The following is a 144,179-nucleotide window of genomic DNA, read 5'->3' as shown; positions in this document are numbered from 1 at the left end:
CCTCCCTTGAAAAATGGCAGTGAGATGGATCAGGAGTGCCCTGGGTCCCAACAACAGCCTAAGGGTATCTCTCTTGTACAGGTTCGCCAACTTTGTACGAGGATATGACCTCTGTCTTCGCCCTCCTATATCTGGGTGTCCTGTTTGCTTAAAAAACAGAAAAGGGGGAGATGTGAGGAGCTGTCCTCACATACTCCATTACAAGATGGCACCGGCATCCGGCAGAACGCACCTAGTAAAAAGGGCAATACGCAGGCGCCTGGTAACTTCCCTACTCAAAGGGACACGCACGCTTTGGTACGTCATCTGGCATAATTGGCAGTGACCAGTCAGAGAGTTACACGTCCTAGGCGAGGATAGTTTCCTATATAAGGGACGGTTATTCATCACTCGGCGTCTCCGCATTGTAAGCTTATGCTCTCCCTCTCAAGATGCATTAAAGCTTTTCTGCAGAAGGATCCTATGTGTGCCGCGTCGTTCCTGCTGGCGAGATGTAGCGCGGGACACTCCCTCCCAGTTCTCTCTCTCCCTCCTCTCTCTCTCTCTCTCTCTCTCTCTCTCTCTCTCTCTCTCTCTCTCTCTCCCTCCTTCCCTCCCTCCCTCCCTCCTTCCCTCCCCTCCCTCTCCCTTCTGTGATTATTTTGTTTCCCCTTCTATATAGGATTGAAGCATCCACACTTTGGTCTTCCTTATTCTTTAGCTCCATATAGTCTGTGGGTTGAATCGTAGGTATTCTGAGCTTTTGGGCTAATATGCACTTATCAGTGAGTACATACCATGTGTACTATCATTTCTGTGGTAGGAGACATAACAGAAGCCAATGACGAAGGGTGTTTATATGTCTCACAGTTTAGGAAGGGACACAGTCAACCATGACAAATAAGACATGAAGCAGGTCATAGTGTCCATACTTAGGAAATAGGAAAAAGATGAATGTTGGTGCTCAGGTCCTTTTCCTTATATAAAACCTGTTCTGGTCCAAAGACCAGAGGATTCTGCTATGTAGAGTAGGTATTCTCTCTTCAGTTAAATCTCTCTGCAATTGTCTTCACAGATGGCGCCAGAAGTATATGTCTCAGGTCAAACCAAATCTTCTAAAATCAGTAGTTTTTCCTCAGAAGGATTTTCTCTGTTCTCTAAACTAAAAATATCACCATAATTTATTTTTATTTTCTATTTTATTCAACAATTTATTTTTATTATCTATCTATGCCTGTCTGTCTATCTATCTATCTATCTATCTATCTATCTATCTATCTATCATCACCTATCTATCCATCTATCTATCATCTATCTTTATTCTCTCTCTGTAATTTAGCAATTTGGATTTCAGATTCATAACGATGGATTTAAATCACCATTCACTATTATTTTAGCATCTACAGTACTGTGTATTACACTTAAAGAATCCATAAATATATCTTAAATATTTTAACTAGAGTGGTTAATGGGCAGGTGAAACATAATAAAAATGCTAAAATAGACTAGAGTACTTTAAACTGCAGAATAGGGGCCCAAAAGTGGTGGTCATGATCTTTCAAATTATCTGTTTGTTCACCTCTCTGTACTCTACATATAGTCTAGGTACCTTCCTCTGCACCTACCATAATCGTTCTCTATATGTGCTCTTGATATCATTTCTTTTTGGATACCAGACAGTTGTCAAGTATTACATTATAATATAGAATTTGTAGATTTTGTCATATATGTAATGAATTTTAGAAAGGTAACAATACTTTATTTTACAAATGTTGTCCTTATAATGAATGTCTTATGTTTCTGATATTTTAAAAAAGGAAAGAACTTTCTACACAAATAAAATAGCGAATTACTTATCAAATTTTCCTAGTGTTTTTTTTAAGTTTCTAATTCATAAAAAAAATTTCTAATCTTTCTTGAATCTCTTAATGACATGATGAAGTAAATAAGGTAAAGGCTATGTCTGATATTAAAATGACTAGTGGATATTAGCTAAGCTCACTAATCATAACTCTCTACAGAGTTAGACAAAGAAGAACACTTACATAAGTAATCAGCTCACATTCAGTTGCTTTACCAGAAAAACATGAACAGGTATCTTATGAAAAACAGACCAATAGTCCTCAAGGTCTGAAGTTGAACGTTTGAGATCAGTACAATAAGATGGCAGATCTGATCTAAAAAAAAACTTTTGGGTTTATCCTGGGGGCAGGGGATAAATTAAATCATGACTCTTCATGTGTCCACATTTGGAAGGAAGCACAAAGAGGAGGCATGGTGTCTTATTACCTTAAAATTGCAGTGTTCCATTCACAAGGGCCATTTACCTAAACTCCCCTCATGATGATTACCCTCAAATGCTATCACAGTGCAGGCTAGACTTGTAATATGAATTCATGACAGTACAAAATTATCAGTCTGTAATATATTAGCAAAATTGTAGCAGTAGAATTTCAAAGATCATACAATAGTTTCTCTTAAAGACTGTAGTAACTAAATGCAAGTGTCATTGTGACAGTAAATAGAATATGCTTTGCCTCGCTCCATGTCTGTTATTTTCCTTAGTTAACAAGCTTGGGGGTTTCCTTTTCATCTACTGTATCAGCACTATGCTTTAATGCTGTAATGTTTCCATATAAGCAGTCCCTGATGTTGGTACTTATTTATCATGATGTAGTTAAGTGACTGGCACTAATGATTTCTCAACTCTCACTCACTTTCATATGATTTATCTAAGTGAACACAAGTATGCATGATAGGCAGGGAGTTTCAGTCTCTGTGAAGGGGATGTGTAGTGTGCATACCAGAGTCAAGAATGATCTCTGTTGGCAATGCATGTTAAGACAAAGTTGAACATCATACACATGTCTGAACTATCAAAGTGTGTATGTTGGCTGTTAATAAATACATTCTGTTAATATGGACATGGTTTTATCACATCACAAGAAAAATAACTGATAGAAACTTGTATATTTTTTTATCTCCTCAGTCGCTATTTAAGGTACGCTTTATGTTTGATATTTATAATAATTCCTTAAATTGTATATTGTTGTAGTATTTAATTTGTGAATATAGATAATGAGACTCAGCTTTGAAAAAATTTGTAGTGACCTTACCAATCTATCACTATGTTATCAAAGTTTAAAAATCAAAACAATTTTATGAGTCCTGAAACTTTATTAAATAAGCTTATAATTAGATTTTAGAAATGCCATGTAAACTCTTGGCTTAAGGCAACATGGGCCAAGAGATTCACAGTTTCCTTTTGATATAATTATATTCATTTAAGTAAAAACACCCACAAAAGGAGAAATATGCCAAGGTGCTAGCTGGTATCTTAACCCCAAAGTGAATATTATTAGAATAATTCTGCTTTCTGCAGTAGCAGAGCTATAAGTGTCATGTGTTTCATGATGAAAAACAAATATGAAGTAAAAGCAGAACCACTGACAATAGCCCAGAGGTCTGAAAATACCCATAGCGCATTTACAATTGGTCAATAAAATATTTTATAAAGTATCACCTCTAGCCTTTGGCCAATGTTACTTTACAGCGCAGAACAGTAATAATGAAGTTATAGAACAGAAAGATTTATCATCTTCATTTAATGATCAGATTAAAGATGTGAATCAATTTTTGAAATTTCATAATTACTGATTAAATTCCTAGGAAAGCTTCGACAGGGAAAATTATTCAGAAATACACTTTTAAACAAATATAAGCCTCTGAAGTCAATGACAATAAGTACATGTGTAGCAAATCTGCTCATTTTGATGGAGAGGCAGCCTTGAATCCCTTGAGTACTTTCACTATTTCTGTGTACATTCTTGTTTTAACATGTATTTGCCCTTAACCCCATACAATGTCCACACATTCCAATCTTTATTCTGCACAATAGCCCTCAGATATAAGACCATTCTGGCCTACAGGATAAAAGATGTGGTTGCATATATTTTCACTTTTCTACATTTTGATTGCCAGCTACACCAGTATAAATTATTGAAGACGCTTTCTTTTTTCCATTATATATATTTCCTCTTTATCAAATATCATGTGTCCATAGTTTATGGACTTATTTCTGGATCTTCAATTCTATTTCATTGATTTGCCTGTCTGTAGTATATTAACACTAACATGCAGTTTTTATCACTATTGCTTTGTACTCTAGCATGAGGGCAGGGATGGTGATTCCCCTAGAAGTTCTTTTATTGTTAAAAATTGTTTTCTCTATCCTGGATTTTTTGTTTTCCATATGAAATTCAGATTTGCTCTTTCTATGTCTGTGAGGAATTGTGTTGGAATTTTGATGGGGGATTGCCTGGAATGTATAGATTGCTTTTGGTAGGATGGCTATTTTTACTCTGTTAATCCTACCAATCCATAAGCATGGGAGATATCTCCTTTTTCTGAAGTCTTCTTTGATTTCTTCCTTGAGAGACTTGAAGTTCTTGTCTTACTTGTTCACTTGTTTGGATAGTGTTATTCTAAGATATTCATTTTATTTGTGACTATTGTAAAGGGTATCGTTTCCCTATTTTCTTTCTCAGTCCATTTATCACTTGTATTAAGGAAGGCTAATGATTTGTTTGAGTTAATTTTATATCCAGTCACTTTGCTGAAGTTGTTTATCAGCTGTAGAAGTGCTTTATTACAATTTTTGGGGTTGCTAGTATATACTATCATATCATCTGCAAATAATGACAACTTGCCTTCTTTACCAATTTGCATCTCCTTGATCCTCTTTTGTCCTGCAATTGCTCTAATTAGAACTATTTTGGATACATACAGGGAGAGTGGACAGCCTCGTCTTGTCCCTGATTTTAGTAGGATTGCTTTAAGTATTCTTCATTTAATTTGATATTGGCTCTTGGTTTTCCATATGTTACCTTTTATTATGTTTAGGTATGGACCTAGAATTCCTGATATTCCCAATAGGTTTAACATGAAGAGGTGTTGCATTTTGTCAAAAGTTTTTTCAGCATCTAATGATATGGTCATTTGATTTTTTTTCTTTTGAGTTTGTTTATATAGTGGATTACATTAATGAATTTTCATACATTTAACCAACCTTGCATCCCTGGAATGAAGCCTACTTGATAATGGTAAATGATGGTTTTGATGTGTTCTTCAATCCAGTTTGCTAGAATTTTTTTGAGTATTTTTGCATTGATATTCATGAGGGAAATTGGTCTGAAGTTTTCATTCTTTGTTGGGTCTTTGTGTGGTTTTGGTATCAGAGTAATTGAGGTTTCATAGAATGAATTATATCATCTTTCACAAAGCTCAAGTCCAAGTAGATAAAGGACCTCAACATAAAATCAGATGTAGTGAATCTAATAGAAGATAATGTGGGAAAGACCCTCAAACTCATTGGCATGCAGGGAAATTTTCTAAACAGAACTCCAATAACTCAGGCTCTAAGATCAAGAATTGATGAGTGGGACCTCATGAAACTAAAGCGCTTCTGTAAGGCAAAGGATATAGTCAATAGGATAACTGTCTTGGGTCCTACTATTCCCCTATTTCATTACTATGCCAAGGTAGACAGCAAGAGATCCCTTCAAGATAGAAACATTGTCAAGTTCTACCAAGGACTCTAGTCACCAATCATTCTATACAGAAAGAGATCACCACTTATAATTCAATAATAAATCTATTTATATGTAAGGATGCTTACCTAAAACATATATATATATATTACCAATATAGTTGATCCAACAGACTAATCTGCTTACTTCCTATAAATATCAGCATTTATTATTCTAAAACACCTTCATGTAGCATTTACATATTAATAACTCCTGAGTCCAATTGGTTCTGCACATATGCATATGAGTATGTGGCCCTCCAATGGGACACAAGCAACCTACCTTAACTGTAACTTTAATCTTTTTTCAAATGATATTTTTAATGACATCACTTAAACATTTAACCTTTCTTGATACCCACCATATGTAGTAGAAAGGAAAGGATACAGGGGTGGGAAAAGGAGAATGGACCTGTTTAGAAAGTTTCTTGGGAGCAACTCCATCTGTGTTGTCTGGAAATTGGCAGTTCAGTTTATAAGTTAGCAGGCTGCAGAAGCTCGATCCACCCACAAACACTTCACAGATACACCAGCAATCCAGTTTGGTAGAGTCTGGTTAGCAACAGCAGTGACATGACCTAGCAGAGACAGCCAGGTCTTTGCTCAAGCCAGCAGGAGTAGCAACAGGAACACCAGAGGAAGTTCTCAGCTCTGACTCTCTCAGGGAAGTAAAAATCAGTGAAGAATCAAGATCTACAAGCATTGCACAGTCAAGTGTATGAGCAAGCCAAGCTCTATCTCTGTCACTCTGTGGGGTCCTATTTATACCCTCTGAACATCACATGTCCTCCATATGCATTGCCTAAGCAAGGTCCTTGCCTTAGCATGTGTCTTGCCTCAGCATGTGAATCCAATCATCCCAAATCCTTGCAAGGGCCAACAAATTGCAGCAAACCACCAGAATTTTGTTTGTTTGTTTGCTGGTCTGTTTGTTTGTTTGCTTGTTTGTTTATTTGTTTTGGTGTGTTTCTCTGTATGGTTTCCTAAAAACTGCAACACAGCTACATAATGTAAGGCACAACAATACATGTGTGTGTTAACAAAGAATCCTTCATCACATGTCCTTTCATTTCATGTGCTTACTTTTACAGAACATTCTCTGTTCTGTTTCTGCTTCAGAGAAATGTTCCTTCATGAGTCGGCTTTGATCTTTCACACCTGTGTCCACTTTAATAAAATACTCCTTCACATGTTTGCCCCAGCAAAACAGCATTCAACCTCGTTTCCAAAGAACCCTTATGCTTCCACTTCAGACCACATCTTCAAAAGTGAGTGACCCTACATCCTTCAATAGTCACCAACTGCTAGTAGCTCCTCTACTACAGGTGGGAACTTGGGACCTCTCCTTCACTCCTGAAATCTAAAGTGACTTTATCTTGTGCAGGTCAGTAGTACATGAACAATAAGTAAAGTGTATACACTACACTACACACACACACACAAACACACACACACATACACACACAGAGAGAGAGAGAGAGAGAGAGAGAGAGACAGAGACAGAGAGAGACAGAGAAAGAGACAGAAACAGAGACAGAGAGAACTTATTTATTTCTCCATTGTTTAAGAATTTTAATATTAGATACTAACCATGTACATTTTTTTTCTATACAGATGTTCCTTTAAAGAGTGCATATACTGTGGATATTTGAAATAATGTGTATTTTGAACTCCCAGGCTGATTAATTCTGACCTGGGTCCTGAATTTTACAGGAAACTGTCAAACAGATGTGCTTAATTGCTACAATTACCTGAGGTTACAAAATGAAATCAGTATCTTGCTTTAGAATTCATATAGATGCTACACTTTTCCATTTCAATTTGGCATTCTCCTACCATAAAGTTTTAAATTGCCCTGTCCTTTTTTTTTTCTTTATTAACTTGAGTATTTCTTATTTACATTTCGATTGTTATTCCCTTTCCCAGTTTCCGGGCCCTTTCCTTGTTTTATCTCCCATTTTCAACTGTTCTCTAAAACTAGAAGCTGGACATCCTAGTGTTACTACAAATGTCCTTCTCTCTACCAAGACACAAATTAACACAGTTCTATTTCATATTCCTCTACAACCTTTCTTCATGACATGCTTTGTTGGAAGCAAAGACACTTCTGATATTACAACATTAAACATCTTAAAATATAACTTTCATTATATCTTCTGCTTAGTAGTATCCATTAGCTTCTTACACTGAGATTATGAAATGCATTCTTCTTGGGTTTAAAGCTAGCCTTGAACTGGCCCTGACCTTCTTTCCTAACATTTATTTCTTCTACTCAATACAAGTTGTTAGTTCATCCACTGTCTTCTAGAATTCCTGCTTTCTCCACTTCAATCACTAAGTTCCTGTCTCCTTGTAAATGTAAGTGTCACTTTTGTTTCCTCAGATGAAGGGATCAAATGAAAGCTCTACCTAGGCTGAGCAAAGAGCATTTTTATCTAATTATCCATAGGCCTAGGTCTAGAAGCTTCTAGCCACCATACAATCTAATTTTTTTCAAGGCTGGATTTTGAAGGCTTCAGATTCTAGCTTCTGTCTGCTAATCTACATCTGTAATGTTTCACCCTCCAAGGCTTATTACTGAATAAGCTCATACTCATTAGCTCTTTCAGAACTCTGGCTGGCTGGTTCAACTCAGCCATTCTGGCTCAAACTTCTCTCCATACTGACTGATTCCCTCTGACTTTATTAAGCTTCTGACTGAATTTCTCTGCTTGGCCTAAAACTAACTATACTGATCTTCTGGTTCTTTCTTTTTTTCTGGCTTTAACTGCCTCTGCTGGCATGCACTGAACTACATGAACTCATGAACAAACTTAAATCCACTGTACTGCACTCACTGCACTGACTTTCTCTTCCTGCACTGCTCTTAAACAGCTTCTGTTTCCTGTACTGTTCTCCTGAGAGTTGGGCAGGAGTATCCTATCTCTGACTCATGTGCCAAATTTGTCTGAGTTGTCACTTTTTCTGCCACTCAGTTGGCATCACTTTCAAATATGGATGCTTCCTTCTACAAACTCACTTTACCTTAAAAGTGTGTACTAAGGGCATGTGTGTATTCCAGCCAGAGATACTAAAGGTGTATGGTATGTCTGCCTTCCGGCTGGATCACACAGACCTATGTCTTTTTGATCCCCTGCCAAAGCAGGCATGTTGCTGGATTAAAATTTCTCCATATCTCCTCATCATGCTTTCTTAGACTGCTCTCTCTTGCTTCTTCTCTATAGCATATGGGCCATAAATGGTACATGTGCAACAACAAAAAATAACTACACAAGTTCTATCTCCTTTGACAGCAGTCTGCATAGCTCAGATGATTGCAGCAAATACCTGATAATATCAAATTCGTCATTAGCTAAGTCAGCATCTCTGATCAATATTTCAAGGCCTATTTATATGACAATAGACAAAATGATCAGAAAGTATAATAAGTTACTCTCCTGCATTTTATGTTGACAATAATAATATATAAGTATATTGTGTTTATACAGAGGACTGCCTGGCCTGCCTCAATGAGAGAAGATGCACCTAATCCTTGAGAGACTTGAGTACCCCAGGAAATAGGGAGGTCTGGTGGGGTAGGAGTTGGAGACATCCTCTTTGAGATGAGAGGGGGAGGAGGGATAGGATGAGAGATAGTCAGATTGTGGATTGGGAAGGGAATAAGGACTGGACTATAATAAAAGCTTAAAGAATAAGAAAAAAGTATATTGTGTTGAATGGAATTATCTAACTGCTATGTATATAAACAGCTTTAGGGTTGGTGTAATGACTCAGTCAATAGAGTACTTGCTGAGCTATCAAGGACCTGAATTCTGCTTCATAGCACTCCCACAAATGCCTACATGTCAGTGTGGACTGACCTATAATCCCAAGTTTCTAGAAGGAAGTGACAAAAAGATCCTTGGGTCTTTCTTCTCAGCCAACTTACCTGATTTACGAGAGATCCAAGCTAAAAATTATGAGGGAAGGAGTAATAGAAGATGCCAGATATTTACAATGGGCCTTCATATGTACACACACACACACACACACACACACACACACACACCCTGTCACTACTGTAGTTTGAGAATAAGAATGGAGATACCATATACCATCAGCCAGGCCAAGAAGACTTCCAAAACTGAGTGGAGAAAGCCCCTGTTTATGACAAGGCAGGAAGGAAGTAAATGTTAGCATTTTCAACATCATGTCAAACAGTTTAATGGAGTTTAACTATCAGCATAAAATAAAGGAAGATATGATTCAAAGGCACCTTACACAATAACTGTGCGTGTAGTAGTTAAATAAATTAAAAACAAATGTTAAAAACATATGAATCTGTACTGTACAGACAATATGTCATATTTTGGAATAAAAGCAACATCTAGGTCTACAGTAACAGAGACACACTACTATGTACAATATATCAGCAGATGGAATAGCAGAAAATTAAAATAGTGTCCAAACTTCCACACCAACTTACAGTTGTACATTTGTACCTCTAATCTAGACTGGTATATCAAATTTCTTTTTTTGTAGTATTTTTTACATCTAACTATGATTAGCCCCTATCTTGGTGTCATCGATGACAAACTTCTCACAAGAACATGGAGCGATTTGCTGGAATTGTTAGATTTTAAGACTCTGATCCTTTGTGCCTAGTAGCACTCTAAGCTCAAAATGTCTCTGCAAATGACAGGGACCCCAAAGTTTTTAATTCTCAAGATGTACTAGCCTCTTCTATTTGCGTGCTTCTAAACTACGAATTGCTTCTAACCCCTTTATTCTAATTGATTAGGGATGTAGCAATTCTGATGAAAAATTTACCGCCTACTCAGCATCCTGTTTATTTATTTAATTTCAATCATTGTCATTCCATGCATGCATGTTTCTGTCAAATATACAGTTATTTATAATCCTAAGCTTCATGCTACCATTATTTCTTTTTTACTTGTATGCTTTTATTATTTCAAACAGCCTTCATTGGTGGAGTTCCCTTTGCCGTCTCCTGCCTGATTGACAGGCCCCATCATCATGCAAAGGCAACCTAATTTACTTTCCACCCCATGCAGCAGTCATTACATAGCAGTCAGCGACTTGTGTCTTCATTAGATTTTTCAGCTCAATGAAGAAGAAAATGCGCCTGAACTGTATCACTAGCTCCCTGTTCAGTGTTCAGAGCAGACAGGCCATCGGTGAATGCTGAACCACACATATGCTCATTTGTTACAACGTGCAGATTATATGGCTTCAACGTATCCTTTAGAGGAAACCACTAGGCTGTAGCTCTAGTGCATTTGCTTTAACTTTTTATTCCACCTTCTTCCATGTATAGCTGGGCAAGACCTTCGATGATTCATGCTGGACAGACAATGTTGAATGTAAATTTCTCAAGCAAAGATTCTATGTCAGTATGTGAAAAGTTTTCATGATTCTTACGGGTTTTGGAGTTTTGTTGTTGTTGTTGTCCTTGTTTTGGATCAAAAATGAGAAGATTTCTCTAGACTACACTAAGAGAAGAAGTGCTTTGCCAGTTTTTCATATTTATAAGGTTGGGAATGACAGAGTGGGAAGGAGGCTAAGAGAAACATGAGGACACCATTATTAGTTGGATTGAATTGTTTCTTCCCATAGGTCACATGCTTCTCAACCTATAGCATCTCTAAATGTGTCACTCTTTGTTAATAAATCATGTACTAGATAGTTTAATGTTAAATGGGTTCATCAGGATGGGCTGTGAATCTAGACTCGTCTCCAAGCCAGGAGAGAGGTCTCAAAGTAGGTTAGATCTGATTGAACACTTCCACTCGCCATAATAATGAAGAATTATTTTCTCTTATTTTATATACCCAGACTCTTCAGGTACCTTTGTTAAGGTACCTTGAGCAATGTAAGACACTGGTCCAGGGGATGACTTAATTATTCAAAGGAATGTTGAAAATGTTAAAGACCTTACAGTCTTTTTTCTTTTTTCCTTACAGTCGTATATGGAGACTATTTGAAGCTATTTGTATTTTGTCAGGTTCCCAACACAGGAAAAAGATGCATTGAAGTGTCAGATTAACAAAGAGTTTGTTTCTTTCCTTAGTAAAGTTTACTGAAGCGATCTTAATAAAAGTGAAATATATATAATATTTTATTGCCCACTATTGTTCCACAATATGTTTAGTTTAACTTTAGTAATAATTTTTGAATTTTGCTTATGCTTAAAGAAATTTTCGTGTTTTGAAGTAAAATGCAATTTAGCTTACTTTTCATCACTGATTTTAAAAATTAGTTAATTTGGTTAATTATCCCAAGGACTGAGTTATGAAATCTCTAGAAATTTGCACATTATATCCTACTTTTCTTTTTCTTTTTTTAAAAGTTTTATTTATTATTGTATTTATATGAGTACACTGTAGCTGTCTTCAGACACACCAGATGAGGGCATCAGATCTCATTACAAATGGTTGTGAGCTACCATGTGGTTGCTGGGATTTGAACTCAGGACCTCTGGAAGAGCAGTCAGTGCCCTTAACCACTGAACCATCCCTTTGGCTCCTATATCCTCCTTTTTAGTCCTGCTTCTTCTACAGACTTTCCAGTCCTAAGTTCTTTTTCTCCATAGATTCAGCATGTTGCTGTTTTCTGCAACTGTGACACCTTTTACTTTAATTTCTATTCAGAAAAAGGTGTAAAATGTGCACGAAAGTAGATATAAGTGTGTGGCAAACTCTTTTTATCAACTAGATTAAAAAATTATTAACTTCACCTGTACTGTTATGCAGTAATATATATATATATATATATTACTGTGTGTGTAAATAAATTAAAGTATGTATACTTACATTCATGCATGCGTGAATGCTTATGTGTGTGTGTTTCCTGAATCCTTTCCTGAATCCTTGGGAATTAATAATGGTTCTCTAAAATTCTATAAAGCCAATTACAATTTCACATTTAAATCTCCCACTACACTTTGCAAGTGCCTTTTTCTACTTGATCATTGTTTGAATGGTTTGTCTTTTTCCTCCTTCTTGGTTAATTGTTTGAACTGATAGATGTATGGGCTTGGTATTTAGGCAAAACTTCTTCATGACTGTGATTAGTACTCTTGCAATTGATTTGGGATGTCTGATCACCTATAAGACACACCTGTCAACATCTCTGTATGGGTAATTTCAGCGAGGTTAAATTGAGGAGGGAAGCACTGCAATGAATATGAGTGATCCTCTTCCATGAGCTTTAGTCCTGGACTGAAATATAATGAAAGAGCAAGCTGAGTACCAGTAGCATACTTCTTTCTGCATCTTTAATATAGAAACGATGTGACCTGCTTTTACAAACTCCTCCCGGTACATCTTCCTCAACATAAGGGGATTTACCCTGAAAATGTGAACAAAATATGTCCTCCCTTCCTTAAGTTACATTTATTCAGGAGAGAGAGACCCAACTGCCTGGTCAGGTGGGCACTCCTGAGGCTGCAGAGCGGAAGAGACCACCAACTCTGCTCACCCCTGCCCACATCCCTGGCCCAAGAGGAAACTGTATAAGGCCTCTGGGCTCCCGTGGGGGAGGGCCCAGGAGCGGCAGGACCCCTGCCAGAGACACCGCCGGACCCTGAAGGAAACAGACCGGATAAACAGGTCTCTGCACCCAAATCCCGTGGGAGGGAGAGCTAAACCTTCAGAGAGGCAGACAGGCCTGGGAAACCGGAAGAGACTGCTCCCTGCACACACATCTCTGACGCCAGAGGAAAAAGCCAAAGACCATCTGGAACCCTGGTGCACTGAAGCTCCCGGAAGGGGCGGCACAGGTCTTCCTGGTTGCTGCCGCTGCAGAGAGCCCCTGGACAGCACCCCACGAGCAAACCTGAGCCTCGGGACCACAGGTAAGACCAAATTTTCTGCTGCAAGAAAGCTGCCTGGTGAACTCAAGACACAGGCCCACAGGAACAGCTGAAGACCTGTAGAGAGGAAAAACTACACGCCCGAAAGCAGAACACTCTGTCCCCATAACTGACTGAAAGAGAGGAAAACAGGTCTACAGCACTCCTGACACACAGGCTTATAGGACAGTCTAGCCACTGTCAGAAATAGCAGAACAAAGTAACACTAGAGATAATCTGATGGCGAGAGGCAAGCACAGGAACCCAAGCAACAGAAATCAAGACTACATGCCATCATCGGAGCCCAATTCTCCCACCAAAACAAACATGGAATATCCAAACACACCAGAAAAGCAAGATCTAGTTTCAAAATCATATTTGATCATGATGCTGGAGAACTTCAAGAAAGACATGAACACACTTAGGGAAGCACAGGAAAACATTAATAAACAAGTAAAAGCCTACAGAGAGGAATCGCAAAAATCCCTGAAAGAATTCCAGGAAAACACAATCAAACAGTTGAAGGAATTAAAAATGGAAATAGAAGCAATCAAGAAAGAACACATGGAAACAACCCTGGATATAGAAAACCAAAAGAAGAGACAAGGAGCTGTAGATACAAGCTTCACCAACAGAATACAAGAGATGGAAGAGAGAATCTCAGGAGCAGAAGATTCCATAGAAATCATTGACTCAACTGTCAAAGATAATGTAAAGCAGAAAAAGCTACTGGTCCAAAACATACAGGAAATCCAGGACTCAATGAGAAGATCAAACCTAAGGATAATAGGTATAGAAGAGAGTGAAGACTCCCAGCTCAAAGGACCAGTAAATATCTTCAACAAAATCATAGAAGAAAACTTCCCTAACCTAAAAAAAGAGATACCCATAGACATACAAGAAGCCTACAGAACTCCAAATAGATTGGACCAGAAAAGAAACACCTCCCGTCACATAATTGTCAAAACACCAAACGCACAAAATAAAGAAAGAATATTAAAAGCAGTAAGGGAAAAAGGTCAAGTAACATATAAAGGGAGACCTATCAGAATCACACCAGACTTCTCGCCAGAAACTATGAAGGCCAGAAGATCCTGGACTGATGTTATACAGACCCTAAGAGAACACAAATGCCAGCCCAGATTACTGTATCCAGCAAAACTCTCAATTAACATTGATGGAGAAACCAAGATATTCCATGACAAAACCAAATTTACACAATATCTTTCTACAAATCCAGCACTACAAAGGATAATAAATGGTAAAGCCCAACATAAGGAGGCAAGCTATACCCTAGAAGAAGCAAGAAACTAATCGTCTTGGCAACAAAACAAAGAGAATGAAAGCACACAAACATAACCTCACATCCAAATATGAATATAACGGGAAGCAATAATCACTATTCCTTAATATCTCTCAATATCAATGGCCTCAACTCCCCAATAAAAAGACATAGATTAACAAACTGGATACGCAACGAGGACCCTGCATTCTGCTGCCTACAGGAAACACACCTCAGAGACAAAGACAGACACTACCTCAGAGTGAAAGGCTGGAAAACAACTTTCCAAGCAAATGGTCAGAAGAAGCAAGCTGGAGTAGCCATTCTAATATCAAATAAAATCAATTTCCAACTAAAAGTCATCAAAAAAGATGAGGAAGGACACTTCATATTCATCAAAGGAAAAATCAACCAAGATGAACTCTCAATCCTAAATATCTATGCCCCAAATACAAGGGCACCTACATACGTAAAAGAAACCTTACTAAAGATCAAAACACACATTGCACCTCACACAATAATAGTGGGAGATTTCAACACCCCACTCTCATCAATGGACAGATCATGGAAACAGAAATTAAACAGTGATGTAGACAGACTAAGAGAAGTCATGAGCCAAATGGACTTAACGGATATTTATAGAACATTCTATCCTAAAGCAAAAGGATATACCTTCTTCTCAGCTCCTCATGGTACTTTCTCCAAAATTGACCATATAATTGGTCAAAAAACGGGCCTCAACAGGTACAGAAAGATAGAAATAATCCCATGCGTGCTATCGGACCACCACGGCCTAAAACTGGTCTTCAATAACAATAAGGGAAGAATGCCCACATATACGTGGAAATTGAACAATGCTCTACTCAATGATAACCTGGTCAAGGAAGAAATAAAGAAATAAATTAAAAACTTTTTAGAATTTAATGAAAATGAAGATACAACATACTCAAACTTATGGGACACAATGAAAGCTGTGCTAAGAGGAAAACTCATAGCGCTGAGTGCCTGCAGAAAGAAACAGGAAAGAGCATATGTCAGCAGCTTGACAGCACACCTAAAAGCTCTAGAACAAAAAGAAGCAAATACACCCAGGAGGAGTAGAAGGCAGGAAATAATCAAACTCAGAGCTGAAATCAACCAAGTAGAAACAAAAAGGACCATAGAAAGAATCAACAGAACCAAAAGTTGGTTCTTTGAGAAAATCAACAAGATAGATAAACCCTTAGCCAGACTAACGAGAGGACACAGAGAGTGTGTCCAAATTAACAAAATCAGAAATGAAAAGGGAGACATAACTACAGATTCGGAGGAAATTCAAAAAATCATCAGATCTTACTATAAAAACCTATATTCAACAAAATTTGAAAATCTTCAGGAAATGGACAATTTCCTAGACAGATACCAGGTATCGAAGTTAAATCAGGAACAGATAAACCAGTTAAACAACTCCATAACTCCTAAGGAAATAGAAGCAGACATTAAAGGTCTCCCAACCAAAAAGAGCCCAGGTCCAGACGGGTTTAGTGCAGAATTCTATCAAACCTTCATAGAAGACCTCATACCAATATTATCCAAACTATTCCACAAAATTGAAACAGATGGAGCCCTACCGAATTCCTTCTACGAAGCCACAATTACTCTTATACCTAAACCACACAAAGACACAACAAAGAAAGAGAACTTCAGACCAATTTCCCTTATGAATATCGACGCAAAAATACTCAATAAAATTCTGGCAAACCGAATTCAAGAGCACATCAAAACAATCATCCACCATGATCAAGTAGGCTTCATCCCAGGCATGCAGGGATGGTTTAATATACGGAAAACCATCAACGTGATCCATTATATAAACAAACTGAAAGAACAGAACCACATGATCATTTCATTAGATGCTGAGAAAGCATTTGACAAAATTCAACACCCCTTCATGATAAAAGTCCTGGAAAGAATAGGAATTCAAGGCCCATACCTAAACATAGTAAAAGCCATATACAGCAAACCAGTTGCTAACATTAAACTAAATGGAGAGAAACTTGAAGCAATCCCACTAAAATCAGGGACTAGACAAGGCTGCCCACTCTCTCCCTACTTATTCAATATAGTTCTTGAAGTTCTAGCCAGAGCAATCAGACAACAAAAGGAGATCAAGGGGATACAGATCGGAAAAGAAGAGGTCAAAATATCACTATTTGCAGATGACATGATAGTATATTTAAGTGATCCCAAAAGTTCCACCAGAGAACTACTAAAGCTGATAAACAACTTCAGCAAAGTGGCTGGGTATAAAATTAACTCAAATAAATCAGTTGCCTTCCTCTATACAAAAGAGAAACAAGCCGAGAAAGAAATTAGGGAAACGACAACCTTCATAATAGACCCAAATAATATAAAGTACCTCGGTGTGACTTTAACCAAGCAAGTAAAAGATCTGTACAATAAGAACTTCAAGACACTGAGGAAAGAAATTGAAGAAGACCTCAGAAGATGGAAAGATCTCCCATGCTCATGGATTGGCAGGATTAATATGGTAAAAATGGCCATTTTACCAAAAGCAATCTACAGATTCAATGCAATCCCCATCAAAATACCAATCCAATTCTTCAAAGAGTTAGACAGAACAATTTGCAAATTCATCTGGAATAACAAAAAACCCAGGATAGCTAAAGCTATCCTCAACAATAAAAGGACTTCAGGGGGAATCACTATCCCTGAACTCAAGCAGTATTACAGAGCAATAGTGATAAAAACTGCATGGTATTGGTACAGAGACAGACAGATAGACCAATGGAATAGAATTGAAGACCCAGAAATGAACCCACACAGCTATGGGCACTTGATTTTTGACAAAGGAGCCAAAACCATCCAATGGAAAAAAGATAGCATTTTCAGCAAATGGTGCTGGTTCAACTGGAGGGCAACATGTAGAAGAATGCAGATCGATCCATCCTTATCACCCTGTACAAAGCTTAAGTCCAAGTGGATCAAGGACCTCCACATCAAACCAGACACACTCAAACTAATAGAAGAAAAACTAGGGAAGCATCTGGAACACATGGGCACTGGAAAAAATTTCCTGAACAAAACACCAATGGCTTATGCTCTAAGATCAAGAATCGACAAATGGGATCTCATAAAACTGCAAAGCTTCTGTAAGGCAAAGGACACTGTGGTTAGGACAAAACGGCAACCAACAGATTGGGAAAAGATCTTTACCAATCCTACAACAGATAGAGGCCTTATTTCCAAAATATACAAAGAACTCAAGAAGTTAGACCGCAGGGAAACAAATAACCCTATTAAAAAATGGGGTTCAGAGCTAAACAAAGAATTCACAGCTGAGGAATGCCGAATGGCGGAGAAACACCTAAAGAAATGTTCAACATCTTTAGTCATAAGGGAAATGCAAATCAAAACAACCCTGAGATTTCACCTCACACCTGTGCGATTGGCTAAGATGAAAAACTCAGGTGACAGCAGATGTTGGCGAGGATGTGGAGAAAGAGGAACACTCCTCCATTGTTGGTGGGATTGCAGACTGGTAAAACCATTCTGGAAATCAGTCTGGAGGTTCCTCAGAATATTGGACATTGAACTGCCTGAGGATCCAGCTATACCTCTCTTGGGCATATACCCAAAAGATGCCTCAACATATAAAAGAGACACATGCTCCACTATGTTCATCGCAGCCTTATTTATAATAGCCAGAAAATGGAAAGTACCAGATGCCCTTCAACAGAGGAATGGATACAGAAAATTTGGTACATCTACACAATGGAATATTACTCAGCTATCAAAAACAACGAGTTTATGAAATTCGTAGGCAAATGGTTGGAACTGGAAAATATCATCCTGAGTGAGCTAACCCAATTACAGAAAGACATACATGGTATGCACTCATTGATAAGTGGCTATTAGCCCAAATGCTTGAATTACCCTAGATCCCTAGAACAAACGAAACTCAAGACGGATGATCAAAATGTGAATGCTTCACTCCTTCTTTAAATGAGGAAAAAGAATACCCTTAGCAGGGAAGGGAGAGGCAAAGATTAAAACAGAGACTGAAGGAACACCCATTCAGAGCCTGCCCCACATGTGGCCCATACATATACAGCCACCCAATTAGACAAGATGGATGAAGCAAAGAAGTGCAGACGGACAGGAGCCGGATGTAGATCGCTCCTGAGAGACACAGCCAGAATACAGCAAATATAGAGGCGAATGCCAGCAGCAAACCACTGAACTGAGAATAGGTCCCCTATTGAAGGAATCAGAGAAAGAACTGGAAGAGCTTGAAGGGGCTCGAGACCCCAAAAGTACAACAATGCCAAGCAACCAGAGCTTCCAGGGACTAAGCCACTACCTAAAGACTATACATGGACTGACCCTGGACTCTGACCCCATAGGTAGCAATGAATATCCTAGTAAGAGCACCAGTGGAAGGGGAAGCCCTGGGTCCTGCTAAGACTGAACCCCCAGTGAACTAGTCTATGGGGGGAGGGCGGCAATGGGGGGAGGGTTGGGAGGGGAACACCCATAAGGAAGGGGAGGGGGGAGGGGGATGTTTGCCCGGAAACCGGGAAAGGGAATAACACTCGAAATGTATAAGAAATACTCAAGTTAATAAAAAAAAAAAAATCAAAAAAAAAAGTTACATTTATTCAAGTAAAGAGAAAAGGAACCAATACAAATGCCTCCATTTAATATTGCCATATTAAAATAACAAGTAATAATTTTAGCAGCTGGACTGGAGTGATGGCTCAGTAGTTAAGGGCACTGACTGCTCTTCCTAGAGGTCCTGAATTCATATCCCAGCAATCACATGGTGGCTCGCAACCATCTATAAGGGGATCTGATGCCTTCTTCTGGCGTGTCTGAAGACAGCTATAGTGTGCTTACATATAATAAATAAATAAATAAATAAATAAATAAATAAATAAATAAATAAATCTTTAAAAATAGTTTTAGCAGCTATTCACTTATTAATTTCCAATGGGTCATTTTTCTTTTATTCCCTGTCTTCATATGTAGTAATTTTGTAAAGCTACATGACACATTTAGAAGTAAGACTATTGCCAATGGTAGCCCATTGTGTCTACTTTTAATTATGATCTTATAAAATTTTATAAACTTATGTCATCTTGACACAAGTTAGAGTCAGTCATGTGGGAAGCAGGACCCTCAATGGAGAAATGCCTCCACAAAACGGCCTAAAGGTCAATCTGCAGTGCATTTTGGGGGGTGTGTGAGGAAGGACACAGCTGTTGTGGATGGTGCCACCCCTAGGTTGGTGGTTCCGGATGCTATAAGAAAGTATGCTGAGCAAGAAGTAAAGGGCAAACCAACACTAAACCTAGAAATTAAGATTTCTATAGTAGTTATGGTGTTCTTGTTCACCAAAAGTTTTGAAATATTAAGAAGTTCTTAGCTTTTAGTTTGCCAAACTTTTATTGTTGTTCCTACTAAAATTCTATTGCATGAATTTGCTTACTGCATGCACACAAAAATGAAAGCTTTGTGGACTGGGTGGGAAAGTTTCCAGAGAAATTCTTTCTTTTTTCTAATATGGGCATGTCTAGTGTAGATTCTATAATTGTATTGCATTCATTTGGTAGGATAATCTAAGCTTTCCTGGAACCAATTTTTCCTCATTTAACTCTGATTTAGGGCAGATATCTTAAATACTTGGAACCTTCATTCTATCTGTTAATTCTAATATTGTAAAATCACATCACACCAATGTTGTAACACATTTGATCAGGAATAGATCCTGGCCTTAAATTTTAAGGCCATTCCTCCTCAGGGCATAAAGGAATCAAGAAAGATAGATTTCTAGTTTATTTAAACACTGGTATAATACAATATAGCAGTAACAATATAAAAAGCAATTAACTGCCACACAAAAGTGAGTTACGAATATTGGGTAGACTATTTTAAAATTAGTATGTGACTACTAAGTTAAAAAAAATCATAATATAGGGCCTAACAATTCTAGGGGACAATAATAAGGGCATGAAGTATTTATAAAGACAAATCTTACTAGAAGGATTGATTTCACTTTGGCGAAACCTTTCTTCCTCAAGATAGGAAGTAGGAGTTTAACTTGTCATGAATAACAGCATAGATCACATAACACTAATGAAAAAATTTAACTTAAGTATAAAATAATGAGATGAAAACTCAACATTGAATGTCTTAAAGTAGGAACTTCCTGTTTCTGAGCCATTAAACCAGAACATTATAGCTCAACTAAGTGTAGAAGGAAGGAAGTCCTTAGAGCAGGTGACACAGAGTAACAGGCAATGAACCTGTGTCATAATTTTCATTTTCTGGACATAATATTTATTATTATAAATTCCAGACACAAACATATGTACGTATGGACAGGGGAGTATAGAAGTGCTCAGGGACAAACGTTTTACATGAAAACCTCCCAAATGTTGTTTCGTTAAGGTGGCAAGGGGTCACCCATGTGGGGGTCAGCTATGTGGTGGTCAAGCAGCTACATAGCAGAGATTGGGGATGTAGAGCAAGAGCAAAGAAGCCTTGAATATAAAAAGAAGGCAGCCTCAGCTTTAGCCAGCATCTGAAGAAAGAAACAGACAATGACAGAAGAGGAGAAAAACGAAGAATTATGCCTTTCTGAGTCCGGGATCTGGAAGGTGGACAGACCCAACACAATCTCATAGCAGATCTGGTGGGACTGCACTGTACACAGGGGTTCTGGGCAGGAAAAGTGCAAAATCTCATTAGGGGAATCCATCTCCAAGGGGATTAACTCTTTAGGTTACTCAACAAGTATATTTCCATTCTCTACTGTTGTGTTTTTGAGCATAAGGTATTTCCTGAGAGTGTTCTGCAAAATGCAGTCTTTATCTTAGTTTATTGTTGCCAGTATTTATTTAGCCTCACTTGTCTGTCCCTTTCTTCATTGTCCTTTAGTCTCCTCCTTTTTGAACGATTTGTCATTTCTTTTTTCCAAAGGAAAACACATTTTCATCTCACAGACATGAAGACTACCAGTCTGCCGTGGTTATTGAAAGAGAAAGAGACAGATATTTTTTAATAGCTGTTTCTAGACTAGAGACAGGACTTGGTTACTCTGCTTTTCCCTGTAGATGTTTCTTCCACTTAACTGGCTTGGTATTGTATATATATTTCATCTGAAGAAAAATTAGAAGGACCAGGAAACAGAGAGGCAATGATGCTGCTGCCAATTCATCTTCCCTTACACTTTTTTCATTGAGCTTGTCAACTGCGATGGGAAAAAAAGAGGCAAAGCTCCAGTGTGACAAATAGGACCCATGATTATTTTCAACAAGTCACAAAAAAAATAGGACAAAACATCTTAATGTTTTCCTCTTTCCCTTCATCTTTCATTCAACTGAGATTTGCTGTCATTTATAAAGGTCATCCAGCCTGCAAGGCAGCAGGCAGTGGGAAAGTTTGGTCCTCTCTTAGACTTCTAAACAGTGACTGTTGAAATACTGTAGCTTGGGACTAGAACGCATTTGAGTATTTTCAGGGAATGATTTTTTCTTAAGCCACCCACTATCTCCTATCTATGAGGGTTATTGTACCAGATAATATAGAGTTTTTAACATGGAAATTATGGGGGCATCTTAAAAACCCGTTTTTCCTTGTTTTATCCTTTGCTAATAGATTGGTTTCTGACCCAAAATTCTAAAGAGAAAAATGTTTGTATGTAACACTTTTTGATACTATGTATATATTACACACACACACACACACACACACACACACACACACACACACACTGATTTATTTAGTAGGCTTTTCTTCCTCTTGGGAGGCATTTTGAAGTAATAGACTCTTCAATCGGTAAATGTGACTAAAGTGAGCATGAATAAAAGATAGGCTGGGATGAATATCTATCGCCACTTAGCCACAGCCACTTTGTACTTGGAAATGGGCACTGTACCTGAAGGATTTATACTAATTGGAGGACTTTCAGAGCATGCATTGAATGCAGTGCCTCAAAATTACTCTCAAGATCAGCTAGGGTGGTGCTTTCCCTAGGAGTCGTGTCACTGGAAATTTTTACCTGACACTCTGACGTTGCAGTGACAAGAGCTAACACAGCTGATAGTTAGTGACTGTTTACCAAAGGTCTGTTGTTTGGAAGGCTTTGGGCGATACAGGTAGAGTGAGGGTTGAAAACTATCAAAGCACCTCCAGCCATTAGTGTGATGCCAGTCCTCATCTACTGCAGGAGGCTGAAATGAAAGGGACAGTGCCTGTGTTTCTTTTGGAAAGATGCAGTTGGGTTCCCATGCAGTTCTTGGTTTTCTTAAACTTTCAATGAAACTTGCATCATGTCTTCTACTAGGTCTTCCCTCCTTGTTTTTTTTTTCCTTCTTTTTGTGTGGAGTTCTTGGATGTGTCATCTGATAGTCATCCAAAGTCTCAATGCTCTGTGTTCTTTTTATGCCCTGTGAACTCCTAATATATCTTATATGAACAGTTAGCTATATAATAGGAGTACTGTGATAAATATTATGAAATATGGACTTTCTCATCAAAAGTATCAACCCCTTTCCTTTTAGATGGGCTTATAATTCACTGCTTTCTCAAATATGCAACTTTATTAAACATAGACATGTTTGTTTTTTAGTGTAGGAGGGTGCAAGTGCACCTGTGTCAGAGTGAGCATGTGGAGGTATATGTGGAAAAGTTGAAAAACTTGACTTTCTTCTACTACCTGAGCACTGGAGATCACTGGATGGCAATGAGGCCATGTTAATTGTATGGAGACAAAGATTGGGTTTGTTTCATTGGCTGCCTCTGCACTTTTCTTTTTTAGAACCGTTTGTAACTGCATGTTCTAAGATATTTGATCTCATACAACACAGTGGATTTAAAAAAGTATAGATAAGAGTAATTTTCACATTATCATAAGGCCAATATTTTCCAAAAATAGTCCAGGTTTACTTTTCAGAAGAACATGACAACAGTAGACTGAAATAACAGTTGCAAATTTGAGATTTCATGGATCCCTGAACAGTGCACACTACAAATCCCTGTCCGCATGTTATTAATTTACTTCAGGCTCAATCCTGTGAGTTCTCAGAAAATAATAAAGGATATGCATGCTCCATGTCCCCCTTTGTGTGGCTCCTTTGCTTTCTCTATATGCTGCCTTCCACTTTGCTTAAATTAACTCTCTGAATTTATGCTTTGTTTAGTTTTGAGTTCAGTATGGGTACTATTTATAATGCCAAGACTGTTACCATTTACAGAAAGTCATTTTGGGTCTTAGAAAGGTTTCAATGATTTAAAACTATTTGTTTTAAATTGTCTAATATACTATTACTAGAACATATGTGACAAATATATAAATAGTAAAAACAAAAGAACCGAGGGCAACTCTTTCAAAACATTAAACTATTGGGACCAGAAGTCATAAATGTTAAATGTAAAGAGGTGTAAGATTTTGAAGAATGTAAAGAAAACAAAATTATCATAGAGGAATAAGGGGAGCTGGACTAAGCATGGGCGACTACTCAGAGCAAATGTAGCAGAAACAATAAATAATGCAAAGCCAGAAAAAATAATTAATGGCATGTATGTGTAAAAGCGTTAGTAATCTTGATAATAGCACTTCCAAGAATGGAGGAGACCGAAGCCACATCAGCACTATGTGAGCAGGGAGTGGTGATGAACAGCCAGCAGAAGATGCTCTCGAGAGTTTTATGGGGATAAAAGGAACGAGAGGACCAAGTAGCCCAGAATGTGCATTTTATATCCTGTTGTATACTAAGAGGTACTCAGGAATAAGCACCATTTTTGCAAAGGAACCACTATGGACAATGTGTCTAACAGCACATGAGACATGCATTAGCAAACTTTTCTTAAGTAACAGTAAATTGAAGCCATTTAAAAATACATGAAGATATTGTACTATATTGTGTAATGCAATCAATGCTCTACCTAGAGTCCAATAGTATCAGCATACCACCTTGCATCTCTCTGCAAGTTTGTCTCTATGAGATGAGGAAAGTAATAGGGAGACGTATTTCTTACTTACCACGTTTTAAATTTTAGTTTCGCAGTTTTCATTCTGTTGCTGTCATAAAACACCCTGACTAAAAGCAAGTTTGGGGAAGAAAGAATGCATTTCTACTGACAAGTCACAGTCCATCATTGCAGGAACTCAAGGCAGTAGCTCATCTAGGAGCTGAAATAGAAACCGTGAAAAAATATTTTTTTTAGATGGCTTCTAGATAATCTCGTATTGAGCTACCTCCTATAGAAACAGGACCATCTGCTCAGGGAATGATGACTCTCACAGTTGCCCACCTAGATCAAGTAGCAACTAAGGAGTTTCTACAGAGACATGCTCACACGCTGATCTAATCTGAGAAATTCCTCATAAAAATAACTTCTCGTGTGACTTAGACTAGGACAAGGTAGCAGGTATAGGTAATTAAGAGAACCACCTTCAGTGTTATTCTCAGTACCTGCATTAAAAGGATCTCGGGGAAGACAATAGTTTCAGGAACAAAGTGAATTATGTCTACTATCCTTAGTCACTTTTATCTGAGTAGAGAGAAAATATTTTAATTGGTTGTGTTTCAATTACACTTTTGTGTCTGTAGCATGATCCTTGACCCGATCTCAGCAGAAAATGTTTAGGAAAGAATTCCACACTGTCAAAAGCCATGGATACTGAGTTGGCCTGAGTTGACCATGGTATAAGATGTTTTAGTGGTAGATTCTGAAAACAAACAAACAAACAAACAAACAAACAAACAAAGGATTATCCTTCTCTTCTTATTTGTAGCTCAATTATAGCTTCCAGAAATAACAAATGGCAGACAAACCATGTTTTGTAAATAACTTCAAGAGTTAAAAATTAAATATTCTGTAATGGCAATGCTAGATATAAGATAACCTAAAATCCACTGTATTAATGTTTAACAACAACAAGAAGAAAAAAAAATACCTGGAATTAGCAATGTCTGAAAACACAAAGAAAAATTGGTGTAGTCCAGATAAAAGTCTAAAAAGCAGATCAAGTTGAAAAACAAGAAGAGAAATTAAATAAGAAAGAAACTTGGGGTACGGCAACAAAAGCCTGGAGTCCCAACACTTGGGTGGCTGCAGCATGATTTCAAGGCCAGTCTGGGTGGCACACGGAGACTTAGTTACAGAAAAGAGGGTCAGAGGTAGGAAAGAGAAAAAGAAGCAGAAAGTCTATGAAGGATTTGACTTTTCACTTCAATCAGTGATGATGAGATGTCATGTAAAGTTTGGGGACATGTTCATATTCTACATACAGAAAAATATAACGGTCTTGGAAGTTAAGTCATATTTTAGCTAATGTGTACATTCTGGGCTGAAGAAATTGAAAAATAGTGGCATGTAAAGACAACCTGTCACCATAGCCAAGGGCCTAATGCCATAAACGAAGGATCTTTATTTTACTTCACAGTAAGGGAGGCCTAGAAAGTGCAAATGGCAGCCCAGGCTGGAAAACACAGGAAACATCCAGGAAACTGCAAGGGAGAGAATCATGCTGGATTATTTGTGATCACTCTTAAGGAGAACTCCACCTTCCTGTGAGAAATATCCTGTTCCCTCACAAGGGCAGGCCCTCATGGATCTAACTGTCTTCCATTAGGCTCCATAGCCTCTCCAGCACTGCATCCTAGGGCCTACCTCATGCAAACTGACACTACATTAAATGATGCCCCAACAATAGCAGATGGATAAAGGCAATCTAGAATCTGCAAGCATGTGTTTGGGAATGTATCTAAAATCATTTGGATAAATAGTCCTTTGAACTTTGCCAACAAATCATTGTGTCAAATCATTGTATTCAGGGGTAGAATATATTCTTTTTATTTTTTATTTTTCTTTTATTGGATTTTTTAAACACTTTTCAAATGTTATTCCTTTTCCCAGTTTCCCGGACATAAGTCCCCGATCCCATCCCTCTCCCCTTCTATAAGGATGCCCCCCCCCCGAAATTCCCCTACACTGGGGTCCATCCTTGTCAGGACCAAGGGCTTTCTTTTCCTTACATTGGTGCTCAACAAGGCCATCCTCTGCTACATATGCAGTTGGAACCATGGGTCAGTTTTTGGGTAGTGGTTTAGTCCCTGGGAGCTTGGTATTGTTCTTATGGGGTTACAAGCCCCTTCTGCTCTTTCAATCCTTTCTCTAATTCCTCCAATTGGGATCCTATTCTCAATTCAATGGTTTGCTGCTACCATCCGCCTCTGTATTGGACATGGTCTGGCTATGTCTCTCAGGAGGCATCTATATCTGGCTCCTGTCAGCATGCACTTTCTTAGCTTCATCAATCTTATCTAATTTTGGTGTCTGTATATATATGGGCCATATTCTTAACCTTGTGCTTCATAATCTTTAGATATTTTGAATTTTATAGACTAGGTTTATATAATTGGTACACATAGTACTTCTTAGTAATGATTAAAAGAATGAAAAGAGTCTCTTAGTTTACTATGATCACCTACAATACAAATCTAACCCACAAAAGTCATTATTTTCATTAGAAAGATTGAAATGAATTTTAAACTGTGTATATGGTAATAAAAAAGTGAGTAGAAAATATGAAGTTCTAGGCATGCTTAGAATGTAAAATTGCATGTTATTTTTTAAGAGGGATGTTTTCTCATTTTTATAAACTGAAATGGGTACCATATTTCAAATGTTTATGTCTTTGACCTTCAGGTATACTTTTGAAAAACCATAGTGAGAAATGGAAATCAAATGTACAATGATTGACATGCAAAGAGGTATATGCTTATAATTTGACAGTTATGAGATATCAATAAATATCATTTAATGGTAGGCTAAGTATAGGTTATTTAAATTTAATTAGTTGATGAAATATTTTAAGTAGAATATGAGCAATTTACACAAATTCACATATAGCCCAGACATAAGGGGGGTAAAGTGCATGTTATAGGAGATTTACATTTATGAATGAATATATTTAATTAATATTAGCTATAAATAAAGTAGTTAACCTTTGTACTGAGCACTCACTGGAGAATCATGTATTACAGGGATGAACTGGGCTTTGTGTACCACTGACTCCTGAAACTTTTTATAGCAAGTATATGTCAATTTAAGCAATAAAATAAGAATAATTTTCACTTTACTTGAAAATAAAATGTTTAATGTAAAACACAAATTTAAACCATTGATCGTGTGTGTGTGTGTGTGTGTGTGTGTGTGTGTGTGTGTGTGTGTGTGTGTATGCTCTGTGTGCACTACAGTAAGAAAGAGAAATACATAAAAGATGAAGGCTCTGCTAGAATTAAAGGGGCTATAAACAAAGGAGAGAATTGTTGGAAACAAAACGCTTTCATTCCTTATTTCAGTTATAACATTTATCTCTTTTCACTGATGCTCTAAGGTGACCGTTAGAACTATAAGCTTTGTCTGCTCTTTCATTTACAGCAATCTTCACCTCATAGCCACTTAAACAAAAGTTTCAAAATTAATAGATAATAGATGATAGATAATTTTTAGTTTTGAGTTTAACAAAGGTCACATTTTGAGCAATGTCTTAAAAGTAGATTGAGAATATATAAGCTTAAGTTTAGATAAAAATTTTAGACTTGACATTAAATTTTGGGTGATTTGATTGATGCTGAAGTCATGAGAATCTTAGCTGTATAGCAAAGTCTTGAGGATATTGGGAGAATAGAAGAATAAATATGGGCATATTTAAAAAAAGAGGAGGAGGAGTGGGGTAATCAATTCTGTTTATATTAAAAGAAAGATAGGATCGGTTAACAAGCTAAATAAACAAAACCTTTTAAGAAAGAAGATTGATTTAATTAATTAATATATCATACAGTAAAAAAACTAAAACATGAATACCATGTTTTTCAAGGAGATCACTATTGTAATTTTTAACTTTCTCTAAGAATTTATAATTTTACAAGATAGGATACTTACACGGGTACAACCATTTCCTTCATGGAAAACTTTTAAGTTTATGAGTAAATTTTTCATTGTATTTCCTGCTGCTTCTTGTAATACTTTTCATAAGATATTTTTAATTGGTTATTTTATTTCCATTTTGAATGTTGTCCCCCTTCCTGTTTTCCCCTCAAAAGTTTTCTATTTTGTAGAATAAGATCCATGGTCACATTTATTTTATTAATCACTTCACTGAGCAGACTAATAAGGAAAGATGCTGGCGTTCATGAGCAAAAGAAAGTAAAAGAAGTACACAACCTCCTACCATGACTTATACAACAGAGACAACTTGTGTGAGAATAAGAAAAATAAATTCTGGCATGCCAAAACCTTATTAAAATTAAAATCCCCCCAAGAAGCATTTAAGTAGTTGATCAGCATTTATTTAGTCTTTTAACAAGTTCTTTTGAATCTTGACTCTATGTATTCTTCTAACAGCCATATATATACTTTTTTAACAGTGCCATTTGACTGCCCCTTCAATTATAGAGTTTCACAGTATGTAGTCAAAGAACACATCATCTGACTCTCCACAAAAATGATAACTCAAATTCTGCTCTGAACTATCAGTGTTGACTCAGAAATATCTAAATGACTTCTCTCTGTGCGGGGCTTTTATATGTCTGTCTCCATAATGTACCGTTCACAGACCAATGCAGAAGTAATATCATAAACATACCATATATACAGTAGTGAAATAAAAGGAAAATTAGTTCTATAACCTAGCTATACAAACCTGACAGAAAAACACTAATAGACTTGTTGTTGTTGTTGTTGTTGTTGTTGTTGTTGTTGTTGTTGTTGTTGTTTCAGCTAGTGTTGATGCTATGGCTGGAATTGATAAGGCTTTTCATTTCAATCCTATTTCTAGTGTGTTTAAGCCATGCCACAGAAATTGGGACTTATTTTACAAATGTTTAGTAGCATTTTTCCTAAGAAATCTGGCCTCTTTCAAGTCCTACCCAGTCAGGGTATAAGTGGCTTATGTTTGATGTCTGGCCAGCAGGAATCCTCTAAATTCTACTTTGACTCCATCCTCTGTGCACTCTGTACCTTGCTGTAACATAGTCAGAATCATTAGGCCAGTAGAAACTCTGAAGTGATTCCTGGCCCTTGCCACATGGACCTTATAATATTTGTGTAGGTGTTAGCCAAATGGGATAAAATGTGTTGAATCTCTAAACTAATTATTTAATTATGATTCATATATTTTCTAAGTGCATGTGCCTCTGTGTGTGTAACTATGGTACAAGCACAAATATATGTGTATGTCACACATGTGAACACAGAGACACAAGAAGGGACAATGTGTGTCCTATTTCATAACTTCGTTTCTAGAAGTATCTCTTCTTGAACATGGGACACTCATGTAGACTGGAATCTAACCAAACAAGTAATTCTCATGTATCTGACTCCTCAGCTCTAGAGTTAGCTGTGTGTAGAACACTAAGTTTCTTATATCAGAGTTTGAGTACAAAGTCTAATCCTTATGATTGTAATCTAAGCTCATAACAGCTGAACCACCTCCATCACATAGTTTTAGAAAGCAATTATAAGCAGTGCATAAAATAAACAAAAATCACCAGAACTGATGCAGAAGATGATATCTACTTTTATTTCTTGACTTACTTCCTCATTACTAGTCTACACAGAAATAGTACTAAGCATTTAAAGGAGCTTAATAAATATACCTTACTCTAAAGAGCAGCAAGTGCTTGTTAAACTTGCTCAAGGTTCTTAAAATGGTGCCTCTTAACATTCCTCTTGAATTGCACCTCACTGTGTTATAAAGTTCACTGTGCCTTGCAGATCTGTAGTTTAATAATAAACTTAGTCTCTTATTTTTAACAAAATTGCAATAATTCCATTTTTCCAGTGAAAACTCCAGAACCAGATGCTGGGGTAGGACTGCTAGGTCAGAAAGGCAGAGAAACATCAAGCTGACCTTACTCTAGAGCTAACATCCCAAAAAGGAAGTTCTTCTCTAAGCTCTCACAAGAACCCCTCATACCAAATGTCCCTCCCTTCTACTTCCTGAGGATTTCTGTCCTCTTGACTGCCTCTTACCCTTTATGTTTTGTTTTTGCTTGCTTGCTTGTTTGTTTTTCCTAGTTTCAGACCTTATCAACTGGTTACTTGCTCCATCTCTTGACCTATGCTTGACAATATTTAATCCCGTTTCCATTAAACAGAAGGTTCTTGGATTAAAGATCTGAACTGTGACTGAGCCACACCACTAGAAACCAGTTTTTCCAGTAAACAATGCAGTGTCCTGTTGACAGTGTGATTAAATATCCTGCAACAACCCCTTGCACGTTTTCTTGTACCATCTACTTCCCTGACAATGTAGAAACAAATTATTCACAAAAAATGTCATGCTGCCCACCTTGTAGCGAAGCTTCTGATGCAGAAATAATCATAGTTGACAAGATTATTCTAGATGCTCATTTACATAAATATTCTCAAAACCCTCCCATTTTTTTTTACCAGTTCTCCAAATATATCAGTTATCTGTCCAACTAAACAAAGCATGAGTTAATGTATATTCTTCCCTCATACTATGTCATCTAGACAGTGGGTAAGACATTCCTATTTCTAAGATTTGCTGATCAAGAAGATGCATTTGCCTGCAATCTAAGGTGCCACATTTATTAAGATTCTGATGCCTTGAACTGCAAGTTCAAAGCTTTTACTGTAATGTAAAAAAAAAAGAACTGATTCTACTTTAGTCAATAAGAAGATAAACATTTTAATATAAATATTATAACATTCAAAATTAAATCTATCATCCTTTCAATTCTGTTGCACATCTCTACTTTGTACTTTTTTTCTATAAAATGAAAAATGAAGTTGATTTCAAGTAATTTGTTTAATAGAGTAATAATAGGGCTTAAACGATTCATATGTTTTCTTGTTTTCCTAATCTGCATTCTTCCACAGAAAATCAGGAGAATATTTGTATGCACACAGCTGTGATGTCAATGCAATGTTCTTTTTTAAAATTATTCAGTATTTATTTCATTATTCACACCCCAATTGTTGTCTGCTCTAGGTCACCCCTCCCAGAGTTATTCCCCTATTCCCCCTCCTATTTACCTCTGAGAGGGTACACCCCCTGAGTATTCAGTCCTAGGGCATCAAGTCTCTACAGTTAGAACCTCTCTCATAGGTGCCAGACAAGGCAGCCCTCTGCTACATATGTGCCAGGGATCTCAGACTGACTTCTGTATGCTCTTTCTTAGTGTCTGGGAGCTCCCAGGGGTCTGGATTAGTTGAAATTGTTGGTCTTCCTATGGGGTTGCTATCCTCTTTTGATCCTTCTATCCTTCTCCGATATCTTTCATATGGGTCCCCATATATTTGCCTATGAGTATTTCCATCTGTCTCAGTCAGTTTCTGGTAAAGTTTCTCAGAGGAGAGCCATAATAGGTTCCCGTCCACAAGCACAATCAATAATAGTGTCAAGGTTTAGTGTCCATCCATGTGATAGATTGAAAGCTGGGCTGTCACTGGTTGGTCTTCCTTCAGTCTCTGCTCCATTTTTGTTCATGTATTTCATTTAATAGGAACAATTTCGGATCATAAATATTGTAAGTGAGTTGGTGTCCCCACCCCTCCTCAGGAGCCCTGTATAACTACTCAAGATGTTCTCTTCGGGTACCATAACCCCAATGATCGGCATTTTGGCTGAGGTCATTCATGTTAAGTCCTCACCTATCCCAATTCACATGGACTTTCTAATAATTTCCACCACCCACCCTGGCAGTTACATACTTCCATCCCTTGTCTTAGCCATCTGGGCTTCTCTCCTATCTTCCCCACACATGATCCTGGCCCTTCTTATTTTTTTAATATTCTTTCTTAACTTGAGTATTTCTTATTTACGTTTCAATTGTTATTCCCCTTCCCGTTTTCTGGGCCAACATCCCCCTAACCCTTCCCCTCCCTTTCTATATAGGCTTCCCCTCCGAATCCTCTCTCCATTACCACCCTCCCCCAATAATCACGTTCACTGGGGTTCAGTATTAGCAAGATCAAGGGCTTCCCCTTCCACTGGTGCTCTTACTAGGCTATTCATTGCTTCCTATGAGGTTGGAGCCCATGGTCAATCCAAGTATAGTCTTTGGGTAGTGGCTTAGTCCCTGGAAGCTCTGGTTGGTTGGCATTGCTGTTCACATGGGATCTCAAGCCCCTTCAAGCTCTTCCACTCCTTTCTCTGATTCCTTAAACGGGGGTCCTGTTCTCAGTTCGGTGGATTGCTGCCAGCATTCGCCTATATAATTGTTGTATTCTGGCTGTGTCTCTCAGGAGAGATCTACATCCGGTTCCTGTCAGCCTACACTTCTTTGCTTCATCCATTCTATCAAGTTTGGTGGCAGTATATGTATGGGCCACTTGTCGGGCAGGCTCTGAATGGGTGTTCCTTCTGCCTCTGTTCTAAACTTTGCCTCCCTATCCCCTCCCAAAGGTACTCTTGTTCCCCTTTTAGAGAAGGAGTGAAGCATTCACATTTTGGTCATCCTTCTTGAGTTTCATGTGTTCTGTGCATCTAGGTTAATTCAAGCATTTGGACTAATAGCCACTTATCAATGAGTGCATACCGTGTGTGTTTTTCTGTGATTGGGTTACCTCACTCAGGATGATATTTTTCCAGTTCCATCCAATTGCCTATGAATTTCATAAAGTCATTGTTTTTGATAGGTGAGCAATATTCCATTGTGTAGATGTACCACATTTTCTGTATTCATTCCTCTGTTGAAGGGCATCTGGGTTCTTTCCAGCTTCTGGCTATTATAAATAAGGCTGCTATGAACATAGTGGAGCATGTGTCTTTGTTATATGTTGGGTCATCTTTTGGGTATATGCCCAAGAGAGGTATCGCTGGGTCTTCAGGTAGTTCAATGTCCAATTATCTGAGGAACCTCCAGACTGATTTCCAGAATGGTTGTACCAGTCAGCAATCTCACCAACAATGGAGGAGTGTTCCTCTTTCTCCACATCCTTGCCAGCATTGGCTGTCACCTGAGTTTTTGATCTTAGCCATTCTCACTGGTGTGAGGTGAAATCTCAGGGTTGTTTTGATTTGCATTTCCCTTGTGACTAAAGATTTTGAACATTTCTTTAGGTGTTTCTCAGCCATTCTGCATTCCGAACCTGTGAATTCTTTGTTTAGCTCTGAACACCATTTTTAAATAGGGTTATTTGTCTCCCTATGGTCTATCTTCTTGATTTCTTTGTATATTTTGGATATAAAACTTCTATCTGTTGTAGGATTGGTAAGGATCTTTTCCCAATTTGTTGGTTGCCGTTTTGTCCTAACCAATGTCCTTTGCCTTACAGAAGCTTTGCAGTTTTATGAGATCCCATTTGTTGACTCTTGATCTTAGAACATAAGCCATTGGTGCTTTGTTCAGGAAATTTTCTCCAGTGCCCATGTGTTTGAGATGCTTCCCCACTTTTTCTTCTATTAGGTTGAGTGTATCTGGATTGATGTGGAGGTCCTTGATCCACTTGGACTTAAGCTTTGTACAGGGTGATAAGCATGGATTGATGTGCATTCTTCTACATGCTGACATCCAGTTGAACCAGCAACATTTGCTGAAAATGCTATCTTTTTTCCATTGGATGGTTTTGGCTTCTTTGTAAAAAACAAAGTGACCATAGATGTGTGAGTTCATTTCTGGGTCTTCAATTCTATTCCACTGGTCTATCTGTCTGTCTCTATACCAATACCATGCAGTTTTTATCACTATTGCTCTGTAATACTGCTTGAGTTCAGGGTTAATGATTCCCCCAGAAGTCCTTTTATTGTTATGGATAGTTTTAGCTATACTGGGTTTTTTGTTATTCCAGATGAATTTGCAAATTGTTCTATCTAACTCTCTGAAGAATTGGATTGGTATTTATAGGGGATTGCATTGAATCTGTAGATCCCTTTTGGTAAAATGGCCATTTTTACTATATTAATCCTACCAATCCATGAGCATGGGAGATCTATCCATCTTCTGAGGTCTTCTTCAATTTCTGTCTTCAGAGGCTCGAAGTTCTTATCATACAGATCTTTTACTTGCTTGGTTAAAGTCACACCAAGGTATTTTATATTATTTGGGACTATTATGAAGGCTGTTGTTTCCCTAATTTCTTTCTCAGTTGCTTGCTCTTTTGTGTAGAGGAAAGCTACTGATTTATTTGAGTTAATTTTATACCCAGGCACTTTGCTGAGAGTGTTTATCAGCTTTAGTACTTTTCTGCTGGAACTTTTGGGATCGCTTAAATAAACTATCATATCATCTACAAATAGTGATATTTTGACTTCTTGTTTTCCAATCTGCATCCCCTTGATCTCCTTTTGTTGTCTGATTGCACTGGCTAGAACTTCAAGAACTATATTGAATAAGTAGAGAGAGAGTGGGCATCCTTGTCTAGTCCCTGATTTTAGTGGGATTGCTTCAAGTTTCTCTCCATTTAGTTTAATGTTAGCTACTAGTTTGCTGTATATGGCTTTAACTATGTTTAGGTATGTGCCTTGAATCCCTGTTCTTTCCAGGACTTTTATCATGAAGGTGTGTTGAATTTTGTCAAATGCTCTCTCAGCAGCTAATGAAATGATCATGTGGTTTTGTTCTTTCAGTTTGTTTATATAATTCATTATGTTGATGGTTTTCCATATATTACACCATCCCTGCATGCCTGGGATGAAGCCTATTTGATCATGGTGGATGATTGTTTTGATGTGCTCTTGTATTTTCTTTGCCAGTATTTTATTGAGTAATTTTGCGTCGATATTCATAAGGGAAATTGTCTAAAGTTCTCATTTTTTTGGGTCTTTGTGTGGTTTAGGTTATAAGAGTAATTGTGGCTTCACAGAAGGAATTCGGTAGTGCTCCATCTGTTTCAATTTTGTGGAATATTTTCGATAGTATTGGTATGAGGTCTTCTATGAAGGTCTGATAGAATTCGGCACTGGACCCATCTGGACCTGGGCTCTTTTTGGTTGGGAGACTTTAATGACTGATTCTATTTCATTAGGAGTTATGGGGTTGTTTAAATGGTTTATCTGTTCCTGATTTAACCTTGGAACCTGGTATCAGTCTAGGAAATTTTCCATTTCCTGCAGATTTTCAAGTTTTGTTGAATATAGGCTTTTGTAGTAGGATCTGATGATTTTTTTTTAATTTCCTCTGATTCTGTAGTTATGTCTCCCTTTTCATTTCTGATTTTGTTAATTTGGACGCACTCTCTGTGTCCTCTTGTTAGTCTGGCTAAGGGTTTGTCTATCTTGTTGATTTTCTCAAAGAACCAACTTTTGGTTCTGTTGATTCTTTCTATGGTCCTTTTTGTTACTACTTGGTTGATTTCAGCTCTGAGTTTGATTATTTCCTGCCTTCTACTCTTCCTGGGTGTATTTGCTTCTTTTTGTTCTAGAGCTTTTAGGTGTGCTGTCAAGCTGCTGACATATGCTCTTTCCTGTTTCTTTCTGCAGGCACTCAGCACTATGAGTTTTCCTCTTAGCACAGCTTTCATTGTGTCCCATAAGTTTGGGTATGTTGTACCTTCATTTGCATTAAATTCTAAGAAGACTTTGATTTCTTCCTTATCAGGTTATCATTGAGAAGAGCATTGTTCAACTTCCATGTATATGTGGGTGTTCTTCCCTTATTGTTATTGAAGACCAGCTTTAGCCCCTGGTGGTCTCATAGGACACATGGGATTATTTCTATCTTTCTGTATCTGCTGAGGCCTGTTTTATGTCCAATTATGTGTTCAATTTTGGAGAAAGTACCATGAGGTGGTGAGAAGAATGTATATCCTTTTGTTTTGGGATAGAATGTTCTATAAATATCTGTTAAGTCCATTTGGTTCATGATTTCTCTTAGTATGTCTATGTCTGTTTAATTTCTGTTTCCATGATCTGTCCATTGATGAGAGTGGGGTGTTGAAATCTCCTATTATTATTGTGTGCTTTGAGCTTTAGTAAGGTTTCCTACTTTTTCTTTTCTTTCTTTTTTTTTTTTTTTTAGAGCTGTAGACCGAACCCAAGGCCTTGTGCTTGCTCTACCACTGAGCTAAATCCCCAACCCCATTAGATTTCTTTAATGTATGTAGGTGCCCTTGATTTTGGAGCATAGATATTTAGGATTGAGAGTTCATTTTGGTGGATTTTTCCTTTGATGAATATAGAGTGTCCTTCCTTATCTTTTTTGATGACTTTTATTTGAAAATCAATATTATTAGATATTATAATGGCTACTCCAGCTTGCTTCTTCTGACCATTTGCTTGGAAAGTTGTTTTCCAGCCCTTCATTCTGAGGTAGTGTCTGTCTTTGTCTCTGAGGTGTGTTTCCTGTAGGCAGCAGAATTCAGAGTCCTCATTGCATATCCAGTTTGTTAATCTCTGTCTTTGTATTGGAGAGTTGAGACCATTGATGTTGAGAGATATTAAGGAATCTGATTATTGCTTTCTGGTATATTCATATTTGGATGTGAGGTTATGTTTGTGTGCTTTTGTTCTATTTGTTTTGTTGCCAAGATGATTAGTTTCTTGCTTTTTCTAGGGTATATCTTGCCTCCTTGTCTTAAAATGGCTTTTTTTAAAAATTTATTTAATACTTAATAATAATTCTTTGGTTTCCGGGCAAACATCACCCTCCCCCCTCCCCTTCCTTATGGGTGTTCCCCTCCCAACCCTCCCCCCATTGCCGCCCTCCCCCCAACAGTCTAGTTCACTGGGGGTTCAGTCTTAGCAGGACCCAGGGCTTCCCCTTCCACTGGTGCTCTTACTAAGATATTCATTGCTACCTATGATGTCAGAGTCCAGGGACAGTCCATGTATAGTCTTTAGGTAGTGGCTTACTCCCTGGAAGCTCTGGTTGGTTGGCGTTGTTGTACCTATGGGGTCTTGAGCCCCTTCAAGCTCTTCCAGTTCTTTCTCTGATTCCTTCAACGGGGGTCCTATTCTCAGTTCAGTGGTTTGCTGCTGGCATTCGCCTCTTTATTTGCTGTATTCTGGCTGTGTCTCTCAGGAGCGATCTACATCCGGCTCCTATCGGTCTGCACTTCTTTGCTTCATCCATCTTGTCTAATTGGGTACCTGTATATGTATGGGCCACATGTGGGGCAGGCTCTGAATGGGTGTTCCTTCAGTCTCTGTTTTAATCTTTGCCTCTCCCTTCCCTGCCAAGGGTATTCTTGTTCCCCTTTTAGAGAAAGAGTGAAGCATTCACATTTTGATAATCCGTCTTGAGTTTCATTTGTTCTAGGCATCTAGGGTAATTCAAGCATTTGGGCTAATAGCCACTTATCAGTGAGTGCATACCATGTATGTCTTTCTGTGATTGGGTTACCTCACTCAGGATGATATTTTCCAGTTCCAACAATTTGCCTACGAATTTCATAAAGTCATTGTTTTTGATAGTTGAGTAACATTCCATTGTGTAGATGTACCACATTTTCTGTATCCATTCCTCTGTTGAAGGGCATCTGGGTTCTTTCCAGCTTCTGGCTATTATAAATAAGGCTGCGATGAACATAGTGGAGCACGTGTCTTTTTTATATATTGGGGCATCTTTTGGGTATATGCCCAAGAGAGGTATAGCTGGATCCTCAGGCAGTTCAATGTCCAACTTTCTGAGGAACCTCCATACTGATTTCCAGAATGGTTGTACCAGTCTGCAATCCCACCAACAATGGAGGAGTGTTCCTATTTCTCTGCATCCTCGCCAGCATCTGCTGTCACCTGAGTTTTTGATCTTAGCCATTCTCACTGGTGTGAGGTGTAATCTCAGGGTTGTTTATTTTGGCATTTCCCTTATGACTAAAGATGTTGAACATTTCTTTAGGTGTTTCTCAGCCATTCGGCATTCCTCAGCTGTGAATTCTTTGTTTAGCTTTGAACCCCATTTTTTAATAGGGTTATTTGTCTCCCTGGGGTCTAACTTCTTGAGTTCTTTGTATATTTTGGATATAAGGCCTCTATCGGTTGTAGGATTGGTAAAGAACTTTTCCCAATCTGTTGGTTGCCGTTTTGTCCTAACCACAGTGTCCTTTGCCTTACAGAAGCTTTGCAGTTTTATGAGATCCCATTTGTCGATTCTTGATCTTAGAGCATAAGCCATTGGTGTTTTGTTCAGGAAATTTTTTCCAGTGCCCATATGTTCGAGATTCTTCCCTAGTTTTTCTTTTATTAGTTTGAGTGTATCAGGTTTGATGTGGAGGTCCTTGATCCACTTGGACTTAAGCTTTGTATAGGGTGATAAGCATAGATCGATCTGCATTCTTCTACATGTTGACCTCCAGTTGAACCAGCACCATTTGCTGAAAATGCTATCTTTTTTCCATTGGATGGTTTTGGCTCCTTTGTCAAAAATCAAGTGCCCATAGCTGTGTGGGTTCATTTCTGGGTCTTCAATTCTATTCCATTGGTCTATCTGTCTGTCTCTGTAACAATACCATGCAGTTTTTATAACTATTGCTCTGTAATACTGCTTGAGTTCAGGGATAGTGATTCCCCCTGAAGTCCTTGTATTGTTGAGGATAGTTTTAGCTATCCTGGGTTTTTTGTTATTCCAGATGAATTTGCAAATTGTTCTCTCTAACTCTTTGAAGAACTGGATTGGTATTTTGATGGGGATTGCATTGAATGTGTAGATGGCTTTTGGTAAAATGGCCATTTTTACTATATTAATCCTGCCAATCCATGAGCATGGGAGATCTTTCCATCTTCTGAGTTCTTCCTCAACTTCTTTCTTCAGAGTCTTGAACTTCTTATTGTACAGATCTTTTACTTGCTTGGTTAAAGTCACAACGAGGTACTTTATATTATTTGGGTCTATTATGAAGGATGTTGTTTCCCTAATTTCTTTCTCGGCTTGTTTCTCTTTTGTGTAGAGGAAGGCTACTGATTTATTTGAGTTAATTTTATACCCAGCCACTTTGCTGAAGTTTTCTTTCAGCTTTATTAGTTCTCTGGTGGAACTTTTGGGATCACTTAAATAAACTATCATATAATCTGCAAATAGTGATATTTTGACCTCTTCTTTTCCGATCTGTATCCCCTTGATCTCCTTTTGTTGTCTGATTGCTCTGGTAATAACTTCAAGAACTATATTGAATAAGTAGGGAGAGAGTGGGCAGCCTTGTCTAGTCCCTGATTTTAGTGGGATTGCTTCAAGTTTCTCTCCATTTAGTTTAATGTTAGCAACTGGTTTGCTGTATATGGCTTTTACTATGTTTAGGTATGGGCCTTGAATTCCTATTCTTTCCAGGACTTTTATCATGAAGGGGTGTTGAATTTTGTCAAATGTTTTCTCAGCATCTAATGAAATGATCATGTGGTTTTGTTCTTTCAGTTTGTTTATATAATGGATCATGTTGATGGTTTTCTGTATATTAAACCATCCCTGCATGCCTGGGATGAAGCCTACTTGATCATGGTGGATGATTGTTTTGATGTGCTCTTGGATTCGGATTGCCAGAATTTTATTGAGTATTTTTGCATCGATATTCATAAGGGAAATTGGTCTTAAGTTCTCTTTCTTTGTTGGGTCTTTGTGTGGTTTAGGTATAAGAGTAATTGTGGCTTCATAGAAGGAATTCGGGAGTGATCCATCAGTTTCAATTTTGTGGAATAGTTTGGAAAATATTGGTATGAGGTCTTCTATGAAAATTTGATAGAATTCTGCACTAAACCCGTCTGGACCTGGTCTCTTTTTGGTTGGGAGACCTTTAATGACTGCTTCTATTTCCTTAGGAGTTATGGGGTTGTTTAATTGGTTTATCTGTTCCTGATTTAACTTCGGTACCTGGTATTTGTCTAGGAAATTGTCCATTTCCTGTAGATTTTCAAGTTTTGTTGAATATAGGCTTTTATAGTAAGATCTGATGATTTTTTGAATTTCCTCTGAATCTGTAGTTATGTCTCCCTTTTCATTTCTGATTTGTTAATTTGGACACACTCTCTGGGTCCTCTCGTTATTCTGGCTAAGGGTTTATCTATCTTGTTGATTTTCTCAAAGCACCAACTTTTGGTTCTGTTGATTCTTTCTATGGTCCTTTTTGTTTCTACTTGGTTGATTTCAGCTCTGAGTTTGATTATTTCCTGCCTTCTACTCCTCCTGTGTGTATTTGCTTCTTTTTGCTCTAGAGCTTTTAGGTGTGCTGTCAAGCTGCTGACATATGCTCTTTCCTGTTTCTTTCTCCAGGCACTCAGCGCTATGAGTTTTCCTCTTAGCACAGTTTTCATTGTGTCCCATAAGTTTGGGTATGTTGTACCTTCATTTTCATTAAATTCTAAAAAGTTTTTAATTTCTTTCTTTATTTCTTCCTTGACTAGGTTATCATTGAGTAGAGCATTGTTCAATTTCCACGTATATGTGGGCATTCTTCCCTTATTGTTATTGAAGACCAGTTTTAGGCCGTGGTGGTCTGATAGCACGCATGGGATTATTTCTATCTTTCTGTACCTGTTGAGGCCCGTTTTTTGACCAACTATATGGTCAATTTTGGAGAAAGTACCATGAGGCACAGAGAAGAAGGTATATCCTTTTGCTTTAGGATAGAATGTTCTATAAATATCCGTTAAGTCCATTTGGCTCATGACTTCTCTTAGTCTGTCGACATCACTGTTTAATTTCTGTTTCCATGATCTGTCCATTGATGAGAGTGGGGTGTTGAAATCTCCCACTATTATTGTGTGAGGTGCAATGTGTGTTTTGAGCTTTAGTAAGGTTAATTTTACATATGTAGGTGCCCTTGTATTTGGCGCATAGATATTTAGGATTGAGAGTTCATCTTGGTGGATTTTTCCTTTGATGAATATGAAGTGTCCTTCCTTATCTTTTTTGATGACTTTTAATTGAAAATTGATTTTATTTGATATTAGAATGGCTACTCCAGCTTGCTTCTTCTGACCATTTGCTTGGAAAGTTGTTTTCCAGCCTTTCACTCTGAGGTAGTGTCTGTCTTTGTCTCTGAGGTGTGTTTCCTGTAGGCAGCAGAATGCAGGGTCCTCGTTGCGTATCCAGTTTGTTAATCTATGTCTTTTTATTGGGGAGTTGAGGCCATTGATGTGGAGAGATATTAAGGAATAGTGATTATTGCTTCCTGTTATATTCGTATTTGGATGTGAGATTATGTTTGTGTGCTTTTCTTCTCTTTGTTTTGTTGCCAAGACGATTAGTTTCTTGCTTCTTCTAGGGTATAGCTTGCCTCCTTATGTTGGGCTTTACCCTTTATTATCCTTTGTAGCGCTGGCTTTGTAGAAAGATATTGTGTAAATTTGGTTTTGTCATGGAATATCTTGGTTTCTCCATCTATGTTAATTGAGAGTTTTGCAGGATAAAGTAACCTGGGCTGGCATTTGTGTTCTCTTAGGGTCTGTATGACATCTGTCCAGGATCTTCTGGCCTTCATAGTTTCTGGCGAAAAGTCTGGTGTGATTCTGATAGGTCTGCCTTTTCCCTTACTGCTTTTAATATTCTTTCTTTATTTTGTGCGTTTGGTGTTTTGACTATTATGTGAGGGGAGGTGTTTCTTTTCTGTCCAATCTATTTGGAGTTCTGTAGGCTTCTTGTATGCCTATGGGTATCTCTTTTTTTAGGTTAGGGAAGTTTTCTTCTATGATTTTGTTGAAGATATTTACTGGTCCTTTGAGCTGGGAGTCTTCACTCTCTTCTATACCTATTATCCTTAGGTTTGATCTTCTCATTGAGTCCTGGATTTCCTCTATGTTTTGGACCAGTAGCTTTTTCTGCTTTACATTATCTTTGACAGTTGAGTCAATGATTTCTATGGAATCTTCTGCTCCCGAGATTCTCTTTTCCATCTCTTGTATTCTGTTGGTGAAGCTTGTATCTACATCTCCTTGTCTCTTCTTTTGATTTTCTATATCCAGGGTTGTTTCCATGTGTTCTTTCTTGATTGCTTCTATTTCCATTTTTAATTCCTTCAACTGTTTGATTGTGTTTTCCTGGAATTCTTTCAGGGATTTTTGTGTCTCCTCTTTATGGGTTTCTACTTGTTTATTTATGTTTTCCTGGAATTCTTTCAGGCATTTTTGCGATTCCTCTCTGTAGGCTTCTACTTGTTCTCTAATGGAGTTCTTCACGTCTTTCTTGAAGTCCTCCAGCATCATGATCAAACATAATTTTGAAACTAGATCTTGCTTTTCTTGTGTGTTTGGATATTCCATGTTTATTTTGGTGGGAGAATTGGGCTCCGATGATGCCATGTAGTCTTGGTTTCTGTTGCTTGGGTTCCTGTGCTTGCCTCTCGCCATTAGATTATCTCTAGTGTTACTTTGTTCTGCTATTTCTGACAGTGGCTAAACTGTCCTATAAGCCTGTGTGTCAGGAGTGCTGTAGACCTGTTTTCCTGTTTTCTTTCAGGCAGTTATGGGGACAGAGTGTTCTGCTTTCGGGCGTGTAGTTTTTCCTCTCTACAGGTCTTCAGTTGTTCCTGTGGACCTGTGTCTTGAGTTCATCAGGCAGGTCACTTGCAGCAGAAAATTTGGTCTTACCTGTGGTCCCGAGGCTCAAGTTTGCTCACGGGGTGCTGCCCACGAGCTCTCTGCGGCGGCAGCAACCAGGAAGATATGCGCCGCCCTTTCTGGGAGCTTTCGTGCAATAGGGTTCCAGATGGCGTTTGGTGTTTTCCTCTGGCATCTGAGATGTGTGTGCAGAGTGCAGTCTCTTCTGGTTTCCCAGGCGTGTCTGCCTCTCTGAAGATTTATCTCTCCCTCCCACGGGATTTGGGTGCAGAGAACTGTTTATCCGGTCTGTTTCCTTCAGGTTCCGGCGGTGTCTCAGGCGCAGGGGTCCTGCTGCTCCTGGGCCCTCCCCTATGGGAACCCAGAGGCCTTATACAGTTTCCTCTTGGGCCAGGGATGTGGGCAGGGGTGGGCAGTGTTGGTGGTCTCCTCCGCTCTGCAGCCTCGGGAGTGCGCACCTGACCAGGTGGTGAGGTCTCTCTCCCATGGGGCTTGGGAGCAGAGAGCTGCTGCGGGCCGGGATCTGCGGGTGTGGGTCTTCTGGTAAACACAGGAAGTGCCCGGTCCTAGAGGAATTTTGCCTCTGTGTGTCCTGAGTTCACCAGGCAGGTTTCTTGCGGTGGAAAAGTTGGTCTTAGCTGTGGTTCCGAGGCTCAAGTTTGCTCGTAGGGTACTGCCTAAGTCCTCTCTGCGTCGGCAGCAACCAGGAAGATCTGCGCCGCTCTTTCCGGGAGCCTCCGTGCACCAGGGTTCCAGATTGCGTTTGGTGTTTTCCTCTGGTGTCTGGATGTGTGCAGAGTGCAGTCTCTTCTGGTTTCCCAGGCATGTTTGCCTCTCTGAAGGTTTAGCTCTCCCTCCCACGGGATTTGGGTGCAGAGAACTGTTTATCCAGTCTGTTTCCTTCAGGTTCCGGCGGTGTCTCAGGCGCAGGGGTCCTGCCGCTCCTGGGCCCTCCCCTATGGGAACCCAGAGGCCTTATACAGTTTCCTCTTGGGCCAGGGATGTGGGCAGGGGTAGGCAGTGTTGGTGGTCTCCTTCGCTCTGCAGCCTCAGGAATGCCCACCTGACCAGGCGGTGAGGTCTCTCTCCCACGGGGTTTGGGAGTAGAGAGCTGCTGTGGGCCAGGATCCGTGGGTGTGGGACTTCCTTAAAATGGCTTTAACATATTTTTATCCTTTGTAGCACTGGATTTGTAGAAAGATACTGTGTAAATTTGGTTTTGTCATGAAATATCTTGGTTTCTCCATCTATGTTAATTGAGAGTTTTGCAGGATACAGTAACCTGGGCTGGCATTTGTGTTCTCTTAGGCGAAAAGTCTGGTGTGATTCTGATAGGTCTGCCTTTATATGTTACTTGACATTTTTCCCTTACTGCTTTTAATATTCTTTCTTTATTTTGTGCATTTGGTGTTTTGACTATTATGTGACAGGAGGAGTTTCTTTTCTGGTCCAATCTATTTGGAATTCTGTAGGCTTCTTATGTTTATGGGCATCTCTTTCTTTAGGTTAAGGAAGTGTTCTTCTATGGTTTTGTTGAAGATAGTTACTTGTCCTTTGCGTTGGGAATGTTCACTCTCTTCTATTCCTATTACTCTTAGGTTTGATCTTCTCATTGAGTCCTGGATTTCCTGTATGTTTTCAATCAGTAGTTTTTTCCATTTTCCATTTTCTTTGACCATTGTGTCAACTATTTCTATGGAATCTTCTGCTCCTGAGATTCTCTCTTCTATCTCTTGTATTCTGTTGGTGATGCTTGTATCTGCGGCTCCTTGTCTCTTCCTTTGGTTTTCTATATCCTGGGTTGTTTCCCTTCGTGCTTTCTTTATTGCTTCTATTTCCATTTTTAATTCCTTCACCTGTTTGATTGTGTTTTCCTGGAATTCTTTCAGGGATTTTTGTGATTCCTCTCTATAGGCTTCTACTTGTTTGTTTATGTTTTCCTGTGTTTCTCTAAGGGAGTTCTTCATGTCTTTCTTGAAGTCCTCCAGCATCACGATCAAATGTGATTTTAAATATAGATCTTACTTTTCTGGTGTGTTTGGATATTCAGTGTTTGCTTTGGTGGGAGAATTGGGCTCCAATGATGCCATGTAGTCTTGATTTTTGTTGCTTGGATTCCTGCGCTTGCCTCGCCATCAGGTTGTCTCTGATGTTACCTTGTTCTGCTATTTCTGACAGTGGCTAGACCATCTTAGAGGCCTGTGTGTCAGGAGTGCTGTAGACCTGTTTTCCTGTTTTCTTTCAGTCAGTTATGAGAACAGAGTGTTCTGCTTTCTGGCGTGTAGTCTTTCCTGTCTACTGATCTTCAGCTGTTCCTGTGAGCCTGTGTCCTGAGTCAACCAGGCAGGTGGCTTGGAGCAGAAAAGTTGGTCTTACCTGTGGTTCCATGGCTGAAGTTGCTCGTGGGGGGGGTACTTTTGAGCTCTCCGTGCGGGTGGTAATCAGGAGGGCCTGTGCCGCCTTTTCCTGGGGGCCCTGTGCACCAGAGGCCCAGATCGCATTAGGTGTTTTCCTCTGGGGTGAGAAATGTGGGCAGAGTGCAGTCTCTTTTGGCTTCCCAGGCGTCTCTGCCCCTCTGAAGGTTTAGCTCTCCCTCCCATGGGATTTGGGTGCAGAGAACTGTTGACTGGTTAGCTTCCGGTCCGGGAGGTGTCTGGACTGTCGGGGATCTGCTGTTGGAGTGCCCCTATCTTCCTGTTCCCAGAGGCTGTATACAGTTTCCTCTTGGGCCAGGGATGTCGGCAGGAGTTGGCAGTATTGGTGGTCTCTCCCGCTCTGCAGTCTCAGGAGTGCCCACCTGTCTGGGCGGTGAACTCTCTCAATCCTGGCCCTTCTTACCTCTTCCCCTCACCACTCCCACCTAGATCCCTTTCTGCCTCTGCCTCCTGTAATTTTAATCTTTTCCAATGCCTTACTTGTAATAATGGTTCTTAAACACTTCAACCTCCTTTTTATCCTACCACCTACCCGAGGTAGTGGGGAAAAAAGGACATGGTGAAAGTGGACCTGTTTAGAAAGTTTCCCATCGTTGTTGTCTGGGAATCAGCAGTGCAGTTCACAGGTTAGCAATGGCAGTTCAATCCACTAGCAAACATGTCATAATACACCAGCAATCTAATTTGGTAGAGTTAGGTTAGCGATAGCAGTGACACAACCAAGCAGATATAGCCAGGCCTCAGCCTTAGCACAAATCAACAGAATGGACTAGGAGGGAAGCCAGGAAAATTCTTGGCTGTGCCTCTCAATTAATCAAAGATCAGTGAAGATGTGAGATCCACGAGCCATACACAGCTAGCCTCTTTCACTGTTCATTGAGTCCTATTTATATCCTCCAAATTCCATGGGTCTTGCCTCAGCACCTGCACCTATCTTAGCTGATGTCACTCTACTAATTAGCCCAAGTCTGAAGAAGAGGCGACAAACTGCAGCACACCACCAGAAGATTTTTTGGTGCATTTCTCTCTCTGTGGAGTCCCTACAAGTGAAGCTCAACTACACAATGCAAGGTAGACCAATACTTGTGTGTTGTTAGCAAGGAGTCCTTCATCATGTGCTCTTTCACATGCTTGATTTAGCAAAGCATCCTTTCCTCTCTGTATGCTTCAGTCAAATGTTCCTACACTAGTAGGCCTTAGTCTTTCATCTATATCTATTCCATTGTGTTTGCTCCAGCAAAACACAATCCAACAGACTGTCCAAACAACCCTTAAGTTTCCACTTCAGCCTCCCTGATTATTTTCTTCCCTCTTCAAAATGTGATTTAAGTATCCTCACTTGGGCCTATCAGATGTAGGGGTAGTGAAGATCTTTTCCCAATCTGTAAATTGCCATTTTGGTCTATTGATAACATCCTTTGCTTACAGAAAGTTTTCAGTTTCTAGAGGTCCCATTAGCAATTGCTGATCTTAGAGCCTGAGTCATTGGTATTCTGTTCAGGAAATTTCCCCCTGTGTCAATGCATTTGAAACTATTTCCCACTTTCTCTTCTATTAGCTTCAGTGTATCTGATTTTATGTTGAGGCTCTCATCCTCTTGAACCTGAGCTTTGTGCAGGGTGATATATATACAGCAGACATACCTAGATCTCTGGTTTGAAGGCTTAATTGCCTTTGTGTTAAAATGTCATTTAACATCTCCTTTAGGATTTTATCAACCTATAATATGTCTCACCTGTTGAATCTCTCATTTGTAAAATGAATAGTAGATTTTTAAATTATATTTAATGTGTAGTAACTTTAAATATGTGTACTTTGTTTTTTATTATTGTGCTTAAAATTAAATACATAGAGTACACATGCATAGAGTCAACCAACCCCAATGTCAAACATCTGAGGTCATGAGTCAAAATTAAATTCCTATCCTTTATAATTAATTTATTTTATTTTAGAATGAAAGCATAGGCACATTGGCATGTACCTGTAACAATGATAATAGCATGAGAAGGGAGAAGAATAAATTTGTCAATAGTAGACACACCACTTCAATGATGGCTTCACTATATTCACAATATGCATATTGAAGTCCATCTGAACTTGGAAAAATTCTTATCTTGGTAACTATTTGTGAACAAAAGCCATAGAACTCTCTTCGCAGAGATTCAAATGAATTCACATACTCATTTCTGTTTGTGACAAGGACCATCTGGCCAATCTTGAATTGGCCTTATGTCTTCTCTATTGTGATTAAAAGCAGCAGATTGGCCAACAGCTCTCCGTACCCAAATTCCATGGGGGAGAATGCTGGACTCTCAGAAATGCAGACAATCCTGAGAGTTCAGGGAAGACCACCACTTCTGCTCACATTCCAGGCCTAGTAAGAACCTGCCTAGTGCCCTCTTGATAAAGGAACCTAGGAACAGTCAAGGGCAGGTACCTTCCAGTTTCTGCCTGTGCCCAGAGCAGAATGCCAGTCACCAGGAGCACCAACACACCTGAGAACAGAGATAAAACCAACTCTTCTGTTCCTAGCAAACTGCATGGTAGGCTTAGGACACTCTAACACAGCAGCAGTCTAGGAGAGGGTATTTCCGGTTTCTACCTATGCGCAGAGCTGAACAGGTCCCACAGCTCTCTATAACCAAATCCCTAGGGGTAGAAAACTAGACTCTTAGAAATGTGGACAATGCTGAGAGCTCAGTGAAGACCGCCACTTCTGCTCAAATTCCTGGCACAAGAGGAACCTCCCTAGTGCTTTTTGATAACAGTAACATAGAAGCAGTCAGGGGCACAATTCTTCCTGTTTCTGCCTGTACCCGGAGCTGAACCGGCCCCAGAGCAGTCTGTACCCAGATCCAGCTGAAAGAAAACAGGTCAACAGGAGTGCTGACACACAGGTTTACAGGAATGTCAAGCCACTGTCAGAGACAGCAAGACAAGTTAACACCAGAGACAACCTAATGGCCAGAGGCAAGCACAGGAACGTAAGAAACAGAAACCAAGGTACTTCGCATCATCAAAGGCCAGTTACCCACCAAAGCAAATACTGGATATCCAAGCACACCAGAAAAGCAAGATTTGGATTTAAATTCATATCTCATGATGATGATAGAAGACTTTAAGAAGGACATAAATAACTCCCTTAAAGAAATACAGGACAATACAAGTAAAGAAGTAGAAGACCTTAAAGAAGAAACACAAAAGTTCCTTAAAGAATTACAGGAAAACACAACCAAACATATGAAGGAATTGATCAAAACTATCAAAGATCTAAAAATGGAAATAGAAACAATAAAGAAGTCACAAAGTGAGACAATGTGGAGATAAAAAAAAAAAAAACCTAGGAAAGAGATCAAGATAGACACAAGCATCACAAACAGAATACAAGAGATAGAAGAGAGAATCTCAGGGGCAGAACATACCATAGAAAACATTGACACAAGCATCAAGGAAAAGGAAATGCAAAAAGCTCCTAACCTAAAATATCCAGGAAATCCAGGCCACAAGGAGAATATCAAACCTAAGAATAATATGTATAGAAGAGAGCAAAGACTAACAACTTAAAGGTCAGGAAACATCTTCAAAAAATTATAGAAGAAATCTTCCCTAACCTAAAGAAAGAGATATCTGTAAGTACATTAAAAAAACCCTACAGGCCGGGTGCTGAAGTTGGGCGGATGGCAAGGAGCCCACTCCGCTAGAGGACGGAACAGCCCAGCCTTGAGCACACTCGGACTCGGACCCAGGGACAGTCGCCCACATCCCAGGCCACCTGAAGTAAAATTATTTGTAGCGCTTTCATTAAGAATAAGACCTGGAAGTCCCACACCCGCGGATCCCGGCCCGCAGTAGCTCTCTGCTCCCAGACCCCGTGGGAAAGAGACCTCACCGCCTGGTCAGGTGGGCACTCCTGAGGCTGCAGAGTGGAAGAGACCACCAACACTGCCCACCCCGGCCCACATCCCTGGCCCAAGAGGAAACTGTATAAGGCCTCTGGGCTCCCGTGGGGGAGGGCCCAGGAGCGGCAGGACCCCTGCCTGAGACACCACCGGAACCTGAAGGACACAGACCGGATAAACAGTTCTCTGCACCCAAATCCCATGGGAGGGAGAGCTAAACCTTCAGAGAGGCAGACAAGCCTGGGAAACCAGAAGAGACTGCTCTCTGTACATACATCTCGGACGCCAGAGGAAAACACCAAAGGCCATCTGGAACCCTGGTGCACTGAAGCTCCCAGAAAGGGGCGGCGCATATCTTCCTGGTTGCTGCCACTGCAGAGAGCCCGTGGGCAGCACGCCACGAGCGAACTTGAGCCTCGGGACCACAGGTAAGACCAACTTTTCTGCTGCAAGAAAGCTGCCTGGTGAACTCAAGACACAGGCCCACAGGAACAGCTGAAGACCTGTAGAGAGGAAAAACTACACTCTGTCCCCATAACTGACTGAAAGAGAGGAAAACAGGTCTACAGCACTCCTGACACACAGGCTTATAGGGCAGTCTAGCCACTGTCAGAAATAGCAGAACAAAGAAACACTAGAGATAATCTGATGGCGAGAGGCAAGCGCAGGAACCCAAGTAACAGAAACCAAGACTACATGGCATCATCGGAGCCCAATTCTCCCACCAAAACAAACATGGAATATCCAAACACACCAGAAAAGCAAGATCTAGTTTCAAAATCATATTTGATCATGATGCTGGAGGACTTCAAGAAAGACGTGAAGAACTCCCTTAGGGAAACACAGGAAAACATTAATAAACAAGTAGAAGCCTACAGAGAGGAATCGCAAAAATCCCTGAATCTCAAAAATCCCTGAAAGAATTCCAGGAAAACACAATCAAACAGTTGAAGGAATTAAAAATGGAAATAGAAGCAATCAAGAAAGAACACATGGAAACAACCCTGGATATAGAAAACCAAAAGAAGAGACAAGGAGCTGTAGATACAAGCTTCACCAACAGAATACAAGAGATGGAAGAGAGAATCTCAGGAGCAGAAGATTCCATAGAAATCATTGACTCAACTGTCAAAGATATGTAAAGCGGAAAAAGCTACTGGTCCAAAACATACAGGAAATCCAGGACTCAATGAGAAGATCAAACCTAAGGATAATAGGTATAGAAGAGAGTGAAGACTCCCAGCTCAAAGGACCAGTAAATATCTTCAACAAAATCATAGAAGAAAACTTCCCTAACCTAAAAAAAAGAGATACCCATAGACATACAAGAAGCCTACAGAACTCCAAATAGATTGGACCAGAAAAGAAACACCTCCCGTCACATAATTGTCAAAACACCAAACGCACAAAATAAAGAAAGAATATTAAAAGCAGTAAGGGAAAAAGGTCAAGTAACATATAAAGGCAGACCTATCAGAATCACACCAGACTTTTCGCCAGAAACTATGAAGGCCAAAGATCCTGGACAGATGTCATACAGACCCTAAGAGAACACAAATGCCAGCCCAGGTTACTGTATCCTGCAAAACTCTCAATTAACATAGATGGAGAAACCAAGATATTCAATGACAAAACCAAATTTACACAATATCGTTCTACAAAGCCAGCACTACAAAGGATAATAAAGGGTAAAGTCCAACATAAGGAGGCAAGCTATATCCTAGAAGAAGCAAGAAACTAATCGTCTTGGCAACAAAACAAAGAGAGTGAAAGCACACAAAAATAACCTCACATCCAAATATGAATATAACAGGAAGCAATAATCACTATTCCTTAATATCTCTCAACATCAATGGCCTCAACTCCCCAATAAAAAGACATAGATTAACAAACTGGATACGCAACGAGGACCCTGCATTCTGCTGCCTACAGGAAACACACCTCAGAGACAAAGACAGACACTACCTCTGAGTGAAAGGCTGGAAAACAATTTTCCAAGCAAATGGTCAGAAGAAGCAAGCTGGAGTAGCCATTCTAATATCAAATAAAATCAATTTCCAACTAAAAGTCATCAAAAAAGATGAGGAAGGACACTTCATATTCATCAAAGGAAAAATCAACCAAGATGAACTCTCAATCCTAAATATCTATGCCCCAAATACAAGGGCACCTACATACGTAAAAGAAACCTTACTAAAGCTCAAAACACACATTGCACCTCACACAATAATAGTGGGAGATTTCAACACCCCACTCTCATCAATGGACAGATCATGGATACAGAAATTAAACAGAGATGTAGACAGACTAAGAGAAGTCATGAGCCAAATGGACTTAACGGATATTTATAGAACATTCTATCCTAAAGCAAAAGGATATACCTTCTTCTCTGTGCCTCATGGTACTTTCTCCAAAATTGACCATATAATTGGTCAAAAAACGGGCCTCAACAGGTACAGAAAGATAGAAATAATCCCATGCGTGCTATCGGACAACCACGGCCTAAAACTGGTCTTCAATAACAATCAAGGAAGAATGTCTGTCCCACGCGCGACTTTCCGCCGGCAAGAAGCACGGGAGACATAGAAATTCTTGTTATGAGTGATACTTTATTCCTATCTCATGGAGAAGCCCCGCGCGCCGGCCAGGCGCGCCTATTTAACCCTCGCGCAAGCATCCACACCTGATTGGTTGCTTACTCATGATCTCATCAGGCACGCCTCAGAATGGGCAAAGACCTGGCAGGAAGGCACTCTTGCACATGCGCACAGTTAACTTCCTGTGGGGGCCAGCTGGCGCAACAAAGGCTGGCGCCATCTTGACTGACTTGGCCTTCCACGTGGGGTGCAGTGGAAGCCAGCGCCATCTAGTGGTGGCGCATGTTATTGTGGCCCTCTACATCTCACCCTTATAATTATAATTTTATAGCAGTCATGATCACCCTATCGCGTGCAATGAGGAAACCTCAGCGATGTGTAGGGGCTGATCAAAGGAAATCACTGAGTCTCTCTCAATCCCAGTGTAAATGGACCCACAGGTCCATGGGGTGTAAGAGCAGAGAACTCAGATACAGAGAGTATCCCTCTCCTCCCAGTGTAATGGACCCACAGATCCATGGGGTGTAGGAGCAGGGAACTCAGATACAGAGTAAATCCTGAACAAGATAACCAAATTCCAGGTGAGGCCCTTTGTATAATGGCCACAAGTGCTTGAGTGATAACGGCCTTATCATGTTACTGTTGAGATCTGAGTTTGTAAACCAACCATGGTATGAATACTGATCCACAGCATAGGGCTGCATCAAACAGAGCCACTCCCGATAAGTAATGGGCACCTCATATGGTCCTCCTCAGCGGTTACCACCAAGGACCGTGGTCAAGCCGCTCTTATAAAAAAATTTTGAATTCCCAATTGTTAGTAACTACTCCAGAAAGTTCACCCACTCCAGAAAATACTTGTCTAACAATAGATTGGGGGAGGATAACTCCAGATACTGCAGACACAATGTCTGCAGCAGTAATGGCTGCTACAATAGCAGCGAAAGTGTCAAGGTCTTTTACAGGACAGTTTAGGATCAGTCATTCTTCTCTGGAACAACCAGCAGACAATGGAACCATTTCTGAGATCTGTATAACCAGGACAGAGGTCTCCAGTCACTGTAGCTTTACACAGGTAGCTTTCTGTGAAGCTACAGTCTGTAAAATGACAACACCAGTTACCAGTTAATGCAGCAAGAGTCACCAGGGAAATGAAAGGACAGGGGTAACAGCTGGAGTCCAGTCTTCTCCAGGAAGCAGCAGTGTATAGAGTCTGAGCCTAGGCCACAGTGGGACGGGAACACGCAGCGGTAACACTGACTGTAGCAATGGCAAAATCTCTGTGATGACAAAAGGTGAAGGGGGGATCTTCCACCTTCCTTTCAGGGCAGAGGAATGACTCTAGGGACCCGAACCACGAGAGCCTAATCTTCATGTAACCAGGATCAGCAAGTCTCAGCAACCACCCAGGCAGCTGGCACACTCTTGTAGCATCCTGTAGAAAAAACACAAACATTCCCTCTTCCCCGTATAAAATATCTGGACTCCTGTCAATAAGTGGATCTCTCTATTTCACCTAGGCAGAAGTATGCCTAGTTGTAGGGTGCCATAAGCTTTGGCATCCAAATTTTAAAATTGAAATAAAAGGAGCATATTTTAGCATACAGGGATAACTCCCCCTTTTTATTTATAAAGATATAGTAAAGATATTATTTATTAAGGTAAGTCCTCGAGGATTAAATTGAGGACACTGAGCACTTGTATTTATAAATTGACTTGTATACCAAATTATTGTCTCTAGCATAATTGTATTGAATATATAAAGAATGAGATTTTTTTTTTTCACTAATTGTTCTTATGTAAGGCCTATAATCTGTCTGGAATCTTGTCCTCCCTTGTTAAGGAGCCCAGGCAATCCAGTTTGAGTTTTTAAATGTCTTATAAAGGAACAGTATTTAGTGTTCTTAACCACTAAGCCATTTTTCTAGCACCTCACAAACTTTATTTACCTAAACATAAGCATTAACTAGAAATATCAAATCTTGTAAATATTGTCCAGATTCAGTCTTCCTAGAAATCTCTGAGCTGGCAGGGTGAAGCTGGGAGTTGAAAGTAAACAAATGGAATCTTCCTCTTTTTGTGAGGGTGTGTCATCAACTCTATTACCATTTTTAAAGAGCTGGGTCTATGGTTTTGTTTAGTTGTCTGAGCCAGAGCACTGAAGAGACAGTGAGTTGTCAGACATTTATACTGAAATCACTCACTGATTTTAAGTAGAAAACCTGCCTCTAATAAAGCATTAAGTAATTTAAATCAATTGTAAACCACAAGCCATACATTGGCTATCAGTATATGAATAGAAAGCTTGATTTAAAAACAGTGGCTACAGGACGTAATCTAATAATCTGTGCTGAAGCAACAGAAACTCAAGAGAATAAACAAGTGATCCAATCATACATGTAGCCTTTTCATTAGATGAACCACCTATAAATACACTAAGTGCATTTTCTATGGGTTGCATGTACAAATTTACAGGAAATACAAAAGCATGTAAAGAGTAAAATTATCAATTTTGCCTGAAATTTGTATATGTAATAGGCCAAATATCAGTATTTAGTAGTAACCAATTAACTGTTGTTTGGAATAAGATATGTTTTACCAGGTTTCTATTTAAAAAACTTCCATGACTCTAGTCCACAACTCTGTACTAACACAGCTGAAGCTTTATCTCCAATGTGCATAACAAAGACCTAAGTCCTCTGGTAAGGTGAGGTACTTAGCCAATTAACATATCTTTAGAAGCTTAAAATTAGCTTTAAATATTCTTATCTGGAGTAGTGTAACAGCTACTCCCCAAATATTAAAGCTCATTTTGAGAGCAAAGGTTTGTACTAAAAATTTCCATGTACATTGAAAGATTTAAGTTCTAACTTCTTACACTGAAGAAGCAACAAAATTATATAATATAAGGCTTTTAGCCATTCTTAATGATATCACTTTATGGGCTCTCTAAAACTATAAGCAAGCTCACGAAATGAAAACTCACAATTCCTATGACGAAAACAAATTGTATAAAATCAATCCTCTAAATCTGTCTTGAAATGGCAGTTGGAGTAAGGAAACTGGCTGTAATGCTCTCACAAGTTCTAAAACCTCATCAGTCCTTTATAAATCCTGTAACAATCTCTACCTGTTTGATTTTTTCTTAATTAAAAATAAGTTTGAGTTAGTCAATGTAACACTGGCAATCCTAAATCACAATCTTTAAGTTCTCTTTGTAACACCAGAACACAGCCAAGAGGTCACCTGAGTTCTGAGTATGTGACTAGGCAGCTGTTCTCCGGGCAGTGGAAATTAGCATTAAAATACAGATAACTTCTGGGCAAGCCACAGCTTTGGAAAGCAAAACTCAACCCCCAACAAACAATGTAGTCTCCAAGGCACCCCAAGTCTATCTATTATGTTGTAAAGTTTGACTGTCAATTCTCTCCAATACCTCAACAAAAGGACAATTTCCTAAATTCTTTTAGAAGCCTGGTTTCTAGTATAAGAATTCCATAAAAACATTACCTCAATTTAGACCTGTTTCCCTGGGTTGGCTCATGTCACATGTTATCTAGAATGACTCCATCCAGATTACCAGCTTTATGTCAACTTTCTGTTACCAATATTATACCCTTATAACTATATTTAATAACTTGAAAGCCAATAGTCCATAACCAAGGCAAGTAGAGCATATTTATACATATAAAACCAATAAGAAACAAAATTGAAATGGCTACACCTATCTTTAATATTTAGACCAAACACCATTTTTACCCTTTTGTTATGATTTTAAGAGAAGCACCTTGTCACCTGTTGAGTCAATTAATCAGTCGGGATTTTTCTAAGAGAAACAGCTATCAACTCTTGTATGAAGAAGCCGTTGGCGCTTTTAAGATCAGCTCGTGTAGACGCTTAGCTTCTGGTCAGCTTCTCCAGCTAATCTAGACACCTGGCTCTAGCCACAGGGCTTCAAAGACCTGATTGAAACTTTTTTATTCATTTGTTCCTTTTTGAAACGAGTTAAAACCAAGTGAAGGTGTGCACGACCGGCAGATAAGGTTTTTACCATTTTTTCTTTTGAACATGAAACATAAAACATTTAGACAACGAGAAACAAAAACCACAGACATACACTGACAGACATGGGGACATCCTGGTGTACCAGAGACAAACAATAGACAAAGAGGGGAAAAAGCCAGATGGTGTTCACGGCGACTATCCACTCGAGTGGAGCTGATATGGGCGATGGATTGTCTCAATTCCTGGACTAGTCCACCAACGTGTTGAAACCCAATTCTGTAAGACACTGAGAGATATCTGAGCAGTACGACCGACATTCGCCAATGGTATGGAAGTGAAACACAGCCCTGAGTATTTTTACTCACAACCCAATTACATTAACTCTATCAGGCTGTGCACGGGCACTGAGATGTCCTTTGGTTTGATTCTCCTGAATAAATTTTTAGGCGGTCTGTCTCTATCAAATCTGATCAGTATGGCTCTGTAAAGCTGTCGCGTCAGCGCACGGACGCCGTGGAGTCCCGAGAGCCTGGGCCGGAGCTTAAGTACACCTTTTACAGGCAGAAAGACAAAATTTTTCTCCCAAAATACTGTGTTCCTTTTACCTCCTCCCTTCTCACCCGGGGCATTCTTTCCCCAATTTTTCACCTCTGGCGGTGGTAAGACCGCAGGGGGGCCTGGTGCTTGAGATCGATCAGTTCGTTGTAACTTTTCACTATCCTCTGTTTCTGACGCTTTTTGCCCTTCCCCCAACACTCTCTGCTTTGCTGTTACAGCTGGGCAGTTTTCACGCGACCTCTGAAGCCATTTGGCGGTAGCTAGAAACTCAAAGGTCAATAGAAAAAGCCTGAGGGTTGCCAGAGCAACCACAGCGGCACCTGCCGCGTCCGGCAGGGGACTGAGTTGGAGCAGATCAAGGCTAGCCACGGTCTCTCAGAGTTTTTTACCTGTATTCCATAGCTTCTGAATTTCTTCCGTGAAACGTAGGCCTCTCGTAGCGCCGGCGATGTTTTTTTCCCCGGGTTTAAGCACCAAATGTCCCACGCGCGACTTTCCGCCAACAAGAAGCACGCAAGACATAGAAATTCTTGTTATGAGTGATACTTTATTCCTATCTCATGGAGAAGCCCCGCGCACCGGCCAGGCGCGCCTATTTAACCCTCGCGCAAGCATCCACACCTGATTGGTTGCTTACTCATGATCTCATCAGGCACGCCTCAGAATGGGCAAAGACCTGGCAGGAAGGCACTCTTGCACATGCGCACAGTTAACTTCCTGAGAGGGGGGCCAGCTGGCGCAACGAAGGCTGGCGCCATCTAGACTGACTTGGCCTTCCACGTGGGGTGCAGTGGAAGCCAGCGCCATCTAGTGGTGGCGCATGTTATTGCGGCCATCTACAAATGCCCACATATACTTGGAAATTGAACAATGTTCTACTCAATGATAACATGGTCAAGGAAGAAATAAAGAAAGAAATTAAAAACTTTTTAGAATTTAATGAAAATGAAGGTACAACATACCCAAACTTATGGGACACAATGAAAGCTGTGCTAAGAGGAAAACTCATAGCGCTGAGTGCCTGCAGAAAGACACAGGAAAGAGCATATGTCAGCAGCTTGACAGCACACCTAAAAGCTCTAGAACAAAAAGAAGCAAATACACCCAGGAGGAGTAGAAGGCAGGAAATAATCAAACTCAGAGCTGAAATCAACCAAGTAGAAACAAAAAGGACCATAGAAAGAATCAACAGAACCAAAAGTTGGTTCTTTGAAAAAATCAACAAGATAGATAAACCCTTAGCCAGACTAACAAGAGGACACAGAGAGTGCGTCCAAATTAACAAAATCAGAAATGAAAAGGGAGACAGAACAACAGATTCAGAGGAAATTCAAAAAATCATCAGATCTTACTATAAAAACCTATATTCAACAAAACATGAAAGTCTTCAGGAAATGGACAATTTCCTAGACAGATACCAGGTATCGAAGTTAAATCAGGAACAGATAAACCAGTTAAACAACCCCATAACTCCTAAGGAAATAGAAGCAGTCATTAAAGGTCTCCCAACCAAAAAGAGCCCAGGTCCAGACGGGTTTAGTGCAGAAATCTATCAAAACTTCATAGAAGACCTCATACCAATATTATCCAAACTATTCCACAAAATTGAAACAGATGGATCACTACCGAATACTTTCTACGAAGCCACAATTACTCTTATACCTAAACCACACAAAGACACAACAAAGAAAGAGAACTTCAGACCAATTTCCCTTATGAATATCGACGCAAAAATACTCAACAAAATTCTGGCAAACCGAATCCAAGAGCACATCAAAACAATCATCCACCATGACCAAGTAGGCTTCATCCCAGGCATGCAGGGATGGTTTAATATACGGAAAACCATCAACGTGATCCATTATATAAACAAACTGAAAGAACAAAACCACATGATCATTTCATTAGACGCTGAGAAAGCATTTGACAAAATTCAACACTCCTTCATGATAAAAGTCCTGGAAAGAATAGGAATTCAAGGCCCATACCTGAAGATAATAAAAGCCATATACAGCAAACCAGTTGCTAACATTAAACTAAATGGAGAGAAACTTGAAGCAATCCCACTAAAATCAGGGACTAGACAAGGAAGCCCACTCTCTCCCTACTTATTCAATATACTTCTTGAAGTTCTAGCCAGAGCAATTAGACAACAAAAGGAGGTCAAGGGGATACAGATTGGAAAAGAAGAAGTCAAAATATCACTATTTGCAGATGATATGATAGTATATTTAAGTGATCCCAAAAGTTCCACCAGAGAACTACTAAAGCTGATAAACAACTTCAGCAAAGTGGCTGGGTATAAAATTAACTCAAATAAACCAGTTGCCTTCCTCTATACAAAAGAGAAACAAGCCGAGAAAGAAATTAGTGAAACAACACCCTTCATAATAGACCCAAATAATATAAAGTACCTCGGTGTGACTTTAACCAAGCAAGTAAAAGATCTGTACAATAAGAACTTCAAGACACTGAAGAAGGAAATTGAAGAAGACCTCAGAAGATGGAAAGATCTCCCATGCTCATGGATTGGCAGGATTAATATAGTAAAAATGGCCATTTTACCAAAAGCAATCTACAGATTCAATGCAATCCCCATCAAAATACCAATCCAATTCTTCAAAGAGTTAGACAGAACAATTTGCAAATTCATCTGGAATAACAAAAAACCCAGGATAGCTAAAGCTATCCTCAACAATAAAAGGACTTCAGGGGGAATCACTATCCCTGAACTCAAGCAGTATTACAGAGCAATAGTGATAAAAACTGCATGGTATTGGTACAGAGACAGACAGATAGACCAATGGAAAAGAATTGAAGACCCAGAAATGAACCCACACACCTATGGTCACTTGATTTTTGACAAAGGAGCCAAAACCATCCAATGGAAAAAAGATAGCATTTTCAGCAAATGGTGCTGGTTCAACTGGAGGTCAACATGTAGAAGAATGCAGATCGATCCATGCTTATCACCCTGTACAAAGCTTAAGTCCAAGTGGATCAAGGACCTCCACATCAAACCAGACACACTCAAACTAATAGAAGAAAAACTAGGGAAGCATCTGGAACACATGGGAACTGGAAAAAATTTCCTAAACAAAACACCAATGGCTTATGCTCTAAGATCACGAATCGACAAATGGGATCTCATAAAACTGCAAAGCTTTTGTAAGGCAAAGGACACTGTGGTTAGGACAAAACGGCAACCAACAGATTGGGAAAAGATCTTTACCAATCCTACAACAGATAGAGGCCTTATATCCAAAATATACAAAGAACACAAGAAGTTAGACCTCAGGGAAACAAATAACCCTATTAAAAAATGGGGTTCAGAGCTAAACAAAGAATTCGAAGCTGAGGAATGCCGAATGGCTGAGAAACACCTAAAGAAATGTTCAACATCTTTAGTCATAAGGGAAATGCAAATCAAAACAATCCTGAGATTTCACCTCACACCAGTCAGAATGGCTAAGATCAAAAACTCAGTGGACAACAGATGCTGGCAAGGATGTGGAGAAAGAGGAACACTCCTCCAGTGTTGGTGGGATTGCAAACTGGTGCAACCATTCTGGAAATCAGTCTGGAGGTTCCTCAGAAAATTGGACACTGAACTGCCTGAGGATCCAGCTATACCCCTCTTGGGCATATACCCAAAAGATGCCCCAACATATAAAAAAGACACGTGCTCCACTATGTTCATTGCAGCCTTATTTATAATAGTCAGAAGCTGGAAAGAACCCAGATGCCCTTCAAAAGAGGAATGGATACAGAAAATGTGGTACATCTACACAATGGAATATTACTCAGCTATCAAAAAGAACGACTTTATGAAATTCGTAGGCAAATGGTTGGAACTGGAAAACACCATCCTGAGTGAGCTAACCCAATCACAGAAAGACATACATGGTATGCACTCATTGATAAGTGGCTATTAGCCCAAATGCTTGAATTACCCTAGATCCCTAGAACAAACGAAACTCAAGACGGATGATCAAAATGTGAATGCTTCACTCCTTCTTTAAAAAGGGAACAAGAATACCCTTGGCAGGGAAGAGAGAGGTTAAGATTAAAACAGAGACTGAAGGAACACCCATTCAGAGCCTGCCCCACATGTGGCCCATACATATACAGCCACCCAATTAGACAAGATGGATGAAGCAAAGAAGTGCAGACCGACAGGAGCCGGATGTAGATCGCTCCTGAGAGACACAGCCAGAATACAGCAAATACAGAGGCAAATGCCAGCAGCAAACCACTGAACTGAGAATACGTCCCCCATTGAAGGAATCAGAGAAAGAACTGGAAGAGCTTGAAGGGGCTCGAGACCCCATATGTACAACAATGTCAAGCAACCAGAGCTTCCAGGGACTAAGCCACTACCTAAAGACTATACATGGACTGACCCTGGACTCTGACCTCATAGGTAGCAATGAATATCCTAGTAAGAGCACCAGTGGAAGGGGAAGCCCTGGGTCCTGCTAAGACTGAACCCCCAGTGAACTAGACTGGTGGGGGGAGGGCGGCAATGGGGGGAGGGTTGGGAGGGGAACACCCATTAGGAAGGGGAGGGGAGAGGGGGATGTTTGCCCGGATACCGGGAAAGGGAATAACACTCGAAATGTATATAAGAAATACTCAAGTTAATTAAAAAAAAAAAAAAGAAATGCAAAAAAAAAAAACCTACAAAACTGCAAATAGATAGGACCAGAAGAAAAATTCCTCCCGACCCATAATAATCAAAACACCAAATGCACAAAACAAAGAAAGAATATTAAAAGCAGTAAGGGAAAATGTCAAGTAACATAATGGCAGACCTATCAGAATTACAACAGACTTCTCACCAGAGATTATGAAAGCCAGAAGATCCTGGGCAGATGTAATACAGACCCTAAAAAAACATAAATGCCAGCCCAGACTACTAAATCCAGCAAAAGACTCAATTAACGTGGCTGGCGAAACCAAGATATTCCATGAGAAAACCAAATTTACACAATATCTTTCCACACATTCAGCCCTACAAAAGATAATAGATGGAAAATTCCAACAGAAGGGGGGACAATAAACCCTCGAAAAAGCAAGAAAGTAATCTTCTTGCAATGAACCCAAAGAAGAGGACACACAAACATAACGAAACAACACCTCTAACAACAAAAATAACAGGAAACAACAATCACTATTCCTTAATATTTCTTAATATCAGTGGACTCAATTCTCCAATAAAAAGACATAGACTAAAAGACTACATATGTAAAGAGGACCCAGCATTTTGCTCCATATAAGAAACACATGTAAGTGACAAAAACAGACACTGCCTCTGAATAAAAGGCTGGGAAACAATTTTTCAAGCAAATAATCCCAAGAAACAATCTGGAGTACCCATTCTAATATCAGATGAAATCAACATTCAACCAAAAGCTATCAGAAGAAATAAGGAAGGACACTTCATATACATAAAGAAAAAATCCACCAAGATGTATTCTCAATCCTGAATATCTATGCTCCAAATGCAAGGGGACCTACACTCATAAAAGAAACTTTACTGAAGTTCAAAGCACACACTGAAACTCACACTATAATAGTCGGAGATTTCCACACCCCACTCTCATCAATGAACAGATCATAGAAGCAGAAACTAAACAGAGACATAGAGAAACTAACAGAAGTTATGAACCAAATGTAATTAACAGGTATTTATAGAACATTTCATCCTAAAACAAAAAAAAAAAATACCTTCTACTCAGCACCACATGGTACCTTCTCCAAAATTGACAATAAAATGGGTCACAAAAAAGGCCTCAATATATATAAGAAGATGGAAATAATTCCATGCATCCTATCACATCACCATGGACTAAGACTGTTCTTCAATAGCAACAGAGCTGACAGAAGGCCCACATACACAAGGAAGTTGAACAACGCTCCACTCAGTGATAACTTAATCAAGAAGGAAATAAAGAAAGAAATCAAACACATTTTAGAATTCAATGAAAATGAAGGCACAACATGCCCAAACTTATGGGACAAAATGAAAGCAGTGCTAAGAGGAAAAGTCATAGATCCTCAAATGAGGATCAGCAAACCATATATACAGTCCCCAAACTCCTAAAGAAATAGAAGCAGTTATTAAAAGTCTGTCAACCAACAAAAGTCCAGGACCAAATGGATTTAGTGGAAAATTCAATTAGAATTTTATAGAAGAGCTAATGCCAAGACTGTCCAAACTATTCCACAAAATAGGAACAGAAGGCACACTGACCAATTCCCTCTACGAAGCCACAATTAATCTTATATCTAAACCACCCAAAGACCCAACAAAAAAGATAACTGCAGACCAATTTCCTTTAAGAATATCGATACATGAGACCCCGTATGAACAACAATGCCAACCAACCAGACCTTCCAGGGACTAACCCACTACCCAAAGACTATACATGGACTGACCCTGGGCTCCAACTGCATAGGTAGCAATGAATAGCCTAGTAAGGGCACCAGTGGAAGGGGAAGACCTTGGTCCAGGCAAGGCTGGACCCCCAGTGAACGGGAATCTTGAGGGGAGGGTGGTAATAGGGGGAGAATGGTGAGGGGAACACCCATATAGAGAGGGGCTAGGGGAATGTTGGCCAGGAAACTGGGAAAGGGAATAACATTTGAAATGTAAATAAGAAATACCCAATTTAATAAAGAAGAAAAAAAAAGAATATTGATGCAAAAATACCCAACAAAATTTTGCAAACCGAATCCAAGTACACATCAAAATGATCATCCATCACAGTCAATAGGCTTCATCCCAGGGATACAGGGATGGTTCAATACATAAAAATCCATCAAAGTAATCCACTATATAAACAAACCCAAGGGAAAAAAATCACATGATCATTTCATTAGATGCTGAGAAAGCATTTGACAAAATTCAACACCCCATCTTTTTAAAAGTCTTAGAAAGATCATGAATTCAAGGCCCATAACTAAATGTAGTTAAAGCAATGTACAGCAAACCAGTAGCCAACATCAAACTAAGTGGAGGGAAACTTGAAGCAATCCGACTGAAACCAGGGACTATAAAAGGCTGTCCATTCTCTCCCTACTTATTAAGTATAGTAGTCAAAGTCCTAGCTAGAGCAATCCGACAACAGAAGGAGGTCAAAGGGATACAAATTGGAAAGGAAGAAGTCCTTCCAAAATATCACTATTTGCAGATGTTATGATAATGTAGTTAAGTGACACCCCCCAAAAGTTCCAACAGATTTAATAAGCCTGATTAAAAAAAAAACTTTAGCTAAGTGGCTGGGTATAAAATTAAATCAATCTAATCAGGAGCCTTCCTCTACTCAAAGGATTAACCCAGGCTTAGAAAGAAATTAGGGAAAGACACACTTTACAATACTCACAAATAACAATAAAAATCCTCAGCGTGACTCTAACCAAACAAGTGAAAGAACTGTATTACAAGAACTTCAAGTCCCTGAAGAAAGAAATTAAAGAGGATCTTACAAGATGGAAAGACCTCACATGCTCATGGATTGGCAGGATTAATATAGGAAAAATGTCCATTTTGCCAAAAGCAATCTACAGATTCAATGCAATTGCCATCAAATTTTTAACTCAATTCTTCATAGAGTTAGAAAGAGCAATTTGCAAATTCATTTGTAATAACAAAAAACCAGGATAGCGCAAAACTATACTCAACAATAAAAGAACTTCTGGGGGAATCACCATCCCTGACCTCAGAGCAATAGTCGTAAAAACTGTATGGTATTGATACAGCAGTAAGCACATAGATCAATGGTATAGCATTAAAGACATAGAAATGAACCCATACACCTATGGTCACTTGATCTTTGACAAAGGACCTAAAAACATCCAGCAGATAAAGATAGCATTTTAAACAAATGGTGCTGGTTCAACTGGAGGTAAGCACGTAGAAGAAGGCAAATCGATTGATACTTATTGTCCTGTAAAAGTTTAAGTCCAAGTGGATCAAAGACCTCCACATCAAATCAGATACGCTCAAACTAATAGAAGAAAAAGTGGGGAAGAGCTTCGAATACATGGGCACTGGGGAAATTTTCCTGAACAAAGCACCAATGGCTTATGCTCTAAGATCCTGAATCCACAACTGTGACCTCATAAAACTGCAAAGCTTCTGTAAGGCAAAGAACATTGTCTTTAGGACAAAACAGCAACCAACAGATTGGGTCGTTACCAATCCTAAATCCCATAGAGGGCTAATATCCAATATATACAAAGAACTCAAGAAGTTACATTACAGAGAGCCAAATAACCCTATTAAAAATGGGGTAGAGAGCTAAGCAAAGAATTCTCACATGAGGAATATCGAATGGCTAAGAAGTACCTAAAGAAATCTTCAACATCCTTAGTCATCAGGGAAATGCAAATCAAAACAACCCTGAGATTCCACCTCACATAAGCCAGCATGGCTAAGATCAAAAACTCAGGCAATAACAGATGCTGTTGAGGATATGGAGAAAGAGGAACATTCCTCCATTGTTGGTGGGACTGCAAACTGGTTCAACCACTCTGGAAATCAGTCTGGAGGTTCCTCAGAAAATTTGACATAGTACCACTTGAGGACCCTGCTATACCACTCCTGGACATATACCAAAATGATGTTCCAACATATAACAAGGATCCATACTCTATTATGATCATTGCAGCCTTATTTATAATATAATACCCAGTTACACTTCAACAGAGGAGTGGATTCAGAAAATGTGGTACATCTACGTAATGGAGTACTACTCAGTTATCAAAAACAATGACTTCATGAAATTCATAGGGAAATGTATGAAACTAGAAAACATCATCCTGAGTGAGGTAACCCAATCACAAAAAAAAAAAAAACCCACATGATATGCACTCAGTGATAAGTGGATATTAGCCTGAATTACCCAAGATACAATTCATATACCACATGAAGCTCAAGAAAAAGTACAAAGTGCAGATGTTGAAGTCCCTCTTAAAAGGGGGAATAAAAATATTCATAGGTGGAAATTTGTAGACAAAGTTTGGAGCAGAGACTGGACAAATGGCCATTCAGACCCTTCCCTACCTGGGGATTCAGCCTATATGTGTACACCCACCAAACCCAGGCAATATTGATGAAGCCAAGAAGTGCATGCTGGCAGGAGCCTGATATAGCTGTCTCCTGAGAGTTCAGATAGAGCATGACAAACACAGAGGCAAATGCTAGCAACAAACTATTGAACTGAGAATTGGGTCTCCATCAGAGGAGTTAGAGAAAGCTTTGAAGGAGCTAAAGGGGCTTGCAACCCCCATAAGAACAACAATGCCAACCAGCCAGAGCTCCCAGGGTCTAAATCACTACCCTAAGTGTATACCTGGGCAGACCCATGGCTCCAGCTGCATATATAACAGAGGATGGGTTTGTTGGGCACCAATGGGAGGAAACAGTCTTGGTCCTGCCAAAACTGGACCCTCCCATTGTAGGGGAATGTCAGGGTGGGGAGGAAGGGACAGGGAATGCCCTTATAAAAAAAGGAGAGGGGGATGGGATAGGGGACTAAAGGATGGGAAACCATGAAAGGGACTAACATTTGAAGTGTAAATAAAAAATCCAATAAAAATATATTTTAAAAGATGGAAAAATAGTTAAAAAGAACAAGTAGCAGATTTGATTTTAACAAAACTAACCTTTTAGCATCTAGAGCCTTCCATCTAACTTTATGAAACTGGACCGCCCATTCAACTTTAATTCTGTCCCTTTTCTGGCCAATGCACATGCTGTTCACTTTTTTCCTCTGCTGTTTATTTCCAATTCTTACTATAAACCCACTTGGAAGAAGTCAACAAGAAACCACTAGAGCATGATTGCTATGAAGTTTTGTTTGTTTTTGTTGTTTCTTTGATAAATTTATTTAGCCTCCTGCAGATTCATTCAAACTCCCTGGGTAAGAGTAAACTGTAGATAAATTACTTACCAAACTGTAATATCATTGTGCTGCCCAATAATACCACTATGGGTTTTGTTTCTGTGTGTAGCCTTATGCGATGTGCCCTCATTGTCCACATTCCTATTTGAACTCCGCTTTTCCCAGGTTCCACCAGAGTTGTTGGTCAAGCTTAGCATTCAATATTTTAGATTATTTCTAGACAGTGCTTCTAAACATTTCCAAATTATTTCTACAAACCAAAGACTTATGAACACGTGCTCTGTTTTAACAACAATGGCAGTCCTCTAACAAGATTTTTCATCTTGTTGTGAGTAAATTCTTACAAAGGTAATATTTGAAATTAAAACTTTATTTTAGGTGATAGTTGGACAGGTTTCATTACATGGGTTCTTGTCCTCTGTGTGCTTAGTCAGAATACCAGAACAGCAGAGCATTCATGGGATAAATTTCAAATGCAGGTACTACTTGATTCACATAGGAGTTACACTTAATCAAATCCATCTCTTAGGTGGCAAATATCATAAATTGAAATGTCAATTAAAACACCTATTCTAATGAACATCATAGCTAAGCCTCACTACCTTGCATAGCACATTTATACTAGCCATTTATTTAACTCAAAGTTTATTGTTCAATTGTGAGTTGAATCTCTCATGTAATTCTTTAAGACTATATTGAAAGTGAAATGTAGAAGAGTTTTGTGGGTCTCATTATAAACATGAAATTAATGTTCATCAAAGAATAGCTTCTATGCATATAACCCTCACAGCATCATCAAATGTACAACCCAAAGTTGAAATATCACACATTAAAGATCATGCATGAGATAATCATAAATAAATTGCCAGAATTTAAATTTCTGGTAAGTGTATTAGTGTTAGAAAATTAATATACCTAAAATTAGCTTTCTCCAACGTGGTAAAAATTCCCTCAGGTTCAATTTCTACATGTGTCTCTCATTATGCTGCCTACTTCACATAACATTAGCAATATTCTGACATCTCTTGCCATGTGAGCTTCTCTACCAAGATTGACTAAGTGACTGGTTACCTACACAGATTGGAATAGGATTCTAATTATAGGTCTGGAGATAATGAGGACTGATGGAAAAGGGACAAGAGGAAAATTAACTTCCTCTTGAAAGATAAACTTCCCTGACAAGGCGCCAACAGTGTGTTCTCAAACATGATAAGAACAGTATTATCAGATACAGTAAGAGCTGTGAGAGAGAGTTGATTCTGATAATTGCAAGATTCTTCTACATTATCGCACTGAGGATCTAAATTATTCCACATATTTTAATTCACCACTCTATCAAGGCCACAAAGCCGGAAAGCACTGAAATTTCTTTAATCTACATTTTACTTCCTGATATCACCAAGTTTAATCCAGTACTTTATACAGAAAGAGTCTATGAAGTCCCCAAGAACCCAACAGTCTTTTATACTTTTCAGCGCAGGCAAAAATATCTGGTATGAGGACATTCAAAGTTTTATTATTTATTCTATAACATTAATATAAATCTGATTTCAAAATAATGCAATTAGCTTTTAAAAGAAATTTGAACAAGCCACTGCACTGATCTGAATTATAAAGCAAAAGGTAAAACTGAAATGAAAGCACATCAAAGTGGCCACTTTAGCAGTAATGGTCGAGATTGGTCCATCTTGGCATTTTCTAAGAAATATAGTAATATAGCTCACAATAGTAATGGGTAAATGGAAAAATAATGACATAATTTTCGCAATAACACTTAGCAACTTTTCTCAGTTAAAAAAAAGTTAGAATATTTGAACAGAAACAACATTCAAAAGTTAATATAGGCTATGTACCTGAGAAAATCAGCAAACATGATTAATCACATTCTTTTAAATTCATGACCAAGAGTAGTTACTTTTGTCCCAAAGTTCCTTTCTACTAGAATACCACAGGAAAAATAAAGTAGATACAAACATGAATATGTATTAGAGTCAAAGCATAACTAATTACAATAGACAGGCTTTTGCACAGAGAAGAAGCAATGCTATCCAGTGTTGGATCATCATTTCCTCACTAGTTAGGAGCGTTGCCTAGGGAGATTCACTAGTCCCCATTTGTAGATTCATATGGATGAGCTCGAAATTTATTGTGACCTACTTCTTCATGAAGCAAATTTAATTTATTAGACTTCCCTTCCCACTTGTGGGTCTCTTCTATTGGCTCTGTCCTTCATTGTGGATGTGCCTCCTCTCAAGCAAAACATGTTTTTCTTGCAATTTCAGATCCACTGCCCAGTGTGACACAATTCCTGCTGATACCCCCTCTGTTCAGGACAGGCAGATGCTAGAAAAACAGCACTCATTCAAGAAGAGCAGACAGCTTAATGATGGCCTTAGGTTTAAAATGTTTTTTACAAGTTAAACCTCAGTAAAGGTGAGTTGTGAAAACCAAATCTCTTTGTCTCTGTGGTTATTGGGATCACAAGCCTGATAAATTAGAATTGTTTTATTTTTAAGCCCTAATATCAAGTATTTAAAAATACTGCTATCAGAAATATTCTTAGAATGCATTCAATGAGATGAAATAATAAATGAAAAATGTATAGGAAGTTAATACTTAACATACCTACCATGAAAACTGATACTCAATATATAATGTATAATATGTAATACATAAAACTTAATAGAAAATATATTTAACCCTATAATTTGTAAACTGTCAGGGATAAAATTAAGATTTTGAAGTTGTATATGAGAAATGCCACAATGTCTGTTTGAAAATGTAACTCAGTGGAAAAGAGCAGGTGTGAAAGTCCTTAGACTTAATCCCCAATACCAGACCACACACATGATTTTCAGTACCAACTCCTCCTATCCCCTAACACATATATAAAAAACAACAGACAAAAAACCAGAGGTTCAAGTACATGGGTATGATAGTTCTGCATGAGAAGAACAAAGACAAATTTTTGATATATAAAACAGCAAACATGTGATAAAATTACTATAAACACAGCAGTAAATCCTTGAGAATAAGAGAGACTAGAACACCACCAAAGTGAGCACATGGAGTAGCTCACTCACAGTGGAACCAGTAGATGACAGACATACTGTTTGGACAGGTGGAACCACAGAACTGCACAGAAAATGCAGAAGTAGAGAGAGGAGCCCTTCTCTACTAGACACTAACTAACAGTTATCAAGCAGGGGCATAAAAACCTTACTGACAACAAAGGCAGCATAGGAAAACTTTTTTACATTAAAATTTAGTGGGGAAAGAGTTCGTGAATACAGGTGAAAGCACGTAGTCACTGAGTCCTCAAGGTGACTCCTGCCACCTGAGATCAACCATATAGCATGGAAGCTATATGGTGGTAGAAAATAAGCAGTTCCTGAAAAATGTCCTTGAATATGTAGATGTATAGCATGCAAATGGAGTATACAAAGACACACACACACACACACACACACACACACACACACACACACACACATAAAAGCACCTAATGGAGTAAAAGAAAATGGTTCAAATGTTTATAACCAAATGTTAATATAAATAATATAGCTTGCAACTAACTTCTTCAATTATAAAGACAAGAACTATTAGTTCAAATGGTTGGATATAAAGGACAATACATGGTAGTAACGAAGTATATGAATATTAAGTAAATTATATTATTCAAATAATTGAATTAATTTACACTAATTGAACTATTGATTAAAATAAAAACATGAATGTAAAAATAAAATAACCTTAAATTAGTCATCATTTATGAAAGTGTCAGACTAAAAGCCTTTAATACTGTTTGGCTGATATCAAGAGACCCAACATTACCACTATTGCTGGTTGGTTTTTTTGGTGGAGAGCACTTCAATGTGGTATTGGAAGGAAATCCCATTCCTCATAATTTTAAACTTGCTAATCATTACACAATAATTACACTTGAAAAAATGTGACAAAGTAAACTACTGCCATTTGCACGTAAAAAGATCAATTCAAAGCTATTCACTGTATTATCATCTATGTGATGGTTTGTCTATGGTCGGCCCAAAGAGTGGCACTATTAGAAGGTGTGGCCCTCATCCCATAGGGAGCCATCAAACTCAGTCACTATTGCTGATGCCAAGAAATACTTGCTGACATGAGCCTGATATGGATGTATCCTAAGAGGCTTTGCCAGAGCCTTACTGATACAGATGAGGACACTGTAGCTAACCATCAGACTGAGCACACAGACCCCAATGGAGGAGTTAAAGAAAAGACTGAAAAAGCTGAAGGGGTTTGCAACCCCATAGGAAGAACAACAATATCAACCAACCAGACCCCCAGAGCTCCTGGGGCTAAATCATTAACCAAAGAGTACACATGGAGGGACCCATGGCTCCAGCCACACATGTAGCAGAGGATGGTATTGTCTGGCATTAATAGGAGGAGAAGCCCTTGGTCATATGAAGGCTTTCGCAGTGTAGGGCAATGCCAGGGTGTTGAAGTGGGAGTCGGTAGGTGGAAGGAGGAGCATCCTCATAGAAGTAGTGGGGGGGTAGTGGAAGAGGGGAGAACTGATAAAGGGATTAACATTTGAAATGGAAATACATAAAATATCTAATAAAAATAAAACAAAAAATAAACAAACAAAAAGAGAAAAAGAAGGTGTGGCCCTTTTGGAGTAGGTGTGTCACTACAGGTGTGGACTCATTCTAACTGCCTGGAAGTTAGTATTCTGCTAGCAACCTTTAGATGAAGATGTAGAACTCTCAGGTCCTCCTGCAGCATTTCTGCCTGGAAGCAGCCATGTTCCTGCCTTGATGATAATGGACTGAACCTCTGTACCTGTAAGCTATCCCCAATTAAATGTTGTTCTTATGAGAATTGCCTTGGTCATGATGTCTGTTCATAACAGTAAACCCCTAACTAAGACAATTTACAATGTATTAGAACTGTTTGATGTATAATTTCAAAAATTGAATGTAACATTAATTATGTAAAGCCTTGTTTCTATAGAATATTAAGCAACAGTTATGGGAGAACAGATAACTATTAATGATTTCCTGAAAGATCATTGGGGAAAAGTGAATTGATGTGGAGAACAGAGGTGAATGTTACATCATTACTCTGTAGACTAGACAAGTGCTTCATTGTTTGTTTTGCTTTGTTAAAGAGTCACACAAAGTACATCAGGCTGGCATTAAACTTTTACCACAACCTTTTGAGTCTTGGGTCTATATTACGAACTTCTAGCCTTCGCTCAATGTTTTAAAGTCATTAAGAAAGTAAATATTTCTTTCATAACAGTTTAACAAATTAAAAGGACATAGCTATTCAGAATGCTGATAGATGCTATTATTGATCCAATTTACACAATTATGTGTGTTCCTGTTACCAACATTCATCAAGGAGCCTCATTTCCATACAGTTTTTAATTGGTCCAGTGCTAACATATGAACCATAGGATATTGATGTTAACATACATTCTAAACTTCAGAAGCTCATAATAAAAACATAAAGTAGTGATCTATCAGCTATGTACTTCAAATTTCTGGAAAGCCCATTTGTTTTCTTTCTAATTCTTTCTTAAGAGTAAACAATAGAGGCCATGGAAGTGACAAGCAGTCAGTAATTTTAAGGTGCAGATAAATAGAATGAGGTGAGAGTAACCTTGTAATAAAATAGATCATTTTGCATCTTATGCTCCATCAGTTCTCTTGAGATGTTAAGTTTCTTTTACCCTATAATATTGAATTTGTATACTGTTGTTAAGGTATGAGTTAGCTTGTCATTGCTGTCATAACGTACCTGAGATAATCAACCATCAGGAGGGGATTTACCCTAGTTCCAGTTAGGACATTTCAGTTCATGATAGGTTTGCTCCCTTGGTTTAAGCCTGTGGTGAAACAACACATTATGGCTGTGATCAGTCTGGAGAAATGTGATTTGTGGAAGCTAGGAAACAGAAGGGGGTTTCAATGTCTGCTTTGAAAGGTACACTCCAATGACCTAACTTTCTTTATTTATCACCTATCACTTAAAAGTTCTTTCCATCTGTGCAGAGTTTTAAATCTATTAATAAAGCCTTGATCTTGGAATTTTGGAGGATGATTAGATATAAACTATAATGTGTATTTAATAATAGCTGTGCTTTCATGTCTGAATTTAAAGCAAAATTTTACGTCATGTCTAGCATGTGGAATTTCTAGCTATGTTTCCATGTAAGGTTGCTTAATGTTCCATTCTTCCTAGGAATAAAAATAGCATTAATTAAATTTTAAATACATTAATATTTTGGATACATGAGTACATGTGTACATGGGTTTATACATACATGTTTTATAAGTGTACGTGGATGACTATCAGCTATAAATGCTTCCAATGAATGAGACTTAGCCAGAGCCAGAATTTTAAGAAGTTTCTCTTTTAATTTGTGATAATGTATTAATATTTCTCTTATGTTTCAAACATTCCATCAGAGATAGTAGAAAAACTAATATTTGTCTATGGCAATACTTGCTATGATTTAAATAAATGCTCCACAGATGCCTTTGTGTTAAAGACTCCAGCCCTATGCTTGTTGTATTGTGAAGTGATGAAGCCATTTTAATTTGGGCCCTCCTGGAAGATCAGTAGATCTCTTTCTATCTTTTGTTTACTTGTAAAGAGGCGAATAGAATCATGTCATCCTTTTTTCCTACTATGACACTATTGTTGGTATCAGAAACTGCTTTTATCTCCAGCAGTGATGTCACCTGCAGGCAATAGGGACCTGCGCAGTTGTCCCTGCATGACAATGGACATATATTACCAGCACACATTTGGTTCAGGTCCCACCTTTACCTGGAAGTGGTTATGTCACAGTTTAAATAAGAGGCAGACACTTCCTGCTCCCTTTCTCTTTTTCTTCTCCTCCGCCCACCCCTGTTTCTGTCTCCATCATCCTCAATAAACCTCTTTAATGTGGAACTATATTGACCTGTTGTGGTCTGTCTGGATGTGATCTGAGCCCTGATTCTATCACAATTATGATAAACTGTTTCTTTTCAGGACCAAAGCATCAAGACAAAGAGAACATGGACCAAAACTTCTGTTCCCATGTCCAAGCCAGCCCTGGCCTCTTTATTAGTTTTGTATCATGTCAGAATAATTTCTTCAGATCTGCTGAAGACTAGGGTAGGGTTCCTTTGTTACCTAAGGCACAGAATTCCTAATGTGAATGCCCTTCACAATGAGTTCACCAACCTGTAAAAAAGCTTCTACAAGGTCAGAGAAAATACATACAAATTGGTAGTATTGTCTGTATTAATATTAGATTATGTTGTGCTACTTTTTAGTTTACAAATAATTTTTAATAGTAAAACCTAGAGATTATCTGAATTATGTCACATTTTCTTTCTCTGAGAGCAGCTGTAGCTACAGAGAATAAAGCGCTCCTGAAACACAAGTGCTCCCTGTGATTCCTTTGGCAAATATGTTTTTTGATAAATCTCCAGGTGCCTAAGATACAAATTCTAAGTCCTTGATCGAGAAGAGCAAGCAGAGGTGTCCTTCCCTAGTTACTTTTATGACCAGCCCCAAACCTTAACTCCAAGAGAAGAGTTCATGCCAATGATTAACCCTCGAACAAAACTCCTCCATGATATTAATTGATCTAATAAAATATTCTTCCTTAGGCTGCTTTTCACGCATTCATTTTATTATCAAGTAGGCAACCAGTCATGGGAGTTATAACTCTCTCTTATTTTCATATCCATATGCTGGGATGAAGTAATAGATAGTGTGATGATCAAGCCCTTTATAACACTGCTTCAGAGAAACTGAAAAAAAAAAGGTTGTAATTTAGATCATAGAAATTACCAAGGTGAAATTTTTATTTGTAGTGTCCTGCACAGGAATAGAATGATAGTCTGTGTGGAACTTGTCCTCCATCAGCTCCTTCATATGCTCACTTGACTTTTATTACAGCTGCTGTGAAGGACATCTTTATAATTTATTAAAATAGTAAGGCATTGTAACTTTTGCTCATAAGTGGGTAAACCTAATCTTGAGCATAACAAACTCTGCAAACACTATCATAGGTACTACATATCAGAATTCGTACTTATATGATTTTCTCTTATAAAAATAATGGTTTTGATAGATGTACCACAGGCATCGTCATGACCATGCAAGAAATCCTATGCTTCTATATCTATTGCATGATTTTCTGAAAAATTTCTCCACATCTTCAATATCCAGGTATCTTTCAGGAAGAACTGCTTTCTTTTGTCTTAAAGTTGTTAATACACAGGGAGTGGCCTCAGGGTGTAGTCAATCCAACAATATGGGTTTATTTATCAAACCCTGCAGTAAATGAAAGGGTTCTCCATAGTGATTTTGAGTCCAGCATTGTCTACATGGTTATACCCTCATCTCAAGATAATATAAAAATAACAACAGCAACAACAGCAACAACTGCCCAACCATAATTGGAGGTTCTTTATCTGATTGATTTTTGGCAAACTCAAAGCAATATTTTAAAATTCTTTTTCCATAAAATCCTGGGCTATTTTTAAGGCCAAATTCTCTTGTCCCAGATATTTTCTTCATATTTTATAAACAAAACTACTGACTTGTTAACAGTAGATTTTTCAACATCAGAGGGAAATCCAAAAAATCCAGGATAGCTAATAAAATCCTAAACGAACTTCTGGATGTATCACTGTCACTGACCTCAAGCTGTAATACAGAGCAAAAATTAAAAAAAAAATTGTATGGTATTGGTAAAGGAACAGACAGGCTGATCAATGGAATTGAATCAAAGACCCAAAAATAAATTCACATACCTATAGACACTTGATTTTTGATAATGATGCCAAAACCATACCATGAAAAGAGAAAGCATCTTCAACAAATGATGTTGGACTAACTGGATGTTGGCATGTAGAAGAATGTAAATAGATCCATATTTGTCACCCTGCACAAAACTCAAGTCCAAGTGGATCAAAGACCTCAACATAAAACCAGATACACTAAATCTAATACAAGAGAAAGTAGTGAATACCCTTGAACTCATTGGTACAGCAGACAACTTGCTGAACAGACCATAGTGGCTCAGGCTTTAAGATCAACAATTGATATAGGAAACCTCATGAACTGAAAAGCTTCTGCAGGACAAAGGACACAATCATTAGGACAAAATGGAAGCCTACAGATTGGGAAAGTATCTTCAACAACCCTGCATCTGATAGAAAGTTAATATTCAAAATATACAAAGAACTCAAGAAGTCAGACACCAACAACCCAAATAACATAATTACAAACTGGGTACAAGCTGAACAGAAAATTATCAACAGAGGAATCTTGAATGCTGAGAAATACTTAAATGTTCAAAATTCTTACCCATCAAGGAAATAAATGCAAATCAAAATGACTTTGAGATTACATCTTATACCTGTCAGATTGGCTAAAACCTCAAGTGATAGCACACGTGCAGACAAAGATGTGGGACAAGGAGAATCCTGCTCCATTGCTGGTGGGGGTACAGACTTGTACAACCGCTTTGGAACTCAATCTGGTGGATTCTCAGAAAACTGAGAATAGTGTCCCTGTGGTACAGTGGATCATCTTTAGGGTATACACCAAAGAATGGTACAGATGGGTCTTGAGGTAGAACCAGTCCCAGTTTTCTGAGAAACCACCAGACCTGGGACACTGGAAACTTCCAAAAATCTATGGGGGGGTGACCTCAGCTGAGACTCACAGAAGTGGGGAACTGGAAACCGAAGAGGCCACTTCCTGTAGCCAGGTATGAACCTCAGTGGAGAGATAGGAACATGAACCCATCCATAAAATTTTTGACCCAAAATGTATCCTGTCTACAAAACATGCAGGATCGTGGATATAGCTGGGACTGAGGCAACGACCAAGCAGTAACCAAACCAGCTAGAGACCCATCCCATGGGCAAGTACCAATCCCTGACACTACTAATGATAATGTTATGCTTACACACAAAAGTCTATCATGGTCGTCCTCTGAAAGGTTGCAACTAGCAGATGACTCAGAAAGATGCAGCAGAGACCTACAACCAAATATTGAGTACAGTTTAAGGACCTTTATGGAGGAGTTTCTGGAAGGATTATGGGTCCCGAAGGAGCTAGGAACACCATAGCAAGACAACAGAGTCAACTAACTTGGAACCTTGGGGGTTCTCTAAGACTGAACCACCCACCAAAGAGTTTACACGGACTGGACCTAGCCCACAGACATGTATCTCAGATGTGAAGATCAGTCTTTATGTGAGTCCCAAAAAAGCTGTTTCCAGTTTGTGGAATCCTTTCCCCTAACTCGGCTGCCTTGCCTGGCCTCAGTGGATTAGGATGTGCCATGCGGTACAGAGACTTGATTTGCCAGGGTCAGGAGAATACCCAGAGGGAACTTCACTCTCTCAGAGAAGAGGAAGAGAGATTGGGGTTAGGGACTGTGGGAGGAGTTACTGGGAGAGGGGGGGGCAGTGATTGAGATGTAAAATGAATAAATAAAAACAAGACAAAACAACAAAAAAACCTCAAAACAATAGATTCCCTAACTTCCTGAGTCTGTATGATCTACAATTTCACAGAATCAATAATTACCTTGGCTAGTGATCCCCTCCATTATCTCATTTAAATTCTTAACAATTTATGAAAATTATTCTATCAAAGTCACCAATATCATATATCTGAATATATATATACACATTGTAAATATGATGAAGTAAGTGACTTGCTCACTGATGTGTCTGTCATGTTTTCTTCCTAATGGTTTCATTCGGTTAGCCTCCATGCTTTAAATCTCAGTTAAAATGTTTTTCTAATAAATTCTGTCTGTTTCTTACTGGGTCATCTTGAAAGTCTTTTCTGCTGTAAAATCAAGGATCAGGCTTTCCCTGGGGAAAGGTCACTATAGAAAAAGGGAACTTCTCAGACTGCTGTGACAGTTCGGGCTTTGCCTGTTGTAAACAGGTGACATTCTGAATGTTAGGAACAGCAAGCCAGAGAAAGGAAATGATTTCCAAATTCACTGCTATAATTTCTGAAAACTCTTTTTTAAGCTTGCAGGAAGTACATCAAGAACTCAAGACAGTTTCCTTCCCGTGTGTAATTTGCTTTATCTGTCTTTCCATTTCACCCATGGTTATTCCTGGTTATATTAGTTTATCTTCTGTTATCATCAACTTGTGGAAGAAAAGGTTTATTTCAGCATACAGTCCATTATCCCAGAAAGTCAAAGCAAGGGGTTGGGGATTTAGCTCAGTAGTAGAGCGCTTGCTTGGCAAGCGCAAGGCCCTGGGTTTGGTCCCCAGCTCCGAGAAAAAAAAAAAAAAAAAAAAAAAAAAAAAAGAAAGTCAAAGCAAGGAGTCTGAGCAGGAGCTCAAAGCAGAAACAATGCTGCTTACTGCCTTGATTTCTCTTGCTTTGTCAGCTCCGCATATGGTTCAGGTCTGTTTGCCCAGGGATGGCACCAATTATAGTGTACTAGAACCTATCAAATCAATCACTAATCAAGAAATGTGCCACATACATGCCCAAACTTGATAGGGGCAATTCTTCAGTTGAAATCCTCTTTCCTAAGTATGTCCAGGTTTGTGTCGAGTGGACCATACCTAACGAACACACTGGGAAATACCAAGTTAGTGAATTCAGTGAAAGGTTAATAGATTTTTTTTACCTTCTTATCTATATAACTGTATTTCTAATACATGAAGAAATGCACCTTCAAAGATTTGATAAGGGAAAAAAAGAATAATATCTATTGCCAATGGGATATAGTTCATTGCCACTAGCATTTAATTTCTAGATGTTTTCAAAATAATTTTTTTCTCTCTTCATTTGGACAGCTGTGTTAATGATAGGACTACACTCCATAGAGAGAAGAGTGAAGTCCAAGAAAATGTAAGTGTCCATTCAGTATACTTTGCCCAGAGTTTGCTTTGTTTCTTTGAATTAGAAAAGAAAATCTCAAGATCCGTCCAAATTTGTCACCTTACACACTGAGAATTCAACATTAGCATATAGATTCGAGGGGCTTCAGTGGCTTCAAATGGGACAGGAGGATCTTCAAGATCAAGAGTTCCAAACTTGCAAGTCTAAGCATTTCTTTCCTGAGAAAGCTGGCCCCAGGCACAGCTTTAATCAATCTTATTTCAGTGATGCTCCCTGGTGAGGAAGATGGACGATGAGTGATGGCTTTGTCAAGTAGACCAGTTATGCTGTGATACAGTCACACCACCTATCGAAGCTCTTTACTCAACACTAAGATATTAGTGACATCACCTAATGTATGGCATTTTATTATTGCTAGCCAGACTAAAACACAGAGATCGCGTCTGCCCAGTGTGAAGTATAAACATGTCAACAACAATTACTATATTCTATAACATGGGTGATTATCAGAAAGGAAAAGAAAAACAGAAAAGGAAACTTCAGAACCATAGACTGAAGTTTATGTTATTCATCCGTAAAAACAAAATCTGTGGCCATTATATGAGCATTCAAGTTATTATGTTGCTTTATAGATTCACTTTAACATCCAAAGGAACCAAGTAATGTACTTCCCTCACTTTGCCACTGAAAAACTAAACTACAAACTATCTTTCTCAATGTCATACATGAGATGAGGATTTTAAACCAAACTTATCAAACCACCAAAGCCCATCTTTTCTTTCTTTTTGTTTTTTAATTTTTATTGGATATTTTTTATTTACATTTCAAATGTTATCCCCCTCCCCGGTTTCCCCTCCAGAAACCCACTCTCCCATCTCCCCCTACCTTGCTTCTACAAGGGTGCTCCCCCACCCCACACCATCTACTCCCTTCCACCTCCCTGCCCTGACATTCCTGTACACTGGTGCATTAAGCCTTGAGAGGACCAAGGTTTTCAGTGCCCATTGTGTCCTCAGAGACTTCATGCAATTCACCCAAGGTGTTATGTTGTGTGAGTGACTCCTTAATAATAGAAAGTCACAGCCTTAGACAAGTCAAAATTGTCTAGGATGCAATCTGCTTCTCTAACATTTTTTTCATTGAAATCAACAGATAACTGCTTTATAGTGTTTAAAATTGCTTTCTAAATGTAGTAGTCTTTGAATTACATTTCTCATCTTAATAGAGTTTAATACTACTTAACACTTGACAAAACCTAAGGATATAATTGATATTTTCACTAATGAAATGTATTAATTTAATTTCAAATGTTATGTCTTACTTGAACTGCATATTGAGAATTATACTATTTTTCACATTTTAGAATTTCATGACAGTTGCAAGTAGTGTGAAGAATTGGTTGATCTAATTTAGAAACTAAATGTTGGAGAGTCTTAGATTCCTTGATGCACTTCATGGCAGACACCACAGTTTTAAAAATAATAATAATTTATATTTATTATATTTTTACTTATTTTCTGTATATTGTCAGAAATATTGGATTTCAAATCATAATTTTATTAGTGAAATTACAAATATACTGATTAAAAACAGAAAAACCTGCTATTTGTGTGATTGGCTAAACCTACATTACTTAGCTATTTATTATTATTACATATTGGTCTCCCATTTTGGGAAGGAATTAAAAAAGAAGCAATACTCATAGTTGCATGTTAATGTAAGGATATCGTAGGTGACTTCTATTGTTGTGCTCAAAAGCATGATTAGATGTCATTTGGTGGAATGAAGAGGTTTTTTGAATTACAGTTTGCAGTCTGTCATCTAGGAAAGCCAAGGCAGCAACCAATGTCCAGAGCTTGAAGAGAAACCACAGAGGGATGCTGCCCAGTAGTTCGCTCTCCAAATTTACTCAGCCTGCTTCTTACACAACTCAGGACGACCTGCCCAAGGGTGGCACTGCCCAGAGTGAGCTGAGCCCGGCCACACCAGTCATTAAAAATGAAACTGTACCACAGACTTGCCAAGAAGTAAACAGATGGGAACAGTCCCTCAATAGAAGGTCATCCGTCCCAAATGTCCCTAGTTCCTACCAACTTAACAGAAACTAACAAGCATGTAAATTATCAATATGGATTTCAGCTTGTATGGTCCTTCTCACAGCATTTGTAAATTGTTCATGAATTCATTATGAGCAGATGCATGTCTTATATCTATAAACATTTCAGCTGATAAGTATAAACATATAATTATGGGATAAATATCTGTGTAAGTTACTAACAAATGTTTTCTGAATGAATTAACATATTAAGTATAAAATTGAAAATCAGATTTAAAGTCTTTCATATGTCTGGAGAAGGGTTATTGTTTACATAATTAAATATAAATATTTAATTCAATCTTCAATTGTTCTGGTACACATGGGACAATTTTACTTGGTGAAAATAATAAATAAAATAATGAAAATAGTTAAAAATCAATACCTTTATTAAAATTGTAACTATATATAAGTAAAAAATCCCTAATATCAACTTCCTTAGCATATGAACTCCATGTATCAGCAACTGAAAAGGAAAACATGTAATGTTTTTTAACCTACATGATTCCTACCCCACAGCTCTCAGCCTGAAAAAAATCTAGTTTAATATTTTCTCTTCTAAGTCTTGTGCCCAACTAAACTCAAGTCCTGAGTTTCATGATAGAAAAATGATATATTGGATTATATAGTCTAACCCAGATTATCCTTGTGTGGTTATATAACATCTTATGTATGCATGTATTTTCTTCCAAATTCTGAAATGAAAAGTCCAACTTTCTAAGTACATATGCAATGGGATTAAATATTAGACAACTTTAATTATATTCATCCACATTGATATGTATATATTAAAGTATCTCTTTATAAACAACATAATATATGAACAAATACAAATAAGAATATGAAATATTTGTTTTTATTAAATTTATTTGTTTATGTATTTATTTGCATATTTATTTATTTATATACCAAATATTGCTCCTGCTTCCAGTCCCCCCTTCACAAGATTCCTTCTCCCCTTTCCCCCTCCCCTTCTCCTCTGAGAGGGTGAGGTCCTCTGTGGGTATCTTCCTACCCTAGAATATTAAGTCTCTGCCTTATTAGGCAAATCCTCTCCCCAGAGGTCTTCACTGAGCTGCCTATGGCTACATTTACTCCTAGGAGAAAGTGAAGGGCTCTTTCCAGTTCTTCTATGGTCTTTGGTTGGTGACTCAGACACTGAGAGCTCCCACTTCGTTGACTCTGGTGGTCTTTCAGTAGTGTCCCCTTCTACTTCAGGGACTTCTGTCCTTTCTGAAACTCTTCCACAAAATGTCCCTGACTTCCGCCTAATGTTTGGCTGCGATTAACTGCATCTGTTTCAGTCAGCTGCTGGGCAGAGCCTCTCAGAAAACAGGCTCCTGTCTGCAATCATAACAAAATATTATTAATAATATCAGGAATTGGTGCTGGCTTAGGGGATGCGTTTTGAGTTGGGCTGTTTATTGGTTGGCCTTTCCTTTGATTTCTGTTCCATCTCTGCATTTCTTTTAGACAGAATAAATTTTGGGTTAAAAGCTTTGTGGGTGTGTTGATGTCCTTATCCCTCCACTGTGGGTCCTGCCTGACTATAGGAGATGGGCTTTTCAGGTTCCGTGTCCTCACTATTAGGCATCTCAGCTAAGATCATCCACACTGACTCCTGGGTGCCTCCCCTATCCCAGGTCTCTGGGACTTCCTAGAGATGATCCCCTACCCCCAACCCCTGCAAGCTGCAGATTTCTGTTCATTTTCCTGACCCTCTGGGCCTCTCTCCTCTCTGTTGCACCTGATCTTACCCCCCTTGTCCTCCCACTCCTCATACCCCATCTCACCTCATTCCGCCTACCGCCACCTTCTAAGGCATTTTCCCCCTTCTTCGTGTGATTCAAGCATCCTTTCTTGGGCTTTCATCCTTGTTTAACTTCTTGGGTCTGTGGGTTGTATCATGGGTATTCTGTACTGTTTGGCTAATATTCACTTATCAGTAAACACATACCATGTATGTTCTTTGTGGTTTGGTTTACTTCACTCAGGATGATATTTGCAAGTTTCAATGCATTTGCCTGAAAAATTGATGATGCCCTTGTTTTTAATAGCTGAGTAGGATTCTATTATGTAAATGAACCACATTTTCTGTATCCATTCTTCAGTTAAGGGATATCTGGTATGTTTCTGGTTTCTGGCTATTACAACTAAGGCTTCTATTAACATGGTAGAACATGTGCCCTTGGAGTATGGTGGACCATATTTGGATATATGCCTACGGATGGTATTGCTGGGTCTTCAGGAAACTGTTTCTACTTTTCTGACAAACTACCAGATTGATTTTCAAAGTGGTTGTACAAGTTTGCAGTCCCATCAGCAATGAAGGAGTGTTTGTTCTCATTTCTTCACATTCTAGCCAGGGGAAGGTTTTTTTGTTTGTTTTTTGTTTTTGTTTTTGTTTTTGTTTTTGTTTTTGTTTTTGTTTTTGTTTTTTATGTATGTGAGGACAATGTCACTCTCTTCAGACATATCAGGAGAGGGCATTGGATCCCATTACAGATGATTGTGAGCCACCATGTGCTTGTGTGGCATTGAACTCGGGACCTCTGGAAAGAAGATCAGTCAATGCTCTTAACTGCTGAGCCATCTCCCCAGACCTTCCCTTGCGTTTCTTATCATAGCTATTCTGATTGGTGTACAATGAAATCTGAGGTTCATTCTGATTTTCATTTTCCTGCTAAATAAAGGAGTTGAACATTTTAAGTGCCATTGCAGATTCCTCTGTTGAGATTTCTTTTTCCTTCTGTGTCCCATTTTTTAATTTGGTTATTTCTTTTTTTTTCTTTTTTTTTTTTTTTTTGGAGGTTAGTTTCTTTAGTTTCTTTCAGATGTAGGCGTGGTAACATTGGCATCCCAATCTGCCATTTTGTCTTGTTAATTGTGTCTTTTGTGTTACAAAAGCTTTTCAGTCTCAGGGGGTCTCCTTTATCAATTGTTAACTTTACGGCTGGGCTGGAGACTTTGGTATTTTATTTAGGAAACAATCGTCTCCTGTACCAAAGAGTTCAAAGTTCTTTCCTACTTTCTCTTCTATTATGTTTAATGTATCCAGTTTTATTTTGAAGTCTTTGAACCACTTGTACTTGATCTTTGTGTAGGGTGATAAATGGGGATCTATTTGCATTCTTCTACATGCAGACATGCAGAATAGTAGCATATGTTGAAGATGCTTTCTTTTGGGCATTGTATTGTTTGAGCTTCTTTGTCAAAAAATCAAATGTCCATAGATACATGGGTTTATTTCTGGGTCTTTGATTTGATTCCATTGATCAAGCTGTCGATGTAACAATATGGTGCAGTTTTTGTCTCTATTGCTCTATAATACAGCTTGAGATCAGGAACCAGGATTTCTCCACAGGTTCTTTTATTGTTTGGGATTGTTTTGGTTATACTGAGGGTGTTTTTGGTTTTCTTTAGGAGGGGGAAGGCTAGTTTGTTTGTTTGTTCATTTTATTTTGTTTGTTTTATTTCCATATAAAGTTGAGAATTGCCTTTTCAAAATCTGTAAAATATTATGTTGGAATTTTGATGGTGATTCACTATGCTATTCATGAACCTGGGAGATTTCTCCATCTTTTGATATCTTCTTCATTTCCTTCTTCAGGGACTTGAAGATTTTGTCTTGCAAATATTTCCCTTGCTTGGTTAGAGTTATACCAAAATATTTTATATTAAATGTGCTTCCACATTTAATTATTTCTTTATATTGTAATTCTGATATTCTGACATCTATTTTAAAAAAAAAAACAAAGAAATTCTCCTTCAAGTCTTGCTTCCAATCCTCATTATTTTTTCTTCACTGCTCACTCTGATCTGTGAGATGTTTCCTTTGTACTAGCACCTTCTCCAGCTCCTGTCTCCAACCTTCATTTTCTTCTCTCTGTTGCTTATCTTGACGTAAAAATTCCTATACCTTTAGTTCTAGTGTTTCCTCTAGGCCATGTTGCCAGGTCTTAAATTTCTCTCTCTGTTGTTTATTCCACTCTATAAATTCCTACATCTTCTATTTTAAACCTTGCTTCCATAATTTTATCTTTTTATGTTATAATCCTAATATTGTGGCATCTACCTTATTTTGATTTACTAACCTTATTAAATTATCCCCCAGGCTCTGTTTCCAAATTCTATTGCTCTCTCTCTGTTGCTTAGTTGGATCTATGAAATTCTTCATCTTTTCTTTTACCTTTTTTTCTAGCTCCTGTCTCCATCCTTCAGTTTCCTCTTTGTTGCTTACCATGACCTATAAAATCCTGTACCTTTAGGTCTGGTGTTTCCTCTAGGGTGTATTTCTCTCTCTCTCTCTCTCTCTCTCTCTCTCTCTCTCTCTCTCTCTCTCTCTCTCTCTCTCTCTCGTTTTCCAGCTCCTATGTCCAACCTTCATTTTTCTGTCTTTGTTTCTTATCTTGACCTATCATTTTGTACCCAGTCACTTTGCTGAAGGTATTTATCAGGTGTAGGGGTTCTCTGGTAGATTTTCCATCCCTTTATTGTGAGGTAGTATGTATCTTCATTGCTGAGGTATGTTTCTTTTATGCAGCAGAATGATGGATCCCTTTTATGTGTTCACTCTGTTATCCTATGACCTTTTATTGGTGAATTGAGTCTGTTGTCAAGAGATATTAATGACCAATCATTCTTCCTTCCTATTACTTTGATGTTGAAGGTGTTATTGCATGTATATATCTTCTTTTGCTATGAGATGTTTAATTTCTTGAGTTTTCTTGGTTGTAGTTACTTTGGTTGTGTCAGAGTTTTCCTTGTAGTATTCTCTGTAGGGCTGGATTCGTAGAAAGGTATTGTTTAAATTTGCTGATTGACTGTTGCTGGGCATAGCAGTCTGGGTTGACATCTGTGGTCACTTGGGGTCTGCAAGACAATTTTTCTAGGATTTTCTAGCTTTTAGAGTTTCTGTTGAGAAATCAGCTATAATATTTTTTTTTGAGCTGGGCACCGAACCTAGGGCCTTGTGCTTGCTAGGCAAGCGCTCTACCACTGAGCTAAATCCCCAAACCATTTATATGTTACTTGATTCCTTTCCCTTACATCTTTGAAAATTCTTTCTTTGGTCTGTATATTTACGGTTTTGATTGTTTTCTGACTGAAGGATTTTTTTTTTCTGGACTAATCAACTTTGTATTCTGTAAGCTTCTTATACATGTATAGCCTCTCTCTCTCTCTCTCTCTCTCTCTCTCTCTCTCAGTAAAATTTGAAGTTTTCTTCTGACTTTATTGAAAATGTTTACTGAGCTTTTGAGCATGGAATCTTTACCCTCCTCTATTCCTATTATCTTTAGGTTTGGTTTTCATAGTATCCCAAATTTCCTGGACACTTCATGTTAGTAACTTTTTACATTTGGTATTTTTTTTTTTTTGGTTAGATGTAGCCTTTCCTTCTACAGTATATTCTATGCTGAGATTTCTCCTTCCATCTCTTGTATTCTGTTGGTGATGCTTGCATTTGTTCTCTTTCCTAAGTTTTTCATCTCCAGGTTTCCCTCCATTTGTGTTTTCTTCATTGCTTCTATTTCCATTTTTATATCTCAAACCATTTTATTCTTTTCCTTTGCCTCTTTGGTTGTATTTTTCTGCTATTTTTAAAGAGATTATTTATATCTTCTTTAAAGTCCTCTATGATCTTCATGAGATGACATTTAAGACCACAGTTTTGCTCTTCATGTGTGTTAGGACATCCAAGGCTTGCTGAAGTAGGAGAGCTGGGTTGTGAGGGTGCTATATTGTATTGTTGATTATGGTCTTGAGCTTGCCTTTGGTAATCTTACTGTCTTTGATGTTGGTTGCCCTGAGTGTCCTGCATTGTTTCAGGACTCCTGGTAGGAAGAGGAGTTGTGTGGTTTTGGTTAGAGCCAGCCTCTTAGTGAGCAGACAGGGAGGTAGGGTGGAACTTAATAGGCTGCTCTATGACCACAGGTTAATGATAATGAGTTCCAACCACACAGGGTAGATCCCACTTCTGCTAGGCTTGCTGGGGTCCTCCCTGGCAGGGGTATTGTGGAAGGAACATAAGGGAGTCTCTCCTGTGTGTCAAGTTTAGCCTGCTTCTTGGTGAAGACAGGGAGAGTGATAGACACAATTTGCTGCTCTGTGACTGCTGGGGAAGGCACGGACCTTTTGAAAACACTCTACGGCAAATTTTTTATTCTTATCATTAAAATTTTATTGTAATTTACTTTTTAAAATTGATATTTGAAATATATTTAATGTATTAATTAAAAACTATTTAACATAACTATTTTTCTGAATTTCAGAACTATGTTCAATATTGCTAAAAACTTTACACCATGTTATAAAATATCATTTGGATCATTAATGAACAAAATACTGATCACGTCCAGATTCACAGACTCACCATGGCCTGGTCTCACTATTCAGTTAACAAACCATTTTATATTACCCTGCAAGAAAAGTATTTCTCATTAGGTTTTATGCCCTTTGTTTTTTTAACAGTTGATTATTATGGGCATTTGACAGGAATTCCAGGCTAATGGACAAAGGAGGTAGAACTATTAACTATGGCAAAATGTAAAGGGTCACACTGTTTTACAAAGCGCTTTTTGCCTTCCACCCCCTACCTCAAACCCAATGACACTCACTATAATTTCTATACTCATTCACTTTGTTAATGTATTTACTTGACTCATGTACGCAACTCAAAAATAACAAAGTAGAAATAAGTTAGCATTCAAGAAATAAGTCCTTTAATGATAGTGAATTGGCATTTTATTGATCACAGTCAACTCATATGATATCATCTATCTCTACCAGCAATGTTAAGAAGTGTGGATGCAATCTTATCTATAGGTAAGATCAGAAGTATATGCAAATGTTTATTTTTGCCATTTGTGATATTTAATAACCTGAAAACTAGTTGACGCTCATCAACTTGATGTGATCTTGAAACACCATGGAAATAACCCTGTGTAAATAGCTGTGAATGAGTTTCTAGATTAGATTAATCAAACTATCATTCCATAGCTGGTATCTTGGGTTTATTATACAAGAAAGGCAAGGAGCTGGTCATCAGTATTCATTCTCTATTCCCTGACTGTGGGTGCAATGTGACCAGCTGCCCCAAACTCCTGCCACTATAATGTCCCCTAATGATGAATGATGCTATCAAACTGTGGAGCTAAATAAATCCTTCCTTCCTAAAATCATTTCTGTTAGCTACTTTTTTGTGCAAAAGACTTCTGAATACTGTGTTTGGACATCATCACTTACTTTGTAGTAGTATCGCACACAATCTAAATAGTAAATATTAGTGTCTACAAAAAGGGCAGGGGCTCTAGCTAAGTATCAGAAGGGAACTCTGAATTCAGAATAATATGCCCAGGGATATAACAAAATCTAGGATGTGACACAGAAAACTTAGATTCTTCCTAATGAAACAAGCCTTCCATACATAGGTGTTTCCGAGCCACATTCATAAATTCTAGAATCTGTCGAGTGTTTTGCTTCACAATATCCTTTAATAGCAATAAACCTATGACTACAGTGTTTTTCTCTGACAATAATAACTTATACCTTTGTGTTTTAGAGACATAACCGAGATCTTTGTCCTTGCTAGATAAACAATCTTCTACCGAGGAACATTTCCAGCCTCTTAGTTCATAAATCTTGTCCGTGTGCCTGGTTTGCCTACCAACTGGCTATATTCCTGGTTTGTCTACTTTCCCTTACCAGTTTACTTCTCCTTCATGACCCAACTCTGGACTTTCCAGTAAAGAATCTACACTTCCTCTTACTCAGGCTTACCACTTATGACTGCCAATTGCATATTAGAATCCACACGAAGGCCTTAATCAACAAAAAGCATATTCTTTATTATGTGATGCGGGAAAAGCATGGGAAAACTATGCTTTAGCAGCAGTTTGTGTGATTTCTGGTAGGTCAAATACACTGTCAAAAATATTTTGATTCCTAATTTTAGCATGTTCCTTCTGCCCATCTTCATTTTTATCACTTTTCCTCTAATTCAATGAGGTTTACACAATGCTATAATTCAAAACCAGAGCTTTTAAGTAAAATATAATAAGAATAAGAATAAGAATAAGAATAAGAATAAGAATAAGAATAAGAATAAGAGGAAGGAGAAGGAGAAGGAGAAGGAGAAGGAGAAGAAGAAGAAGAAGAAGAAGAAGAAGAAGAAGAAGAAGAAGAAGAAGAAGAAGAAGAAGAAGAAGAAGAAGAAGAAGAAGAAAAGAAGAAGAAGAAGAAAAGAAGAAGAAGAAGAAGAAGAAGAAGAAGAAGAAGAAGAAGAAGAAGAAGAAGAAGAAGAAGAAGGAGAAGAAGAAAAAGGAGAAGAAGGAGAAGGAGAAGGAGAAGAAGGAGAAGGAGAAGAAAATAGTGACAAAGACTTAGCAATGTTGGCAGAATGAGTCCAAACCAATATCTTGAAAACTTATTCATGTAACTTAGTAAAACAAAACCAAAAAAAGAAGAAGAAGAAGAAGAAGAAGAAGAAGAAGAAGAAGAAGAAGAAGAAGAAGAAGAAGAAGAAGAAGAAGAAGCAGCTTTACTGAGGTTTGACGATTTGACTAGATTTATTTGGTTTGAAGTGACAGAATGAAATATGTCCTCCATAGGTATTCATTCCACTAGAATGCATTTATTCTGAAAAAGCCCTCTATTATGAAAAGTCTATAAAATGATTTTCCAGTATCAAATTATTAATTTCAGAAAAATAGTCTCTGCATCGACTACTGTGAAGGCAAGGGTGTTCAGAGCTGTTTTCAATATCCTTTCTGTCTCCTAAGCCCTAGACCATGTCAACAGGCATCAGTATTTCTATTCATATGTGAAGATAAATACATAGTTAAAACATACTAGTATCCTAAAATACTATCGAACCAGTAATTTTAAGGTCCTCAGTATCCTTTTCCAGGCCCTTTATTCCTGTACTACACTACAGATAGAATCATTATTTAGCAACAGTCTAGTAAAAGAAGTGATATTTTATTAACTAAAATGACATTATCCTGTACCATTTGAAATGCAGATATGCCTAAGTTTTTCTGAATTTGTCTTAGATCAAACTACTATAATTCATAAAAAACTATGATAAAGGGCTGCAAGGTCATTTATAAAAATAAATGGAATGGCTATTATATACTGAACATCAACTACCATTAACATGTGTTCATTATATTTATTAAATCTATTAAGAGAGGATTTACTCACTGAAGCCTAGCCAGGTTAGATTTGAAATGCCTAGAATCTAAAAATCTTTCAAGTCCCAAACTTAAATTTCTATGATAATGCTATATCATCTCTCAGAATAGACTAAACATAAATAAGCTTTTGTAAAATGTTAGTAAGAGATTTTCATACATACACATATACATAATAATATGCAATATTCAGTATATTTATTTGTATTTTCTCTGACTACATGAAAGTGAATTTCTTTATATTATCACAGACATAAATTAATTCTTATTCACAGGTATAATGTAATTCTAACATCGCATTCATAAATACTATGTCATTTTTCCCAAAACACTTTTATAGGATGGCAAACAAACACAAGAAAAGACAATGCCTTCCCAAAACTTGTATCAGTCAGCTCACTGCCACCTGCAGGACTAGTTCTAGGGAATCTAACGCCCTCTTTTGGTCTCTGTGGGCATCTACATGCACGTGGTGCACATACATAAACTCAGGCACACCCACATAATAAGTAAATATGTTTTTACGTAGAATGTATAAAACATCGTATCATAAATACATAAAACATTGTATAATGTTATTGCAAATTGTATAATGTATAAAACCTTGACCACCTCAATTAGCTCTCTTTAGAAGTTGGATTTCAGATCTTGACTAAATTGTATTTCTTTAAAATGGCTACCTAGGAAGTATCAAAACCAGATACTAAAGTCAGTTATTTTGTCTCTAGACCTTTTCCTTAGAATGGAATTCTTTCCCTCACACTGTATCAATTTCCTGGACAGATTGTTAAGATTGGTACCTGCTTAGTCTCAACTGAAATTGACCTCATTAGGCAGTTTTAGGTCCTGGGCCTCTTCTTATAATATTGTTGTACCTTCCAGGAGGAACACACTCTTGGTTATGTTTTTGTTTTACTCAGTGTTTTTCTGTAATAGCTTCCCATAATGCTGCTTTTAAAATCTCTGCTACCAGTTTGCTGTTGGCTTGAAATTCGATCATTAAATGTCTAAAATAAAAATGTTTAGTATATAAGTCATCATTTTAACATAAAGGATATGAGTTGCAGTTTACAGGCGTTTGCTTTGGTATTTTTCCTAACTATAAATTTACTGTGTGTTCATTTTTAATATTTACAAACTATAGGGAGGTTTACGTATGCAAAACAATATTAGCATCCCATTCCCTACATTTTCCTATTTTTAAAGTGTGACAGTTTGTATCCATTTTCACAGCTAGAGTTTCTCTATATCTCATGGTACTCTGGACCTCACAGTGATGCTCCTATATCTGTCTCCCAATGAACTAGGTTTCCAGGCATGAGCCATTACCCCTGACTTCCTATGGTTTTATGTGCTACATAAATTGAACTATTTTTCCATGTTGGTAAGTGACTTTCAAACACACAGTCCATGATTTTCACATAAACTTCATGATGTGAATATGCCATAACATATTATTTTCCCTTTGTTCCAAGTAATATTACTATTGTTTCCATTTGGGAGACTAATTCTATAAAAATCACTTTTGATCAATCTAAGTTTTGACTTAGATTTCTACTTGTGAATTTAAGAGCATGAAGAATTTAGGCTCTGGATATGCACAGCCCATTCTGTAATGTCCTTCCGTTTACCTTAAATGATCTTGAGTTACTTTATTGACGTTCGGTAGCCTGGTGGTTTTCTTCCTTTGCTCAGGACAGCCTACGTGGTTGTACTCCAAGTGTTTCAAGTTAAAGGTAAAAATCTGGAGCATATGAGATGCAGCAGAAATTGCAGGGCAAGCTTTTCATCTCATTCTGGCTGCCTTCATCATCCTTCAAATCCCCTTTTTGTTGTTGAAACAGTCCCTGTGTGTGTAGCCCAGGCTGTCCTTGCACTTCCTTCGGGAGTCTCCAGCGTGCTCAGTATGGTTGTTCTTGTGCTCAAGTGAGGAGAGGATAGCACTGAGTCACTGGCTACTCACAAGGCCTGAACTGAAAGCTACCTTCACAGCAGTTGTGGGCAGTTTAGACATCTTCATTCTTCCCCACTTTCCTCTTTAGATCCATACACAATTAGATCCAAAACGTTTGTTGGATATTAGTTGACAATCTGAAACTGTGCCAAAATTTAATTTCTTTATGCTGTTAGTAAATCTGTGGGAATAGGGATTAGAACTATCATTACCTATAATCGTTTTCTTTTTAAATGCATTTTAATTGAAAATACATTCTTCCCTCATGAACTATATCCAGACCACAGTTTCTTCTTCCTCTGCTCTTCCCAGCTCTTGAACACCTCCCCTCTTCCCTAGATCTACTGCTACCTCATTTTGCTTCAGAAAATATCAGGCATCCAATATGCAACAATCAAACAATAAAACAATACCTAATAAGAGACAGCCAAAGCTCTGACATCATGCCTGGGCTAAGTAACCCACAGGAGGAAAACGGATACCAAGGGCAGGTAAAACAGTAGGAGACACAAAAAGGTAACCTTAACAGATTGGGGCATATGTATGCATCCTTACCTCTATGCCTGATTCTTCCTGCAACATAGCACATTATCTGAGAAACCACGACTTCCTGAATTATTGGATAATTCTAGTAAAGAGAGTCTAGTTTCAAGATATACAAAGAGATCTCAGGGTGAATACTATTCCTACATTAAGTTGTGTACCCACTGTAAGGAGGCTCGATCTCACCAACACTTACAGGGAACTTTGCTCTAAGGACACAATGTTTAGCCTATTTCAATCTCTGATCCACTAGCATCAGTGAATGAAATGAAACACAAAATTGAGAGAATTGTGTTAAACAGCAAGAAAATCCCCATCTACATTCAGTTATAGTATTCAACTGAACTTGCTCAAAATTCTAGGTAACTCTGTACGTACTCATATGTACTGTGGAGTTCCATGTTGGAATCACTTTCTCCATGTGAATTTAAAGCTGACTTACTACCCTTAGTCTTCATTAGATTGTGCGTAGTGCATCTTTATTCACATAAACTCTAAGCCTATTTAGTCTCATAGAGAGTCCTTATATTTCCCACTGCCAGCTTGATTTTGTTAACAGTTTCCTCAAGGCCTTAATTTCTGTACTAGACCACTTCACAGGGCATTATTGCCTGCTATCCTGGTTCACTGTTTTTCTTACCCGCTGTACATCATCTACCTCTCCTAATTTATATTGACATCATGAACAGGAAGTTCATCTCACCTCATTATCCCTGCTCTTCAGGCTCATTAACCAGTTCTGGTATTTGTACATCTACCTTATAGCCATTTCTACAGGAATGCTTCTCAACATTCCTTATGCTGTGACCCTTTAATATACTTCCTGTTGTGGTGACTCCAACAATAACATTATTTTCACTGCTTCTTCATAACTCTAATTTTGCTACTGTTATAAATCATAATATTAAAATCTTTGTTTTCTGAGTGTCTTAACCCCATATGAAGGGGTCCTTCTTTTAACCCATAGTCCTGCTTTTAACTCACTTAGAGCACATAACTAGTTGAGGGTTGAGAACTAGGGTAGAATTGTGATCTCACACTGCACACATTAATTTCATTTTAGAGTATCCTGCCACCCAAGATAAAACTGATGGTATGCCATGGCCTATTTTTATATCCTGATCGTACTATCAAGTGAGGTCAAGACCGAAAACTCAAAACCATCAATGCAAAACAGCTGTTCACTTTAAAAATGTATGTAGTTTTATCTTATCTTAACAAATGTATGTATTTGTACCACATGAGTTTAGTACTTTTGGGACCAGAAGAGGGCATGAGTGTCTTTGGATCTAGAGTTACATATGGTTGGTAGCTACCACGTAGATGTTAGGAGCCAAACCAGTTCCTCTGGAAGAGTAGCCAATGATCTCCATTGACCAGTCTCTCCAACCTACCTTACTCTTAAGATCTATGTAAAATATGTACTTTCTCTTTAAACAAATTAAGATTTTTACCTCCAGTACACATGTTTTAGTTTTAGTATATAAAGACTGTCTCATTTTCCTCTTATCTTTAATACCTATCTAAATATCCTTGGTCCTTAAAATGGAAATAGACAAATTTCTAGTCCCATGTGTGAATAAGGTAAGAAAATCAAAGTCCCTTTTCTATTTTTGTTATTTGTTGATAAATTTAAAGTTAGGAGAACTTCTCTAGGAACACTAGGGAAGATGCCTGGAAACAAATGTCTCTTTGACACTTGGATTGAGTGAGAAGAGTCAGAATAGTAGCTGGTTCTGGGTTCAAATGTGTAAGTGCTGGTGGATGGATAAAAACATTCTATCTTGAATGAGAGCCTTGCATGGAAAAGAGTCCACGCTGTGGCATAGGCATATAGCATAGTTAGAAGAATGCCACCTTGTATACTTAAAAGTCTTGGGTTAGATACCAGAAATGCTTAAGTCCAGTGTGATGGTGCACATTAATGATTTTAATAATGAGGAAATGGCGGCTTGAATCAGAAGTTCAAGGTCATGTTGACTACATTTCCTGTACATCACATCCATATTGACCTTTTGACATTTCCTCATGCCACTGCATGGAGCAGAGCCCTGAAATGGATAGGAATAAAGGTCTAGGACTTCAGGTTACTAACGTTTCATTTACAAAATGCATGTTTTTCATACATTCTTTCTTCATAACAGTCTTAGTTCTTTTAGATCAATTTCAAATTCTTGTTCTCCTAGGAGTGCTAACTTCTTGGCCTTTTAGTTCTCTCTCACTCCTCTCCACAGGGACTCTCAGCTCTTCTTGTATCATTGTAGACTAAATTTGTTTTTTTTTTTTTCACATCCCTTACCCTTTCCACCAGCAGTCAATTCCCTCCCCCTCATGTGCACAGAAATTCTTCAGCTTCACTTTTCTTCCCTATTGTGTCCAGGAGGAAAGATGCCTCTGAGAACAGTCAGCAATTCTGTATTCACAGGACTTGATCTCACACTACCAGTTTCTACAGTACAGGGCCTCCTGTCACTCCCAAGAACCCTTTGCCAATGAGGTTGTTTCTGGTAACCCATTTGATCAGCTGCTTGTCATGTGACCTTACCTCAGTTTACTTGCAGATTAAAATTAGGCAATAAATAGATCCTGCTGGAGCTCCTCCTTTAACTTCAGGTTCCTCCAATTGGTTTACAGGGGCTTGCAGCTTTCATAAGAAAACAAAAGGAAGCTGAAGAAGTTTTAGACAGGATGGGAAGGACTGTTGGGGCTACAAATGGGTAGAGGTCATGCAAAAACAATTTGAATGTTTAGAGGTTGAGAAATAGAAAACGCTCATTTCAGTCCTTCTGTGGAAAATTATTAGAGGGATCATTTTTCCTTCTCTTTGCTATTTTGTGAGAGCCTCCCTCTTTATTTCTCTTTATTCCACCTGTTTCTCAATTCTTTGTTTCTCTTATATCTTCCTTCTCCTCTTTTTTTCTTTTTCTTTGACTCCCTTTATTGTCTTTGTAACTTCAAAATATTTTTCTTTCCAATAACTATCATTCATTAAAAAGTCTGACAATAATTGAATCGGTCCCAAGTCAAAAAAGAATAATGGGAAATAAAGGTATGAATTCAAGACATGCATCTTACCAACTAATCTTATCATAAAAAGCAATATTTGGCATTTGACAAGGCTCAAGGATAAGGACCTACTCGAAGATGCTTTTGTGTCCCTCGCACAAGTGAGCATTAAGCACTCTGCCTTGTCCTTGCTTCCAGACACTGCTCTTTTCTGGGGTGATCTCTTTGAGAATTCTGTTTTGTCTTCTACTTTAAGAAATTGATCTGCTTTTTATAAATGCCATTATTCAGTATTGGACTTATCCTTAAATCTCTGAAAAAAAATCCCCTAATCTTAAACTTTATATATCTGTAATTGGTCTTCTTTATTGTAATGTCTGCCACTATTCTTTTATCAAATGTATAAGTTCATCCATTGCTATGCTAGTCTTCAACCTTGTAGTTACATGTTCAACACTCTCAGGTGAATCACTGTTCCATTCTCAGGCTGAGATTTGCACATTGACTCTTGTGCAATCGCTCAGAAATTCTTCTGGCTTCTGTCTAACCATAACCAAATCTCCCAATTGGTAGTTGTCCTCCTGTGTCTCTACACCTTGATTCTTTGACGGGTTGAATAGGAATCTAAAGATGAATCCTTACTTTATCTTGACCTTCCTAGTTTTGGTAGAAAAATTGTCAACTAGCAGGTTTTGTTTCCCTCACAGGTAAGGTGACTTTCTTCCCTAAATTAATTTGATTTTGAATTGTCTCTGCATTTTGTCCATCTTCAAACTGGACCCATTTGTTGCTTCCTGATGAATTTTCAGTTTTATATAGGCTTGATTTATTTTTGATTTTATATTTCCAAAAATTTGACAGTAATAGGTTTTATATATATATATATATATCACTTTTAGATTTTTACATATAAAATTCCCCTGATTCTTCAAACATTATATATATATATATATTACATATACATAATATGTATAATATATACATACACACACTTTAACTGTTATTTTGTTGTATATCTTTATACTGCTATCATCATCCTCTCTTCTTCTAGACTCTATGGGTTATCATCATTACATTCTTTCATGTACAACCATTAATTGCTGCTATCAAGTCAGAATGTCTTGTCTCTCATTTCCTTCTCACACCTATATAGTCTTTGATACTCCCACTATGAGTGTTTGTAGACAGAAAATGAGGACATTGACAGCATTGACTTATGGTTTTGAGCTTATTAATACATTCTACCTCTGGCTGAGTTCTGACACCACTCCTTTTGAATATGAGGAGTGGGGTTGATAGTAACTCCTTATTTCCAGATAAAGATAGAATCTGAACTTACCTAGATCTTTCCACTGACACACCTTGGGCTGGGAGAGTAGGAATAGAAGCACTTCCTATCTGTTCTCATTTGACCTACACTAACACAATAGAGAAGCAGGGCAGGCAGTGACAACTGTTAGGTTGATGAATTGTAATTGCTGTTTTGTCACCAGGTTTCTTCTGACACCAAATCAGAAAAATAAAAGTAGTCTATACCCACATGGGCAACCTCATTATACTTTCCAGACAGATAGGATTACCCTTTGCCATTTTTTCTAGTGGACACTGGATTCTAAGTAATTATAAATTTAATATATTTATTTACTGAACAGTGAATCATTTAATTCCTGCTCTTAGAAAATTTAATTTGTCTGAATATGCTATGTAGTTTTGGTTTCATAATGGTACAAACATTTGGTATTAACCAAGTATTTCCTGACTGTGTTTAGGTCCAACTGTACAAGATAAGCCAATACTTGGCAAAATTATTGGGCCATGAATCTGTGGCTTGACATGTTATAGTCCTAGAGGACTCCATACTATTATTATTTCACTAAACTGACATACTACTAAACTGCTACCTAATTCCTTGTAGTTATACTTACAGATTAATGATGCATCACTAATCCCCAACAGAGAAGATTCTATTTACCATAGATGACGATTAACAGAGAATGGTCAATGTGAAGAAATAGAAGACTTTGGAATGAACAAACCTAATTTAAATGTCTCTACCACAGACCCTACCTGTAAAGCTTAAAGATCATTGCAGAAGGGGAGCTATATATAATAGTTTAGTAGCCAGAGAAAGATGACTAAAAGAAAATCAAATTTTCTGGGCAAAGCAGTGTGGATACATATATAAATTAAAGTGGTTATTGCCAAAGGCCAGGTTTGACATCAGAGGGTTAAAAAATGACAGCAGCAAAAGGGGGTATGACACTGGTGATTGTAGTCCTGCTGATATCAGACTGGCCTGGTGACATTTCTAGGGTGGGTACTATTTACAGAACAAAGTTAATTATCTGGGGCTAGCAAGAATGCTCAGTGAGAAAGCCTGTACTCTTAACTCTTAAGTGTACAGACATACAGACAAACAGATATATAGATTTGATAGATGGGGTTGAACCTCCCAAGACACACTTTATTCCTTCTCTCTGGCCATCTTAGATTTCTTAGACAAAAGTCCTTTACAAAATTACCACATAGATAAAATGTTATACAAAGGAGGAGTCACAGAATGTCTTAATCAGGGTCTTAATGCTATGAACAGACATCATGATCAATGCAAGTTTTATAAAGGGCAACATTTAATTGGGGCTGGCTTACAGGTTCAGAGGTTCAGTCCATTATCATCAAAGCGGGAGCATGGCAGCATCACAGCATCCAGGCAGGCACAGTGCAGGAGGAGCTGAGTTCTACATCTTCACCCGAAGGAAGTCAGGACCAGACTGAACATCCCCAGGCAGCTAGGAAGAGTGTCTCCAAGCCCATCCCACAGTGACACACTTCCTCCAACAAGGCCACACCTTCTAATAGTGCCACTCTCTGGGCCAAGCATATGTAAACCAACACATTCTACTCCCTGGGCCAAGCATATGCAAACCATCACACAGAATGATGTTTACATTAAATTCAAAGCAATATTTTATTCTATAAACTCATTATGAGTTCAAAGCCACTGGTTCACATGGCCTACTATAGTACACACCTATGGTTTCATCCTTGGACCTGATCTAAAATGAATGTGTTTTCTTCACTGAAAATCTGTTCCAAGCTTGCTTTCTTTCTTTCTTTTTTTTTTATTATTAACTTGAGTATTTCTTGTATACATTTCCAGTGTTATTCCCTTTCCCGGTTTCCGGGCAAACATCCCCCTCCCCCTCCCCTTCTCTATGGGTGCTCCCCTCCCCATCCTCCCCCCATTGCCGCCCTTCCCCCAACAATGTAGTTCACTGGGGGTTCAGTCTTAGCAGGACCCAGGGCTTCCCCTTCCACTGGTCCAAGCTTGCTTTCTTATCCTAGTGCAATTAGCCCATGTCACATAAAAGTTTGCCAAGCCTTATTTGCAGCTTTTTAGAGAGCTGGAAATTATTTTTATAAATATAGGAATTCTATAAAGACATTATCAGGAGTTATGAAATCATCAATTTGTCTACTGAGCATTACTACATGATAGTATACCTTCATTGATCTGTAGAAAATTTTCCCAGTAGGGTGTATGAATACACAGGAATCATTAGGCTATGTAACAGTAACAGGACAAAAATAGCAGTAGCAAGAAGCAATCCTGGGATAAAAATCTCTGCAATTCAGAGCTTACCCATAGCAGCCATGCAAAGCAGTAGGCCATTCCCAGAACACCTACTTGGATGACTTTAGTCTTTCCTATCTGGCTCTTGCCAGTTATGACTGCATGTACAAGATCTGTGCAAGCTCAAATCAGAACAAATTTTATAACAAATATGGAAGTGACTATGAAATCTCACCCCTAGACAGAGAGCGTTTGGCAAAAATGGTTGCTAGAGGAGAGATATTCAATTTTGTTTAAGGGTATACACCCTAGTAAATCAACTATTCTCCAGTGGAAGAACACATATTAAACATTATGGACTTGGCATGTCTAAAATAAATAAATAAACAAAAACTTGAAGAAAATAATGCAATGGAAGAGATTCTTTGTAGCATGTCAGTATCAGGAAGTAACATCGATGAGTCAGCATATTTTCCAAGGAAATACCATAGTGGAGACATGAGAGATATAAACTAAAATAAAATCAAATGTTGTAATCTTCTCTTATTTAAATTATATACTCTATGGAAAATTTATCAATGCTTATTACAAAACCAAAGTAAAACCAATTTTCATCTGAAATGAACTATTCATTTACTTCATTTGCTAAAATATAAACAGAATGTTGTACAAAGACTACATACTCAAATTGTCCATTTGTGATGGAGAAAACATTCCGCTTTAAATGGTGTATCTGATTCTTCTTTTTTGGTTTGAATCTTTTTTTCCCATCTTTATTGACTTGAGTATTTCTTATTTACATTTTCATTGTTATTCCCCTTCCCAGTTTCCAGGCCAACATCCCCCTAACCCCTCCTCCTCCCTTTCTCTAAGGGTGTTCCCCTCCCCATCCTCCCCCCATGACCGCCCTCCCCCAAACAATCACGTTCACTGGGGGTTCAGTCTTGGCAGGACCAAGGGCATCCCCTTCCATTGGTGCTCTTACTAGGCTATTCATTGCTACCTATGAGGTTGGAGCCCAGGGTCAGTACCTGTATAGTCTTTGAGTGGCGGCTTAGTCCCTGGAAGCTCTGGTTGGTTGGCATTGTTGTTTATATGGGGTTTCAAGCCCAGTCCTTTATCTGATTCCTCCAACAGGGGTCCCGTTCTTAGTTCAGTGGTTTGCTGCTGGCATTTGCCTATGTATTTGCTGTATTCTGGCTGTGTCTCTCAGGAGAGATCTACATCCAGTTCCTGTCGGCCTGCACTTCTTTGCTTCATCCATCCTATCTAGTTTGGTGGCTGTATATGTATGGGCCACATGTGGGGCAGGCTTTGAACAGGTGTTCCTTCAGCCTGTGTTCTAAACTTTGCCTCCCTATTCCCTGCCAAGGGTATTCTTGTTCCCCTTTTAGAGAAGGAGAGAAGCATTCACATTTTGATCATCCTTCTTGAGTTTCATGTGTTCCGTGCATCTAGGGTAATTCAAGCATTTGGGCTAATAGTCACTTATCATTGAGTGCATACCATGTGGGTTTTTCTGTGATTGGGTTAGCTCACTCAGGATGATATTTTCCAGTTCCATCCATTTGCCTATGAATTTCATAAAGTCATTGTTTTTGATAGTTGAGCAATATTCCATTGTGTAGATGTACCACATTTTCTGTATCCATTCCTCTGTTGAAGGGCATCTGGGTTCTTTCCAGCTTCTGGCTATTATAAATAAGGCTGCTATGAACATAGTGGAGCACGTGTCTTTGTTATATATTGGGGCATCTTTTGGGTATATGCCCAAGAGAGGTATAGCTGGGTCCTCAGGTATCTCAATGTCCAATTTTCTGAGGAACCTCCAGACTGATTTCCAGAATGGTTGTACCAGTCTGCAATCCCACCAACAATGGAGGAGTGTTCCTCTTTCTCTACATCCTCGCCAGCATTTGCTGTCACCTGAGTTTTTGATCTTAGCCATTCTCACTGGTGTGAGGTGAAATCTCAGGGTTGTTTTGATTTGCATTTCCCTTATGACTAAAGATGTTGAACATTTCTTTAGGTGTTTCTCAGCCATTCGGCATTCCTCAGCTGTGAATTCTTTGTTTAGCTCTGAACCCCATTTTTAATAGGGTTATTTGTTTCCCTGCAGTCTAACTTCGTGAGTTCTTTGTATATTTTGGATATAAGCCCTCTATCTGTTGTAGGATTGGTAAAGATCTTTTCCCAAACTGTTGGTTGCCATTTTGTTCTAATAATAGTGTCCTTTGCCTTACAGAAGCTTTGCAGTTTTATGAGATCCCATTTTTTGATTCTTGTTCTTAGAACATAAGCCTTGGTGTTTTGTTCAGGAAATTTTCTCCAGTGCCCATGTGTTCGAGATGCTTCCGCACTTTTTCTTCTATTAGTTTGAGTGTATCTGGTTTGATGTGGAGGTCCTTGATCCACTTGGACTTAAGCTTTGTACAGGGTGATAAGCATGGATCGATCTGCATTCTTCTACATGTTGAACTCCAGTTGAACCAGCACCATTTGCTGAAAATGCTATCTTTTTTCCATTGGATGGTTTTGGCTCCTTTTTCAAAAATCAAGTGACCATAAGTGTGTGGGTTCATTTCTGGGTCTTTAATTCTATTCCACTGGTCTATCTGTCTGTCTCTGTACCAATACCATGCAGTTTTTATCACTATTGCTCTGTAATACTGCTTGAGTTCAGGGATAGTGATTCCCCCAGAAGTCCTTTTATCGCTGAGGATAGTGTTAGCTATCCTGGGTTTTTTGTTATTCCAGATGAATTTGCAAATTGTTCTGTCTAACTCTCTGAAGAATTGGATTGGTATTTTGATGGGGGATTGCATTGAATCTGTAGATCTCTTTTGGTAAAATGGCCATTTTTACTATATTAATCCTGCCAATCCTTGAGCATGGGAGATCTTTCCATCTTCTGAGGTCTTCTTCAAAAATAGACCGAGGAATTACTCCTCTGAGGAGTCTGGTGTTTTACTAATTCTTTTTCCAGCTCTGCAATTGCAGACTTCGAATTAATGGGATCAATGACTGACTCACACTGATGTTTTCAATACTGACGTGAAGCCTTCTGAACAAACTAATGGAGATCAATGGAAGTTATATGACTGTAGAGTTGTCTTAGATATTATTTTAAAGATAATAAAATGTTTTATAATGGAGGTTGAATGAGTATTGGCTCCCTTCCTAACCTCAATTTTCTGAGGTGGAGGGATTTCTTAGATCTCATCCTGGCCTTGAACTCACGTACAGCTGAGGCTGACCAGGACTCTGGCACTTCTTGCTCTAGCTATTGGAGAAATTAGATTATAGGCATATGACACCATGCCTATCTTAGCTTCATTTTTTAAAAAACGTCATCTGTCAATGTTCTCCAAAGAAACAAAACAAGGTGGGAAAGGAAAAAAATAATGTAAATCCATGGGTTGACAAGATTATTGTGGATGACAGGTCAAGATTAATGTGGTGTGCTGGTAAACTAAAAACTCATATAGAGTTTCTATGGAACAGTCTTGAGGCAAAATTGGTTCTGAAAAATCTCATATTTTCCTTTTAAGGAAAGTAAGTAAGTAGAGGAGGCTTATCTCATTACTGAGGGAAATACTAAACTCAACTGATAACAAGTATTAATCAGCTTTACAAAAACTTTAGGATAGAAAAGGATTATTATTTTTTTCAAAGAAATGAACATGATAACCTGAGATCTATTTACATAATTAATATAAATTATGGTTCCTGTTTCTTAGCACCTAAAATATTTAAGATATTATTAGTAGTTTAGCAAAAAGCCTCACATAATTTTCAATACAGTCCTACATATTAATATTTTTCTTTGTGCATTAGGAAATTAAATTTGAATATAGATTATAATTCAAAACCATAGGGTAAATGAATAGTTACATTCATCAGTTGCAACCACATTCCTAGCAGAACAACCAAAGGGAAGAATTATTTATAGTATCTCATAATTCCAGATAGATTAGTTCATGTTTGTCAATCAGTCAATGGAATCAGTGCTCTCATGATCTTATCATATCTGAAGCTGACTTAACAGACACCTGACAATATGTGTTTCACTAATTTTCTATCTATGTGGTTGATAATAATGTTGACAATCAAAATTAATAATCACTTATTCCTAACTATATATAACCTGCATAAATCAACATAAACATGCCATAATGAGCAAAGAAATTTAAACAATAAGAAATCCACCAAAGAAAAGCTCATGAATAAGTGGATTCAGTGTCACACTTTTTCAAATAGTTTAAAGAAAGAGATAATATCAATACTTTTCAACTGACAAGAAAGAATCATACTAAACTCATTCTGGGAAAACAGTATAACCATGACAACTCATGTGTGTATGTAGACACGCACAAGGACACACACACACACACACACACACACACACACACACACGGTGCAGCATGGATACACAGGCACAGACACAACAGAGAATATTATAAAGCAATTACCCTGATGAACACAGATGTAAATTCTCTTAATGACATACTTACACACCAAATTCAAGAAGATATTAACAATATCATCTACTATGGACAAATAGATTTTATCTCTGAGATGCAAGTTTGGGTCAATACACACAATTCAGAAAGTATACAGCACACGGATATACTCAAGGTAAGAAGTTACAGGATTATTAAAGGCTTTGGCAAAGTAATCCATCAAGATAAAAGTTCTGGAAAAAGGAAGAGTGTATCTCTGCATAGGATAGACTCTATGTGTCCAAACTCCAAATGACATTATATAAAATGGGAAAATAATAAAATTTTTCTTCAAATCTGCAACAAGACAAGTCTGTCAACATTCTTCCTTTGTTCAACATAATGCTTGCAATCTTAGGAGAAGGAAAAAGATAAAGCAAAGAAATGAAAGGTATTATGAATAAGGAATGAAGAAGCCTTCCCTCAGGTGACATGTTCTTAGACTTAAAGGACGCTAAAAACTCCACTTGAAAAATCTTACACATGATAAACACTTTCAGCAAAGTAGCAGAATATAAAATAACATACAAAGATCAGCAGCCATTCTATATAGAAATAACGCACTTACTGACAAAGAAATCAGAGACAAACACATCCACAATATTTTCAAAAAAATAAAAAGGAAAATGATACAGCTAAAAGATGAAGCTTTAAAATACTGACTGTAGAACAGACTAGAAGATAGGCCACTCTGGTGGTTAGGGTTGATTATCAATGACAGGATCTGGAGCCACCTAGGACACTGCCTCCAGGCATTCCTGCAAGGAAATACTTGATTAACCTCTGGGCACACCTCTAAGGGAGTATCTTCATTTGATCAATTCAGATAGAAAAATTCACCCTGAATGACATGGACATTATCTGGGTTTGTGTCTTAGACAACTACCTGAAAGAGAAAATTCTGGTGAACCACAAGCCTTCTTTGCTGTCTTCATGATTGCAAATACAATGTAACCAGTTTCTTTTCCTAGAATTCTGGATCCTAGAACTTTGGACTGAAACAAATTATTTCTTCTTACATTCTTCTTCTTCTTTTTTTTAATCTCTCAATGTGATTAAATATCCTATGTTCATATATTGGCAGAATTAATATTGTGCAGATGGCTAATTAAAAAAAATAATTCAATGAAATACTAATCAAATTTTTAAAGACATTCTTCAGAAAGCTAAAACAAAAATTCTAAAATTCATGTAGAGTCGCAAGAAGTCTGCAAATGATAAAAACACTTGTAAGCAAAAGAACAACACTGACAGTATCAAATACTTAGTCAGAAAGTATACACTATAGAGCTATAGTAACAAACTCAATAGTAACAGCACCAACCATGCATGAAGATCAGTGGGCTAGAACACAGGATCTGGAAATATATATACACAGCTACAGTCATGTGATTTTTGACAGACATGTTGAGAACATACATTCCCTGAAATGGAAGTCTCTATAACAAATGCTGCTGGGAGAACTTCAAACAGCCACAAGTAGAAATAACACACTTGATTTATATTTCCCACTCTGGACAAAAGTCAGTTAAAAACTGGCCAAAGTTCTTATGTAACCTCTGACACTCTGAAAGTGCCAGAGAAAGTTATAAGAAAAATTTTTGAATACGTGGAATCAGGATTTCTGAAAAGTTTTTTAAATATAAGAAATGAGGTCAAAAAGTGATAATGTTATTGCATTAAATTTAATTCTGAATCTGAAGAGAAAGCAAATAGCACAGGAAAACAATTACTAAATACACGTTAAAGCGTGACCTACTATCTGAAATATATATTTTAATTGTCAGAATTAAACACCAAAATATCATGTATTTGATACTTGTATTTGTATAAATACTTCTGCAAGTACTCGTACATTCGTTCAATACTTATTATTAAATTATTCACAATATCTAAGAAATGGAGCCTTCTAGATGCCAATTAACAAATTAATAGAGTAAATAACTAGAGCTTTTTATTTTAATCTTAAAAATATTCATTAAATTTTCAAGAAAATGGATATGCTAGAGGTCATATGAAAAATAAAATAAAGCAGACTATGAAAGAACAATCACATATTTCTATCTGTGTTCTATGTGTGTGCATGGAGTACAGATCTTGAAACTAGACATAGACAGTAAGAGCAGAGGATATGACTTTCAGTAGGTAGTGGAGGAGAGGATGATGGAATGTGGTGTTATGGAAGAAAAATGGAGATTATTTGTGGGGATGAAAGGGGACCAGGGAGTTAAGGAGGGCCTTGTGGAAAAGAGTTAAACAAGGACAAACTTTAATGACATAGCTACAGGAAAATGCCTTGAAAAGGAGGAACACTGCTCCATTGTTGGTGGGATTGTAAGCTGGTATAACCACTCTGGAAATCAGTCTGGAGGTTCCTCAGAAAATTAGACATAATGCTACATGAGGACGCGGCTATATCACTCCTGGGCGCATGTACCCAAAAGATGCTCCAACATATAATAAGGACGCATGCTCCACTATGTTCATAGCAGCCTTATTTATAATAGCCAGAAGCTGGAAAGAACCCAGATGTCCTTCAACAGAGGAATGGATACAGAAAATGTGGTATATTTACACAATGGGTTACTGCTCAGCTATTAAAAACAATGACTTCATTAAATTCTTAGTCAAATAGATGGAACTAAAAAAATTATCATCCTGAGTGTGGTGAACCAATCACAAAAGAACACACAGGCTATGTACTCAATGATAAGTGGCTATTAGCCCAAAAGATTGTAATCCCCAGGATACCATTCACAGACCATATGAAGCTCAAGAAGAAGAAAGAACAAAATGTGGATGCATCAGTCCTTCTTAGAAGGGGGAACAAAAATATTCATAGGAAGGAATATGGAAACAAAGTTTGGAGCAGAGACTGAAGGAATGGCCATTCAGAGCCTGCCCCACCTGGGCATCCAGCCTATATGTAGCCACCAAACCTAGGCAATATTGATGAAACCAAGAAATACATGCTGGCAGAAACTGGATATAGATGCCTCCTGAGAGGCTCAGCCAGAGCATGAAAAATACAGAGGTGAATGCTCGGCAAGCCATTGAACTGACAACTGGGGCCCCATTGGAGGAATTAGAGGAAGGATTGAAGGAACTGAATGGGCTTGCAATGCCATAAGAACAATACCAACCAACCAGAGCTCCCAGGGATTAAACCACTACCCAAAGAGTACATATGAACAGACCCATGGCTCTAGCTGCATATGTAGCAGGGCATAGCCTTGTTTGGCACCAATGAGAGAAGAAACCCTTGGTCCTGCCAAGTCTGGACCCTCCATTGTAGGTGGAGAGGTAGGAAGGGAGGGTAGTTGGGGAAGAGGAACACCTTTATAGAAGAAGGGGATGGGGTTGGCATAGGGGGCTCAAGGATTATGGACTGGAAACTGGGAAAGGGAATAACATTTAAAATATAAATAAAAATATCCAATAAAAAATAAAGAAACAGGGGGAGGGCAGTTGGGAGAGGAGGGATCCAGGAATAGGGATAACATTTGAAATGTAAATACATAAACTACCCAATAAAAAATTAAAAAAGGAAGCCTACTTTTTCCAAATTTTAATAAAACAAAAGGTTAACTCTTAGAGTGATAGAGTCATAATGGTATCGTATGTTTCTTTACTACAAAATGAAAAATGATTAATTTTGTCAAAAGTTTTTTTTTTATTTTTATCCATGTCTAAAATATACAGACTAGAAACTCCATAAAAAATGGCCTATGCTTATCGTGATAGCTATTCTTGGTTGTCTACTTGACTACATCTAGAACAAAGTAACACCCACAAATGGAGGTCACACTTGTGAGAGATGTTTGCTTAATTTGAAGTAGGAAAATCTGATTCTAAATCAAATCTATGAGGTAGGAAGACACAACTTTAATCTAGATTGTTAGAGTTGGGGAAAGTCACCTCTAATGCTGAACAAACCTTCTGCTGGAGGCCTATTTAAGATCATAGAGGAAGAAAGCCTTTGCTCTTGCCTGCTTGCTGTCATCTTGCTAGCAAGTCCATTCTTCATTGGCATTAGAGCCTACTTCTTTGAGATTCCAGCTTGTAATGAAGACCAGTGGAGACATTCAGATACTTGAACTGATCACCTATCAGATTCTTGGGCTGTCTTTAAATAGCCAGTGATTGTTGGTTTAGTTGAACCATAATTACATATATATATATATATATATATGCATATATATAATGTACTTTATATAAATACTATAAATAATATATGTAAATAGTTATAAGTATACTATATACTATTTATCTCTATTGCTGTATCTATATATATGCACATATATTTGTATATGTATACATGAGAGAGAGATTCATTCTTGTAAGTTCTGTTACTGTAGAGCAGTGGTTCCCACCTTTCCTAATGGTGCAACACTCTTAATAGAGCTCCTCATGTCATAGTGACCCCCCCAGCTCTCAGGCCATAAAATTATTTAATTGCTACTTCATGACTATAATTTTGATTCTTTTAAAATTGTGAAGTAAGTATCTAATATGTAAGCTATTTGATATGCACTTTCCAAACAAGTCCTAACCTATAAGTTGAGGACTACTGCCCTAAAGAACCATGATTAATAGAGTTGCTGTTTTTAGAACAGGCTACATTTAGCCATGTTTTTTAGAATGTATTCTTGCCCTTCTGGATCCCTTCCATAGATCTGAGTTGGTTTTCTGTTGAGATGTGTCAAGAACATGTTTTGCTGATGGATTTTTTAGTTACAATGAAGGAGAGTCAACTGTAAGGATTACTTTTCTCAGTGCTGAGATAAAATACCTGAGAAAAACAAATCATAGAAAGAAGGGTTTGTTTTAGCTTACAGTTTAAAGGTATAAGCCACCATATTCAGAACACATGTCAGCAGAAACTTGGGACATTGCATCCACAGTCAGGAAATGGAGAAACAAGAATGTCTCTGTACAGCCTTTCTCTCTTTTTTTTTCACTCACTCTCAAATCACAGCCCATGGCATGGTGCAGCCCACAATCTGTATACCTTTTCTCTCATCTATATTTCCTCAAGGACATTCTCTGAGATGTGCTTCTATGGTGATACTAAACCACATCAATTTGAAATCCAAACTAACCCTTACACCAGCCCTGATAAGGAATTGTGAATATATGAATTAGAAAGAAATCCTGAGGTTTTGTTTTGCCTGCAAGCATTTCTGTCTACACTTGCAGTATAATGAAACAAAGTGCGATTTAATGGGGAAGGCAGCACAAAAACTGAAGCAAACCATGAGGGAAGCTGCTGCCAGATGGCGAGTTCTGCAGAGCTTCACCCAGGGATGCTCTTCTCCACAGGTGTCTTGGCAGAGCATCTACTCACCTCAGTAACAAAAAGCAAGTCACCAACACCATTGGCTCTTGCTGAACCAATGCAGTTAGGAAAGAGCAAGCTGGATTCTTTCTGTCTCATGCATCAACTACAACACTAGCAGTTATGTTCCCTTTGCAGAATCTTTATTATTGCTGATGATATCAGAGCCAAAATCACAACCTGTTTAATAAGTACCATTGAAGTTTACTTTAGTATAACAGCAGCTAAAATGGTTTGTAAGCCAAGAACATTCAAAGTAAAGATACTGAAAGTAAAAAAAAAAACATGAAAAAATTACAAGAACATATAAGAAATCATTATTCTATTTGTAATTGAAACTTAAATGTCATTGAATAATTCTTGTCCCTGCTTTTTAGAGTATGGCTTTCATTCCTATTAGACCATTTACATTTCTTAGTGAAATCATCATAGTGAAATGCACAACATGACCCTCTGCTCATCTTCATGAATACCTTAAGTTCATTCCAAAAGAACAGAACATGATTGTGTGTGATCACTGAGGATAGAAAGCACATTTTAATCCTTCACACCTGTGTACCTCTGAAAGTCCCCCTTCTGTAATAGAGTTAATATTCTCATTTGCTTTAGACTTATGTTAAAAATTAAACAAACAAGATTCCAACTTTTATCCGCAAATTCTATATCTATTCTAAGACACACAGTTTCACATCTTATTATTTGATGTTTTGTCACTCCCTGACCCAGAAGGCAAGGATAAAATGAAATCCCACACACACTCCTTATTATTGAAAATGGAGATAGTACTAGCCCCATTGTTCCACAAACACACAATCTCATATATTGTTAACCATTTAACTACTTGTATATCTTGTTGTATATGGGTAGTGCAAGTGTAGATGTGCATGTGTATATGTGTGCTTGGGTAAGTAAAGGGGAGATGTCAGGAGCCTTTCTCTATTGTTCTATAGCTCACACTTTTAAGGTAGCAACTTTCACTGAATGCAAAAGTCACTGCTTGGCTAGACTGGCTGACCAGTAAGCAATGATGATTTGCCTGTCCTCGTCTTTACTCGGCTTCTCTTGGTCTAGGCTCCCAGATGCACTACATCACAAGCATAACTTTTATTTGAGGTAAGGCTAGCAAACATGGGTCTTCGTGGCTTTATGGCAGACATTTTCCATACTGACTACATCCAAAATCCCTGTGATTCTCTTTGAATTATCCAAGTACAAAGACAACAGTTTTAGAATTGTCCCTAAATATTTTCATATCAAGATTTTACAAAAGTACAAGAGTACATTGAGAGATCATACTTACAGTATTTTTGTTCCTTTAACATTTTACATTTCCATTTGGACAATAAAACTTTATATATTTATAGTATAGAACATGTTGTTTTGAAATATGTATGCATCACAGACTGACTAAATCAAGCTAATTACCATAATATATTATTTCCTCTACTTTTTGGACAGAGATCATTCTCTTCTCAGATTGTTCTAATTTTCTTTCTCTATGGACAGAACAGCAATACTTTTTTCTCCTTTTCAGTGAATAAAGTTGAATTGCCCATTTGTGCACAGGTTTTCATACAGCTAACATTAATTAGTGGAAATTCAGAAGTTAAACTTCACCAGCAATTAAATAAAGTATAAGTTTATGCAATGTCAAAGATAATCACAATACCCTAGACAGTGGGCTTTCAGAAGGCATGCCACAGTCAAGTCTTTGTGCCTTGGAGAAATTAAACTTTCATTATATACTACACTACTATATAGTAAAAAAATACATGTAAATTTCTTAAGAAATATAGATGCAGTCTGAAAAAAATTGCTTAATGTGACATGTAAGACTCCCAATCAGAATTTAATCCGTGTAACACACATAAAAGGAAAAAAAAAACTCTGAAAGACTTCCTCTGATCTGTAGCCATATATCATAATATACATTTACACACACACAGACACACACACACGAGACATATAAAAGTAATAAAAATAAGTATATTTAAGTTTAATTATATAGTTACACGTGTCCTCATAGTTTATCAAACTTATTCCAAATAAAAACTTGTAGAGAAAATCCATACATGCAGTCATTGACTCTATCTGAGGGTGAATGATTAATGCTTTTCTATTCTTATTCTTTACAGTTATTCATACATTTCTAAGAATAGTATACCTAAATTTACCTATTTTGATTATTTATCCAAAGGCATAGCAGGTATCCTTCTAAGAAAGTTAACAGATTTGGACTTACATGCGATTTAAGCTTATGTTCAATTATCTCAAGATAATTTTGAGTCACTCTCTTACTAAGTTAATATGGCATCAATCTTAGCCTTTGTGGGAATGGATTTGTGCTGATTCCTAATGCCTCAGAAGTGTCAAGGTTTGTGATAGATAATATATTGTGAAGATTAAAAGGTAGGCACAGGCTGTCTTCAACTCATCTATCCTCAAATCAGGAGGCCTCCTTCTGAACATGACCTTCAAGACTTTTTTAATGTATTCCAAGAAGCCTATAGGAATTATGTCTCATAAAAGCCAGCAGGTCATAGACACTGAAATCTTGCAGCTTCCTACATATATTCTAGAGTGAATCTCTTACTGAGGTGTTTGTTAATTGAGCAACAACCTGAAAAGGAGCAAGACTTCATGTGTAGCACCTGTACATGTCTGTGATGTAAACACTCTACTATAGCAAATTTCAAGCTGTTCATATAAAGTCACTGAGCACAGCAGGTGCACAATTACATCTTAAGACTGCTATAAATTGGATCCTTCACATCACTGTATCTATTCCATTGTCTTTTCTCACTATATCTTTCACAGATCTCCTGAACACACCTAAGGAAAAATAAGAAAAGGATGTCTTTTTCTACACAACTTTTCAACGCCTTTGAGTTAAGAAAAAAAAAATTTCTGACCTAGTCCCACATTCTGTTTTTTTTTTTAATTTTTATCTTTGGAACAAAAGATAAAAATATTTCCATTTCTATGTTAAATATTAGTACATTGTTTTCTTGAGTCAAGAAGCAAAGGTTAGCTGCTTGATCGAAGAAATATATGTGGAAAGACACTAAATAATTGTTCAATCATTCTGCCATAAGGTGTTATGATAACAAGTTCAAATGCTTCAGCTCATAAATGAAAATATGATATTCTGAATATTTTCCTTTTAGAGCATTTTTCACTTGTGTAAAAATTGAGATTAAGGTCCAAAAGTTGCCCACACACCCTCTTTCCCAATACTAGCACTTAAGGTTCAGTCTTACCATACTGCATCATCAGACTGCTGCATTTGTTGCAGTGTAATGAGCCAATAATGACACCTTGGTGTCACATAAAGTCCATAGTTTACACTAAGCTTCCTTCTTAGTCTGTACTCTATGATTTTTGACAAATGTAAAATGACATGTGTCTGCTCTTGCAGTGCTGTACAGAACTGTTTAATTGCTCTAACACTCCTACATCTGCTCCTCTTATTCATTCATCCTTATTGCCCTAATTCCCCAAAGACATGTTTTTCTAAATGTGTTCCATGTTTTTTCTCCTATATAATCATAGACATAGAATCATTCATTGTGTAGCCTTTGCAATGGCTTCTTTCATCTATTAATATGCCTTTAATGACATGTTTTTTTCAAGACTTGATATTTGTAGCCCAACAAAATTATTGTCTACATGGACCACTTTTGCCCATTGACACGCTGATGGACACTGGTTACTTCTAAGTTTTAACATTTATGGTTAAGATTTCTCTAAGCATCTACCTGTCATTATGTTTGTATAGAAATGTCTTCAACTCTTTTAAATATGTCAAAAAGTGCAATTGGTAGACTCTATAATAATGATGCTTTGGTTTTGCCTGATATTACCAAAGTTTCTTCCAAAAATATTACTTTTATGCCTACAGGAAATGAATGGGAGGTCTATATTCTTACAGCATCACTGTCAATGTTACAGATTTGAACCATTTTAATATGTGCATAATTTTCTTTTTCCAATGAGCTGATATCCAACATCCTTTCAAGGGCTTATTTACCATCCTTGCAAGAAAGTTTATAAATTTCCTTTAATGAGATATTCGTGACAGTCTTTTGCCGATCTCTTAATTTATTTATTTTTACATTGTTGAGTTTTAAAAGTTATCTATGCATGTTGAATAATTGTCTTCTATTAGACAAATTTGAAATATTTTTTCTTAGACTGTAACTTGTTTACAGTCTTTTGCAGGCATACATTTAGAATTTTCCTGAAGCCTACTTCAACAATGACTTCCCTGATGGACATTGAGTCGTTGGCATTTTATCGAAAAAAATCATGACATCCACATTACATACATTAGTTCTCAATTATCTTTTAATAGTTTATGATTTTAAAATACTTACACTATGTATTGACCATTTTTATTAACCTGTGAAGAGAAACAAGGCCTGTGGCTGTGTAGGTTACTACCATGTTTGAAAACTATCCTCCCTTCATTGTGTTGCCTCTGCTCCTTTATGAAAGTTTAGTTATGAAAGGATAGCTCTATTTATGGGCATGTTAGATTGTGTCATTGTGTTATCTGTTATTTTACCTGAATGATATATTCCTAATGTCTATTTTTTTTATATATTGGGGCATTGAACTCAACATACTTGGTCTCATAACTATGTTTGTTACTGCCCATGTATCTGTATAAACATGTCACAGTCTTACTGTTACAGATGTGGATGCGTGTACCCAACCGTGGGACTGAGCACAGGAACCCCCATGGAGGAGTTAGGGGAAGAACTGAAGGAGCTGAAGGGGTATGCAACCCCATAGGAAAAACAATATCAACCAACCAGACAACCAGAGCTCCCAGGGACTAAACTATATCTCAAAGAATATGTATAGAGCAACCCAAGGCTACACATTATATATATATATATATATATATATATATATATATATATATATATTCAGAATTATCATACAAGTGTTGGTACTGGATTATAAGCAGAAAGACACAGAAATCATATTGTTGATTCAATGATTTAGATATTATTAGTGCTATGATATTTGGATATATTTTTCAAACTTTTAATCATACATTTTTTTTGTTTCTACAAGAAATGACTGTTAGTAAGAGGGATTGTTACAAGAAAGTGGGCCCCTTGGGGACTCTTAAGCTCTATAAATATTCTACTGCTCCAAGTGTATTTATGAAGCACAGATTATATTATATATGTGGGAAAGTTATTTTTCCTTAAGTGACATTTATATTGAAATTTAAATATTTTAAATGAATTAATGAAATTAGAAAATATTTCATTAATTTTGGCAAACTGTTTAATAAAGTCCTTTATAAGGTTATCTGTATATATTGTGAAGACCAAAGAGTATAAGTGATATTACTGCCCTCAGGAGACTGGAGGCCACAGGAAGTTTGGAGGTCTGACAGGGTGTGGGGTGGGACATCCTGTTGGAGTCGGGGGTCGGGACATGGTATGGGATGTGGATCAGTAGGAGGGTGGACTGGGAGGGGAATAAAATCTTGAGTGTAAAAATAAAAAAAAAAACCATACATAAATATTCACCACTCATTTGGGTTTTTTTTTCTTTTTTGAACTTGAGAGATTTTCAAACATTTTATAAAATTGAAAATAGATTCTTTTCTCACAAAATACACCCCGACCACAATTTCCCCTTTCTCTAGTCCTCCCAGCTTCTCTCACATCCCACTTCCCCACATCTTTTCCTTTCCATTTCCCTTCAGAAAAAGTCCAGGAAACAACAAGGGGCAACAACCATACAATAAAACAAAATATAATAAAACACGGCAAAAGCTATGATAGTAAGGCAAGAAAAGGCAACTCGATAGAAGGAATAGTCTCAAGAACAGTCAAAAGAGTCAGAGACACACTTGATCTTAAATAAATTTTTACCTGAAATACCCAAAAAAGGCGAGGGAGAACCTGTAGAGATCATATCCAGAGGTTAGGCACGGCCCCCAGTTGAGGGATGGGGCCACCCGCCCATCTCAAAAATTTTAACCCACATTGTCCCTGTCTAAAGGAAATCCAGCGACTGAAGGAAAGGCCATTCGGAGACTGCTCCACCTAAGGATCCATCCCATCTGCAGACACCAAACCCAGACACTATTGCTGATGACAGGAAGTGCTTGCTCCCAGGAGCCTAGTATAGCTGTCCCCTGAGAGGTTCTAAGAGAGCCTGACCAATACAAAAGTGGATGCTCTCAAATGGTCATAGGACTAAGCACAAGTTCCCCAATGGAGGAGTTAGAGAAAGGACTGAAGGAACAGAAGGGGTTTGCAACTCCATAGGAAGAACAACAGTATCAACTAACCAGAGCCACCAGAGTTCCCAGGAACTAAACCACCAACCCAAGAGTACACATGGAGGAACCCATGGTTCCAGCTGCATATATAGCAGAGGACTGCCTTATCTGGCATCAGTGTGAGAGGAATCTCTTGGTCCTATGGAGGCTCAATGCCCCAGAGTGGGAGAATGCTAGGGTAATAAGGCAGGAGTGGGTGGAAGAGGACCCTTATAGAAGAAGGGGAGATGAGGGGTGAAATGGGAGTTTGTGGAGGGGATACTGGGAATTGGTAGAACATCTGAAATGTACATAAATAAAATAACCAATAAAAAATAAAATTACTCTTTACTCATGACTCTACATGAACTATGTGTTCTGTATCTCATTTTCCTAGGTAATAACTAGCTCCTTAAAATGATACCAAGACAAAATTATCCTTTTCTATTTCCTTCTTTATGGTGTTCAAATTTAACTGTCTACATGTTCTATAAACTTATACGTTCATGTACAGAAGTTTAAAGTATCCGAAAAAAAATACATAGAGGAATGTTGGATAAACAGGGTTGTTAACCAGAGCCTTGGTCCTAACAGTCGTGTCAAGCTAGGCATGTCCACTCACTCTTGTGAAGTGAATTAAAGACACAGGACTGACAATAATAGAAAAGAAATTTTTTCAATATACCCACACTTAAACCAGGGACAGAGAAGTCTAATGGCCTCCACAGTCTGTCTTTAGAGCTTCAGAATGTTAAAATGAAGCTTATACTTGTAGAGAGAGCCAGAGGGATTCAGTTTTCTCAGAATTCCAGATCAATATTTGGTTATGCCTTCCACCATTGTCTAACTTCCAATCACCCCTTTTAGGGCTTTTGTTTGTTTGTTTCTTTGTTTGTTTGACAAGTTGTAACTTATTCCCAGAGGGAAGCTTCCTGTGATTCCTGGGCAAATTCTAATTTTTATGGTCCATTGTTTTTATGTTCGGATAGCCAACGCATAAGGATATTAACAACTCTTTTTTTTTTTATTAACTTGAGTATTTCTTATATACATTTCAAGTGTTATTCCCTTTCCCGGTTTCCCGGCAAACATCCCCCTCCCCCCTCAACTTCCTTATGGGTGTTCCCCTCCCAACCCTCCCCCCATTGCCGCCCTACCCCCACCAGTCTAGTTCACTGGGGGTTCAGTCTTAGCAGGACCCAGGGCTTCCCCTTCCACTGGTGCTCTTACTAGGATATTCATTGCTACCTATGAAGTCAGAGTCCAGGGTCAGTCCATGTATAGTCTTTAGGTAGTGGCTTAGTCCCTGGAAGCTCTGGTTGCTTGGCATTGTTGTACATATGGGGTCTCGAGCCCCTTCAAGCTCTTCCAGTTCTTTCTCTGATTCCTTCAACGGGGGTCCTGTTCTCAGTTCAGTGGTTTGCTGCTGGCATTCGCCTCTGTATTTGCTGTATTCTGGCTGTGTCTCTCAGGAGCGATCTACATCCGGCTCCTGTCGGTCTGCACTTCTTTGCTTCATCCATCTTGTCTAATTGGGTAGCTGTATATGTATGGGCCACATATGGGGCAGGCTCTGAATGGGTGTTCCTTCAGTCTCTGTTTTAATATTTGCCTCTCCCTTCCCTGCCAAGGGTATTCATTTTCCTCATTTAAAGAAGGAGTGAAGCATTCACATTTTGATCATCCGTCTTGAGTTTCGTTTGTTCTAGGGATCTAGGGTAATTCAAGCGTTTGGGCTAATAGCCACTTATCAGTGAGTGCATACCATGTATGTCTTTCTGTGAATGGGTTAGCTCACTCAGGATGATATTTTCGAGTTCCAACCATTTGCCTACGAATTTCATATACTCGTTGTTTTTGATAGCTAAGTAATATTCCATTGTGTAGATGTACCACATTTTCTGTATCCATTCCTCTGTTGAAGGGCATCTGGGTTCTTTCCAGTTTCTGGCTATTATAAATAAGGCTGCGATGAACATAGTGGAGCACATGTCTCTTTTGTATGTTGAGGAATCTTTTGGGTATATGCCCAAGAGAGGTATAGCTGGATCCTCAGACAGTTCAATGTCCAATTTTCTGAGGAACCTCCAGACTGATTTCAAGAATGGTTTTACCAGTCTGCAATCCCACCAACAATGGAGGAGTGTTCCTCTTTCTCCACATCCTTGCCAGCATCTGCTGTCACCTGAGTTTTTGATCTTAGCCATTCTCACTGGTGTGAGGTGAAATCTCAGGGTTGTTTTGATTTGCATTTCCCTTATGACTATAGATGTTGAACATTTCTTTAGGTGTTTCTCAGCCATTCGGCATTCCTCAGCTGTGAATTCTTTGTTTAGCTCTGAACCCCATTTTTTAATAGGGTTATTTGTTTCCCTGCAGTCTAACTTCTTGAGTTCTTTGTATATTTTGGATATAAGGCCTCTATCTGTTGTAGGATTGGTAAAGATCTTTTCCCAATCTGTTGGTTGCCGTTTTGTCCTAACCACAGTGTCCTTTGCCTTACAGAAGCTTTGCAGTTTTATGAGATCCCATTTGTCGATTCTTGATCTTAGAGCATAAGGCATTGGTGTTTTTTTCAGGAAATTTTTTCCAGTGCCCATGTGTTCCAGATGCTTCCCTAGTTTTTCTTCTATTAGTTTGAGTGTGTCTGGTTTGATGTGGAGGTCCTTGATCCACATGGACTTAAGCTTTGTACAGGGTGATAAGGATGGATCGATCTGCATTCTTCTACATGTTGACCTCCAGTTGAACCAGCACCATTTGCTGAAAATGCTATCTTTTTTCCATTGGATGGTTTTGGCTCCTTTGTCAAAAGTCAAGTGACCATAGGTGTGTGGGTTCATTTCTGGGTCTTCAATTCTATTCCATTGGTCTATCTGTCTGTCTCTGTACCAATACCATGCAGTTTTTATCACTATTGCTCTGTAATACTGCTTGAGTTCAGGGATAGTGATTCCCCCTGAAGTCCTTTTATTGTTGAGAATAGCTTTAGCTATCCTGGGTTTTTTGTTATTCCAGATGAATTTGCAAATTGTTCTGTCTAGCTCTTTGACGAATTGGATTGCTATTTTGATGGGGATTGCATTGAATCTGTAGATTGCTTTTGGTAAAATGGCCATTTTTACTATATTAATCCTGCCAATCCATGAGCATGGGAGATCTTTCCATCTTCTGAGGTCTTCTTCAATTTCTTTCCTCAGTGTCTTGAAGTTCTTATTGTACAGATCTTTTACTTGCTTGGTTAAAGTCACACCGAGGTACTTTATATTATTTGGGTCTATTATGAAGGGTGTCGTTTCCCTAATTTCTTTCTCGGCTTGTTTCTCTTTTGTATAGAGGAAGGCAACTGATTTATTTGAGTTAATTTTATACCCAGCCACTTTGCTGAAGTTGTTTATCAGGTTTAGTAGTTCTCTGGTGGATCTTTTGGGATCACTTAAATATACTATCATGTCATCTGCAAATAGTGATATTTTGACCTCTTCTTTTCCGATCTGTATCCCCTTGATCTCCTTTTGTTGTCTGATTGCTCTGGCTAGAACTTCAAGAACTATATTGAATAAGTAGGGAGAGAGTGGGCAGCCTTGTCTAGTCCCTGATTTTATTGGGATTGCTTCAAGTTTCTCTCCATTTAGTTTAATGTTAGCAACTGGTTTGCTGTATATGGCTTTTACTATGTTTAGGTATGGGCCTTGAATTCCTATTCTTTCCAGGACTTTTATCATGAAGGGGTGTTGAATTTTGTCAAATGCTTTCTCAGCATCTAATGAAATGATCATGTGTTTCTGTTCTTTCAGTTTGTTTATATAATGGATCACGTTGATCATTTTCCGAATATTAAACCATCCCTGCATGCCTGGGATGAAGCCTACTTGATCGTGGTGGATGATTGTTTTGATGTGCTCTTGAATTCGGTTTGCCAGAATTTTATTGAGTATTTTTGCGTCGATATTCATAAGGGAAATTGGTCTGAAGTTCTCTTTCTTTGTTGTGTCTTTGTGTGGTTTAGGTATAAGAGTAATTGTGGCTTCGTAGAAGGAATTCGGTAGGGCTCCATCTGTTTCAATTTTGTGGAATAGTTTGGATAATATTGGTATGAGGTCTTCTATGAAGGTTTGATAGAATTCTGCACTAAACCCGTCTGGACCTGGGCTCTTTTTGGTTGGGAGACCTTTAATGACTGCTTCTATTTCCTTAGGAGTTATGGGGTTGTTGAACTGGTTTATCTGTTCCTGATTTAACTTCGGTACCTGGTATCTGTCTAGGAAATTGTCCATTTCCTGAAGATTTTCAAGTTTTGTTGAATATAGGTTTTTATAGTAAGATCTGATGATTTTTTGAATTTCCTCTGAATCTGTAGTTATGTCTCCCTTTTCATTTCTGATTTTGTTAATTTGGACGCACTCTCTGTGTCCTCTCGTTAGTCTGGCTAAGGGTTTATCTATCTTGTTGATTTTCTCAAAGAACCAACTTTTGGTTCTGTTGATTCTTTCTATGGTCCTTTTTGTTTCTACTTGGTTGATTTCAGCTCTGAGTTTGATTATTTCCTGCCTTCTACTCCTCCTGGGTGTATTTGCTTCTTTTTGTTCTAGAGCTTTTAGGTGTGCTGTCAAGCTGCTGACATATGCTCTTTCCTGTTTCTTTCTGCAGGCACTCAGCGCTATGAGTTTTCCTCTTAGCACAGCTTTCATTGTGTCCCATAAGTTTGGGTATGTTGTACCTTCATTTTCATTAAATTCTAAAAAGTTTTTAATTTCTTTCTTCATTTCTTCCTTGACCAGGTTATCATTGAGTAGAGCATTGTTCAATTTCCACGTATATGTGGGCATTCTTCCCTTATTGTTATTGAAGACCAGTTTTAGGCCGTGGTGGTCCGATAGCACTCATGGGATTATTTCTATCTTTCTGTACCTGTTGAGGCCCGTTTTTTGACCAATTATATGGTCAGTTTTGGAGAAAGTACCATGAGGAGCTGAGAAGAAGGTATATCCTTTTGCTTTAGGATAGAATGTTCTATAAATATCCGTTAAGTCCATTTGGCTCATGACTTCTCTTAGTCTGTCGACATCACTGTTTAATTTCTGTTTCCATGATCTGTCCATTGATGAGAGTGGGGTGTTGAAATCTCCCACTATTATTTTGTGATGTGCAATGTGTGTTTTGAGCTTTAGTAAGGTTTCTTTTATGTATGTAGGTGCCCTTGTATTTGGGGCATAGCTATTTAGGATTGAGAGTTCATCTTGGTGGATTTTTCCTTTGATGATTATGAAGTTTCCTTCCTTATCTTTTTTGATCACTTTTAGTTGGAAATTGATTTTATTTGATATTAGAATGGCTACTCCAGCTTGCTTCTTCTGACCATTTGCTTGGAAAGTTGTTTTCCAGCCTTTCACCCTGAGGTAGTGTCTGTCTTTGTCTCTGAGGTGTGTTTCCTGTAGGCAGCAGAATGCAGGGTCCTCGTTGCGTATCCAGTTTGTTAATCTATGTCTTTTTATTGGGGAGTTGAGGCCATTGATATTGAGAGATATTAAGGAATAGTGATTATTGCTTCCCGTTATATTCATATTTGGATGTGAGGTTATGTTTGTGTGCTTTCATTCTCTTTGTTTTGTTGCCAAGATGATTAGTTTCTTGCTTCTTCTAGGTTATAGCTTGCCTCCTTATGTTGGGCTTTACCATTTATTATCCTTTGTAGTGCTGGATTTGTAGAAAGATATTGTGTAAATTTGGTTTTGTCATGGAATATCTTGGTTTCTCCATCAATGTTAATTGAGAGTTTTGCAGGATACAGTAACCTGGGCTGGCATTTGTGTTCTCTTAGAGTCTGTATGACATCAGTCCAGGATCTTCTGGCCTTCATAGTTTCTGTCGAGAAGTCTGGTGTGATTCTGATAGGTCTGCCTTTATATGTTACTTGACTTTTTTCCCTTACTGCTTTTAATATTCTTTCTTTATTTTGTGCGTTTGGTGTTTTGACTATTATGTGACGGGAGTTGTTTCTTTTCTGGTCCAATCTATTTGGAGTTCTGTAGGCTTCTTGTATGTCTATGGGTATCTCTTTTTTTAGGTTAGGGAAGTTTTCTTCTATGATTTTGTTGAAGATATTTACTGGTCCTTTGAGCTCGAGTCTTCACTCTCTTCTATACCTATTATCCTTAGGTTTGATCTTCTCAATGATTCCTGGATTTCCTGTATGTTTTGAACCAGTAGCTTTTTCTGCTTTACATTATCTTTGACAGTTGAGTCAATGATTTCTATGGAATCTTCTGCTCCTGAGTTTCTCTCTTCCATCTCTTGTATTCTGTTGGTGAAGCTTGTATCTACAGCTCCTTGTCTCTTCTTTTGGTTTTCTATATCCAGGGTTGTTTCCATGTGTTCTTTCTTGATTGCTTCTATTTCCATTTTTAATTCCTTCAACTGTTTGATTGTGTTTTCCTGGAATTCTTTCAGGGATTTTTGTGTCTCCTCTCTATGGGCTTCTACTTGTTTATTTATGTTTTCCTGGAATTCTTTAAGGCATTTTTGCGATTCCTCTCTGTAGGCTTCTACTTGTTCTCTAAGGGAGTTCTTCACGTCTTTCTTGAAGTCCTCCAGCATCATGATCAAAAATGATTTTGAAACTAGATCTTGCTTTTCTGGTGTGTTTGGATATTCCATGTTTGTTTTGATGGGAAAATTGGGCTCCGATGGTGCCATGTAGTCTTGGTTTCTGTTGCTTGGGTTCCTGCGCTTGCCTCTTGCCATCAGATTATCTCTAGTGTTACTTTGTTCTGCTATTTCTGACAGTGGCTAGACTGTCCTATAAGCCTGTGTGTCAGGAGTGCTGTAGACCTGTTTTCCTCTCTTTCAGTCAGTTATGGGGACAGAGTGTTCTGCTTTCGGGCGTGTAGTTTTTCCTCTCTACAGGTCTTCAGCTGTTCCTGTGGGCCTGTGTCTTGAGTTCACCAGGTAGCTTTCTTGTAGCAGAAAAGTTGGTCTTACCTGTGGTCCCGAGGCTCAAGTTCGCTCGTGGGGTGCTGCCCACAGGCTCTCTGCAGCGGCAGCAACCAGGAAGACCTGTGCCGCCCCTTCTGGGAGCTTCAGTGCACCAGGGTTCCAGATGGTCTTTGGCTTTTTCCTCTGGTGTCCGAGATGTGTGTGCAGGGAGCAGTCTCTTCTGGTTTCCCAGGCTTGTCTGCCTCTCTGAAGGTTTAGCTCTCCCTCCCATGGGATTTGGGTGCAGAGAACTGTTTATCCGGTCTGTTTCCTTTATGTTCCGGGGGTGTCTCAGGCAGGGCTCCTGCCGCTCCTGGGCCCTCCCCCACGGGAGCCCAGAGGCCTTATACAGTTTCCTCTTGGGCCAGGGATGAGGGCAGGGTTGAGCAGTGTTGGTGGTCTCTTCCACTCTGCTACCTCAGGAGTGCCCACCTGACCATGCGGTTGGGTCTCTCTCTCACGGGGTCTGGGAGCAGAGAGCTGCTGCGGGCCGGGATCCGCGGGTCACAACTCTTTAGAATATATACTTTTCTGTCAGGATGGTTACAACCAATATCAATAATGGTGGTGGTCTAGGGAAGGGGATATTTGTGTGTTTGCTTTAGAGACAATAAAATAAGAAGTGCTAGCTACCTTTTAATATTTGAAAGACATCGGAAGTAGAAAACATAAAACATAACAGGAATTGAGCAAATGAGCTACAGAAATTCTCTCTGTCCTAAGATGTGCTTAACTTCCAAAAAACATCAGTGAACCACATTATTATTGTTATTGTTATTGTTACTATTACTACTACTATTATTATTAGTTTTGTAGAGATTAAACCTAGCAGCCAGGCACACTCAGCAGCACTCTGCCACGGAAAACTTAACAAAAACTCAATTTTAATTGCATCGGAAAAGAGGAAACAAAAAGAGCTTCAATTCACTGTAGCCAACTCCCTTGTGCCAAACTATTTGAATCCTTACTCCTCTGGAATAGTTTAATATTGCTTACTCATAAGAACAGATGGACTCAGAAAGATATAAGCAACAAGGGCAAGCCTTAAATTCCAAACTGACTCATTTAAAATGAAGGATACATCCTTAGCACCGTGAACTCAGCTGCCAATTGTCCATTTGTTAAAGAGGCTACAAGAAAATGTTTTCTCCTTGGCTAAAAGGCACTCAGAGTTTAAATAAATCTTTCAGTATTAGGATTTGATGTAATTATTTGTTGATGAGATTTATATTGATAAGTGTGTGTGTGTGTGTGTGTGTGTGTGTGTGTGTGTGTGTGTTTAATTTCTAGGGTTTATTTTTTAAAACATTGTTTTAAAATATCATCAAAATTTTAAACATTGTTTTAAAATGCAATCAGATGAAGCATTCGATTTCCTGCTCTCTCCAGGGAATATGAATCCAAGGAAACGGATGTGCGTTTCTGTGAGCTGTGCTCCCATGCGCCTTTCCAAGGTCTTCTAGTAAAATTCAGTTTAGGAGATTAATGGCACTATATTCTCATGACATCTATAGTGCAGAATTAGCCTCTATAATGGCACTTATGTACCTTGGTCATAAAATTCAACACTATAAACTCTGCTTCAGCTTCCTCGATGGCCTCTATATTGTCCACTAAAATTATTTCCACACTGATAAATTCTCCTTTGACCTAAACTTGTCAAAAGGCTTACCAAGTTCCCTCAAAGTCAGAGAAAGCTCCCCAAAAGATGCTACCTTTATATTAAACAGTTATGTGTGTTCAATGGGCTATTAGCAGACATTTAACATGAGATTATGAATTGAGATTAATTAAAACAACCAAGAAGACAGATGTCTATTTTATTGTTTTGTTTTGATCAATTTCTTAAAATTTTTATTCCTGCCATGTTCACGTTACACGTAGTAAATCTAACATATGCATGGGCTTGTTTAGCATTCAATTTGGCTTAAAAAAACTTTAAAATTATTTTTATTCTACATGCTATATGTATTTTGTGTTGTGTGTTCTTTGTTTCATGGATGTAATTGTCACTGTGGTTGTTTGGGGGGACAGACACATGTGTGTTTGTGTGTGTGTGTGTGTGTGTGTGTGTGTGTGTGTGTGTGTGTATTTGTATAAATACACATGTCTGGAGGCCAGAGGTTGGCATGGAATAACTAGATAACCCTCCACCTTTATTTGTTATGAAAGTGTCCCTCAGTGAACATGAAGTCATCAATTTAGCCAAACTGTATGGCCAATGAGCTTCAGAGATTTCTCTGCTACTACAACCCCAGCTTGGGATTAGAAGGGAAATGCCGCCATGTCAGCATTTCACATGAGTTCTAGAAACCCAGAACATTTGTGTCACAGGAACTTTATGGATCAACCTATTTCACATTTTTCCCACCCACTCCTGCAACACCTGAGAAATCTTGACTCCCAGGATCTCTTACAAAACAGGATCTCAGGAGCTTGGTCACACCAGGATTTCAGGATCCCAGAGGCAGCTTGACTCCCAGGAGCTCTGACACACTCAGGATCTCAAGGTCAAAGGATCCCAGAATCATAGGATCACAGATAGAGCTGGACTCTGAGGAGTTCTGACACAGCCAGGATCACAGGAGGGACAGGTTGCAGTCAGAGACAGCAAGGGCAGGTAACAGTAGAAATAACCAGAGGGCAAGAGACATGTGCAAGAACATAAGCAACAGAAACTAAGGCTACTTGACCTCATCAGAACCCAGTTCTCCCACTACAGCAAGTCCTGGATACTCCATTACGTTGGAAAAACAAGATTCTGATTTAAAAATCATATCTCATGATGATGATAGGGGACTTTAGAAAGGACAAAAATAACTCCCTTGAAGAAATACAGGACAACACAGGTAAACAGGTAGAAACATCTAAAGAGGAAACACAAAATCCCTTAAAGAATTATAGGAAAACACAACCAAACAGATGAAGGAATTGAACAAAACTATCCAGGGTCTAAAAATGGAAATAGAAACAATAAAGAAATCACAAAGGTAGACAACCCTGGAGATAGAAAACCTAGGAACGAGATCAGGAGTCATAGATGCAAACATCAATAACAGTTTTTTAAATGTGTTCAATTTAATATATAACTCAATTTGTCACTGCCACATTGATCCAAACAAATCCACTTTGGCACCTCCATTGCAATGTTCTTCTACCTCTAAAATCTCCCTTCATTTGAATAGTCATTGGCTTCCCTCTCAACTCCCTTTGTCTATACATAAATCTTTCCTGTCTGTTTTAGCACAGTTAGAAAACCTCTTCTTATTTCACAATCACATTTTCTCAGGGGACGGTATTATCCTGGTCATCTTTTTGAAGGATTTTTCCAAAAAATATTAATAATTTTCCTCATGAGACTATTCCTTAGAAACATAAACTTTACCAGTTTTTGTTATATGCTTCCTTTCTCTTAGTCAATAAATCTTTTGGATCCTCAAGGTTCAGTCAAAGGAGGCTATGAGCAGAGGTTAAGAATAAACACAACATTAAGTTCTTTTTAGGGTAAGAAAATAAATAGCTCTTACTACAGTATTTAGCATGCTATCCCCACTCCTAGTTAAAAGATAAGACTTAGCACAATGTCATAAGTAAGTAATGAGAAAGGACATCTGAGCTGCAAGCTTTTATTAGATGTATTTGAAAGTAAGTGTGCTATACAACAGAGACAATCATAGAAACACACTTGGGCCTGTTCAGAGACTGGTCAGAATTGTCGAACAAGATATATTATACCCAGAGAGATCATCAATATTTGAAATTAAAATAATCCCATGTCATCTATAACATTTAGCAGAACCAGAGAACTGATTAAGTGCTTATTCATTTCATATGTATATGGAGACTTTTAATTAAATGTAAAACCATATCACTAATAATTAGATTTTAAATTAAAACCTATGACTAATGTAAAAATCATAAGCAATGACATTAATTCATTTAACAAACCAAGAATGTAATGATTTGGTATTTCAGACTTGCTCAACATTACTGGATTTATTTGCTGATATTCAAAAAGGAGGAAATGTATTGCCTCTGTCTCAAAGAAAAATTAATCAGAGTTTATAATATAACGTGAAAATACTTAAAGAAATAAACCAATTCTTTTTATTAACTCAATAATATGAGGCAGGTAGTTAAGGAAGAGCTGACAAGAGTAGTGGTCAAGCATACTCTTACATAAATAGGTTTCAGGATGTTGCTGATTAGGAATTGTGAGTCCTTGGTCTATTTCTACACATCTCAGACATTGAGCTCTCCAGAGCCTGACTCTGCTTCATATTATTTACATAATGAACTCCCAGGCTAAGTATGGAAGGAAATGCCAATCTTAAAGTAATGCTCAGTGTAGGAAGTCCTAAGCCTATTCTGACAAGATTGCTGGAACAAGGGTGGACCATATATTATTAAATATCATCTTCATCATTTGTTGTGGACAAGAAGCAAGGAGAAAGGTGAAGCCTGGGTTTAGATTTCATGGCCACATGTTAAATAACATGTTCAATCTCAGATAAAATTAACATGTAAGTAAACCATACAAATCAATTCTGTAGAAAACAATCAAATTACTTCATGAATGAATGGGATCTGGGCAGGAAACTGGGTAGGAAACCAGAAGATAAAGCATGGGTATACAAATTAACTTTCAGACACAAAACAGAAATTCATGTGGAAAGCTACAGCTCTTGCATTGACTATAACAAAAATGCATGATAAACATATTATAAACGAAATACAGGAAAAGTGGTATGAGGAATTTTAAATCATCAATAATTTTCTCTTCCTCTTCCACTTCACCCTTCCATTTTCTTTCTCTCTGTCCTTCCTCACTGCTGCTCTACTCTTCAGTTCTCATTCATCACTTAGCTTCAACTAAGCTACTTAGCTCATTGATTGACATTTAAATTATTCATATAATTGTATATGCATTATTATATAGTAGAAATCTTAAACAGTGTGTAATGAATCAATTAAATATATAACTGAGTTATTTTAAGATCTGGAGAAGATAGTATGGCCTATATGAGAAGTTGAAGGTTATCAAAGAAGGCAGTCCTGAAAATATAAACAATAGATCAGTACCTAAATATTTGGAAATATACTATTTTTTCAAAAAATGGAAAAATTTCCAGGCTCTGAGCTGACTCTGTGTCTCAGCTCTCTGTACTCAGATCCTGCATAGAGAAGGCTCGTCTTCAGGAGTGCTAACACACCTGAAAGCACTGATAAGACCACCACTTCCACTCTGAGGGAACCGCCCAGAGCCCACAGGACACAGGAACCAAGGAACAGTCTGAAGCAGGATACTTCCGGTTTCCACCTGCACCTGGAGCTGACCCTGTGACACAGCTCTCTGAACCCAGATCTGGACGGGAGAGAGATGGATTCTCAGAAGTGCAGAAAAACCCGAGAGCACAGGTGAGACCACCACTTCTGTTCACATTCCTGGTCCAAGAGGAACCAACCCAACTGTAGCCCTATGGACACAGGAACTGAGGAGCAGTCTGAGACAGGATCCTTCCAGTTTCTATCTTTACCCAGAGTGAACCTGTGAAACAGCTCTCTGTACCCAGACACCCAGGCATATGGGAAGGTCAAGCCACTGTCAGAGATAACAAGACCAGCTAACACCAGAGATAAGCAAATGGTAATAGGCAAGGACAAGAACCTAAGCAACAGAAACCAAGGTCACTTGGCATCATCAGAACCCAGTTCCCCCAAGGCAGCAACCCCTGGGTACCCCATCACACTGGAAAAACAAGATTCTCATTTAATATAACATCTCATGATGACCTTAAAGAAATATAGGACAACACAGATAAACAGATAGAAGCCCTTAAAGAGGAAACACCAAAAGCCCTTAAAGAATTACAGGATAAAACAACCAAACAGGTGAAGGAATTGAAAAAATCAATCCAATGTCTTAAAAAGGAAATAGAAACAATAAAGAAATGACAAGGGGAGACAACCCTGGAGATAGAAAACCTAAGAAAGAGACCAGGAGTCACAGTCCCTAGAATTACCAACAGAATACAAGAGATAGAAAAGAGAATCTCGGGGGCAGATGATAGCATAGAAAATATTGACACATTATTCAAAAAAGATGCAAAATGCAAAAAGCTCCTAACCCAAAAAATCCAGGAAATCCAGAACACTAAGAGAAGATCAAAACTAAGGATAATAGGCATAGAAGAAACCAAAGATTCTCAACTTAAAGGACCATGAAATATCTTCAAGAAAATTATAAAAAAAAAAAAAACTTTCCTAACTGAAAGAAAAAGATTCCCATAAACATACAAGAAGCCTACAGAACTTCAAATAGATTGGACCAAAAAAGAAATTCCTCCCTTCGCATATTACTCAAAACACCAAATACATAAAACAAAGAAAGAATATTGTAGGCAGTAAGAGTAAAAGGTCAAGTAACATATAAAGGCAGACTTAAGAATTATACCAGACTTCTCGCCAGAAATGATGAAGCCAGAAGATCCTGGGCAGATGTTGTACAAACCCTAAGAAAATACAAATGCCAGCCCAGGCTACTATATCCAGCAAAACTCTCAATTACCATAGATGGAGAAACCAAGATATTCCAAGACAAAACCAAATTTACACAATGTCTTTCCACAAATCCCCTAGAAAAAGGAAGAAAGTAATTTAACTTTAACTAACCAAAAAGAAGATAGCCACACAAACGTAATTCCACTTCTAACAATAAAGTAACAGGAAACAACAATCATTGGTCCCTAATATCTCTCAATATCAATGAACTCAATTCCTCAAAAAAAGACATAGACTAACAGGCTGGTTACATAAAGAGGACCCAGAATTTTTCTACATACAGGAAACATATCTCAGTGACAAAGGGAGAACTACCTCAGAGTAAAAGGCTGGAAAACAATTTTCAAGCAAATGGTCCCCAGAAACAAGCTGAAGTAGCCATTCTAATATTGAATAAAATCGGCTTTCAACCAAAAGTTATCAAAAATATAAGGAAGGATACCATATTCATCAAAGAAAAAAAATCCACCAAGATGAATTCTCAATACTAAATATCTATGTTCCAAATACAAAGACAACTACATTCAAAAAAGAAAGCTGACTAAAGCTCAAAGCACACATTACACATCACACGATAATAGTGGGAGATTTCAACACCCCAGTCTCATCAATGGACAGATCATGGAAACAGAAACTAAACAGAACACAGAGAGAAAAAAAAAACAGAAGTTATGAACCAAATGGATTTAACAAATATCTATAGAGTATTTCATTCTAAAGCAAAAGAATATACCTTCTTCTTGGCACCTCATGGTGCCTTCTCCAAAATTGGTCATATAATCAGTCACAAAACAGGCCTCACAGATACAAGAAGATTGAAATAATCCCATGTACCCTACCATATCACCACAGACTAAGGCTGGTCTTTAATAACAACAAAAACAACAGAAGAGCCACATATACATGGAAGCTGAATAATGCTCAACTCAATGATAACATGGTCAAGGAAGAAATAAAGATAGAAATTAAATATATTTTAGAATTTAATGAAAATGAAGGCACAACATACACAAACTTATGGGACACAATGATAACAGTGATAAGAGGAAATCTCATATCTCTTAGTGCCTCCAAAAAGAAAAAGGAGATAGCATACTAACAGCTTTACAGCACACCTAAAAGCACTAGAACAAAAAAGAGCAATTACACGCAAGAGGAGTAGATGGCAGGAAATAATCGAACTCAGGGCTGAAATCAACCAAGTAGAATCAAGGGGGAAAAAAAACTATACCTGTACAATGAATCAACAAAACTGCGAGATGATTCCTTGAGAAAATTAACAAGATAGCTAAACCCTTAGCCAGACTAACTAGAGGGCACAGAGAGTGTATCCAAACTAACAAAATCAGAAATGAAAAGAGAGACATAGCAACAGAATCTGAGGAAATTCAAAATATCATCAGATCCTACTACAAAAACCTGTACCCAACAAAATTGGAAAATCTGGAGGAGATGGACAATTTTCTAGACAGATATTGGATACTAAAATTAAATCAGGATCAAATAAACTATATAAACTGTCCCATAACTCCTAAGGAAATAGAAGCACTCATTAAAAGTCTCTCACTGAAAAACATCCCAGGACCAGATGGGTTTTGTGCACAATTCTATCAGACCTTCATAGAAGACCTAATACCAATACTGTCCAAACTACTCCACAAAACAGAAACAGAAGGAACACTACCCAATTCCTTCTATGAAGCCACAATTACACTTTACCTAAACCACACACAGACCCAACAAAGAAAGACAACTTCAGACCATTTTTTAATATCAGCACAAAAATACTGAATAAAATTCTCAAAATGGAATCCAAGAGCACATCAAAAGGATCTTCCACCATGATCACATGGCTTCATCCCAGGGATGCAGGGATCGTTCAATATATAGAAATTCATCAACATAATCTATTATATAAACAAACTCAAAGAAAAAAACCACATGATCATCTCATTAGAAGTTGAGAAAACATTTCACAAAATTCAACTCTCCTTCATGTTAAAAGTCTTGGAAAAATCAGTAATTCACAGCCCATACCCTAAACATAGTAAAAGCAATATGCAGCAACATTAAACTATGGAGAGAAATTTGAAGCAATCCCATCAAAATCAGGGATTAGACAAGGCTGCCCACTTTCATCCTACATATTCAATATAGTATTCAAAATCCTAGCCAGAGCAATTAGACAACAAAAGGAATTGAGGATACAAATTGGAAAGATAAAAGTCAAAATATCACTATTTAAGGATTTGATAGTTTAATTAAGTGACCCCAAAAATTCCACCAGAGAACTCCTACAACTGATAAACATCTTCAACAAAGTGGCTGGATATAAAATTAACTCAAGCAAAAAAATAGCCTTCGTCTACTCAAAGTATTAACAGGCTGAGAAAAAAAATTAGGAAAATGACAACATTCACAATAATCACAGATAATATAAAATACTTCAGTGTGACTCTAACCAAGCAAGTGAAAGATCTGTATGACAAGAACTTCAAGTCTGTGAAGAAAGAAATTGAAAAAGATCTCAGAAGGTGGAACGATCTCACATGCTCACGGATTTGCAGGATTAATATTATAAAAAATGGCCATCTTTCCAAAAGCAGTCTACAGATTCAGTGTAATTCCCATTAAAATTACAACTCGATTCTTCATAATGTTAGAAAGAACAATTTGCAAATTCATTTGGAATAACAAAAAAAAAAAAAACCAGGATAATGAAAACTATCCTCAACAATAAAACAACTACTGGGGAATTACCGTGCATGACCTCAAGTTGTTTGACAGAGCAATAGTTATAAAACTGTATGATATTGGTACAGCGACAAGCAAATAGATTAATGGAATAAAATTGAAGACCCAGAAATGCACCCACAAACCTATGATCGCTTGATCTTTGACAAAGGTACTCAAACCATGTAGTGGGGAAAGGATAACATTTTCAAAGGTGCTGGTTCAACTGGGCAGTCAGCATGTAGAATTATGACAATCATTCTATTCTTATCTCAAGTACAAATCGATCAAAGACCCCTACAAAAAACCAGATGCACTTAAACTAATAGAACAAAAAGTGGTGAAGAGTTTCAAAAACATGGGCAATGGGGAAAATATCCTGGACAGAACACCAATGGCTTATGCTCTCTCTATATCTATCAAGGATTGAAAAACGGACTCCATATAATTGCAAAGCTTTTGTAAGGAAAAGGACACTGTCATTAGGACAAGATGGCAACCAACAGATTGGGAAAAGATATTTACCAATCCTTCATCCCATAGAGGACTAATATACAAAGAATTTATGAAGTAAGTTAGACTCCAGAGAATCAAATAATCCTTAAATAATGGTGTACAGAGCTAAACAAAGAATTCTCAGCTGAGGAATATTGAATGGCAGAGGAGTACCTAAAGAAATGGTCAACATCCTTAGTCATCAAGGAAATGCAATTCAAAACAACCCTGAGATCCTACCTCAAACCAGTTAGAATGGCTAAGATCAAAAACTCAGGTGACAGCAGATGCTGGCGAGGATCTGGAGACAGAGGACCACTCCTCCATTGTTGGTCATTTTGCAAGCTGGTTCAACCATTCTGGTAATTGGTCTGGACATTCCTCAGAAAATTGGACATGTTACTACCTGAGGACCCAGCTATCCCATTCCTGGGCATATACACAAAAGATGCTCCAACATATCACAAGGACACATGCTCCACTATGTTCATAGCAGCTTTATTTGTAATAGCCAGAAGCTAGAAAGAACCCAGATGTCCCTGAACAGAGGGATGGATACAGAAAATGTGGTATTTTTACTACTCAAATATTAAAAACAATGACTTCATTATATTCATAGGCAAATGGATGGAACTAGAAAATATCGTCCTGAGTGAAGTAGTCAAACAGAAAAGAACACACTTAGTATGCACTTACTGGTAAGTATATATTAGCTCAAAAGCTCTGATTACCCAAAATACAATCCAGAGACCACGTGAAGCTCAAGAGGGACCACCAACTTTTGCATGGTACCATCCTCCTTAGAAGGAGGAACAAAAATATTCATAGGAGGAAATATGGAGACAAACTTTGGAGCAGAGGCTAAAGGCCAACCACAGACTAGTCTATCTGGGGATCCAGCCCATATACATACAGCCACCAAACCCAGACAGCATTGCTGATGCCAAGAAGTCCATGCTGATCGGAGCCTGATACAGCTGTCTCCTGAGAGGCTCTGCCAGACCGGGACAAATACAGATGTGAGTGCCAGCAGCAGACCATTGAACTGAGAATAGGGTCCCCATGGAGGAGTTAGAGAAGGGACTGAAGGAGCTGAAGGGGCTTGCAACCCCATAAGAACAACAATACCAACCAACCAGAGCTCCTAAGGACTAAACCACCATTCAAAGAGTACACATGGACAGACTCACAGCTCCAGCTGCATATGTAACAGAGGACGGCCTTGTTGGGCACCAATGGGAGGAGAAGGCCTTGGTCCTGTCAAGACTAGATCCCCCAGTGTATGGGAATCTCAGGCAGGGAGGAAGGAAGGGGTTGTTGGATGGGTGGAGGAACACCCTCATAGAAGTAGGGGAGGGAGGGCTGGGTTAGGGCTGGAAACCTGGAAAGAGGATAACATTTGAAATGTAACTACATTTTAGAAATCCAATAAAAAATAAATATTGCAGAGGAAAAGATCCTGATTCTATGTTTTAACTGTTATTAGTTAGCTTTTAATAATATGTCCACATGAAAAAAATTAAAATATAGGTACATTAACTTACATATGCAATCTGATAAAAAAATCAACCAAATTCATCATTGACATCATAGTACTTATACGTGAAGTCATCTCTTCTCAAAGTCCAGGGAGGTATATAAGGCATAGGCTCTAGTCTGTCTTTATTTAATCAACTCAGGTATCATGACTTAAAAGCAAGAAACTATATTGTTTCTCTAGGAAGAATAAAGGAAGACATTATAATTTTTTCATGTCATAGAGGATGTAAACCCCATAAAAACAATCCCAACCAACCAGAGCTCCCAGAGACAAAACCTCCATCCAAAGAGTACACGTGGACAGCCCCATGGCTCCAGCTGCATATATAGCAGAAGATGGCCTTGATGGGTACCAATGGGAGGAGAAGCCCGTGGTCTTGCCAAGGCTTGACTCCCCCCCGCCAATGAAGGGGAATGTCAGGGCAGGAAGGCAGGAAGGGGCGGATGGATGGCTTGGGGAACACCTTCATAGAAGTAGGGGGAAGGGGATGGGATAAGTGGTGTATGGACAGGAAACCGGGAAAGAATATAACATTTGAAATGTAAATAAAAATATTCAATAAAAAAAGAGAGAGAAGAAAATATGCAGCAGGAAATTGTCCTTTGTAATCAGGCAGACCTAGGTATTAACCTACCATCGCACCCATGTTTTCTTTTTCCTTTATCTTAATATGAATATTCAATCATATTTAGTAGTTGTTCTAATAATTTATCATAATTCCCCAAGCACACACATTGAGTATATACATTGTCTCATGAGATACACAAGCATATGAACATCCTTGAAATAAAATACAAAAACAAATTGAATTATTTTTTGCATGGATGCTATCCTTGCTAATAATTCCTATCAAAATGAGTTGCTTGTTTCAGGTCACTGGGAAAAATCAGAGTTTGTTGATGTTTGAAAGACTGCAATATTTATTGAATAAACATATTTGAGATTGTCTTCTTGGCCTCATAGCAATAATTAATTATATAACCCTTACTGCAAAGGCTGTCAGTTCTTAGTCACTACTAAGAGATTAAGAATAATACCCCACACATTACCATAGTCAATAGGAACAAATGGATGAAGAATGTTGTTACGCTTGCAAATAAAAGCCTTATATCAACCTAATCCTATTTGAAACTGAAGATACACTAAATTTTATTTTACTATTCTAGAAAGTAGAAAAACAGAATCATAACAGTATATTTTGTGAGCCTAAGGAGAAAGACAATGGAGTTTTCTTTCACATCTATACCTAGGTGCTAGGAGTGAATATTGTTACTGACAAGAATCACAAAGGTAAAGGTGTTGATGTCAGTCCTGCCCAGACTTAGCAAGATGCTTCCACATTACAGCACCAAAGGCAATTTCATGCCCTACTCTTTGTCTCAATTTTTAAAATTAGAAAAGCATCAGTGATACGTAATTGAAATAAGAAATATCAACATTTTTAATAAAACAATTTAGTATTGTTATTTTTTCATTGCTATCAATAAAGTTTGTTTCAAAGGATGTATTACAGTGGAATAGAAATGGAGACCCAGAAATGAACCCACACACCTATGGGCACTTGATTTTTGACAAAGGAGCCAAAACCATCCAATGGAAAAAAGATAGTATTTTCAGCAAATGGTGCTGGTTCAACTGGAGGTCAACATGTAGAAGAATGCAGATCGATTCATGCTTATCACCCTGTACAAAGCTTAAGTCCAAGTGGATCAAGGACCTCCACATCAAACCAGATACACTCAAACTAATAGAAGAAAAACTAGGGAAGCATCTGGAACACATGGGCACTGGAAAAAATTTCCTGAACAAAACACCAATGGCTTACGCTCTAAGATCAAGAATTGACAAATGGGATCTCATAAAACTGCAAAGCTTCTGTAAGGCAAAGGACACTGTGGTTAGGACAAAACGGCAACCAACAGATTGGGAAAAGATCTTTACCAATCCTACAACAGATAGAGGCTTTATATCCAAAATATACAAAGAACTCAAGAAGTTAGACCGCAGGGAGACAAATAACCCTATTGAAAAATGTGGTTCAGAGCTAAACAAAGAATTCACAGCTGAGGAATGCCGAATGGCTGAGAAACACATAAAGAAATGTTCAACATCTTTAGTCATAAGGGAAATGCAAATCAAAACAACCCTGAGATTTCACCTCACACCAGTGAGAATGGCTAAGATCAAAAACTCAGGTGACAGCAGATGCTGGCAAGGATGCGGAGAAAGAGGAACACTCCTCCATTGTTGGTGGGGTTGCAGACTGGTACAACCATTCTGGAAATCAGTCTGGAGTTTCCTCAGAAAATTGGACATTGAACTGCCTGAAGATCCAGCTATACCTCTCTTGGGCATATACCCAAAAGATGCCCCAACATATAAAAAAGACACGTGCTCCACTATGTTCATAGCAGCCTTATTTATAATAGCCAGATGCTGGAAAGAACTCAGATGCCCTTCAACAGAGGAATGGATACAGAAAATGTGGTACATCTACACAATGGAATATTACTCAGCTCTCAAAAACAACGGCTTTATGAAATTCGTAGGCAAATGGTTGGAACTGGAAAATATCATCCTGAGTGAGGGAACCCAATCACAGAAAAACACACATGGCATGCACTCATTGATAAGTGGCTATTAGCCCAAATGCTTGAATTACCCTAGATGCCTAGAACAAATGAAGCTCAAGACGGATGACCAAAATGTGAATGCTTCACTCCTTCTTTAAAAGGGGAACAAGAATAACCTTGGCAGGGAATAGAGAGGCAAAGATTAAAACAGAGACTGAAGGAGCACCCATTCAGAGCCTGTCCCACATGTGACCATACATATACAGCCACCCTATTAGATGAGATGGATGAAGCAAAGAAGTGCAGGCCCACAGGAGCCGGATGTAGATCGCTCCTGAGAGACACAGCCAGAATACAGCAAACACAGAGGCGAATGCCAGCAGCAAATCACTGAACTGAGAATAGGACCCCCATTGAAGGAATCAGAGAAAGAACTGGAAGAGCTTGAAGGGGCTCGAGACCCCAAAAGTACAACAATGCCAAGCAACCAGAGCTTCCAGGGACTAAGCCACTACCTAAAGACTATACATGGACTGACCCTGGACTCTGACCTCATAGGTAGCAATGAATATCCTGGTAATAGCACCAGTGGAAGGGGAAGCCCTGGGTCCTGCTAAGACTGAACCCCCATTGAACTAGACTGGTGGGGGGAGGGCGGCAATGGGGGGAGGATGGGGAGGGGAACACCCATCGGGAAGGGGAGGTGGGAGGGGGATGTTTGTCCAGAAACCGGGAAAGGGAATAACACTTGAAATGTGTATAAGAAATATTCAAGTTAATAAAAAAAAATTTAAAAAAAGATGTATTACTTTTTACTTGAAATTTCTCATGAAAAAATAATAAACCCTAATATGCCTAACTATTGTCATGACTAGGAAATTACAAAGCAATTTACAACAGAGATCTAGCAGTAACTCTAGTTAGTAGATGTTGATGTTAAATTTTAATTTTCAGTACAATTGTCTGTGGAGAACATCTCAATGAGAATTTGTCAAGATCAGGTTAGTATAAACCAGTTTCTCAACTTTTGGATCACAAAACCTTTGGTGGGTGCATTGAACAATGCTTTTACTGGGGTTGCCTAAGACAATAGGAAAACACAGATATTTCATAACTAACAAAATTTCACTTATAAAGTAGCAATAAAAGTAATTTTATAGGTGGGGGTCACCACAACATGAGGAAGTGCATTAAAAGGTCACAGTGCTGGAAGGTTGAGAACCACTGGCCTAAAAAGATAACTCTTGATTCTAATCACTGATGTGGGGTAAGCGAGCTTACACTTTGTGATACCACTTGCTACATATTAGTGAATAAGAAGAGCTAACCATCAGACTGAGCACAGGGACCCCAATGGAGGAGTTAGAAAAAGGACTGAAGGAGCTGGAGGGGTTTGCAACACCATAGGAAGAACAACCATATAAACCAGCAGGACTTCCCACAGTTCCCAGGGACTAAGCCACCAACCAAAGAGTATACATGGAAGGAACTCATGGCTCCATGAGTATGTAGCATACTCATATGTAGCAGAGGATGGCATTTTCTGGCATCAGTAGGAGGGGAAGTCCTTGGTCCTGAGAAGACTGGTTTCCCCAGTACAGGGTAATGCCCTAGGGTGTTAAGGTGGAAGTGGGTGGGTGGCAGTGGGAGCAGAGGAAGGGGGAGGAGGAGGGAGGATGGAAAAAGGAAAATGAGAAGAAAGTGGAATCATGATCTAAAATAAATCCTTTTATCATCTACATTGACTTCTGCACAAGTGTTTTATAATAACAACAAAACCAAACTATGATGATTAAAAAATGCATTCCAGTTTTTAAACAGGCAGCCACATAGAACAATAGTTATTATCAAATATGCTAAGAAAATACTCAGAATTTATGAATAAAATAATAAAGGAACTAATTTATTGTCATCTTCTCCATCTTGGTACTACAGGGATAACATTTGAAATGTAATTACATAAAATATCCAAGAAAAATATTTTTTTCAAAAAAGAAAAGTTATACAAACCAAAAGCCTGGAATGTACTTGGGAATGATAATGGAAATCTAGTACAGTGGAAACTCTCTGGAATCTTCATTCCTACTAAAGATTTCTAGTAATGGATATACAGACCATGAACTGACTATCTTCTATAACCAAGCAAGGCTTCCAGTAGTGAAACTGGCTTCCAACCCAGCCACGTAATCTTTGACCTCCAATATGTCCTGCCTCCAACATGTACTGATGTAAGTATGGGGTAGAACGCGTGGGAATAGCCAACCAATGACTGGGAAAACTTGAGACCCACATCATGAGAGAGAACCCATGACTGGCACTGATGTATGGCCAGGAACCAGAGGCTAAACAGGCCAAAGATCAGGACAGAATGAAACATCACTAGAAAAAAAAATAATCATTGATATTCTGCTGTACTTGTAGATCAGTGCCTATCTTAATCAGAAATAAATCATCTAGCAACTGATTGGAACAGATGCTAAAATCTATAACCAAACATCAGGCAGAATCAGGGGAACACTGCAGAATTAAGTGGAATTGAAGAAGCCAGTGGTGTCAAGGACACTATAGGAACACAGCCTATAGAATCAACTAAGCAAATCTTATAGAGGATCACAGAGACTGAAGCAAACATCATGAACCCTGAATGATCTGATCTGTGTCCCCATCATATATGTTAGGGTTGTTTAGCTTGGTGTTCTTATGGGACTCCTAACAGTGAGAATGGGAGATATCTCTGATTCTTTTGCCTACTCTTGTGATCCTTTTCTCCTACTACATTGTATTGTACTGCCTTGATATGAGGCACTTTAATGTAAGTTGCTATACCACGTTCAGTTGATATTCCTAGGATTCCTGTTCTTTCTTAAAAGAAAATGGAGGAATGGATCTGTGGGAGAGTAGAGGTTGGGGATGGGAACTGGGAAGAGTAAAGGGAGAGAAAACTAGTTAGGATATAATGTATGAGAGGAAAGAAAATGATAAGGTTATTCTAAAATACTTAGAATTTGTGGACAATAATGTTTAATAAATTGAAAACTAATTTGTAACAAAATCATATATACAACTCTATAAAGTATATCTTTTGATTTTCTCAATAAAACTGTCCATTAAATATGGTTCTTCTTCTAGTCTTTTATAGTTAACATTAATTGGCATATTTACAAAAGCATGAAAGGAAATATCTAGGAATCACTCTGAAGAATTATCTACATTAGGTAAAGTGATGTGTAAAATCCTATGTTAATGATATGTGGATTTTTTATATGGGCTGAAAGTATAGAATGAATTAAGAAAAAGGTGAGCTGAACATTGACATTCACCACTATCTGCTTCCTGATTACAGTCCCAATGTGATGTCATGCCTCAATAAGAAACGGAAGCCACAAATTTAAGCCAAGATAAACCCTTCTTTCCTTAAGAGATTTTGCCATGAATTTGTCACAGTAATGAGTATAGGAACTAAAAAATAAAATTAATAATGGGGCTATTGCTGTGACAAACCTTCCCATGAAGTTCTGAATTATTTAACTGGTTTAAAGAAAGAAGTAGAATACTTTGGGGCTTTGGAATAGAAAGGTCTTTGAATAATGTAAGCAGAATTTAACGATCCTTTATGGGAGAAGTTTGTAAGAACAGAAACCAAAATAAACATGGATAGTGAAGTTCTAGCTCATGAAGTTAAAGAAGATAACAAGGATTTTTATCAGAAATGAGACCAGAGACCATTCATGTGGTATTTTGGCAAAGAATCTTACTCTATTTCACCCACATCCTGAGAACTGTGATGCTAAGAATGTTAAAGATAGGACAGAACCAAAACTGTGATAAGGCTACTGCTTAATTCTCTAATCCATATCTACACTAAGAAGGAAAAAGAGTGGAGAAAAAGGCTGCAAAGTATATAAAGTTTGGTGAAGAAGAGTGTAAATGTCTGTAATGTTACAGAAACGTCAGGTGTGAGAGCAGTCATATATTTTTATATACGTAAGCACCTGAAGGTACCATGTAGGTTTCCAAAAGGAGGGGCAACCAACAGTCATGCCCAGCTGTGATGCCTATGAATCACGTCAATGAACTTGGCATACAAACACTAAGACTGCAGGAGTAGTATACACAACTTAACAGTAACCAGGAACTCTCTCACTTGATGTAAGACCTGATAAACAAGGAGACCATGCCTGTGTGTAGCCAGATTTCATCCTAAGCTGCAGCAAAGTTTGACAGCATCTTCTCTGTGGTATAATTTTAGAGATATGAAAAATGCAAGATTGAAGGAGCTGTAGAGTATTGTACCACAGTTCTAGATACACATTGCTAGGCAGGCTCTCTTATGGAGTTGAAATCTCAACAAGGAGGCCGAGAGCTGTCACTATATAACACTGTGAGGTTGAACTCTAAGCTTTAATGGAGATTCTAGAGTGTTGAAGATGTCAGGACCCCTGGGCTTCAAGACCGTGCAGTCAAGAAATTAGAAGATTGCTTAGGAGAGGCTGCTAACAAGGAACAGCGTTGTAGTCATAAATAACCTGATTCTGAGAAGACCTAGACTTAAGTACAAAAGGCAACCACAGACCTCAGTCACGCCCAAAAGCACATCATAGCTCTCTTAAACTCTCTCTTCAACACTCAGTGTAATTGCTCCTCACTGTGTTCATGACCATTGGTCTAATGTGGACATCTTATACATTTGAAACAGAGACAGGAATCTGAGCCCATGATCATAGTGAGATCCAGCTAGAACTAGAAAGCCTATGTAGTCTGCTATTATCCTTTCAGTATTCAAAACCCTCTGTGGACCTCTTTAATTATTTCTAAAATATATGGCTCTAACCCTATTAAATACTGTTACAAGTGGACCCTTTGGAGAAAAATCAATCTGCATAGATATGCTGAGGCAGACTGCCAAAAATAAATGTCAGTGCCCAGGTTAAACATTTGGCTCTGTAAATTCATTTCAGTGATATCTCTCTAAAAGTTGTCCTACATATGTCCCCAAGATACAGCGCTGACAGTGTCTAGGGACATACAGAAGCATTGGTCTGGTCACAAGGTCAATTATGAGTCTCTCTAAGGAATGAGGAATCCACTGATTGGAAAAGAAGCTTTCTGGCATCACATTCCAAAAATTGCATAATTCCCCTGAATCTTTGAAATGTTCTACAAAGGATTCACTTGGAGATTATATGCAATCCCAACCCTACCTTAACAAAGATTCCCTAAAAGTTTTGCCGAAATTATTATTAATCATTTGCCTAAATATAGGTTTTGACTTCAAAATAACATTTATATTTGATATTTGATTTCTCATCATATAATAACTGAATTAATTCAAACAGCCACCCAGATAATGCCGAGACATTTCCATATATTTATGTTTTAGGTTAACATAAGTTCTGCTGTTTTTCTTTCCTTTCTAGAGTTGTCATCACACTTCTATCTGTCATGTTTTGTGTTCTAGATTCTGTTGCTGCTAAGCTGGCCTCCAGACCATAGTTACTTATGAAAATAAAGCACCTTAGGTTTTATCTATTTACCATCTCTTCAACTAATGCTCATAAATTCAAAGTTTCTCCAAGTAATGAGATGTAGTAGTTTGAAGAAGAATGTACCTCATAGACTCATATTTGAATGCTTACGGAGTAGCATTAGGAGATATGGCCTTTTTGGAGGAAATGTGTCACTGCGGATAGGGATTGGGGGTTCAAATACCTAACCAGACCTAGTGGATCATTTCTGTTGCCCACTGATTCAAATGTAAAACTCTCAGGTACCTCTCCAGTATCGTATCTCCCTCCCTGTTGCCAGGCTTCCCACCATGACAATAATGAATGAAGTTCTGAGCTGTAAACTAACCTCAATTAAATGTTTCCTTTTATGAGAGTTATTCTGTTCATGATATCTCTTCAGAGCAGTAAAACCCTAACTAAATCAAAAGTTGGTACCAGAAGTGATGTATTGCTGATAGACCAGATCTTGTTTGGTTGTCGAAATATGGAACACTTTGGGACTTTGACTAGAAAAACATCTGAATACTTTTTTTCTTTTCTTTTTTTTTTGTTTATTAACTTGAGTATTTCTTATATACATTTCAAGTGTTATTCCCTTTCCCGGTTTCCGGGCAAACATCCCCCTCCCCCATCCCCTTCCTTATGGGTGTTCCCCTCCCAACCCTCCCCCCATTGCCGCCCTCCCCCCATAGACTAGTTCACTGGGGGTTCAGTCTTAGCAGGACCCAGGGCTTCCCCTTCCACTGGTGCTCTTAGAAGGATATTCACTGCTACCTATGGGGTCAGAGTCCAGGGTCAGTCCATGTACAGTCTTTAGGTAGTGGCTTAGTCCCTGGAAGCTCTGGTTGCTTGGCATTGTTGTACATATGGGGTCTCGAGCCCCTTCAAGCTCTTCCAGTTCTTTCTCTGATTCCTTCAACGGGGGACCTATTCTCAGTTCAGTGGTTTGCTGCTGGAATTCGCCTCTGTATTTGCTGTATTCTGGCTGTGTCTCTCAGGAGCGATCTACATCCGGCTCCTGTCGGTCTGCACTTCTTTGCTTCATCCATCTTGTCTAATTGGGTGGCTGTATATGTATGGGCCACATGTGGGGCAGGCTCTGAATGGGTGTTCCTTCAGTCTCTGTTTTAATCTTTGCCTCTCCCTTCCCTGCCAAGGGTATTCTTTTTCCTCATTTAAAGAAGGAGTGAAGCATTCACATTTTGATCATCCGTCTTGAGTTTCGTTTGTTCTAGGGATCTAGGGTAATTCAAGCATTTGGGCTAATAGCAACTTATCAATGAGTGCATACCATGTATGTCTTTCTGTGATTGGGTTAGCTCACTCAGGATGATATTTTCGAGTTCCAACCATTTGCCTAGGAATTTCATAAACTCGTTGTTTTTGATAGCTGAGTAATATTCCATTGTGTAGATGTACCACATTTTCTGTATCCATTCCTCTGTTGAAGGGCATCTGGGTTCTTTCCAGTTTCTGGCTATTATAAATAAGGCTGCGATGAACATAGTGGAGCACGTGTCTCTTTTATATGTTGAGGCATCTTTTGGGTATATGCCCAAGAGAGGTATAGCTGGATCCTCAGGCAGTTCAATGTCCAATTTTCTGAAGAACCTCCAGACAGATTTCCAGAATGGTTGTACCAGTCTGCAATCCCACCAACAATGGAGGAGTGTTCCTCTTTCTCCACATCCTCGCCAGCATCTGCTGTCACCTGAGTTTTTGATCTTAGCCATTCTCACTGGTGTGACGTGAAATCTCAGGGTTGTTTTGATTTGCATTTCCCTTATGACTAAAGATGTTGAACATTTCTTTAGGTGTTTCTCAGCCATTCGGCATTCCTCAGCTGTGAATTCTTTGTTTAGCTCTGAACCCCATTTTTTAATAGGGTTATTTGTTTCCCTGCGGTCTAACTTCTTGAGTTCTTTGTATATTTTGGATATAAGGCCTCTATCTGTTGTAGGATTGGTTAATATCTACTAAATAAATCTTTACCAACTCAGGTTACATTGCTGAAAGTGTTTATCAGCTTTAGTACTTTTCTGCTGGAACTTTTGGGATCGCTTAAATAAACTATCATATCATCTACAAATAGTGATATTTTGACTTCTTGTTTTCCAATCTGCATCCCCTTGATCTCCTTTTGTTGTCTGATTGCACTGGCTAGAACTTCAAGAACTATATTGAATAAGTAGGGAGAGAGTGGGCAGCCTTGTCTAGTCCCGGATTTTAGTGGGATTGCTTCAAGTTTCTCTCCATTTAGTTTAATGTTAGCAACTGGTTTGCTATATATGGCTTTTACTATGTTTAGGTATGGGCCTTGAATTCCTATTCTTTCCAGGACTTTTATCATGAAGGGGTGTTGAATTTTGTCAAATGCTTTCTCAGCATCTAATGAAATGATCATGTGGTTCTGTTCTTTCAGTTTGTTTATATAATGGATCACGTTGATGGTTTTCCGTATATTAAACCATCCCTGCATGCCTGGGATGAAGCCTACTTGATCATGGTGGATGATTGTTTTGATGTGCTCTTGAATTCGATTTGCCAGAATTTTATTGAGTATTTTTGCGTCGATATTCATAAGGGAAATTGGTCTGAAGTTCTCTTTCTTTGTTGTGTCTTTGTGTGGTTTAGGTATAAGAGTAATTGTGGCTTCGTAGAAGGAATTCGGTAGTGTTCCATCTGTTTCAATTTTGTGGAATAGTTTGGATAATATTGGTATGAGGTCTTCTATGAAGGTTTGATAGAATTCTGCACTAAACCCGTCTGGACCTGGGCTCTTTTTGGTTGGGAGACCTTTAATGACTGCTTCTATTTCCTTAGGAGTTATGG

The sequence above is a fragment of the Rattus norvegicus genome, chromosome 4, assembly GCF_021556685.1.
Source record: "Rattus norvegicus strain SHRSP/BbbUtx chromosome 4, alternate assembly SHRSP_T2T, whole genome shotgun sequence".
NCBI lineage: Eukaryota > Metazoa > Chordata > Mammalia > Rodentia > Muridae > Rattus > Rattus norvegicus.
This window is presented reverse-complemented; position numbering follows the sequence as displayed.